The sequence below is a fragment of the Haliotis cracherodii genome, unplaced genomic scaffold (genome assembly GCF_022045235.1).
Source record: "Haliotis cracherodii isolate W230 unplaced genomic scaffold, xgHalCrac1.p SCAF_2, whole genome shotgun sequence".
NCBI lineage: Eukaryota > Metazoa > Mollusca > Gastropoda > Lepetellida > Haliotidae > Haliotis > Haliotis cracherodii.
This window is the reverse complement of record NW_027266275.1, coordinates 18,665,387-18,809,565: the sequence shown is the minus strand read 5'-3', so window position 1 is coordinate 18,809,565 and position 144,179 is coordinate 18,665,387. Positions and strand designations below refer to the sequence as shown.

General features: G+C 39.1%; 4 pseudogenes; 2 read left to right on the top strand and 2 right to left on the bottom strand.

Moving 5' to 3' along the window:
- The first annotated feature begins 902 nt into the window (after window positions 1-902).
- Window positions 903-8,457, top strand: LOC139467493 (ATP-dependent DNA helicase RecQ-like; annotated as a pseudogene).
- Window positions 8,458-27,701: 19,244 nt separating this feature from the next.
- LOC139467492 (uncharacterized) lies at window positions 27,702-29,613 on the bottom strand (annotated as a pseudogene).
- Window positions 29,610-33,614, bottom strand: LOC139467491 (uncharacterized; annotated as a pseudogene).
- A 4,622-nt stretch (window positions 33,615-38,236) lies between these two features.
- On the top strand, window positions 38,237-140,616 carry LOC139467490 (uncharacterized; annotated as a pseudogene).
- The last annotated feature ends 3,563 nt before the right edge of the window (window positions 140,617-144,179 follow it).

Sequence of the window (144,179 nt, the reverse complement as noted above, 5' to 3'; positions counted from 1 at the left end):
TATGATATGATTTCAGCATTTGTTGTTTAAGGCCGCGATCAGCAATGTTTCAGCTATATGGCAGTGGCTGCTATATGAACCAAGTTCGATGGTAATATTGACTTATATTAACATTGACCCCATTTGTCTCGTTCTGTAAGTAAATTTACTAACTTAGTGGCGAAATGGCCAGGCAGTACGCATGACAGCCACGTGTTCAAGATGAGTAACCTTGTGAGATGAGCTCTGAAAGGACCGGGGCGGTGGGGCAGCCTGGTGGTTAAAGCTTCCTGAGTAGGGACATCGCCAACATTTTCTTCTAAAGCCCGTGCTAACAGATGTAAAGTCGAAGGAGAGCCAATTACATCGGCGACTTCCGTACCTGCACACGAATAAAGTTACGGTTTACAGGAACCAGCAGTAAAGGGGCACAACTCTGCTGCGCTCAATTAATTGCATTTGTTTTTCGGTTCTTGTGGATCACTATAATACATTTTCTTTTGTCGTCTTAGTTTTCTTCACGGGTAACAAAATCGTTTCTACAGAAATAATTATCCCAACCCATGACAAATGATGAAATCATAGATTAAAAACAACAAAAATCTTCACCCCTTAATAGTGCAAAAGAAATTCTGATTGTACATTAAACTACGGTTATAACGAACACGCTTGAAACGAACTGACGATATAACGAACTTACTTTTTGGTCCCGACTATTTGCTGTAGTTATGCTGTATATATGCTTATAACGAACTACGGTTATAACGAACTAAAATTAGTAGTCCCTTTGAGTTCGTTATAACCGTTCTTTACTGTATAAGTGTTTTTCTTTCACTCATGTTGACACCAGTGTTTTTATCATTAGCCTTATAGCCAAATGAAATGATATATTAGAATTGTATGTTGAAATTGTGTTTGATAACATGGCCCATTCAAACACGTTGAAAAAAACAACAATCTACCAAGACAGTGTTTGTGCAGTTGACATTGATGAGGTGCACATGATATCTGAATGGTTGGTTATAGTGTTATTATCACTGTTTGTAATTAACTACAAGTATCTATGTTATGAATGAATCTTAAGCACAGTGATAAGTATTTACAATTGTGAAGCCTACATAACTATATGCACTGTTTTCACAGGGGTCCCAATTTCCGGACAGCTTTCAATCAGCTGTCAGAAGTTGTCTGCATTTTTCCCGATGCTGCACACCTTGCACTGACAGCCACCGCCACACCTGCTCCTGAGACACTTGCCTCAAATCTGCAGTTCACAGATTATGGATCGATTACCATCAACCCTGATCGTCCAAATACAATGTATATATCTTGAGGTAAGTGCACTTATATATTGAAATTGCTAATAATCTTGACAGTGAGCATGGTGATGCTGAATAGTTTAGGTACATATTGTACCAACTATCCGACAAGAGCTATATACATATTTCGAATTTGTTGCATTTATTACCAGTACTTCCAGCAGTTGCTGATCATGTTAATGTGTTGTGTCATCAGGTATAATTGGGTTACAAATCAAGTTTGTGTGTGCAGAGTGAGTGGGTGAGTTATTATTTAAAGTCACAGCGGCAATATTTCAGCCATATCGTGACTTGAACAAGCTATAGCTTATACAAAAAAACTGTCGGCAAAAGGACAGTACAACAACTAGCAAGATATCACAGATTATAACTTTAAAACTAGTTTTAGAACTATAAAATGATTGGATTATGACAGACGACACATCATAAAAACAGGCTATTGATCACCAACAACTAAAGCTAGGCCACCATACCAGGGACCACGGGGGCTTACAGTACTTTTGCTACCTGCATGGACCCCGGCAGGATTTACACCAACCCTTCAGTTATTGGTGAGTGTGGAGAAATTTAGCCAAATTTAAAACAAACAATCATTCTACGATTTAAAACCTGGCATATATGAATTACTTTGAATGAAGTGGGCTTACGCACACTCTCGGGGGGACAATAATTTTACGCTACTTCAACCCCCATTAAGGGTACAACCACTAACAATCTCAGTTCATAATTATATAGTACCAATTTATAAAATATATAACTTTCTACATCAAAATTTATTAAGCAATTCAATTTCTTTTAAAAAATCAATGATTAAATGAGAGTTTATGTTAAAAAGATCCTTCAGTGATGAAACTTTGAAATAGTTATCCCTTGTGACGGAAAAAATCAATACTGTCAAGCAGGACATGCTTGACTGTGATTCTTTCATCACAAGGGATGCAGAATGGAGGATCTTCACCTTTTAAAATATATTCCTGAGTTTAACGGGAATGGCCAATACGACATCGTCTTAAAATGACCTCTTCAAATCTGGACTGACAACCCAAGTAGGTATAACCGATATTTGCATTTATTGCATGTAATTTATTTATACCTACTTGAGTGTCCCACTTCTTCTGCATTAGATCTCTGATGTAACATCTAATAACAGGTTTATAATCACTGTATGGTAGAAGAAGTGGTGTCACAGATTTGTTGAGTGCTGCTTTTGCAGCAGCAGCAGCCATTGTATTACCAACAATGCCAACATGGCTCAGCAACCAACAAAAGACGATGTCGTATTGGGCAGTGGCGATAACATTATACAATTCTAAAATATCAAGAAGCAGTGGATGATCTGAAGAACAATTATGTATGGCCTGAAGGCATGACAAGGAATCAGAAAAGATTATGAACTGTTGAGATGATCGGTTTTGAATGTATTCCAATGCTATAAGAATAGCATTGGCCTCAGCCGTAAAAATAGAACTATTACCAGGAATTCGTGAAGACACTCTTTTAGATCCATTGACAGTGGCACTTGAAACTTTGCCACCGTCCTTTGAACCATCGGTAAAAATAGAGCGATGAGAATCATATTTTGACCTTAATTGGGCATATTCTTGTTGATATACCGATGGGTTTGTGTCAGATTTCTTTAGGGTAGTTAGTGTTAGGTCTACCTCTGGTTTAACTAGTTGCCAAGGAGGTGTAGACAGTAGCTGGGTGGGTGAGATAATAGAAAGATCAATATTAGCTGCTGTAATATGTGGCTGAATTCTGAACCCTAGTGGATTAACTAGTTAATAACTGATCACCTTCCTTAAGATGGTGAACAGAAGACTGTGATCCTTTGCCTTTAATTTTTTGTATCATGTTCCATACTTTGGATATAGGAGTTCGGGAATTTATCCTGGAGACGTAGTTCCTCCAAGATTGGCGCTTATTTTGTTTATAAGCCCGCCTGGCTTTTGCATTTGTAATTTTTACTTGATCTAAATTTTGAACTGTGGGATGTCGGCGGAAGAACTTTTCCGCTTTCTTCCTACACTTCCGTGCCTGTTTACATTCGTAGGTAAACCACGGTTTGCGAATATGAGGATTTGCAGAGGACTTAGGAATTGCCTCATCAGCTATTGCATGGAGCTGATCTGAAAACAATTGAATCGGATCTTCAACATTTTGAAAATGATGAGGGATTAATTTTGCAGTACACAATGTTTCATACAATGACCAATTGGCCTTTGCAAAAATCCACCTGGATGTGGAGGTTTCAGGATTCGGGTTCACAGATTTAAGAATGGTTGGAAAGTGATCGCTTCCGCAGAGGTCATCATGGACAAGCCATTCAAACTCGTTAAATAGATAATAGAAAGATCAATATTAGCTGCTGTAATATGTGGCTGAATTCTGAACCCTAGTGGAGGTTCAAGTTTTGGTTTTGATTGAAATAATGTGGCATACATGGGATTAAACACACACTCATATGGTGGATTCGAAGGATTTGAGTACAATTTAGTCACATATTGTGACGAAAGTTTGATTCGACGTTGTTGTAGAGATGGCTCATCGGCCTCTACATATAAGCTATCGACTGGTGATGTTCTAAAGGCTCCAAGACAAAGTCTCAGGCCTTGATGATGTACTGAATCTAATAATTTTAAGTTGCTTTTACAGGCCCCACCATAAATGAGGGAGCCATAATCGAGTTTGGAACGGATGAGAGAACGATGTAAATGAAGGAGAGTTGTCTGATCCCCTCCCCATTTTGAATGAGAAACGACTTTCAACAAGTCAATTGTCTTGAGACATTTAGTCATCAGATATTTGATATGTGGTAAAAATGTTAGATGATTATCAAATATAATACCCAAGAACTTGGCTTCCTTAACAACTTTAATAGGAAAACCAGCCAAAAATAGTTCAGGGTCTTTATGCGGCTTATATTTGCGGCAAAAATGGATACAGTTTGTTTTGACTTTGGAGAACTTAAACCCATTCTCTAGACACCATTTCTGTATTTTATTGAGGCATAATTGTAGCTGTCTCTCAATAGTGTGCATATTTTTACCACGACAAGATATATTAAAATCATCTACGAAAAGTGATCCATCCACTGCATCATTTAAAACCTTTGAAAGACTATTGATTTTAATACTAAATAGAGTAACTGACAAAATACTTCCTTGTGGGACACCCTGCTCCTGATTATAATGGTCAGACAGGGTTGAACCCACTCGGACTTGATATTGCCTGCCGGTTAAAAACTGTGATACAAAATGTGGTAAGCGGCCTCTCAGACCAAACTCGTGTGAATCTTTTAAAATGCCATGTTTCCAGGTAGTGTCGTAAGCTTTCTCAATATCGAAAAAATATTGACACTGCATGTTGTTAGTTAACAATAGCATTTTTCACAAACGATTCCAATCGTACTAAATGATCAATAGTTCTACGATTTTTGCGGAAACCACATTGAATATTTGTTAGGAGGTTATTGGTTTCTAAGAACCAAACTAATCTATTTTTTACCATTCGCTCCATGGTTTTACAGACACAACTGGTTAAAGATATAGGACGGTAATTTGATGGATCTGTATGATCCCGACCAGGTTTTGGGATAGGGACTACAATGGCATTATGCCAAGAAGGAGGAAAATTCCCCGACGTCCATATTTGGTCAAATATATCTAAAAGTGTTTCTAGACATGATATAGGCAAATGTTTTAGGAGCTGATAGTGAATATTATCAGCACCAGCCACTGTATCATGAGCTTGCCCTAGGGCTGTAAGTAGCTCATGGAAGGAAAACACTTCATTGTAGTCCTCCCCGTTATCAGAGTTAAAATTAACAGTTTTCTTTTCCTGTTGTTTCTGATATTTTATGAATTCTGGGACATAATTAGAAGATGATGAATGTTTTGCCAATGTTTCACCAAGTTTATTGGCAATGTCTGATTTATCAGTTAATAACTGATCACCTTCCTCAAGATGGTGAACAGAAGACTGTGATCCTTTGCCTTTAATTTTTTGTATCATGTTCCATACTTTGGATATAGGAGTTCGGTAATTTATCCTGGAGACGTAGTTCCTCCAAGATTGGCGCTTATTTTGTTTATAAGCCCGCCTGGCTTTTGCAAAATTCCACCTGGATGTGGAGGTTTCAGGATTCGGGTTCACAGATTTAAGAATGGTTGAAAAGTGATCGCTTCCGCAAAGGTCATCATGGACAAGCCATTCAAACTCGTTAAATAGATTTGAATCTGTGAGAGACAGATCAAGTGCTGAGTATGTTCCAGTGGCAGGATGTAAATAGGTGTTCGAATCATCATTATATATACACAAATTATTATCAGAAATGAATTCCTCAAGTATTTTCCTTTTATTGTTTGTTGTAACACTTCCCCACATGGGGTTGTGCCCATTCAGATCACCCACGATGATACATGGCTTGGGGAGCTGATCATATAGATTTTGAAGATCAGATTGTCGAAGCAAAGTAGAATATACAAGGAACACAGAGTAAAGACAATGTTCAAAGTTAAACGAACAGCAACAGCTTGAAGATTTGAAATGAGAGCAACAGGGCTGTGAATCACGCCCTGTCTAACCAAGATAGACGACCCTCCAGTTGCTTTGTCACCTGGGGGGAAATATGAATGATGACAGTTATACTGCCTAATATCAAATTTATCTGTACTTTTAAGGTATGTCTCCTGTAGACATAAAGCAGACGGTTTGAGATCCTGTATCAATAATTGAAGGTCATTAAAATTATTCCTAAGTCCTCTACAATTCCATTGGAGTATAGTAGGTGAATGACTCATGGTGGTTCAATAGGCGACCTCTCACGTGAACGTGAGGGTCGAGAACTCCCATAAGTATGCTGTGAGGATGGAGTTACTTCCATATCCAGAGCACTGTAAGAGTTGTGGATAGGCACCTCTGAAAGGTCGAGATTCCTGGATGATTTATTTCTTTGTGACTTTTTCTTTTCATTTTTTTTCCGATGGACAGATTCAGTTGCAGGTCGTTCAAGTACTAAGTCAGGAGGAGTCTGACTCTCTGCCTGAGTTGTTGTAGGTGGTGCTAATGTAGGAGCATTAGATTTGTCAGGCTCGATATCAGTTGTAGTTGCCACGGGTCAATCAGATTTGACCCAAGTCAGTTCCATCTGACACGAGACAGAAGAAGATTGACTGGCTTAGAGATAGCAGCAGAGTAGTTAAGGGTTGATTGATGTGGTGACTGAGATTTAAATAGTTGTCTAGCCTCTCCAAATTTTATTTTCAGTATTTTTTATTCATTTTGCCATACAGGGCAGAGTTTAGAGGATGCCATTTGTTTTCCATCACAGTTTACACATTTGAGTGTTTGCTGGCAATCAGTACTGTCATGGTTGTCACCACAACGTTGGCAAACAACGGAGCGAGTACATGATTTAGAGCCATGGCCAAAATGTTGACACCTAAAGCTTGGGAGTGGATTGGGGACAGACACCTCCACTCCGATGTTGACGTAACCAGCTTTGATTGACTGAGGTAATGAAGATCTACAAAATGTGAATAGGTAGGTGTTAGTCTTTTCAATAGTTGACTCGTCCTTCTTTCTTGTGAAACGTTTCACAGAAGACACTCCTTGATTTTCCAATTCATCTGCTATTTCTTGTTCTGACATGTCGGACGAGGAATGAGTCCTGTCACGAACAATGCCTCTGCATGGGTTGAGTGTACGGTGTTCAGTAACAACAACCTCAACATTGGCAAATGTACTTACTGATAATAGATTGAGGGATTGTTGTTTTCAGACACATTCAACAAGAAGGGAGCCAGAACGAAGTCGGGTCACATTTTAAACATCACCACAATAGCCATGGATTGCCTTAGCAATGGCAAAGGGATTAAGTTTAATAGGTTGATGATCTTTAGCTTCGATCACGAGGAATCGAGCCCAGGAATCAAAATTTGCAACAGCCTCAGCATACCTGTTCCCCACCCACCATGGAGTGTCAACAAGGACAGTGTTGTGGCGCATCGGATTTCCAGCATGCAAACACCAGGGATACAGGGATGTTATACTCCAGCAAATATGACTTGAATAGCTATATTTATCTATCAGATGTAGTGCCAGGCAGGTTTAGTCCATGACAAGAAACTGGAGATATACAGAATGCAGAGGTCAACATCACCAGATTGGCGGATGAGCCACCGCCTTCTGGCGTAAGACTCTAGGCAATTTATTCCATCAAAAATTGGTAATTCATACAAAGTATACATGGCCAAGACCAAAATATACATTATAATACAACACAGGAGTGCATATCGCCTTTTACGACCAGCAATGGAGTGCTGTGGAAATATTCTGCCTCGGTTCCACGCGGGGGAAGAGCTATTAGCGCTACCCAGCACTCACCACGAGGAGGTTGCTCTTCACGAGTGCCTTGTGTGTGCAGAGGGGATATACTGATATAAAGTATTAACTGTGCTGTGTAAATGATAAATATGTTGAGTAAACATACATTCTCTTCAACAGGTTAAAACAAGCCTGTCGAATATCAGGCAGTTTGACAAGCTAGATGATCTAATACATCCTCTGGCAGCAGAGTTTCATTCCAAACTTGCCGATTTCCCCGTCACAATTGCATACATAAACAATGATGCAGACCTAGGCTATTCCTAACAATATGTTGCAAGATACCTTTGGCAAGATGGGTATTTACCTAAAGACTGCCCTACTCCAGAGAATAGGTTGTTTGCTGAGTTCCACAAGGGCTATACAGAAGCAATGAAACTTCACATTATTCAGGAGCTCAGGAACCAAAGTCCCAAATTAAGACTTGTTTTAGCTACAGTGGCTTTGGGGATGAGATTGAATGCCCCAAGCATTACTCGTGTGATGCATTTCCAACCACCAACAACCTTGGAAAAGTATTTTCAAGAAATTGGCCGTGCTGGTAGGTCCGGACAACCCTCAAGTGCAATCTTGTTTTACAATAAAAGTGACATTGCAGCGAACCGTGAGGACATGACATATGCAATGGTGCAGTATTGTGTTACACAAAAAAATGTTTGAGATTGCACCTGGTGTCTTACTTTGGATTTGACTCAGTATTGTTCAATGGAGATTCTGACCATTGTTGTACGAACTGTTGAACAAAGAAAGCCTCTTGCCTTTCATGAATGAATATGAGGATATGCAGAGACTATAAACTGTAATGTATATTGTTATGCTTTTTTTCTTGTACATGATCAGGAAATAACTTCGTGCAATGCTTGAGCAGACACTGAGAAGATACCAGGGTTTACATATGTATCAATAGTGGTCCCTGTTTTAGGTCATTGTCTTTGTTTGCTAAATTGTTTGGAGATACATTGTATATAACGTCATGTCGAAACAAGCCTTTTTAAGATGTTTCATGACATTGGATTGAAAAGGATGGTAACATCAAGAAAAAATTGTGGTCATTTAATCTATTTACCATGTGTATCTCGGGAATATTGTCAGGTCAAATCTATTGGTTGTGTCTTTTTAAAATGTAATGGTTATCTGAACATCATTCTGTATTTTTAAGTCAGGATAAGCCGAAAAGCTGTTTTTGAAAGTCCATAACTATATATAATTTTGGTTCCTAAGGAGGATGTTACAAGTTGAAGTCTTACCGGAATCACCATTAACTTTTTACTTTTCTCACCTATACTCACCGAATGTTCAATCTTGCTGACTGTGCTTGAGTTATGTCTTATTTTGATTTGAAGTTCATTTGAAAAGTTGAAAAGACATAATCAAAACAGGAAGCTTTAATAACTACTTTAAAAGAAAACTACAGCCAAACTACCGTCTGAAGTTCTTATGAAGTCAACATCTGTGTTCCAAAACTGGAAATACTCAACACTTTGTTACGAAGTTCTAATAAAGTAAAGAACCTTGATTATGCAGTAAGAAATAATGTCATTGGAGACCCTCATGGCTGCTCACATCTATATTTATTACTATTACTCTTCTGTTTCACAATCCCCGGTCCATGATGCAATATGACACCTTGCTTCAGTCTTGACACAGTGTTTGTAATACTTGTCTTGAACAATTCCAGATTGAATGTATAGGGAGACTTGCATATTCCAGCAAAGCCAGATGGGTCTCTTCCTGGTGTTACTTTCCATGGATTGTTGTTTTTCAGTACCGAGAGAATTTCTAGAATATCTTCAGTTATAGATTTTTTTGTGATGCCTTGACACGAAGTTTGTTGTACAACTTGGCACAGCAACAAAAAGGAGGAAGTTTTCAACAAGTTCATGGTTGACATCATTGACTCTGTGTTCATTCCATCACTGCAACAACAAGTTGTAAGCCTCCACATATACATACTGTAAATCTGGAAATTAATGCGTCTCAAAATATAACGACTGCTGACCCCTAACCCTAGCCTAGACTCAATATCCCCCCACCCCATCACCAGTGGAATGATACATATCCTTACCTTAATCCAATCAAACAGCAAATAACACTGCTTATTAGCACTGAGTAGAGCACTTCCCTAAAAACAATAAACAGTGTAAGTCATGTTATATTTGGGATAACACTTTCTGAGTTAAGTACAGATGCTCATACTTTTTTGTGTTCCGTGTTACACTTGTAAGAGGGGTACACAAAGTATGTTATCTATACTACCAGTTGTCAGACTATCATTTTTGTGGAAGCCTCGGTGGCTGAGTGCATTAGATCGCTGACTTTGTGTGCTGGCAATTAGGTGCCTCACTCAGGCAGTGTGGGGTCGAATCCCGGATGGGACTCCCAAAGAGTACGAGAATTTGTACTTTACTCAGGAAGTGTTATCCCAAATATAACATTTGACCACTTTCTAAATGGCATTGGGCAGAGAAGGTATCAACGAAGGCTTGACATGGATGGGTAGAACTCTTGACCCCAGCAGTGATAACTCACCGGATGCCCATTGTGTGATTCCTATTCCCTGAATGACATTTGTATATATCTGTTACAACTGCTGCTCAATAAACTGTGTTTGTCTTTATATTCTAGTTGGTATTTCTGCTACCTAAAGTGTGCAATGAGACACAAATTAATTAATGCGAGCAAAGACCACTCGCCTTATTCGTATTTAATTCACACTCTCATTAATTTGTGATTGTAGCTGTGTTAGCTTCTGATCATTGTGAGCTATGTTGCTAATAAGTAAATTACCTCTTCCTGTTTTGGCATACCAACGGTTTATCCACTCCATATAACCATCCATGATGCCAATGCAGTCTGAGTACTTAGACTCGTTCTTCAACATTATACGAAGGATGAATATGGATGATTGCTTTGACATTTCCTCTTGATGATCATGGGGTATATGTTCTGGAAGAATGCTTTTCATCCAAGACAGTCCACTAATGTTCTGAACTAATTTCCTTGCAATGTATATTTTGAGGCAGTTCCTGAATTTTTTAATTTCTTCAGGGTTTGGGAGAAAATAATCTGGACCAATCTGGTCAATATTTCCAATTGGAGCATTATCTGGAAGCTGCATCACATTAACGTGGTCCAAAACAAAATCTGAGGCAAAGAAGTGGTAATCTTTGGACTTGTTGGTCATTCTGATATCATTTGTATTGACCCTGAGATCAAGATTGTCCCCATTGATCTTTCCATCAGCTCCTGCAAAACAGTGTCAAATCATACATGGCTCTCTCCCAAAATTACAGTGGTGGTCATACATTCAGATCCCGAGTCTGAAAAACATTTGAAGTAAACAATTGTAAAAATAAAAAAATCTGATTGAAAAAAATAACGTTTGTGTGCTCAGAAATTCAAAGATTTTAAGAACAGATCCCTGTAACTGCAAAGTCAACAATTCAGTATTTCTGTCAGTAAGGAAGCTTAAGCCATCCCTGCATTGTTACCAATACTAAAACTTGACTTTTGTAAAGTAATACTATCTTTACTTGCACTACAGTAATTAATTGTATATAATTTGTTGTTAGAAAACTAACAACACATATAATAATACAGATATTAATCTTTACACAAGAATAAGATATTGAATCACAAAATAAATATACATGCAATGAAAAAGGATTCTCGATGTGTTTGCCGTTTACTGGAATCGAACGGATGTCCAAAGATAAATCTTTCAGACTACCATCCAAATGCTTCATTACATCAAATTTCAATATTAAAAATATACACACTGTTGTTATGCACATCACAGAATGTACCCATCATACTTGTAAAGAAATAATAAATGTGTGATTCTTTCACACTTGTGGAGGAAATAATAAATCTGTGAACCTTTCACACTTGTGGAGGAAATAATAAATCTGTGAACCTTTCACACTTGTGGAGGAAACATAAACACTTAACTAGTCACTACTCATTACATTTACTCTTCAAAAGCTACCCTTTCCCGTTCCTTATGTACAAATGTCCCATATTGATCATACCTGATGAAATAGATCTGATGATATCCTCCTCACAATGACTGACAAAGCTGTCCAGCAACTGATCTTTTGACCTGTCTAATAGAGTTACATGGACTTTGTTGCGCAAGGACAACAGCTGCAACATTATACATGACATTCAATGATTCGTTAAAAGGAAGAATATAAACAATGACAAATGACACACAATCATGTTGAGCTTTTTCTACTAAGTTTCACTTTGACTATTTATTTTATGTAAATCTCCTCTATTGAAAGTACTCCTGTAACTATTATAATTTATCACATGAATTCACTATATCGACACTGGGGTACAAAAATATTCTTATTTACTTACATGTACTTTGACATTTGAAACTCCTTTCTAGCAAAAATCATGCTAAAACAAATGAAAAGGAAACATGAAATAAACTTATAATTAACTATCAAACCTTCACAACAATGTAATACTTGGTGTTGTTAGTTCATGTCAGATTTAGTTTTGATAACTATACATGAAATGGTCCCAAAATGACAAAAGAAGTAAAATTACATTGCAACAGATGCTTTCTTCAAATTACACTGGATCCCTGCTTCACACATGGAAAGCAACTCAGTTTGTCTTCAGTAGTGTAATGCCCCATGTACTTTCATTAACTGAAATTTAAAACTGTATCCAAAAATGATATGTCCAATAGAGGTTTGACAGTAACTGAACTTACACCAAATACAACAAATACATGTTAGTCAGTATTCAAAATTCTGAAATGTTGAAACATGCTAAAGTCACATCACACTGTAGTTGTTTCACTCTAAACATCATGAACATGCTCCAAATGTTTGTTCTAATAATTTTTTATAAATTCTTTGTCAAACATGCTGTCAGTAAAGTGTTGCCATGTGTTAGTTAATCGTGAAATGACAATCATTGATAATAAAATGTGCATGCATGTAAAAAGATATTCTCACACACCTGTCAGGTGAAAGAATGCATTGGTGCATAGTAAATGCATTCATGTTAACCACATAATAACGTTGTCATTATAATTATTACATCTTTACATCATAAAATAACTTCGACAAGAAAATATGGTCAATATACCAACAGTTGTTGACATACTATATTCTGGCGATGCAGTAACCGATCATGTTTATTAGTATCAGAGTATGCGTTCTTTCAACTTTCAACTCTGCAATGAAACTTACTTCAAACTTTGGCAAACTGGAATGAACTGAAAACTGTAAGAAAGAGCTAGTCACATATACTTTGTTGTCGGCATGATACTTTATGGCTGCTGTTGTGAACAATCTCTGCACTGCCGACACCTTATTATTGTTGCAGTGCAGTATCATGCCATTTATAGTGGCAATTGTTGCAATCTTTGAACTTTGAGGTCTCTTATCACCTAGAGCTACCTGGATAACATGAAATAACAACGGACAATTTTCTTTCAGTTCACAGACAGCAGCAGCTAACACATTTGTGTCTGACAAGTGGACTGGAGTCTTATTATATAATACACTCTTGCCTGGGGAACACATGATTCTAATTTGTCCAGTGATGGCTTTGGTATCACCATCAAGTGTGACAGGTACTTCCAAACGTTTTACTGCAGAAGACTGCTGCTCCTCTTTATTTGCGGTGGGCTGGGCTGATATCAAAGACGTACAGTACGTGTGTTCAACTTGAAACCCTTCTGTAGGTCTACGGTAGTCCAGTGATGTGTCCTGACGTGTAGACAATATATGTATAGCATTTTGCGAAGCAGCTGATCTAAATTCATGATAATTGTTTATCTTTGTAAAACAAGTCGTACCCAGAAACAAATATGGTTGGTCTTTCTCATACAAATCTACACTGAAAAAGTCTTCCAAACGATCTATGACTGTTTGTTTGCCACTTATCTTCCGACCTCTTAGTTGGAACAGTCTATATGGGTTTGTACAATGTACATCCCGCTAAACACAGATTATTTTGTGTTTTGAACGGCGTTACATCGGCAGCCATGTTGGAAGTATTCCCACAAGTTGACAATTCTTTCAACTATGCCTGTTTCCGTAAAGACAGAACCCGGTCGCAAGAAATGGCCACGCGAGGGGCACGAGTCGCTATTCGGCTTGTCCCGGAATAACACGAGTTGGTCACGAATGGGGCACGAGTCGCTTTTCGGCTTGTCCCGGAATAACACAAGTTGGTCACGAATGACTGGTTGCTTGTCTTGAGACATGTGACCTACGGCAGAGATCGTCCTCACGGAGAAGTTGTGGTACTGTATTCTACAGGTGCTTCATATATATATATATATATATATATATATATATATATATATATATACGCGGCACTTGATCTACCTCTGGCTATAAAATTACGCAGGGGTGGGGAATATTAAATTTGCTATTTGATGGTGTAAATTTAACTGCAAATATTAAACCGGTTTTAAAAAAGACACTTCTAAGAGTTGTCGGAGAATTTATTCAGCGCTGAAAAATAGTAAAATTCTCCGCTTTTTATCGTACACCGATACAAGTACTGTGCGACGGGTTTTATTTAGAAGTTTTACGGAAACTGTGAACGAACAAAATACTGCCTTATATCTGAACGACATAACTACTTATCAAATGGAGTTATATGCGTGTGTTAAACGACATGAATTCAATGCCAAAAATAGCATGCCGTAAATGACGAAAACTGATTTTTCTCTATGACGTCAAACGGCGACAGAGGTGAAAAGGGGGCATAACTCCGCTTTGCTTAGCACTAGTTTAGTGTAAATCAGGTCACTTGGTGAGAATTAGCTGTGGGTAAGGACAATATATTTTCGTTGTGTTTTGTTTACGAGGAACCAAACTATTCCAACACAAATATCGATATTGAAACTGTACACGTTTAGTTATAAACAAAACCTATAAGAAATGATGAAATCGTACTTCATAAAAAAGAGATAACAGAGAAATGGATGGCCCAATCTAACCTATTACTTCGTCTTTAGATTCCAATATTCTCCTAAATGTGTATGTGTAATTTGACTAATGCTGCACCATTATTACTGGAGCACAAGCCTCATCATAAAATGTAATGAAATAACAAAATAATAACACCATTCTTTTCGACGTCATGGCTGGTTTTATGTCTTTGATAACGTCTGAGAAAGACGACACTGGTATTTTGATTAATATATATCTCCCTTAATTTTCGTTCATGGCAGGGAAAATCTCGATTTTTAAAAAAAAAATTGACGCTTTTTCGACACAACATAAAATGACTACTTTCACCAAATAAATAATGTATTGAATATATAAATAATTGGATAGTTTATCGTGTATCTTAATTGGACAAGACACGCACCTGTATGACATCAATTTACGTAATGGAAAACCCAAAAGAATATTTCAAAACAACCAAAATATATTCAATATTGGACATATATTTGTTCATTATTATGTTATTATTTCTCTTCATCTTGTCTCGGAATTACACACTAAATGATGCAAAGAAAGCTCAATTTGTGTAGAATTATCTGGATAATCGTATAAGGTTGAACCAACGGGGTACATGGCATGAGTTTTGTTTTATACTTTTTACAATTCCTGGAGAAATGAAGTAAATAATTTAATATCATGTGATCACAATATTGAACAAAATGAACCCATTTACTTTATAATGGAAAATTCGTAAATTGTTTGTGACGAACGCGCACCTGGCGAATCGTTAGATATTACAGTTCTGTGTAACTTATTTTGCTTGATTTCATATAGGCACTTTGTATTGGTGACGAAGACCATTAGTCATTTGATTCTAAAATGTATGAGAATTCAAGGATGTATGTATGGCAGCTAAGTTTGAAATATACGTGATGTTACAGGCATCTCATAACAGGTGCAAGTGAATCGTGATTTTGTTAACACTGTCCAATATGGCGATTCCAGGGTTATCGGAGACGTTTTTGAATGATAATTGGTGATTTCATAAAAGACAGATACCCGTGATCATTAATATTTTTGAAATTCATTTCTCCGAGTAAATATTCGAAATTTAAATATCAAAACATGCTGTAAATAACGCCGTGAATGGTGATTTAGTAATGTGTAAAAAATGACGACATTTAAGATGTACCCAAGTTTCAGAAGTAATTTACAGTACTTTTGATTGGCCTAAAATGTCCGTGGATGATATCACAGAACAGGAATTTCCTACCTTATTCAAAACTGTGAAGTGTATCTGTGTGGATGATGTATTTTGAATTTTATTCGACTTCAAAGTGAGGTTTGTAGAGGAGGGACACATATAATAATCAGAATACCAGTGTCGTCTTTCTCAGACGTTATCAAAGACTTAAAACCAGCCATGACGTCGAAAAGAATGGTGTTATTATTTTGTTATTTCATTACATTTTATGATGAGGCTTGTGCTCCAGTAATAATGGTGCAGCGTAAGTCAAATTACACCTACACATTTAGGAGAATGTTGGAATCTAAAGACGAAGTTATAGGTTAGATGGGGCCACTCATGTCTCTGTTATCTCTTTTTTATGAAGTACGATTTCATTATTTCTGATTTGTGTTTATAACTAAACGTGTATAGTTTCAATATCGATATTTGTGTTGGAATAGTTTGGTTCCTCGTGAACAAAACACCACGAAAAAATATTGTTCTTACCCACAGCTAAATCTCACCAAGTGACCTGAGTTACACTTAACTAGTGCTAAGCATAGCGGAGTTATACCCCCTTTTCTTTGAACGTCTGTCACCACTCTGTGACCGTTTGACGTCATGGAGAAAAATCAGTTTTCGTCATTTAAGGCATGCTATTTTTGGCATTGAATATTTGATGTGTAGTTATGTCGTTCAGACATTAGGCAGTATTTTGTTCGCTCACAGTTTCCGTAAAGCTTCTAAATAAATAAACATCGTCGCACAGTACTTTTATCGCTGAACGATAAAAAAGCGGAGAAATTTACAGTTTTCAACGCAGAATAAATTCTCCGACAACACTTAGAAGTGTCTTTTTTTAAAACCAGTTTAACATTTGCAGTTACATTTGCACCATCAAATGGGAAAAATTATATTCTCCACCTCTGCGTAATTTTATAGCCCGAGGTAGATCCAGTGCCGCGTGAGCGCAATTCTCGCACAACCTTCACTTTTTCGATCTTAGGAATCCAGAAGGCATCCAGAAAGTTAAAAGGCGATCTCTTTGATGGTTGTATCATAAGTGAAGCGGGTTGAGTCCAATGCTTTTTAGTATTTTGTAAATTTAAATTTACGAAATAATGATACTAGCCTTTAAACAAAGTATGACGCTTTTTACACACTTCGCAAGCGCACATTAAGTGGACATCCTCAAAAGAACGTGATTTGGTTTGGTTTGGTGTTTAACGCCGCACTCAGCAATATTCCAGCTATATGACGGCGGTCTGTAAATAATCGAGTCTAACCCAACAATCCAGTGATTAATATCATGAGCATCGATCCACGCAATTGGGATCGATGACATGCATCAACCAAGTCAGGGAGCCTGACCACCCGATCCCGTTAGTCGCCTTTTACGACAAGCATAGTCACCTTTTACGGCAAGCATGGGTTGCTGAAGACCTATTCTACTCCCGGAATCTTCACGGGTCCTAACGAATGTGAAACAAGCCCGGGCAAAGTTTAGTTCTGAACTGCGCACCACATCGCATGTTGACAAAAAAGACGTGACGTCACACTTCATTACACTCTCCAAGTCAATCTCCATAGTGTTTCTCCCAAACCTGTATTTCCACTTGAAAAATGTAGCATCCGCAACTATTCAATGTGTAATCTATAATTTGTTGTATAAATTACTATTTCGAAGTGCCTACCAACAATAACAGAGAGAAAATATAAGCGTTCACGGTGATGCCGTCAAATCAGCTGGTCCAATCAGAGGATTACTATGATTTGAAACCTCTGATTGACAAATCAGAATCAATTATTCTTAAAATACATGGTGAATTGAACTAACTCGAAGTTCTGTTCGCAACTTTACCGCGAAAGAAATGACAATCCTTTACGTTTTAATGAGTTATCATGACAACAGACTGACAATCGCTGACATTCTAAATTATGATATCGCCACAAACACAGTACTCTTTAGTTACTTGTTTCCTTTTGATCATGCAATGGTAACACTTGAATTGCTATATTTACAGCTCGGTGAATAGAACTCAAAGTATCATTCCTCCAATCTCAAATGACTTCAAAGTTCGAAAATAAAATAGAAAAGAGCATTATTAATAGGAATAAACATGGCAAGTATATCCACTTTCACATCTTATATTATTCGTGTTGGAGGAAATCTATAGTGACAATATATCGAGTTTGAGGCAATAAATATGATAACTAACTACTTATACTGCATATTAATTTTGGCAAATGGAACACATACTTGTATGCCAGATAGGATTCATATGGTTTCCGAACGAAAGAGCACTGAAATTGCTGGTAAACCATCTGTGTCAGCCTTATCAGCATTAATCTAAATATATATGTTCCAGGGAAAGTCCATATCACTAAATACTCAACGTGAAATTGCAGCTGTGCCACTAACAGTGTACACTTGCTTATTTATTCTGGCGTCCCATACTGAGTTACATTAGATGAGCTGTTTGTGTATAAGGGTCACAAACTTTCTCGTACAACAAACATCAGTCCGACTCAGCAGTAAATTTGTCGGACAAAAGCAGACCTCTTAGCACCGTTCTGAAGGCGCCGCGATTCGCTGTGCAGAGTTTGCCCCCTTGGACATGCCAGAAACCTATGATTGTGGGTTCGAATCCCGGTTCGCCCCAATTATGTTTCTAGGTTTGTCAGCACCATACCCGTGCTCGTATACCCGGGTTTCACCGAAGTGGTAAACGTCTGAGACCTGCATCACTTTGGGCTTTCCTCCCACATGAAGCTGACACGCCGCGATTTAACTGGAATACTGTTAAAAGCGGCGTTAAACCCAACTCACTCACTCTGAATATATCGTAGAAAAGCATGCCCGAGTATACATTTTTTTTTAAATGTGAGACTACAGCGGCTGGAGTGGCTGGGATACTGCTCGAGATTAAGAGAATGTTGACTTATGGAAAGCTGAAGCCATCCATCCTTCTTGTCACACAGGCTGTTGGATACTTTACTGTTACTCTGAATCTTTATGCATAGGTCTACTCAGACGGCTTCACTGGTCTCTTTTTTGTAGTACAGGTGGGTTAACATGTGGAAGGAAATTGGCTATTTGACCATTATTGAACGATATAAGATCATCGATATACCGGAAGCTTAAGTTAAATGTCTTAGCGAATGGGCGATCTTTTTGTTCCAAGGGGCAATAACTCTCCTTTTGAATTGATATATGGGACAGTCCAATCTATCACTCCGGGTCTGGTTCCCAGCTCAATGTGCGCTACGACAGCTTGTGCCATGTAAATACAGAGCCAAGCTCAAACGTCACCCGGTTGCACCTTCATTCAAAAATGGTCGTTCACTAATGAATATCTTTACCTTGCACATGTATTGTAGTGATTGTTATGTTTCTAGGTTTGTCAGCACCATACCCGTGCTCGTGGGTTTCACCAAAGTGGTAAACGTCTGAGACCTGCATCACTTCAGGTTTTCCTCCCACATTAAGCTGACACGCCGTGATATAACTGGAATACTGTTCAAAGCGGCGTTAAACCCAACTCACTCACTCACTATTGTAGTGATTGTTAGTTTAGAATAACAGCATTTGTTCAATCCTCACCTAAAATACGAACTGACTCGATGAAAGATAACCAAAACAGCGAGGCATTCTGTCAGTGTTGGGTAATATCGCATCCATGAAATAATGCAAACCCACTTATTTATCAGCCTTTGCGTTATAACCCACGACAAACCCTTTACTTTTGCAGCAAAAACTGTTCATTCTACGATGTAATAAAATCGGAAACACGTCTACATCTGCAGCACACTTGCTTCCATTGACATGCCTTTACCACGGATCTTTAATCACTTTCTTCCGTGCCTTTACTGGTAATTGACGAAGAAATAACGTGCAGAATATAATAAAATGTTACCCTTTTATCAACATTATCTCTTGCATCTGATGTCATAATCTGACAACAGCTTTTAAGAACAATACCAAATGAAAAGCTAATATGCATCTTTCAACCAAGCAGTTACTCAATTGCAATGTACATTCTTGTCATCATAGTTTGGAATTAGAGAATGACCCAACTTAGTCTATCCCTGAGTGTTATGAGTCATCACATTCTTATACAATGCTCTTAAATAGATCTGATGTTTATATCCAAAAACCAATAACGAACCATACTGACTGCCCCCAGAAAATGGTGTATGGTATATAAATACATGTAAATGCTAGTACACGTGTAATAGTAGTACACACATTTCGAGTACTACACCATGCACCTCGTCGGTGCAATGAAATGTATGCATATTGCCTAATCAGAGATAATACGACACAAAAAGGGTACGTACACACTGAAGGGCAACAATTTGACAAGTACCAATTATAAAACGTCAACAAAGCGACCTGGATTGAACAATCATCTGATCCCTACGCCTCGAGTCGAACGGTTATGAAGTGGTTTACTATTACAATATTAGCTGTCGTGGTCATTCCTGACGCATCGTTGAATCACGGAACATAAATGTCATGCCATGACAAAATATATATCGTTGTTCAGGCAAAATATATACTGTCCATACACCAGCATGAAGGTTACCGATAAAGGTGAAGGATATACTAGTTAACTCTCTGTAGATGTGATATTAACACGCGTACGTACCGCTCTTATCGTGCATACCACATCCACCGTTCCGTTCTTCAACACGTTCCAATAATTGAACAATTTGAATGCAATGGTGTTGGTAAAGGAAAATGAAAAATATGGTGGTTGTTTAAGTTTAAAACATCAATTCCCTTGTTTCAAATTCAGGAACATGCGGTCTTTTCCTGATTAAATTGAGTATTTTTTTCTGATTTAGCCAAATGTCTCAAAGCAATACCAAGAACCACAATCTATAGTCGACAGTGTGCGTCTTTTACTGTTTACTCATCCGTCAGCAACTCTCCCGAAGTCGTTTGATTTCTTTCAGCGAGACAGACTACTGTATTATTCTAACTTTGTGCAGCCCAGTTGTTCCTGAAGGAAATGATTTCATTACATTCTCATGGAATAATGTACACAGACAAACGCACACACACACGCAAACAAGTTAAACCTTTAGAACTCGCTCTATGGAGCTTAAAAGAGGGGATCCTTTCAATGTTTGATTGATGAAAAAAACCTTATGATTCAAGAATACGTATCAAATGACAAACAAATGATGAGGAGTGTGTTCGATTTTTCTTGTCGGATGATAAAACTCTTGTATAAAGGATCAGACAGACGTTCTACAATGTTCTAATCAAAGTACAATTAAAGAAACTTCTATAACAAGGAACATTTTTAATATGTGCAAAACATTAAAATGCATAAAACATCTTACTGTCACACTCAATCATCATTTTGTATTCCAAAACACTGACACTGAATCATATTACTACATATATATATATACTGGTTTTTACTTTCAAGAGAGTGTGAGTGAGTGAGTTAAGATTTAACGTCACATCGGCAGTATTTCAGCCATATCGTGACGAAACAAAATTTGACTTTAATATATAGTTAACAGTATAAAATGCTGCCGACGAAGGGCAGTATAAAAAACTAGCATATCACAGATTTTCGTAAAACTAGTTTGAGAATATGTTAAAATAGATAACTAATTTAATCATTGGACAACACATTATAAAAACGGGATATAGATCGCCACCAACTGAAGGTTGATCACCGCGCTGGGGACCATGGGGACTTACAGTACTTTTGCTACCTGCATGGACCTCAGTCGGATTTACATCATCCCTCCAGTTGACTTTCAAGAGAAAACTATTCAGGATGCTTCATAGTCGTTACAAGAATTTTTATTATTTGCGCCTTTTTGAGAATGATTTTTATCAATATTCATGCTTAACCCTGACATCAATTATCGAATACACAATTTATGTTCACCGCAAGCATGTTGTATTCAAAGTACATTTCTGCTTACTTTTTTGCATTGAATATCAATAATTCTCTATTTGTGCCATGTTGTTTTCAGACATCTACAAAACAAAATACAAGATCAAATAAGATATAAGACTTCGCAAGATACACACTTCCATTTGCATTGTGCTCTGTCATCTTCCAAGTCTTTCTGTGAATAATGATGATATACAAGTACCACAAACATCAAATATTGCGCCTTTGATAATTTCATTTGAATCTTTGTGTAGAAATCAATAAATTTCATAAAACTGAAACCAACAACCAACCTACTTGGGTTGTCATTCAAGACATTGTGATGTCGTATAGGTCACAGTCGGTTTACACACGAATATCTGCTTAAAACAGACGGGGAAGAAACCCCAAAGTGTATTCCTTGTGATGAATGGTTCACCATCAAGCAGACATTGCTTGATTGTGTGGACTTTGATAATGTGAATGTGTTGCAATTGCAAACAGTAAATCTGAAAGATATCTTTTCCTGTACAAGGAAATCTTATTCACAGCTACTTGCAAGAAATCAGTCTGAATATGAATGTGTGAATAATTAATTGCTTGTTTTTAAATATGGTGTGATGCTTTTATCAACAAATATTACAGAAGGCTGTGGCCAGGAGGTTAAAGATCCGTAAAATGATTGTCCTCTTGTGTGACACATAATTCATATCATAATCGATGTAACTATCATCAATTAGTGTTGTTTCAAGCCACCTCGCTGCTGAGCATTTTTTTATTATTGGCTGGTACTGTGAACAACCACGAGTGGCTAAAGTGATTATGTAAATCCTGCTGGGGTGTCGTGCAGGAAGCTCCATAATCCCCAGCCAGGTGGCACATAGCCCGTGTTTTAAACTGTATTAAATAACATTATGCCCACTATGTTTCATATTGTTTATATAAATATAACTTTGTATTGGTGACTAAATTGTTTATATATTAACTTGTTCTCGTCATTATATGGCTGACATAATGCCGATGCGACGTGAAATTTGGACTCAATCACTTTGTCAAATAATGTATATAAATGCACATCACATATGCTTGTTTTGTTTGTTTGTTGCCGCACTCAGCAATATTCAAGTTATATGACGGCGATCTGTAAATAATTGAGTCTGGAACAGACAATCCAGTGATTGACATCATGGGCACTCATCCACGCAATTGGGATACGATGACATGCATCAAACACGTCAGCGAGCCTGACCACCCGATCCCGTTAGTTGCTGAAGAGCCCCTGGCCAGTTTACAGATGTGGCAGATGTCCCATAAGTCAGACAATCGAGTAAAGATTAATAAGATCTGACATGCATCTATCAAGTCAGCGAGCCTGGCCACCCGAGTCGCCTTTTACGACCAGCATAGTCGCCTTTTACGGCAAGCATGGGTTGCTGAAGACCTATTCCATCCCGGATCTTCACGGGTCACATCACACATGCATGTGTCTTGTTTATGTAACGATGTCACGTGATATTTATATCCATATTCCTGGAAGCCCACCTTAAAATGAGGGAGACATTCCTGTTTCCCGACAGATATGCAAGTGTCAAATGTCAGGATACATGAGAATGCTCCCTCACGCAAACATGTTTGTATTCTATTACTCTTCGCAATTTCACTGACGCTTGATAAGCAAATAACCTGTTACAGCATGAATGTCATACTTCCAACTTCTATATATATTTTAGTTGTTGAAACATTTATTTAAACATAAACGACTATACGACATAGATATTACGCTGTTCTGTTCGAAGGGATAGAATTAAAAAGGGATATCCCAACATGGTCGTTGGCTAAATACAGTTTCATTGGAAATATGTTGAAAAGAAACTCACTCGCTACACATTACAACCACGACAGACAATCCTGGGTAGCACACGTCCCCAGAACCCTACATGTGGTCTAACTCGGTTCCCAAATGGGTGCCTTGTTAGAGAAATAGAGGATTAACCACTGTGTTCGGTTGTTACCGAAAAATCTACACACGAGTGATTAATCTGTCACGATTAGAACGAGGCTTTGCCGAGTTCTAATTGTGACAGATTAATCACGAGTGTGTAGATTTTTCGGTAACAACCGAACACAGTGGTTAATCCTTTTTCTCCCATAACAATATGCCATAAAAAGTCGAGCTCGTAGTTGAAGATTTCCCGTGTTTAGTAACCACTCGGGATTCCCCCCAGCCTCGTTTTCGAATATGCTCAGTAAGACAACTGTAACATAAACAGGTAAAAAGGTTCTAGCGAAGACAACTCACACGAAGTTTCCGTGACAGGCAAGCCACTTGTTAGCATTCGTGTTATGCTTTTTTTTTGTTAACTATTAAAAGCTGATGGGGGTAACGTTTTGAGAATTAGAAATGTGATTTGATATTTGTTAATGGTTTTGGATTTCTCGGCCCATAACTTTATTTGCATTCGTCTCGCCGTGACTATCATTTTCAATGCGCAACACTAAATAGGCCCACCTTTTTAGTGTATGTAAATACGTTATTCGTTTATTTCGTCGCTAGAAACAAATGTTATAAACCCAATTAAGAGGAAATTAAATATTGTCTTATATATTGTGAACTATTGTTAACGAAAAACAAGTGCCCAAAGGAACTGTCAGCAGGATTGATCAGGCAAGATTTTATAATATTTCCAACTCAGGCAACTGATCAGCTGATTACATCTTCTCAAATCCTTCAATGGATTGTAAATTTTTTGGACGAATTTACCTCTTTAAAACTAGTTTTACAGTAAATAATTTAATGTGTAAAATGATGAATATTTCATGTCATCTTTTTTACATTTTTTTTTGTTCCTGAACATTGTGAGCCCATGTGTTTTTATGATATAAAAAAACCCTATTCAGTTGACAGTTTTTCTTTTGAACATAATATTTAACATAATGACACCAAATGTTACTAAATGAGTTATCTAATTTCCCCATATTTGTGAATGACAAGAAGCAATGTGAATTTGACAAGCACAATAATTTTTTGTGTGTGAAACATAAATACATAGGATAGTATGTAAACAATAAATCATCATTTCAGTAGTTCTACAAATATTAGCATTTTAATACCCTTGTAATTTTACATTGTAATTTTACTGCAACAGTTACCTCCAAACTTTATTCTTTTGTTATTTTATCAGATTAGATTTAAGACTTACTGATAAGGTAGTTTAAAATTAACATGTTCTTAAACATTCTTTTTATCTTCATGAAAACAAGACATAATAATATATATGTATTTGAGTGACCTGTTCATATGTGATTTTTGGGGGGCAAAAAGTATTTAAATTAAAATTAGACATTCCTAATGCATTTCTAAAGAAGTGGGTTTTTTCAGTAATCATGGTATATAATAAATCTTTGGTTTAAAGAATATACTTGAGACAAACCTAATTCTACATGTCTTAATACTCAGCATTGTCTGTAAATTCTGAAAATAATTGACTGTGATATTGAGTTTCTACCTAAAACTTATAATAAGAAATTAATTTTGAGATTATTTCATCCTATCTAAAAAACACAATATATTTTAAGATGCATAAATGTACATCATTGTTGAAAAAAAAAGAATATTGCTTTTGAAAAAAATACCTAAAAAAGGTTGATTGGTGCCCACCATCTTGAACTTCATCATTTTGTCTGCTCCCTATAATAAATCAAAATAGTTAAGAAAAAATATAAATACATATATTACTTTCTGGAGTTTATTTAGATTTAGGTATGACTTAATATATTCAAGTTTTAACGGGGTAATGTTGTTTTTTTCATAATGAGTTTCTTAATTGTCCTGATCCCGGTTCGCCCCGATTATGTTTCTAGGTTTGTCAGCACCATACCCGTGCTCGTGGGTTTCACCGAAGTGGTAAACGTCTGAGACCTGCATCACTTCGGGCTTTCCTCCCACATTAAGCTGACACGCCGCGATATAACTGGAATACTGTTAAAAGCGGCGTTAAACCCAACTCACTCACTCACTCACTAATTGTCCTGAGATAGTATGTTTAAATAATTGAAGTCTTAATGTTTAAAAAATACCAAATAATTATAGGCCAAAATACATTAATTATATTGATCTTGGTAAACTCCACCTGTTGAAAGGGGAAACAACTGCTGTGGTTGCAAAACATCTTGGTCGTGAGATGTACGGTCCGTCCAGCAAAGATTGATCGTTTCCTGCATTAAAATTGAGTATTGCTCTAGATCCAAATTATCTGAGTGTTTATTTTCTTAAAATATGAAATTTAAGTCTCGATTAATTTAATAGATCTATGAAATATGTTTTTGATCGATCGGCTCTAGATCAAAACTTTTTTGGAACGTGACATTTCTTATGTGGTTGACAGTTGTTGTTTTTTAAAAATACCAAACAATATGGTTTGTTTCACTATTTCATCGGTATTTTTACATGAATTAATTAACTGTTTCATGAGCTTTGTTATTAGCCTTGAAAACGCCCAGTAAAGAATGTACCGGAGTTGCTCCCCTGGTCCCGTAATATCGATGCGGTATCTCGCTTCGGTTACCGTCTTCTCATTCTGCAACTGAATCTGGTACATTGGGAAGCCGAAATTCTGTGGTATATCTCCATATATCATACCCCTTCTTCCCCCACAAACTTTCCTTCGGTCATCAACTTTCGGCAATGGAAACATTGTCACTACGGTAATGTTTTGCCTGCTGGGGATTTCCTGTACTAGACGACCTCGGGTATCCCCGATCCGAAAATAGTGCCGTCAATTATTTTTAGCCAGCCAATCAAAACACGATGACACAACTCTCCACTCTCAGGCAGCCAATCAGATTAGGTGAAAACCACTGCGAATAAACCACTGCTGGCGATTGAAGATCAAGCCCTGTTATGGGAGAACAAGATATACAGGTCCGGGTTACCCCTAAAACGAGCCATAATAGATGATACCAGCTATAATAGATGAAATGAGCTACAATACCATAGATCATTCGATCTATTGCAAAGGTGAATCGATCAAAAATAGGGAGTGTGCCTTTAATGCGTACTTCCAAAGCGGTTGACAGGCATGAGTTCGACTGAAAAATGCAAATTCATATTATGCACAGACGAAAGCCCACGCACCTACATAATAGCGACTGCCAAGGTGTAATAAACGTCAAAATACACAAGCAATTCACTAAATACAAAAATAAACCCACAAAATGCTGGAATTTACGTTCCAAACTTACAGGAAGCACACATGGGTAGCCGACATGGCTTCAGACCACAATTAATTTCCTTCTTTGCTATCTACAGTGACATGACAGCCCATCATAATTATTATCAGTCGTAGGCCGTTCTCCTGTTGCATGCTGACTCACCTGCCACTTGACACCTAAAACGCAAAGTTTCGGCCAGCATCCACCAGCTTGCTTTCGCAGTAACCACTGTCAACAATGCTCACCGGAAGTTTCGAGCCGAAACACACACAGCGGCCTTCAACTTGGGGTCAAATCATGGGAAGCTGGTATCAATACCGTCACAGATTGGGGCTAACACAAAATTGACTACAAAACTACAATGTCTTATCTTTCATTTAATATATCACAAGTCACCCCAAAACAACTGCCACAGGCTGAACAGCCCATTTAAACAGGGCAGTATATTCTATTTTCCTTCCGGTTCTGCAATGGGTTACTGCGCATGAGCGGATGTCGGGGGATAGATCATATTTTTTCGCAAAACAAATAAATAATAGTCGGCAACAAATTATATGGTGATGAGTACGGGACAAAATCAAAAAGTAGTTAGAAACAGATAATATTAACTACCTTTCCGTGGATTTCAATAATTGCCCCATGGAGTAATGCCACTGGCCGAAATAATACACACAAGTTGCACAGCGGGGTATATAAAGGCTCAAAATATCAGATAACATACTCACCAAATGAAGCAAAATGGAAACGTCTGACACGGAATCTGGTGAAGAAGCAGCAACTCCATCCACAATAACAAGCAAGGTAAAGAATTTAATCTGAAAAATTATAGTGATAATCAGAAAAATACCATACAATATAATATTTGTGACATAAGCAACATGTAAGGCGGATACGGGAAGCTAAATATATATTACCTGATAAAAATGAAAATCATTCTCTATTGTGACGTCTGACAGCAACGCCATCACTGCAGAGGGCCGCCAGAGGTTCCTGCAACGTAGAAATGTACGTTAGAAACTACTGATTACTTTGCAAACATTAACCTAACAAAGAAATGTTCACAACAAGAGACGGTATTATTTGAACCTTAGAAAAGGAAACCCTTGAATCCTGGAAAAAAAATTTAAAAGGACAACGCGCCAGAGCCAAACAGCACCAACGTGGGAAAAGAGCAAAGGCATATCTGGGTGACAGCAAAAAATGATCAAGTGCGCTATACATGCGGAAATTATTTTTTTTTCAAAAAGGTAATTGTTGATGACACAATACAATTATTTGTCAAAAAAATGTGAAAGGAGAACAAATGAACTGTAAAGATATAAGAATAAACATACCATCGGTATCGAACACATCTGTCAGGTTTTGCAGTGCCTCTGCAACATCACGCAGGAACGTTAACAACTGGCTTTTCCTACTGTCCTTGATGTCCCTGTGATAGGTTAAGGACAGGGCATCCGCAACATCCTCGGCACCCATGTCACAGATCACCTCAATGTCAGCAAGGATAATTGCTTTTATGTCCTCATTTCTCTGGCGGCTTATGTCAAAATATTTATCACAGTCTATGGTAAATATGAAGAATGGTTCCAGACAATTGATGCGACCGACATACTGGGAAGTGACAACATCCTGATCGCAATAATCCGTCCGGTAGCAATTCTGTGGAAGGTGTCTCTCCACATGTCAACCTCAGTGGACAAACCCGTTACTTGCATGTATTCGGTGTCGTCTGGCAGCTGAATGTCCAAAACATGCATCATCTGTTGTTTCATCTGTTCATTAAAATAAGTGTATATATTGTCAACAGGGTATGGAATTAGCCTGTTTGACAGGAGCTGAGGTATACGCAGAAGCAGAACTCCAACCCATCAAGCCTATCACTGGGGCACGCCAGCAATGCTCAATAAATACAAGGTGTGTACATACGGAAAATATTGATACAAATAACATATTTAGACATATGTACGACATGTCTTCCGTATGTAACGTACTTACATATATAGTAATAGATAAATAATGAGAATTAATTTGTTTATGTTTCATAGGCAGAAAAACACTGTGTGCAACTCTCCCGAGACATCGGGGGTCAGGTTCCCTTCTCCTGGAGAAAGTACCCATGACAGGGAACAGTAGACTGATGTGTCCCACTTTAGAAAGCCAGACACGAATCGTTGTTCCCTGTGTGGGATCTAGAGGGATGGGCCGGGGGACAAAGAGAAGGGTCCCTGGGTCGGGGGTGATGGTGGCCAGTGCATATACTGGGTACATTACAGATGTACCAGCCATTATGCGAAGGACAAGGACCTTAAAAAATTAAAATCAATTCCCTTTTATTGTCCTCGTCATATTCCATAAAATGATTTAATACAATATACTTGTTTGTTGTTAAATTCATTGTGGCATTGGGGGAAGGATTGTGGGGACACACACGGGTGATATATCGTTTAGTAAATGTCTCATAAATCAAATGAAGCGTTATTTGGAATATGATAATATCGTTAAATGGCATGAGATTGTATAATTATGTAGTATGAAAGTGTAGTTTTTAAGTACCTGAACGTCAGTTCTTGATATTGTGTCATGTTGAGGCCGTAGTAGAGATCACTGATACGTGTTTCACTCTCCCGAGCAAAGTCTTGGTTCCCACGCCTCATTCCAGCTCAGAATAGGTATATGTTAGAATGGAATCAACAATGAAAGTGTAATTGTCATTCTCGACAGTGAGCATCCATTTGGCGTATCCGTCTGCTGTTCGAATTTCTTCTTTGCGGATGCCATCTCTAGCATATAGTAACAACAGTTCCCTGGTTGATCCCATGAGCAAGATCTCAAGTGTCTGCCAAGCCTTGTGGTGATCGAAGGCGTTCTCACATGCGGACAATGCCTTGGGTGATCTATATCCCAGCATACCTGCCAAACCTTTAATGACTATGGGCGACAACAACTTAGATATGCCACGAACCATGTTAATTTCCTTATGGCCGGGACCGGGGACAAGTAACAGGCGACCAAAAGCCAGATGTTCACTGATGTCACAATCGTGCATGTTGTATGACGTCACCATGCGTCGAAATATCATCTGACCCACTGTAACACTCCTGACTGACATATGACGCACTGATACGTTGAGGCAATTACCCGAGATGCCAGGTTAAAGGGAAGCCCATCACGCCCAACCACTGTCCACTGTCTACCACCCCCTACATTGGTCTCCACCATAATGTACTGAAAGACAGGGAACAGGGATTTACATGTAAAGGATTGCCAATGACTAATTTTGGTTTGGGCATGTTCATTGCTTCACTAATTGCATATTTGTCAGAACATGTGGTTTTTAGTGAACTGTACATCATCATCAACATTTTGTGCTGCATATTCAACGTGTCTTACGTCACTCTTATTTTCTGTAGGGGGCCATCTATGACATCTCTTATATCACTACCAAGCTCTTGTTCAGAGAGGACAATTTTAATTTAGGTATTAAGGAAGCGCATCCTGTGTTCTTTGAACACCCCACAAACATCCCTTGCAGCTATCATCGCGTATTTGGTTTTTGCAAAAGCAGCTGGTGTGTACAGTAACCACTTGTAAGGGCAGTACTGGGGGTCATTTTGTAGAGATGTATTTATTTGGGGGTCCATAAGATGGCGGTGATAACACTGATAAGGTACTTGCAGTCATACCGGACGCGCCAATTCCTTGCAAGGACCTGGTTATTGTCGAAAAAGGTAACCATATCCCCAGATACTGGAAATTTAATAGGTTCATTGCCAATAGTGTTAAGCCATTCTTGAAAGGTACTGTACGGACCACAAGGGCTTGAGGCTGCATTGACACTACATCCACCCTTACTACCTGTCATGAGATTAGAGCACAAACGCACTAGCCTGCCCATTTGTTGTTTCCCCGATGCATCCGTATTACCTGTGTCACCTTTCAAAAAGGCAACTGTGACAGTATTTCTCTGTTCTAACCAGTCGTTGCTGTCCGATGATTGTAATTTATTCATAACCCTATACTGTTGACCAATAGCCTCCGCATCTTCCATTAAACTTTTGTTTTGGGATTGTCCAAGTGCATTGGCAATGAGAGTCAATTCATCTGTGTCCTATCGACCATCGACGATGTTCTGTGCTACATCTTTCGCATTTAAGATTCTCACACGTAGTCACAAAATGTTCTTTGGCATATTCATAGCATGTCTGACACAAAAAGTTCTGGGTTGGCGGGAAGAGATGCCTGTCTCTTAGGCTTTGTATGGCTGCAACTTTGAATTTTTTGCATTTCCTAATGTTTTGTGGACGTAAGTCTGTGCGACCAAGTGAGAATTCCACATGATTTATACACGGACAGTACATATTTACCCGTACGTTGCAACGTTGGAGAGAGATGATATAATCTGATATTTTGAGCCTTTATATACCCTACTGTGCAACTTGTGTATTATATTTAGACCAATGACATTACTCCATGGGGCAATTATTTAAATTTAATTGTTTCTAACTACTGTTTGATTTTGTCCCGTACACATCACCATATAATTTGTTGTTGTTGACTATTATTTATTTGTTATGCGGAAAATATGATCTATCCCCCGACATCCGCTCAGTTGGCGTTACATATGCAGTCGACCGAAATTTGCACGTTGAAATCCATGTTGTCCACCCAAACCGATGTTTATTTCGTGACGCGATCTTGATTTGACTATGCTTAGACTCGTTAGTCCGGAATTCCAGCCTAGTTCGGCAAGGGTGGAAACTGGATTTTTCATAGTCAGTCAGTTACCGCCTCGGGAAGAGGGTCCAGGGAAGATACACGATCAACTTATTTTATATTATATTTAGTTTGGACTTTATTTACATGTTAAAACAGTTGTTTTTCTTTATAGTAGATAGATCCATATAGCCAATTCCGAAAACAAGCAAGACTGAAGACTAAGTTTATATCAAAGTTCAGTTCATATTTCAAAGAGTTTACAGTTGTTGAACATGTTGATGCCTCACTTGTGTCAGATTGACTGCAATAAATAAGAAAATTGGGAAAATATAGCATGGAAAAATGCTATTTTACATTGTAATACTATTCCATATTATAAATCAAACTTCACCCATAAAGAATATATTTTTACAAAGTAAACATGTCAGGCAGGTCATATAAACCAAGATTTCGATAAATAAGCTTTTATTGTTAAATAATATGTTTGAAAAGCCTTCGCAAAACAACCTGTTTTTAACACCTCGTGCAAAACGAGCGAGCTTTGAATGCAGCAAACGGCTTCGAAAGCCATGTGAAAATACAGACCAAATAATGTGACTGAATACTACAGAAAGTGCTGCTGATAAGTTAATTATATTAAAACAAAATGCTTCAAAGCAAAGACTGCTAATAAATTAAGTCATACCGTTTGTGGACCATCTGTTTTTCCAAAAGAATAACCACCCACATGGCCATGATGGCAGACAGGCAGGCGACATACTTCCAAAATAAAACATACCACATCCCAGCATTTATCCCCCTTTCTAACCACGAAACTGCAACCCGCTACAAATTTGACAATAAACCACCGCTATTTGCGCTGGGGTTAACCAAGGCCGTAGTTAACATTTTTTGACAGGGGTGAGGAAATAAGATTATTCATTCAAGTTAACTTTCACAAGGAAAAATGATTTTTATAAAGAAATCAAGGGGGTGTCGCCCCGATTTTGTTTCGCCCCGATTATGTCGCCTCGTGGGTTTCACCGAAGTGGTAAACGTCTGAGACCTGCATCACTTCTGGCTTTCCTCCCACATTAAGCTGACACGCCTCGATATAACCGGAATACTGTTAAAAGCGACATTAAACCCAACTCACTCACTCACTAATAAATGTAAACCAAATTCCCAAATTGGGTTATAAAGCATTATCTTATCTTATCATATTTGTCATAATAACTAGAAGAAATAACTTTAGCCAAAAGACCGGTTCAGAGGTGCATATTAGTACCGTCGTCATTGTGTGGGATTTTACGTCAGTCATGGCGTCACGCGGACGTCAACCATTGAACATTTCTGCTTAATTTACCAAATCATTTTAACACATATATTATTAATTCTCTCATTTTTCATGTGATAATCTTTCCCATGCATATTTTCAATACAGTAAACTAATATATGCATAACTAAACGTGACACAATCATTTCCATAATCATTAGAAATCTCCCCCGAAAGTAGTGTCAATTGTACAATTTCGACGACATCATGAGCATGCGTTAATGAATCACTATCAAATAATGATTATGAGAGGCGTCGCTAAAAGATGGGCGTATCCTGTCCCACCGGTGGCACCCGACACAAACACATCCAAAAGCAATTCAATTGATTACCTGAATAGACACCGAACATATGGTACAAGTCAAAACAGGGAATTGCATCGGACATCATTTTGTCACTGATGCATGAGGTCGGGCGTTGTCTTGTTGAATAATGTGAAGGGCGTGTGGCCGAAGAAACTCATCCGTGTAACTTCGCGCCGTAACATTCATCCGAACTTGCACCAAGTGTGTTCTACCAGTGTAGGAGATATCTGCCAACATCACACACTACCACCACCAAATCTGTCAACTTCTTGTACGCAGTCTCGTGCAAAACGTTGCCCGCGACGTCTACCATCCGCATGACGATTCATAAAACGTCATCATCACCAAACCAAACATGTCTGCAGCGCAGTTGTGGCCATACTCTCTAACCTTGACACCACTGACGCCGCAGCCGTCAAAATGACATCTCGAACTGGTCGCAAATAGCGCAAATAGCTTCAGACTGTTCCACACTGTCTGGGCTGATATCCGACACAATCCAAGTTTTGCCGGAGTTGTAGAGGCGGCCGTGGTGGTTCTTTCATGTAAGTGACGTAGCCGTATGTTTACTCTAGTAGTGAAACTAGGTCGACCGACTCTGGGAAGGCCACGTGTTGTACCGTGTGTAAGATAACGGTTCCACAGCCTTGTAATAGTGCTTTGTGCAACGCAGAAAAACCTGGGTACAGCAAAATCGGGGTTCCCATCTTTTACCATGCGACAAATTCAAATTCATTTTAGGTATTACCTTTGTAGTGAAGTCGGCAACATAGATATTTACGATCTGATTTATTTCTTTATTTTTTTTAATTTAGTTGTTGTTTGGGGGGGGGGGGGGGGGGTGTTGTTGTTGTTTTGTTTTGTTTTTGTTTTTTATTGGGGGGGGAGGAGAAGAGCATATATGCTATCAGTTTAGAGATAGGTTACCTGTAAATTTCACCGTGCTAAACTTGACGTTTGAACCCTCAGGCTAAGCCTCCGATTCCAAATTCCGAATATCAATTAAATTAAATCTACAGGTAACCCAGCTCCATTCGTCAGTAGCCCATCGGTCAGACAGCTTAAAACAACAAGCTAAATGCCTGATTGCACAAATAATCCCCTAACTGTTTCATTACAATTGTTTTGCCCATTGATTGAGAGCAGTGATTCCTCCACATTTTATAATTCACATTGTATGTGATTTGTCACATTCAGTACATTCATATGAAGAATATGTACTTAAAACTTTGAAAGGCATGTAAGGAAGATATTTTATGGATGTCAACATATTTATTATGACAACCACCAATTGAGGACAAGGCCCGTGAACATGGATGATCATGCCCGGCCACACAGATCACGAGCCGTGATAGAGTTACTGCGCCAGGAAAACATGCCAACACTGCCGTAGCCTGCTCAGTGCCCGGACCCTAATCCAAGAGAACATCTATGGGAATTCGTGAGCGGCAAATGCGATGTGGAGGCCCCAAGTCCAGACTGTGGCAAAACTGGAGTGACAGCATTTGCCACAACTTACAATTCAATGTCTGATCCGAAGCTTAAGACGGAGGGTTCAATCATTGGTTTCTACACATAATTCCTATATACGTTACGGTGCAGTTTCAGTTTCTGTCTTGACATTAGGAATGACATTTCTGGGAGCCATCAATTGGCTTCCATTGACATTTGTGACGGCCGACCTTTTGATATCTGTATTCTTCTACAGAATGTAGGCATTTGTAACAGCTCTGTCAAAGAAAGCTTTCTGCTTGACCCCATCACCTTTCCAACGTTTATATTCCTCAATAAATGAAATTTTCAGTTCTTAATGTTGTCAGGTTTCATTTTGGTTTGGTTACAGATCCCAGAAGACATTGGTCGTCTTCATCATTAAAAATGCCGGCAGTGCTTAAGTTTCGTTTAGAGTGCATGTACATGCATTTAAAATTATGAATTGGGTGTAGACCTTATTGATCCTTACTCCATTGTCTGGCTTATGGAACATCTGCCTAATGGGTTAACTGACCAGGGGCTCTTCAGCAACTAACGGGAACGGGTGGTCAGGCTCGCTGACGTGTTTGATGCATGTCATCGTATCCCAATTGCGTGGATCGCAGCTCGTGATGCCACTCATGGACTGTCTGGTCCAGATTCGATTATTTACAGACCACCGTCATGTTACCCGAGTTCGACGTTAAACAACAAACAGATAACATAAAATACTGTTAACGGGGGTGCACAAAATGAAAACAAAATGAAAACAAAAAGACATATATATATAATTGCATCATTTATTTATCTATCTTAGCGTTTATACGTGAGTAAAAATGTTTTCGAAAAATATTATGTAGCACTAATTATCACACGCATTATGTTTCCAACAATTATTCAACATAGTCCTTCATTGTTCACGAAAAGCATAAGATTAATTAAAGTCAAAGTATCCCAGAAGATGCACAATTGTCCATCAGAGATACTTCACTGTTGAAAAGTTTATCTTTATCGCGTCTAAGACCCCGATCCACTGCCTGATACTGTCTGGGCCCCTGATACTGTCTGGGCCTAGCAGGTTCTCGACTGTGTCTTCTTTGCTGAGCCAATTTCACCTCCGTGACAGACTGTTCCCTCAGGGAAATAATTTTCTTGTGCCAACCTTCAATGTTGTTGGTTCTGTGTCCTTCATGAGCTAAGTGATACCAACCCAGTTTGCCCCATGCTCCCTCAATCCATGTTGATGTGACGTAGTCCGTGAATTTGACACAGGCACTCGGGACTTTCACTGATGGCGTCAACCCAACATTGTGCAATTGATCCAGCGGCACAAGAGCGAGGGCTTTAGCTCGGCTTGCAAGTTGGTTAAAGTCAGTAATACATGGGCGTAGTGAAAGTAGCATCCTCGGTGTTTTAGGAATTGTATGTAAACTTCTAATGTATATAAAACATGTGCTCTACTTGCAAAACTTCACACTCCACGCCAAATCTTAACAATTTCATCCATCCTCAGACTCTATACTTCTCCGCGCATTTAGTTACTTAATTCACCTACGGTTTCTAATTGGAAAAACTCGGTCTGTATTTAATCTTATCCCATTTCTAAGTGTTTGATTCTATTATCTGCAAATAAACTGTCAAATTATCTTAGTTCACTTACATTTCTCACTTGCATAAAACCCTTCAATTAATATTGTCCCATTACTAAATATTTGAATAAATACAGTGCTATTAATCTCAGTATTGTAGCAGTATCTTTAGTTGTCCCAACCCAAACAGTCATATGCCCATTGATAGTCTCTACCAAACAGACAGCACTTGTCAGCGACTACAAGGATTATTAACACTGAGACATGGAGTAACCACACGTGCATGGTCACAACAACCCAGGCATAGTGAAGACGATCCGGGTTGTAATCGAAACGATAGTGCATGTACTGATTTTTGTTAAAACCAAAGAAAACGATATCTACAGAGATTATGCTGCGTTCAAGTAAAGAAAGACAGTTTGAGAAATATATTCGTTTTGCAGCACAGTGAGGGGAGAGAGAAGGGAGCTGTTTTAATGTTTCGGCCGAAACGATGTTTTTTGTAGCTGAATCAACATAGTTGGTTGGTTGGTTTGTTGTTTAACGCCGCACTCAGGAATATTCCAGCTATATGACGGCGGTCTGTATATAGTCGAGTCTGGATCCAGTGATTAATATTATGAGCATCGATACACGCAATTGGGATTGATGACATGCATCAATCAAGTCAGCGAGTCTGACCACCCGACCCCGTTAGTCGCCTTTTATGGCAAGTGTGGGTTGCTGAAGACCTATTCTACCCCGGAATAGAATACAAGGTATGTGTATATCCTAATTTAGAGACAAAATACTATATTTATCTGAAAACATGAAATCGATATCTGCTTGTCTGTCAGATCAAGATATGTAAGATCAGTGAGAAAATATTAATAAATACCAGAACATGTGTCTGTTCTTGTCCAAAAACATCACTCAAACAAAATATATCATTTCTAGATCTGTGCCCTATATGAACATGTTTGTCAGGTCACCCGATGAGATAAACACATAAAAGACACATATCCTTTATACCTTTTGACTCTTGTTTTTTCTCAAATTGTATAGACAATGCATTCAGCGTCCTGTTACTCTTAAAGCCTAAACATTCCAGTTTATTCTCGTGAAAAGTACATCCAAAAGAAATTCATAAAAGTTTAAAAAAATTGCATGTCGGATCCTATTTGATCGTTGGTTTTTCCAGATATAAACACGCACTGTACCCCTCTCAATGTAAATTTGCAATAAGGGCCAACCGTCAAAAATAGTAATTGTTGTTTTACAGCAACGCCCTTTAATATACTTAAACACCGCATGATATACGACAATTCATCCATCAAAACAGCTTACCGAAGCTTCAGTGTGCGAGCTTATACGGATTAGGATGTGTCAATAAATTGTCCTTGGCTTCCATTTTTCATTTCAGAAACAGGAGTGTATTATGCCTTCTGGATCAGTCAATGGTCTTTGTTGATAAATCAACGTACATGTATCATACCATCGGAACCGTACATAAGTACATCGGCATTGTATCAGCCATATGGCGTTGAGAGCTGGGATTTAGGAGGCAAGAGTTTCAGATTCATTGAAATTGGTACTTGCACTTTTCGGTAGGGAGATACGATTTATTTTAGCCGCGGTGTTGTTTGTTTGAATTCTGTTATGGAACCAGCTTGTGATATTCTGAAACATGACCTCTTAGCTAGGGCTGAAAACTGAAAATCTTTTTCTGTGTTTGTCTGATGTGAATGCAGTTTAGTCATGTATTGTAGATATTGTATTGTAGGGATCCTTATAAGTGAAGGAGGGTTATTTGACCCCTGCTCCACTCGGAATTTAAACGACTTTCAACAATAGACGTCGGGCACTTCTTCGGATATTTGCTGGGTAGTAAGAATGTAAGATGACGGTCAAATATGATGTCCAGGAATTGGCCTCCTCTAGTCACTTGACGCGGGTACCATCTCAAAAATAACCCTGCATCCTTCATATTGACAAGATAGTTGAATACAAATCATTGAAAATCTAAAGTCATTGTCATGATCAAACACTTTTCAATTTTGTTTAGACAGGTTCAACTGTATTTCAATAGTGTGTGTATTCTTACCATGACAGATATGTTACAATCATCAACAAGACGTTTGTGACTATTGATGTTGGTACCATACAGAGTGATAGATAGGCACCTAGCCTTGAAGTTTGCACTGATTGTGTAGAAATGAGTAGACAAGCTAGAACCCATCCGTTCTTGAAATTGTCTGTTTGCTTGAATCTGAAATGTGAATTGAAGTAATCACCCTCTCAATCAAATATCTTTTAAAATACAACGTTGCCATGTAGTATCATATGCCATATCTTAATCGAAAATGATGAATTCAATATGTTGTTCGATTTTTCATAACACCACACTTCTATGTCGTATCATAGGCTTGCTCGAAGTAAAAAGTGAAAAAATACTGTAAAATGATTACAATTTCAAGAGATGATCAATGATGCTCCTTTGACGTCTAAAATGAGACTGAATATCAGTTGTCAGTGATATTATTTGATTCCAAATGCCAGGCAAGGCGCCTATTAATCATTCATCCCATAGTGGTAGACGAAGCTAGTTAGTGCAACAGGCGGGGTAATTGGAAAGGTTTGTGTTATCCTTACCTCGTTTCGGTTCAGGAGTGACAGGAGCTTCATTTCATAGGAACATTCCTTAAATGTTCAGATTGCAGGTTTCCAGAACATTGTGTTTGAAATAAAGACCTATTGACCTTTCTATTATTCTACGTTTGGAATATTGAAGATCAGTCGGGTTTTAGTTATAAGCATTGTTGGAAAATGGGGGCCTCCGTCACATTTATCATTGACTGACGTTTAATCTTGTTTTTAAGATTTGAATCTTTCCGTGAAAGAATATCAAGAGCAGATTATGTTCCAATGTGAAGATGTGAATACGTGCTTGAACCACCATTAAAATCCTTGTTTGAAAAAATCTTCAAACTTTTTCCCCTAAAGTAGTGTCGGAAATGCCGGAAAACTGCTTTTCTGGCTTCATGTAATAAATACGAGTCATAGGAAATGGCCTATAACCTAAGGTAATAACCTAACACCTGTCCCGAGATGATTATCTCACTCTGTCCCGTGCATTCCCCCATTCTGCAAATGTCACCGAGTTGGGGGGGGGGGGGGGGGGGTGGTCTTAAAATATTGCCGTTATTGTACTTAATTGACATGCGTTGATGGGGAAGCAATTTAGGATATGTACTGCATCATATTTGCTTGGAGACCGCCTCCGTGGTCTAGTGATAGAGCGTCCGCAGGGAGAGCGAAAGGTCCGGGGTTGGATCCCCGGCGGCGTCAGACCAACATACGTTAAAAGATGGTCTTTGTTGTTACCCTGTCTGGCGCTCGGCATTAAGGGGCTAAAAAAGGACTGGTCGGCTCGGAGTTAGTATACAGTGTCTGAGTGGGGTATTCATGTTAAACTGCGGCATGGTATCTCAGTGAGCTAGCACTATAAATCGGCATCAGTCCGGACTAGTACAAGCAGACACACACATTCATTCATACACGTCACTATATAAGTGCAATAATCTTGGACGCGACGTGAAAACCCCATTTCACCTCACCTATTTGCTTGGAAACATGATGGACTAGTTAAGAGCTATGAAAAGGGATGAGTATTGGAAGGTTGCGGTTTTGGAACCCTAAAGTATTTGTTGTTCTACAGATGGTTTCTTGAGGTAGCATTTATCTCCGCTGATGACGTATATGAATCTGTACTTTTGAATGTTGTGTTATGTCTTGCTACGAACCCGTTACACTTAGCCAAGATAGGCATAACAGGGTTGTGGTCACAAGGTCTGACTGGCGTACATAAGACAACGTAACCTTGTTGTACCGCTAGCACATATGTCTCGTACTTTACAGGTTTCTTATTCAGCCGAATTTTCTCCATGAGTTGATCTTTCGTTGGTCTGAAGTCGATAATGTCATGCATTCCTGTATGGTGGCCTTCACAGTACTCATGGTATGGGCAACAGTATCTGATTCCCAGACGTTATATAAACTTGCGTTATCCATGACAACAACACTGGTGTTGTTTAAAATGGACAATAGTTGAAATTCCAACCAGTCTATGAACACATCACCTCCTATAGTTTCCTCATGAAAATCACCAGTTTTCTTTTTCGCCTCGAAAACTAGCACACATCCATCAATAAGCCCCATATCTTGGGCTGCAGCGTGCAAAACAATGATACGATGACCTTCACCTGATCGAACCATGGGCGCTTTTTGTCCATCTGCCGATAGCCACGTGTAGCCATTGGAATGATTCATCAAGGTAAATCATCTGGACGCCCTGACTGTGATTGTTATGATTGGTTCGGAGATAATGATAAGAAGAGGGAATAATTTCCCCTGAAAAGTGCTCGGTCATCGCCACGCGCAGTGTATCGAAATCCCATCTCTTGGAGAGCGACAGTTAGTGCAGTCCGGGAAACATTAATTGTATATCTAATTCCTCTCAAATTCTAAAACAAATCAGGGTTACCTTCTGCTCATAAAGAGACCACCCCTATACCTGTTTTGTTTTCTTATACCGTAGACGTGATGGTATGAATTGAAAACGCAATAGCTTGGGCAGTTCGGTAATGCACCTTCTAAATTAATAAATGGTTTCCCTCTATCTCTCTAAAGTGTAAAGAACTTGTATACATTTCCCAATATCGTGTACCATGGTTATGGCTGTGCAAGTGTGATGTAACATGCATCATGGAAGCAATGTTAACAAAACAAATAGACTAACATATAGTCTCTGAAATGAACATATCATACAGAAAATAAAAATCTAATAAAAAGGGAGCCCAGTGATTCTCTTCATTTTCTGCAGTAATCTAGACTTGCCAAACATTATAGACTTGCATGGGCTGTAGTTGATATAAATGTATCAGGGTCTGTAAGACAGACTACAAAACAAACGCAGCGTCATTTTGTCATTTTAGAAGATACACATCTAGAATTTTCTCAAAATGATTTTTATGTGTGGATTAGATGTTTTATGAAGACTACATTTCATCATTATAACGGAGTCACGTGCGCATATTTCTTTAGAACTGTGTAAACTTCCTGCTTCGTTCGAATTTGTCTCCTGAAAACTTGTCGAAAGGACCCCTTGTGACTGAAATACGTCAAACCATAGGTAGGGCGATCGGCAGTTACTCAATATTTAAATAACAACAGTCTATGAAAAATTATATCCTTTTTTAACAGGCTAAAAGCAGTTTTCGAGCATTTCCGACACTACCTTAATTGTTCGCATCAGCACTTAACGATGTGCTTTTTTAAATAGCCCATGGCGACTCAGGGCTTTGGAAGACAGTCATACTGTCTTAAGATGTGATTGCCGAATAGATGAATGAAGAAGATGTATTGAACAGATTGATGAATATAAAGTTCAAATTAATGCGGACTTCATGACGATTAGTCTCGAGAGAAACAGTGCGATGTGTGGATGATACTCCATCTCACCATGATTGAAGAATTTCCTGTAGTTTTCTCACATGGTGGAGCATATATGAATGATAAAAACTTTACTGACGTATACAAAAACGTGTGTTTCAAGTTCCTTGGAGATACAAGTTATTATTTTTGAATTATTAGTTTTCATTTCATTGAAAAAAATCATCAATAGCTAATTCGGGTTGACTTTGTGTCGATGACCGAAAGTTAGCTTTTGAAGTTGAAGTTGACATAGTTTTGTTTGTTTTTTTCTAAAAACGCTGTAGGGGCAGGTTTCACGATCGTGCCAAGAAAATGAAGACAGTAGTGGTTACAGAACGGGAGACTGCGCATGCTGCAGAATTACGAAGGCGATTGTTGATGAAGTTCCGTATCAAGGAAGGCTGGACAACATCATCTTTCGTATTCGCCAACCGCTTCAAATGTGCCCAAGCAACATGCTCTATCATGAGCAATGCTTCTACGTGTGTGATGTGTCTTGTGCACTGATACAGCAACCTTGATAAAAAAAAAGTTGACAAATTAATTTGAGGAGATTAGTCTCCGTGCAGATTGCACTCGTCGGGAATAGCTATGAAGCTTGGTGACGTTTGCTTCTTCTCCACAGTTACCTACGATACCTCTGTACAATGCAAATGGATTTAGCTGTACATGTATTTCGTCAGCTTCAATTATCAATAGACGTGAGAACTAAGCTGATTTGAAGAATGCTTATTAGGCGAGGAATTGTCAGCGTCAAAGTGTTTTCGTAGCAAAGTGAAGGGAGGCAAATTTTAATTAACGTTTTTAAGTATTGTGTAAATCATTCATAGTGAATACTACAGCGCGAAATCTAGTATACTTCAGAACAATGTTTTAAGGTCTTCCCGGAGTTATTCTCGCTCACTACCGACATGATTGTGACTTCAAAAACTAGAAGCATTTTTTAGGCATATTGACGGCTACTGTTGATTTTTGCTTGGATTATTGAACGGAACTGGCCTTGTATAATGATAATTAAACTGGTTAATTAAAGTGGCCAGTGACGAACTGTATTTCATATAATCGTACTCACCTCAAAGAGCCCATGGCGGCCGGAAGTGATTGATGTTTCGTTGAGAAAACACTGCCGCATTCTTTTACCAACGGAATGGTTTACGCGTCAACGTATGGCACTGCAGGTTGTCTAGAAGTTGTCTTGATATCACGGGTGGGGCCTTTGATTTCGCCTCTATCCGTCATATATTTCCTTATATAAATATAATGCTTAGAGACGAATCGAACCTCGTGGAATGTTTGCAGTGAGTAAGTGATCATGAGCACACTTACGCCGAAATAGTCTAACAATATGAGGGCGGGGTACACAAGAAACGAGCTTCACACATTGTCATCATGTGAGCAATCGAGCTAGCGAACTCTTCAATCATAAGGCTGCACTCCGACCCTATATTTGCAATGGTAATACAGACCAGAGTCTGATTACAGAACAGAGTATGATTTAATTTTGCTAAGACTCTGGGATCTCTGAAGATCTGGGGAGAATTGGTCTTCAGCTACCCATGCTTGCCGTAAAAGGCGGCTTTACTTGTCGTATTCATCGTAACCCATTGTGTGGATCGATGATCATGATGTCAATCACTGGATCGTCTGGACCAGACTCGATTACTTACAGACCGCTGTTATTATAGCTGGAATAATGCGGAGTGCTAACTTATTTGGTTATCGTTTCTTTAATGATTCAAACATGCCCTTGATGGTGAAATTGTGATTGAAAAGCTAACGTTGGTTCCTTTCCGTGATATTGAATAGAATGTGCATGACTTTGCAGTGAGCAATTTAGAAATGTAGACGCCATAAGATGGAGCTTGTCATTCTACGTTCTTCTGGTAAATGAAAGAATACACGTAGTATTAATCCTTAAATATTTATTGTAAGTAAATCAAACTATGTCTTGGTTATAAGTATATAAATGAAAATTCTTTAATATTACCAGATGGTGCAATATATGGTGTAATTATATCACAATCATTGTACTTTGAAGACTCGTTTATCCGTACCCCCGTACGATCTGTACCCAGTGAAATGTCTTGAGTCACTGAAGCAACGAATCATTGGTACGCAGTAATACACCTTCAATATAAATATATATGTGATTCTGACAATAATCGGCTCCGCAAAATGTTTCCATATATTCACTTGGTAAATGAAGCGTCATATAAATGTCACATATCGTTTCTTTTTGCGTGTTCATGCCAGATTCTCTTGCCGTTCTACTGATTCACTATAACTCGCTAAAGCGCAAGCATTACTCTAAAGACATTGCGCATGTATTCAGCTAGGTCCGTCTGTCCATACTCGTGCGTTTGTCCGTACGTACGCCCTCGTTCGAATAAGTCCCCAGCAACATATGCTTGTCGTACAAAGTGACAAATTGGATCGGTTGGAGAGGATATGTCGACAGGCCTTCGTCATGTAGCTGGAATATTGTGCAGCGTTAAATAACAAACAAATAAAACGTCCATCCCGTACTGTTCTTTTGAGATGTCTTCAGAAATGTATCATTACTTGAATTGCTTTCATATTTCCTAGCAGGGGAATCTCAGATTCGTGCTGATTATATGTCTAGGCGTTACAGTGTGTGAGTGAGTATAGTTTTACGCCGCTTTTAGCAATATTCCAGCAATATCACGGCGGGGGACACCAGAAATTGGCTTCACACATTGTACCCATGTCGGGAATCGAACCCGGGTCTTCGGCGTGACGAGCGAACGCTTTAACCACTAGGCTTCCCGACCGCCCCTCCAGGTTTTACAGAACTATACCCCGGATATACAATGAGGTAAACACTCAATATCTGCGTCTCGCATTTCGGGTTTCCTGACACACTAAGCTAACAGGAAGTGAAATCACAGAAATAATGTTTACAGACTGATAAGGTGTCTTGTTGGTATCAACAGTTCCGGAGTCATGTGTTGTGACCTTGACCTTTTGTCGAGATCTGGAGAAGAATGTGGTTGATGACTTTGTCAGTGTTATGTTATAAAACCGAAGCATTTTGAGTGAGTGAGTGAGTTGGGTTTAACGCCGCTTTTAATAGTCTTCCAGTTATATCACGGCGTGTCAGCTTAATGTGGGAGGAAAGCCCGAAGTGATGCAGGTCACAGACGTTTACCACTTCTGTGAAACCCACGAGCACGGTTATGGTGCTGACAAACCTAGAAACATAATCGGGGCTAACCGGGATTCGAACCCACAATCATAGGTTTCTGGCGTGTTCAAGGGACGCAACTCTGCACAGCGAATCGCGGCGCCTTAGACGACTGGGCCACCCGTGCCCCCGAAGCATTTTGAAGTTCACAGACCATGTTTTGACAGTTTGTTGAGGGTATTTAGTGCATGTTAGAAATGAAAAACGTCATCACCAGTTAATAACCAGTCCCGATTATCCGCCATAACAGATTCCACCACGAGGCGCCAAAGGCGAAATAGCGGTGAAAACTATATGAATGGATCACGGAAAATCAGTGATGACACCATCTGTTCGCGAAAAGGGTAAAAAAAGGACTTGTCCTACCCCACAAGTAGCACCCGCCAATCAAACACAGATATCTTAAGAATGATTTCAGTAAAGTTGTATTGACTGCAATAGCTAATGTTTTGAAGGGGTGAATATGCCCGGGCGACTGATGTGATAACTTGTTTATTGCCACAGTTGCTGGCTCTATGACTGTTATTCAAACTGTGAACAGATGAAGCTACTGAGGCGACATTTTTTCTTTGGACACAATCTGGAAATGCGTACACAGGTTTGTTTGTTGTTTAACGCCGTACTCAGCAATGTTCCTGCTATATGACGGCGGTCTGTAAATAATCGAGTCTGGACCAGACAATCCAGTGATTCATATCATGAGCATCGATCCACGCAATTGGGATCGATGACATGCAAATCAACCAAACAGCAAATCTGACCACACGATCCCGTTAGTCTCGTCTTACGACAAGCATAGTTGCCTTATACGGCAAGCACTGGTTTCTGAAGACCTATTTTACCCCGGACCTTCACGGGTTACTAAGGCGACTTTCGTTGACACAATTTGGAAATGTGTACACAAACAGGTTATTGTTATCTAAAAGTCGAATAACATGATAAAAAACGCTACTTATCTTCCTTGAAATATTCTCAAGATTGTAACGATATGATTGATGCGTTTGATAAGCATTTTGGCTACACACCGTTTACTGAAAGCATTGTTTACTGAAAGCATTGTTAACAACAAGCCTTCTCCCCACGCGGGGATCTACGTTAAAATGTGTCCCAGCACCCGATTGCGACTTTTTACGGTAGGTCATTGGTCCTAGGAATTGTGTTCCTTTGCCCAACACACCAATTTGACCCTTACTTCACCTAGACTGAGGGAGATTATCAGTCGGCTTGTCACGCTGAGCCCTATGCATCATAGCGCTGAACCTAAAATTTTACTAAAGTGTTCAGCTGTTATTAACATCTGTTTGATGATAAAGAAATTGATACAGTTATCAACCCTAACATTTAGGCGTTCGAATCAACCTAGAAGTGGTCTTGTCATGTACACTACATTGTTAACACCGCCTGGAAAATGATATACTCATTGAAACAAATTCAGTTTATGGTCAACGAAATGAAGGACTATGTTTTAAAAAGTGTATATCACAACTTTGCCGCATCACACTCAAAGCATATTTTTCAAAATTCGATTGCTTCACAAATTAAACACACTCTTAGAAATTCTGTAAATATGACAATTCCCCGGCCGAGACTAAAACCGTAACGTGATTCTTGTTCTCAATCTTCTGTCAAGTTGTCTTATAAATCTAATAAATGCCAAGCCCTTATCGTGGCTTTTTGACATAGATATCAATATTATAAGTTAAGGTTAGTCAGGTAAGTTATAATTTATAAATACAGGAATATAAGGCACAGTAGAATGTGCGTGTGGATGTAAATGTGAAAATGTGTATTAACATTTCTTTGAATGTGACTTGCTAATTGAAGAAAGAGTCATTACCATGTTTACAATTAATTTTATGAATTGAGAAAACTAAATTTTGCACTTAACTTCAGAGGTTTATGATAGTGTACCTTTCGTGATCTTGATGAAAAAAAAATTTTTCTTGATATTAGGAATGTTTAATGACACACAAATGATATTTTGTATGTTTGCATTATCCAAATTTATTTTATGAGTGTCTGTTCAATATATGACAATGTATGTTCTTATTTACATTTCCCATTGCAGATTAGAGTAGGTTAAATATGAAGGAACAGTAGATATTAAACCGACACGAAGGAAGCTAGCCTTGCCCAAATCGGTTGCATCCGTCACAAACACGTGCAAAATGGCAAATCAATTGTTCATCTGAAAAAACATGGAAACTTGTGGTACAAGTCAAATTGGGGAGTTGCATCGGACATTAATTTTGTCACTGATGCGTCAAGTTTTGGAAATGTCCTCCACATGTCTACCTTAAAACTACTTGATCAAACAACTTCTCAGCAAAAGTCGTATGACGCTCTTTGAAATCTTGGTAGAAAGACCACGCTGAATTGTATCTCAAAAGTTGCGAAATGTGAACATTAAGGACTGGAGCTGATGGAATATTGAACGGAAAGTTGACTATAGGAAAGTTGAAGTCACCCCTCTTATATCATACAGTCTTGTGGAGAGTGTTTCGTCACTCTGAATCTTTATGCATAGATCTAAATATGAAACAGATGAGACGCTCTCACTGGTCTCCTTTATTTCTAGACCCGTGAAGATCCGGGGGAGAATAGGTCTTCAGCAACCCACGCTTACCATAAAGGCGACTATGCTTGTCGTAAGAGGCGACTAACGGGTTCGGGTGGTCAGGCTCGCGAACTTTGTTGATGCATGTTATCGGTCCCAATGGCGTGGATCACAATCACTGGATATCAATCACTGATTTGTCTGGTCCAGACACAGTTATTTATAGACCGCCGTCATATAGCTGGAATATTGTTGAGTGCGGCGTTTGACAGCAAGCAACCAACCTTTATTTCTAGTTCAGGTGGGCAAATCGGTGGAAGGGAATTGGCTATTTGATTGTTATTGAACGATATCAGATCATTGATATACCTGAAGCTTAAGTTTAATTAAACTTCTTGGCCAAATTACCTTGTTTTGACTTTGCCAAACAGATGCACAAGAAGGGGAGCTGAATAGTTGCCATGCTGATGTGTACTTCTTGCCTAAATGTCTTTCCCTAAATTAAACTTTAACGTAGAAGTCATTTGCATTATACGTATAACTAAATACTACTATTAAAGTCACATTTGTGTTCCTATACATTGTTGCCAATTCTTAAAAGATTAGTGCGCATTGAGTAGTAATGATAGCAACTTGGCACAATTGTAAGGCATCACTTGTAACGTAGTTATGAAATGTTTTTAATGCGCATTGCTGCCTTGCCAGAAGGTGCAGTCATCCCACCTCGCGCAAAGCGATTCTACAACTAAAATGTAATCTACGAAAGTTCAATAATATACTAGCCACATAAAGAAACTGTGCACGGAGAAAATATAGATATAAGGGCTCACCGTCCATATATGAAATATACGTTTGAACACAGCAATTATTGGAGACATTCGAACGCTCATGCACATGCCATGCGATATGACGTCATTGATGGGGGCCTATGGATGTGCAATGTGTTATTGCACGTGCATCCTGTGCAGCTGTACACAGCATGTGCAACTCAAAATTCGCTGTCACTTTGGAAAGCATGATCTGTGGTCATTCAAAAAATCAAAACTTCTCAGGCGCAGACACAGCATATCACAAGCAAATCATGCCAAGATTGACAGCTGCACGGCGTCATGAAGCCATTGGAATGATCCGAGCGGGAATGAGGCAACAACAGGTGGCAACACATTTCCAATGCCATCGTAACACGATATCGGCATTGGTGAGGCGTTATCAGAACACAAATGACGTTGCCGACCACCCACGTTCAGGACGTCCCCGAGTAACGACGCCAAGACAGGACAGACGGATTCGAGTTACACATCTCCGACACAGGTTCCAAACGGCAGTAACGACGTCCCAGACAATTCCTGGATTGCGCCGTATCCATCCCAACACTGTCAGGAATCGTTTACGTCAGTACGGGATTCGACCACGACGCCCTGCCATACGTCCCATCCTGACACACCGTCATCGAGTCAACCGTTTAAGATGGTGTCGAAATCATGTTCGCCAACCTCGAATATGGTGGAGAAATGTTGTCTTTACAGATGAATCGAGGTTCAACATTTCCCACAGTGACGGGCGCAAACGTGTCTACCGGCGTTTGGGAGAACGTTTTGCACGCAACTGTATTGTGGAGAGGAATCGTTTTGGAGGTGGCTCTGTGATGATTTGGGTTGGGATAACAGCACGGCACCGAACCCCTATGGTGGTTGTTCAGGGCAATCTCACCGCTGTTGGCTACAGAGATCAGATTCTGAGGCCTGTGGTCATTCCTTTCCTGCAACGTCATGGCCCGGGATTGATATTTCAACAGAACAACGCTCGTCCTCACACGGCTAGGGTCGCAATGGATTTCCTTCACCATAACAATGTCATGTTACTGCCATGGCCTGCAAATTCTCCAGATCTCTCTTCAATAGAGCATGTGTGGGATGAAATGGAGCGCCGTCTGCGTCGTCTTCCACATCCTCCAGATAACGTCCGTGACTTGGCACAGGATTTGAGGAGGATATGGCAGGCCATACCCCAGGCCTTCCATGCCAATTTGGTGAACTCCATGCGTCGCCGATGCACTGCCGTGATTCACGCACATGGTGCTCATACCCGTCATTGAATTTGTGACTTTGTCGTTTGACCCCTACTCCATTTAGATCTCCTGACGTCATCGTAACAGACATTTTCTTATGGTCCGATCATTCAGCTTTTACAGCGTCTGCATCATTTTGTTCTTGCTGTGTTGTATTTCAATCCAGAATATATTTTCTCCGTGCACAGTTTCTTTATGTGGTTAGTATATATCAGAGAACAAGGATGATCATCAAGGCTAGTACCTTCATTTGTAAGAGCATAATCAAATTAGAAACAGAGCAACAGCAAAATACCAAATGCATATTGGAGACTTAAAAATGTGCCAAAATGAGAAGAAAAACTATACATGTACCTGCCAAGAATGCTTGTCCTTTTACGCGTCATGTTATTAATGAAGTCGAGCCCCAAGGGTATCATTCCCTTCGTTTAAGCCATTGTTATATCACATTTATGTATTCCCTCACAGCAAAGGCTGAACGTAATGTTCGCGTGATAACTCGTGGAGAAATCCTCTTTACTTGCACTCTCTGTCTAGATACTCACTTTCACAGGAAAATATAAGCAACAAAACTCTGTCCTTACTCATACAAACTCATACTGAAGACAGTAAGCGAGTACTCCCGTAATGGACTCGAGCCAGATCTGAGAAGCGTATGTGACCATTCTTACCTACAACGCAAATGTCTGTACATCCCTGCTTATATTCCATCAGCACATCGAAAGGGCAGTCTAATCATAATCCGCTCAATTGGTCTACCATAACGCATACTTTAGGTTGCTTAATATAAAACGCGGCTTCAAATTCTATCATGATGGCAAACGTGTTTCCCATCGACTTGAAAAACAATCCCTGCTCATGTACTCCATTGCGTTGATCGATGCTCATGATGTGAATCACTGGACTGTCTGGTCCAGACTCGATTATTTACATACCGCCGTCATATAGCTGGAATATTGCTGAGTGCGGCGTTAAACAACAAACAAACAAATCATGTACTCGAGGATGTATTCCACTAAGCCTTCTGTCTGTTCTTCTGTTTTATCCCAACAGTTGATGTGTATTAGAAGTGGTCTTAACGTCGCCCAAAGCAGATTCAAGTTATAAAACTACCCGAATGTACACCGTCCGGTCCCAAAGGGTGGTAACTCTGCATTTCAAATGAACTGTTGCTTCGTAAGATCGTTCGCGGCTCATGCACAAACTGCGACAACTTATGAGGCGGATCCAAGTTAAAACGGTACACTGTTGCCCTTTACATAAAATATCAGACGGGTTCTTTTTTCAATAATGAGCATCTAACAAAAGCACGTATTGTTACTTCAGAATAGCAACGTTCGTACAGTCTGCAACTTCAACACGAACTGACATGATGGAAGGTAGCGAAGCAAACGGTAAACGTTTATCGAAGTAGCAGCATTTCATCTTACATCAGATTTCCGTTCTGAAAATAAACAGAATATACCCAAATAAATACCATTTATCTATCAGCAAACTGATCAATTACCAGCATAATACCTGTCAACGCTTTTCAATTAGAGATGTAATAGATCATTCAGATAGTGATTATTCAAAAGTCATGTTGGTGTTTAACGATATACACGTACAAAGTATGACATTGTGCAACGCAAGTGTCCACTGTTTTTTTTAAGTGTGTGAGAAACTTGCAAAATAATCATCTCGTTTGTATATGTGTCGCAGAATGTGTTTTAATTTGTTTTGTATACATTGTAAAGTGTAATGTAGTTTGTTTTGTTATGTGCTGTTGTTTCACGAATGTACATATTTGAATACATATACAATCATAAGCAAAAACTGTAATTTAACAACTTCATTTAATTGCTACAAATATATGTTAGGGTGTATTCCTAATATTTACCAGGGATATGTTTACATTTACATGTTTGAATAGAAAGCTACTTTAAACTTGACTTATTACCTATAAATAGCACATATTCATTGTATTATAGCATTTGAATTTTAGTGTGTAAATTGCGTAATGCATGTTGAATATGATTAAGAATTCTGGTTTTTTTGTTGTTTAATGCCGCACTCAGCAATATTCCAGCTTCATGACGGCTATCTGTAATACAATAATCGAGACTGGACCAGACAATCCAGTGATTCACAACATGCGCATTGATCCACGCAACTGGGATCGATGACATGCATCAACCAAGTCAGCGAGCCTGACCACCCGATCCCGTTTATCGCCTCTTACGACAAGCATGGATTTCTGAAGACCCGTGAAGATTCCGGGGTAGAATAGCTCTTCAGCAACCCATACTCTGTATAACCAAGATAACTGATCTGTCCATGCTACAAACATGCCAATAATGTCACATTAAATTCAAGCACACCCTATGTATGATATTGAAATGTAAAATGTGATGGAAAATGGAATTGATATTTAATTTGCTTTTGTTGCTTCTTTCATAGTAGCTTGCACTTAAACCAAACATTGGAGTAAAATAGTCAGTGTACATTCAACATGCGATGGTCATGGTAGCGACCTTGTTTTCGGATAACGGATGTCGATATGTGCGATAGTCCACTCACAGAAAAGTAGGCTTGAAATGGCAAGGGTGGTAACGAGGTTTTGATATAGGCTATAGGACACGTTAGCTTCGGGAAGATATTTATTAGTAGTATTTCCGGATATGCTCCGATTACACCAAACAGTTAATGGGACCACATGGAATTGGGAACAGACTACCAACAGTTATATAATTAATATTTCCACTTCGTCTCCCGGCGGGGGACACCAGAAAGGGGCTTCACACATTGTACCGATGTCGGGAATCGAAACCGGGTCTTCGGCGTGACGAGCGAATGCTTTAACCACTAGGCTACCCGACAGCCCCTAAAAATCAGAGATTCACATCATGTGTTCGCGACAGCGGTAAGCATGTCACACGCCAACGGCAGTACCCGCCACCCACACATATTTGTATGTGTTTGTTTGTTGTCTAACGCCACATACATTGTACAGCAATATACCTACCAGCCGGCCTGTGAGCACTAGAATCTTGACCAGACAACTAAGTTTAAAACGAATGCTAAATATTACTGACCAGACGTTCTTACGAGTTGTCTAAGTACAGTATTTAAAAACATGTACGTGCCAATAATGACTCGTCAAGTTTCTGACAGTCAGGTTTACGTCAGATGACTACAAGGTAAAATTAGCTTATGTACATGTACTTACACATACATATGATTTGTTTTTTTTTTATTAAACGCCGCACTCATCGGTTTGTAAAATAATCGAGACAGGACCTGACAATCCAGTGACTGATATGAGCATCGATCCATTCCAAACTCGTTGGATTCGGTATGTCCAGTGATCGATATGTCACCTACAGCATAACATTATGTGTCTATTTCAAGAAATACAGCAACATGGATGTGGTATGGTACAATATGTGGTTGTTCCTAAACTTGTGTGATGTACGAAGAAACAAAATGTCACGCTCTCGCAAAGTGAAAGAAACGTGTCATAACATGGTCAGTGACTTATCACCAGATTATCTGTGTGGCCTTGTTCCACCTAAAGTAGCTGATGCAACCAACTAAAATCGCATATGTGAATTAAATACACGTTTATAATGGCATGCAGATTCAAAAGATCTAAATCACGAAATTTTAAAAGTGATCCATTCTTTCATTTTATTATCTTGCAGATTCACTGACTGAAACAAATATATTTTATAGACTGACACACAATTAAGACCCGACAATATAATGGATATGCCGTATGCATCGTTATTTTTTGTAGTCTGATTCCATCGAATACCGTTTGGCTATATTCCTGATGATTTCGCTGCTTCAATTTGTCTGCAAGAAATTGGTCTTTCGATTCGTTCAAAGATGATGTCCTCCATAAGGAATCCTGTTCAAATACGCCTTTAAAGTCAACCTCCTTCCTTCAAATACAACCGATAGTCTCCATAGTGAAGACAAGTGAATATATGTTACAGCCAGATTAGGAGAACAGACAGTTCGTGAAATCCCTGAAAGGATCAGTCGTTTAATGAAACATTGTAGTCATTCCATGAAATCACGGGGGCACGGGGGGGCCTAGTTGTCTAAGGTGCCGCGATTCGCTGTGTCCCTTTGGCACGCTGGAAACCTATGATTATTTTTCCAGGTTTGTCAGCACCCTACCCGTGCTCGTTGGTTTCACCGAAGTGGTAAACGTCTGAGACCTGCATCACTTTTCAGCAATCCATGCTTGCCGGAAGAAGCGAGTAACAAGATGGTTGGTCAGGCTTGCTGACTTTGTTGATGCATGTCATCGTATCCCAATTGCGTAGATCGATGCGCATGATGTCAATCACTGGATTGTCTGGCCCAGATTCGATTATTTACAGAGTGCCGTCAAATAGCTGGAATATTGCGGCGTTACCAATAAACTAACAGTCAAATATAGTAATCCAACAGAGCACAAACTGAGTTCTGTTTCATTCTGTTTCATAGATATGCTCAATCAGTCACTCTGTGATATACTGAATAAGTCATTCTGTTGCTGTAAAATAAAATTACGTCACGAAAATAATGCGAGCACGAGACCCAAAACAAAAGTGCGTCACTAAATTAATGCGAGACACCGCTGATTGGTATTGAGGTGAACACGCCAAAGAAATGCGATACATCTGGTACAATCGTGGAAAAAAAAGAAATTCGAAAAATATTGTTTTAATGCTACAGCAAAGAAAGAAAGAAACTTCAATAAACAGGAAGTGCATTCTGAGTGACGCTATAAAACTCAACGAACTTGGATTAAGTTAGATATACTATCACTAATGGAAGGATATTTATAGACAAACCAGAAAAAAGTCACATTGCAAAACAAAGTACCGTACATAATTAATATGCAGAAAAAAAAGCTAAATTGTGTTAATGAATGAATGAGTATTCTGTAAAGGTGCCACATAATGATCAGTTCACCTATACAGATGGCTGACTATTTCATCAGGGAACCGATTCACAAAGTGCCCGCAAGCCATGAGCAAGTGGTCGACGCTCATCGGAGTGCCAAGTGCCTCAAATTTGAATAGAATGGGCACTCGAGAGAAGTGGAATTCAATTTCTATATATGACACAATACATTTCCTTGACAGAGCAATAGTATTTCAGCTTAGAATAACATTCTAGATTATTATCACATGTTCGTTGGCAGATATCTTTGCTTAAACACTGTATAAATGCATTTATATTTCCAACACCCTGTTATAACCAAACTTCGCCAAAACCATATGAGTGTGTATATATATATATATATATATATATATATATATATATATATATATATATATTAAAGATTAAACGTTTAATTTGTAGCATAATAGGCTTTTACCATTTCCTGCCCTTCTATACTGAAAATCATAAGAACTTTTCATGATAACATAACCTGTTGTGACAATAACCTTATCCAGAATTTTATAATGCAAAACCTTGATTGATGTCCTATTCACAATACCTCTTGCAATTATGTTAGGGGTGTTTCCATTCAAGCTCTGAACAACTTTACGGAAACGATCTTGTATATTTTCAATATCGGGTGATGAAATCACTAAACCTCTGCGCCATAATTTCAAATATGCAATATTTATATATAAAAAAAAATATGAAAAGAGACACCAGCTGGGATTGTTGAAAATGTTCCCATTGTTGATTGTAATATTCGATCTACCTTCCATACCAAGAACCAGAGGACGATAACAGCCCACCTAGATATTTATAACTAAAGACTATTTTCAATATCGGGTGATGAAATCACTAAACCTCTGCGCCATAATTTCAAATATGCAAATTTATATATAAAAAAAAATATGAAAAGAGACACCAGCTGGGATTGTTGAAAATGTTCCCATTGTTGATTGTAATATTCGATCTACCTTCCATACCAAGAACCAGAGGACGATAACAGCCCACCTACATATTTATAACTAAAGACTATGGTCAGAATCTCCAATCCTAAACTTTTCATAATATCCAAGTTTGCCTGCATTCCTGAATACAACCACTTTGCTTTTTGAATATCAATAGTTAATTTCCATCACAATATAGAGAGTTGGACAAGACGTTTTTGTAGCTGTTACATCTAACAAGATTATGTCATCTGCAAACTAAATAATTCCATGGACTTAAAGTTACACCATGAGCTCCCTCACAATTAAAAAACACCACGACATCATTGATGAAAGATGACCACAAAAACGGCAACAGTTGGCATACCTGTCTAACGCCAGAGTTGCACCTGAAGAACTATGTATATCCACCTTCTAGAGAAATACAGAACTTTCAGTCCTATTCACACTCCTTTCGAATCTATATGCACTATATATCCTGCCACGTGTTTTAGACAGATATTTATCTAATAAAGTATTAACAATAAAGATATTCTCGGAAGTTTGTAAACCCTTTCTAAAACCAGCTTGCTCATTGCTCATACAATGTTTAAGAGCAGTCCAATTGTAAAATTGTCTGATACAAACAATTTTTACACACACAAAAATGCCTCTTCTACAAGTGTAATAGGTCTATTATCAGAGTGGTTATTTGGTTATTTTGCAGAGTTGCCAGAAACATATGATTGTGGGTTCGAATCCCGGTTCGCCCAAATTTTATGTTTCGAAGTTTGTTGGCACCATACCCGTGCTCGTGGGTTTCAACGAAGTGGTAAACGTCTGAGACCTGCATCACTTCGGGCTTTCCTCCCACATGAAGCTGACACGCCGCGATATAACTGGAATACTATTAAAAGCGGCGTTAAACCCAACTCACTCACTCCCCCACTGTTTAGGATAATTCCCCCCCCCCCCCCCCCCCCCCTCATTTTCTGAAGACAGCGGCAGCCTTTCGCTGTACAAACAGTGCTTTTCTAACCCCGATTTAGTTAAGACAGCACAGGGTCAGCCTTTCATTACACAGTGTTTTTCTCACCCCTATTTTGTGAAGACAGCGGCAGCCTTTCGCAATATAAACAGTGCTTTTTCTAACCCCGATCTAGTTAAGACAGTGGCAGCCTTTCGCTATATAAACAGTGATTTTCTAACCCCTATTTAGTTAAGACAGCGGCAGCCTTTCGCTATACAAACAGTGCTTTTCTAACCCCGATTTAGTTAAGACAGCACAGGGTCAGCCTTTCATTACACAAACAGTGCTTTTCTAACCCCGATCTAGTTAGGACAGTGGCAGCCTTTCGCTATATAAACAGTGCTTTTCTAAGCCCGATTTAGTTAAGACAGCACAGGGTCAGCCTTTCATTACACAGACAGTGTTTTTCTCACCCCTATTTTGTGAAGACAGCGGCAGCCTTTCGCAATATAAACAGTGCTTTTTACCCCTATTTAGTTAAGACAGCGGTAGCCTTTCGCTACAAAAAACAGTGCTTTTTCTAACCCCGATCTAGTTAAGACAGCGGCAGCCTTTCGCTATACAAACAGTGCTTTTCTCACCCCTATTTAGTTAAGAAAGCGGCAACCTTTCGCTATTCAAACAGTGCTTTTCTAACCCCGATTTAGTTAAGACAACGGCAGCCTTTCGCTATACAAACCCTGCAACCTTGATTTATAATTCTGAATTTTATAACTATGGTATAAACTAGTGTATATTAGGCGCATTGACGATGGTTTAATCTCTCTCTTCTTCTTTTTCCATAGTTGACATGGCTAAGAGAAAGCCTTGATGAATCGTTTTCTGCTGCCAATTACAGCAGACACATCAAACTGTGTACAACCAACCTCGATGAAGAGCCTGAAAATGAAAAACCCAAACGTCCCGAAGAAGAATTCTCTGTTGTTGAGGAAGTAGACGAAGAAATTGGTGAAGGAGAAGAAGTCTACCTTGACGAAGAAGAGATCAAAGACCTTCTTCACAGCTTTCAACCCCGAGAGGCAAAATGTCAACAAGCAGCAGATGAGCCTAGTAACAACACGACTTTTTAAGACTGCTTGTATTTTGGTCGGGCTTATTTCTCAGTCTTTGGCAGTCAGTATATTACATCTCGACGAGTTCTATAACTGTCCTTCTCCGGTTCATTCATGGACTGCTCACTGTTGCTGCCACGCATTCTGAAGCTCTTTCGATAGTCCTGCCTCTGTTCCCGACCAGCGCCTATCTATTGCCAAAACTTTTGAAGTTTGACAAGAATAACTTTGTACATTATGTTGTCTGCCCATCTTGCAATAATATTTATGCATATGCAGACTGTGTTATGTTCTTTGAAGGCCAGAAAAAAGCAAATGTTGTGAATATGTTAATCAGCCAAATCATCCTATCTAACATCATCGACGTCCTTGTGGTGCAATACTGCTCCAGACTGTACGGTTACCCTCTGGAACGAAGAGTCTCATTCCATATAAATCGTACTATTACAAGTCTTTAAGAGATTCAATTCGTGACCTAATATCACGATCTGGCTTTGGCCCAATGTGAACTATGGCGATTTCAAAGTCCGACACGTTGTCTGATGTCTACGATGGTCAGATATGGAAGAACTTTAGCGAGAATATCCTCACCACAAGACATAATTGTGGCCTAATGCTGAACCTTGACAGGTTTCAACCCTTTAAACATGTGAAATATTCCGTTGGTGAATTATATATGGTCGTTTTAAACCTGCCACGCGAAGAACGTTCAAAACGTGAAAACATTATTCTGGTCGGCGTTATTCCACATATGAAGAAAGAGCCGCCCACAAATACATTGTTCAATCACTGATGAACTCCTTGGAGCACTGGGTTTTTCTTTGCCACGGTTGAACAGTTCGTTTGGCTTTAATGTGTGTAGGTTGTGATATACCTGCGTGTAGAAAACTTTGTGTATTTCTCAGTCATGCTGCTATAAAAGGTTGTTCGCTGTGTTCTAAAACCTTTCCTGGTGATTTCGGAAAACGTGACAACAATGGTTTTAATAGGGAAGAGTGGCAACCTAGGACACTCGAGAACCACATTGCCCAAGTTAGACAGATATCTTCCAGTACAACAAAATCAGAACGTGAGAGGCTGGAACGTTTGTATGGCACAGTATTCAGTTATATCAGAGCTACCATATTTTGACATCCGCATGTCGGTAATCGATCCCATGCATAACCTTTTTATGGGAACTGCGAAACACATGTTGCACGTATGGAAAGAAAATGGCGTATTGACTGATAAGGACTTTGAATTCATTCAGACCATAATCGATGTTGCAGAATGCCCAAGTGATATTGGCAGAATTGCTCGTAAAATTGCATCTGGGTTTGCAGGTTTTACGGCGTTACTTTGTGCTAGCTTGTCGATATCTGTGTTGTCGTGTTGTTACGAAAAGGGATGTCAAGGTTGCAGATGCATTCCTGTTGCGCTTCTGTACCTCTTTTGAACGCCTTTATGGAAAAGAAAAGGTCACCACGAACGTGCATCTGCATGGCCACATGATAGAAATGTATCTTGGACCAGTTTATTCAATTTGGTTATTCAGCTTTGAAAGCTGCAATGGAATGATGGGGAACATTTCCACAAACAATAAGAATATTGAACTTCTGCTTGCTGGACGATTTGTATGCCACCCTACTCTTCTTGGCTTGACACTCTCAGATGATTTCCAGCCTACTGAAACACTCCAACCAGTATTTGCTGAGCTTGTTTCTGGTTCAAAGGTTGGAACGCTAGGCACAACCAACAACGCTGTTACAAACCTATGGAGATTGTCCTCGCGTCTTTTAGATTCTGGACCGTGTTGGTCTGATATTCAAGATTATTCCTTCAATAAATACAATCTGCGTGGTATCACGATTGTAGAAGGCATTTATCTTAAACAAATGTATTCGAAATTGTACAATTCCTCTCAAATTTCCATGATGCCGTCATACAAAAAGTTGAAAACTGTTCATCTAGGACACACACTGTTTGGTTCAGCACAGGCATCAATCTCTTCGTCCAATATATTAGCGTATTGGTCAAACCATTATGGCAATATTGACTGGAGTATATCTCCAAGATCTGGCAAAGTGCTCCGCTACATTCACCACAGCGTAGAACTCTCAGGGGAGCTCAAACCACATCTCCTTGCTTAAGTGAGATGGTACCGGGAACTTCCAGGTGAATTGAAGTACCACAGTGGTAAACCAGTCGAAGCCTGGCATTGACAATTGTCAAGCACCGTTCATGTTAATTCAACAACGTATCAAGTGCAAATTCGTAAAGATACTCGGAAAATGTATAAAGAAAAATGTGATGTTTGTCTTGCCAAGGGACAGATATGTAATGGTTTAAATGAATTGTCTCTTTAATGCTCTTTAATTGTACATTATAAATTGCTTAATCCGAAAATGTGATATTAATAGATTGTATATATTCATATTTGCCGGTTTAATGATATATCAATTTTACGGTCATTTTTTAAAACTACTCTGAACTACTTATATGTATAGATCATCTTTTTTTGTAAACAGCTGGCGTACGTATTATTTATATTATTGATCAAACTGTTACTAAGACCTGGACAAAATGTTTTATTTCTTATGTAAAATGCTGTCAACATAACGAAATACAAATTATTTTATAACACTCCAAATATAGTTGTCATAATGAAAATAGTATTAAAGCATTATTGACACATGCAATAATAATACTGTTCCACTTCTTATACCCTATAGTGATTATAAAACTGTTATTAGATGTTACATCAGAGATCTAATGCAGAAGAATTGGGACACCCAAGTAGACAATTAATTGCATGAAATTAAACCCACTATTGGTTACACCTACTTGGGTTGTCAGTCCAGATTTGAAGAGGTCGTATTAATACGATGTTGTATTGGCCATAGCAGATATACACACGGATATTTATTAAAAGGTGAGGATCCTCCGTTTTGTATCCCTTGTGATGAAAGAATCACGGTCAAGCATGTCCTGCTTGACTGTGTTGATTTTTCCATCACAAGGGATAAATATTTCAATGAAGGATCTTTTTTTTAATATCAGTTCTCATTTAGTTATTGAGTTTTTAAAAGAAATTGAATTGTTCCATAAATTTTGATGAATATGTTGTGTATATTATATAGTGTTTTATTATTGGCAGAATAAATGTGATAACTGTGATTGATCGTGGCTGTATCCTCAAAAGGGGTTGAAGTAGTATAAAATTATTGTCCCCTGGAGAGGGTATGTAAGACCACGTCTTTCAAAGTAGATTTATTCTTACCATATCTTTTAACCGTAGAATATATGTTGTTTTAATATGGCTAAATGTGTTAATAATCGCCAACACCTGAAGGGATGATGTAAATCCAGCTGGGGTCAATGCAGGTAGCAAAAGTACTATAAGTCCCCATGGTCCCCAGTATGGTGATCTAACTTCAGTTGTTGGTGATCAATAGCCTGTTTTTAATGATGTGTCGTCTGTCATAATCGAATCATTTTATTGTTCTAAAACTAGTTTTAAAGTTATAATCTGTGATATATTGCTAGTTGTTGTACTGACCCTTGAAGACAGTTTTTTTTATATATGCTATAACTTGTTCAAGTTACGATATGGCTGAAATATTGCCGATGTGACTTTAACTATTAACTCACTCACTCATCGTATCCAATTTGCATGGATTGATGATCATGGGGTCAATCACTGGATTGTCTGGTCCGTGTTTTTCCCTGTTGTACTACGTTATAGCGTGTTGTATGGCAGTACCTTTTATTGTTTAACAATGATTGTAACGGTGTTACATTGCTTCTGTTGAGTTTCAGTAGACGCTCATTGCCTTGTATTTGAGTAATGCAAACAGTCGCCAGGAAGTTACTATATTCAGATGCTAGCGTGGTGTGTAAACTTCCGGTCGGGTATATCGCACACGATGATGGCATGTTATAGAGGAACATGGTGAATGATCTAGTAGTGTTTGACTGGTGAGGGCACGGTGTACCAATCTTTAATAGCTTGTTAGGTTGTATATGAGGGGACAATAGCATGTTTTCATGTCTCTCACGCATTTCATCATTTTGGAAGTATCTTTCATGTGAGGATCGCTCATCATCCCTGATTCTCTGTCTTGCCCGTATCGGGGGGTTCACTACTGTCGCTGCTTGGTGAATATATTTTATTATCGATGACTTTCGCTATCTCACCGCCCGTGGATGACTCATCAAATGTAACATTTGCTAAGGTATCAGTCCCAGCTGTTACTGTTAATGACATGCTTTTAGTCAGACTGGTGGACCTTTCATCTTTGTTGTTGAAGTTAATGTCATATTGCTTGCCCTGGAAAAATTGAAATTCTGACGAGCAATTTTATCATAAGAATCCTACTCACTCACTGTTTTGAGAAAAGGTGAGCATTTCCATTTTCACTGGTGGTACCCATCACAAACGCATGCAATGTCAACTCTAATGTTCCCCTGAACAAACACGAGAATATAATTATACAAGTTAAGATAGGGAATTACATCAACGTTTTTGCCACTAATGCAAATCTGGAAATGCCGTGTCTCCCATAAAACGTTTTGAAATCCTTACAAAGGCAGTGAATGATGTAACCCTGATCAAACAACGTGTGAGCAAGAAACGTATAACGCTCGTTAAACTCTTCGTAGAAAGAGAACGCTCGACTGTACCTTAGGAATAGGCACTCGTGAAGAGCAACCTCCTCGTGGTGAGTGCTGGGTAGCGCTAATAGCTCTTCCCCCGTGTGGAACCGGGGCAGAATATTTCCACAGCACCCCATTGCTGGTCGTAGGAGGCGACCAAAGTGGGCAGCCCGTTTGCCGTGGGTTGCGTCCCTGTGTCGGCGGAGGACGGGAGTCTGGTAGTTGAGGGCACTGGTTCCTGGAACTGTGTTCCTTTGCCCAACACACTACTTCGACCCTTACTTCGCCTAGACGGGTGGTAAGATGGGCCCGGTCTTATCAATCGGCTGTTCATGCCAGGCCCTGTGCGTAATATTGTATATGCACACCTGTGTTGTATTTTGATGTATATTTTGGTCTTGGCCGTACATAACTTGTGTGAATTATCAATTTTGGATTGAAGTAATTGCCTAGAGTCTTACGCCAGAAGGCGATGGCTCATGGGCCAATCTGGCTATATATCAACCTCTAGGTTCTGTGTGACTTCAGATTACTGTCAAGGGAACCAGCCTGACTTTCAATTCTGTTTGTCAATCTTAGCTACCCATGTGTATATTGCTTGAGTATAACAACCTTGTAACCCCGGTGTTGTAGATAGGTTACCTCTACAGCATCGTCCTTGTTGACACTCGATGGCGGGTGGGGAGCAGAGGTGTCGAATCAAATTCTCCCATCATGTCTCACAACAAATCTCCTGGTTCGTTTAAAGCAAACAAACGTCGACACGTCGATTCTGTTTCGTCTGACGACGAAGTGTCACCTATCGTTGCTGATTCTTGGCCACGATTCATCGTTATAGCATCTGCAGATGATACTCCTCTGAAGCTCAATCCATTTGCCATATCAAAGGGCATCCAAAGTGCTTGTGGCGAAGTAAAGAACGTTACTCGTCTTCGTTCTGGTTCCATCCTCGTGGAATGTGCACGGAGACAGCAATCTATCAATTTGTTGGGTCTCAAACAATTTGTTAACATGCGAGTTGCTGTCTCTGTGCACAACACACTGAACTCTAGTCGAGGTATCATAAGAGATCGTTCGCGTTGTTTGTCAGAAATGTCTGAAGAAGAGATTGTTACTGAACTAGAACCTCAAGGTGTCACCGCTGTTAAGCGGTTCACACGAAAATCAGAAGATGGCAAAATAATTAATACACAAACATATCTCTTCACTTTTTCAATGTCTACTGTTCCAAAATCAATTAAAGCTGGATACTTCAACATCGGAGTGGAGGTTTATGTTCCAAATCCACTCCGGTGTTTCAAGTGTCAACACTTTGGTCACGGAGCCAAATCTTGCACTGCTAAGACAAGGTGCCTCCGTTGCGGTGGTCCTCATGATGGTACAGATTGCACAAATGTGCTCAAATGTGCCAACTGCAGCGGGGAGCACTTGTCTTCGTCTAAATCCTGCCCAATTTTCGTTCGTGAATCTCAGATATTAAAACTCAAGCATACAAACAATATTTCATATTCTAATGCCAAAAAGCTACTTCTACCATCTCAGACACCTTCCAGTATTTCATATTCGGCAGCAGTGTCTTCAGCCACAGTCACTTCTCTGTCTTCAGGTTCCAAAATGACTAAATCAATCCACTGTCAAACTGCGATCTCTTGGATCAATGATGACCAGATCATCATTGATGAAGCTACGACAAGTAAACCCGCAACACTGTCATCTTCATCTCAGACCGAGAATCTGCAAACATTAACCAGTCAACAAAATGAACCAGACATCACAGAAGAAATTGAAACAGTTCAGGGTGAAGCCCATCTATCAAAAAAGCAAACAAAAAAGCAAATGAGGAGAAAGGCCAGGGCACTCCAGCACTTGGAGGAGCCTTCTCCTGTTGCGTGCCCTGTTGTGGTTCATAATCCTTTTGAACCATTGGACATGGAGGTTACTCCACCCCTCCCAGGACATGGGAATGTCACCTCCACTCGCTTACGTACCCCTGTTGAACCTCCATGAGCGGAGCTTCTAATTTATTACAATGGAATTGCAGAGGACTTAGGAAGAATTTTAATGATCTCCAGTTATTATCACAAGATTTTAAACCAAAGCTACAGGTGGCGCTTCTATTTTGGTGAGGCAGGATGTCATCCATAGCCCTGTCCCTCTCAAAGGCAACCTTCAAGCTGTTGCTGTCCGTCTTTCTTTACATATCACCTTCACACTTTGCTCTTTATACATTTCACCCTCGTCTCCTCTTCTTCAGTCTGATCTTCAGGATTTGTTTGATCAGCTCCCAAGACCCTGCGTCATTATGGGTGACCTGAATGGGCATAACCCTCTTTGGGGAAGTACAGATACCAACAACAAAGGTAAACTCCTGGAAGACTTCATTTCAAATAATAGTTTATGCATATTTAATGATGGATCAGACACATATTTGCATCCCGCTACTGGAACTTATTCTGCTCTTGATTTGTCACTCACAGATCCAGATGTATATAGCGAATTTGAATGGTCAGTCCACAATGATCTATGTGGAAGCGACCATTTCCCCACAATACTTTCTGCTATTAACCCGAATGATGATCCACCTGTTACAAGGTGGAATTTTAACAAGGCCAACTGGCCATTATTTCAGACACTTTGTACTGACAAATTGACACCTGACATTTTCATCAATGTCCCTGATCCTATTCAGTTGTTCACGGATAAACTGATTAATATTGCTGATGAAACTATTCCTAAGTCCTCTGTTAAACCACACATTCGTAAACCATGGTTTACTGTTGAATGCAAACATGCTAAGAAGAGTAGGAGGAAGGCTGAAAAATACTTTCGCCGTCATCCTACAGTTCACAATTTAAATAAAGTGAAGATAAATGGTGCCAAGGCTCGACGTACGTTTAAACAAAATCGGCGACAGTCTTGGCAAAACTTTGTATCAAAGATTAATTCCCGAACGCCTATGACAAAGGTGTGGAACATGATACAAAGAATCAAAGGGAAAGGCTCAAATTCTGGTGTTCATCATCTTAAAGATGACCATGGTCTATTAACTGACAAAGTTGATATCGCAAATAAGTTGGGTGAAACTTTAGCTAAACATTCTTCATCATCCAATTATAATCCCAAATTTCAGAAATATAAAAATCAACAAGAAAAGAAAACTATTAACTTTATTTCGGATAATGGTGAAGACTACAACGAAGTATTTTCACTACATGAGCTCAATACTGCCCTAGCGCAAGCTCATGATACCGCAACAGGGCCTGATAATATACATTATCAGCTCCTTAAACATTTACCCAATTCCTGTCTCGAAACGCTTTTAAATATTTTTGATAATATTTGGACATCAGGACACTTTCCTCCTTCGTGGCACAATGCCATCGTTATCCCTATACCGAAACCTGGTCGGGATCATACCGATCCTTCTAACTATCGACCTATTTCGTTAACTAGCTGCGTTTGTAAAACCATGGAACGCATGGTCAATAATCGACTAGTTTGGTTTTTAGAAAGCAATGATCTTATTTCAAATATTCAATGTGGTTTCCGCAAAAATCGCAGTACTATTGACCATCTGGTTCGTTTAGAATCATTCATTAAAAATTCCATTGTAAATAACCAGCATGCTGTATCAATCTTTTTCGATCTTGAAAAAGCTTATGATACAACATGGAAACATGGTATTTTAAAAGATTTACATGACTTTGGTTTAAGAGGCCGTTTGCCTCATTTTATATCGCAGTTTTTAACTGACAGACAATTTCAAGTTCGTGTTGGATCAACCCTGTCTGATCATTATAATCAGGATCAGTGTGTTCCACAGGGCAGTATTTTGTCTGTCATATTGTTCAGTATAAAAATAAATAGTTTATCAAAAGTATTAAATGACTCAGTTGATGGGTCATTGTTTGTGGATGATTTCAATATTTCATGTCGTGGTAAAAATATGCGTACTATTGAACGCCAATTACAGTTGTGTCTTAATAAAATTCATAAATGGTGTCTTGAGAATGGCTTTAAGTTCTCACAGACGAAGACCAATTGTATACATTTCTGTCGGAAATATAAACCCCATAAAGACCCTGAACTCTTTTTAGATGGCTCTCCAATCAAGATTGTTAAAGAAGCCAAATTTTTAGGATTAATTTTCGACAATCATTTAACCTTTTTGCCACATATTACTTATCTGAAGACAAAATGCCTGAAGGCCCTAGATTTGTTAAAAGTCGTTTCAAATTCAAAGTGGGGAGGGGATCAGAAAACCCTTCTTCACTTATATCGATCATTGATCCGTTCTAAATTGGACTATGGCTCCATTGTGTATGCTGGAGCTTGCAAGAGCAATTTAAAAAAGCTGGATTCAATTCACCATCAAGGACTACGTCTATGTCTTGGTGCTTTTCGAACTTCTCCGGTTGACAGCCTCTATGTGGAGGCTGATGAACCTTCTTTAAAACAACGCCGTACTAAATTGTCTCTTCAATATATTACTAAATTACGTTCGAACCCCTCTAATCCTGCTTATGCCTCTGTATTCTACCCCCTCTATGAAAATCTATTTCTGAAGAAACCGAAGCTGGTTCCTCCACTTGGGATTCGGCTCAAATCCTATATTACTGCTGCAAATCTGGATCTGGATCTTACCTCTCCTTCCCGGCTTTTGTCAACTCCTCCCTGGCAGTTGGTGAGGCCAGAAGTAGACATTTCACTGACACGCTTTCTCAAGTCTGAAACAAATCAACTGGTTTATCATCAGGAATATTTACAATTAAGAAACAAATATGACACTCACCGTTCAATCTTTACTGATGGATCCAAGGGTGGTGGCAAAGTAGCAAGTGCCACTGTCATTGGATCACAAACCATATCATTTAGAATACCTGACAATAGCTCTATTTTCACTGCTGAGGCCAATGCTATCCTTACAGCTTTGATATATATTAAACAACAATCTTCATGTAAACAGTTTATCATCTTTTCTGATTCTCTTTCTTGCCTTCAGGCACTGCATAATGTATCTTCCACTCATCCACTGATTTTAGATGTTTTAGAACTTTACAATGATCTTTCAACTGGCCAATACGACATCGTCTTTTGTTGGTTACCCAGTCATACTGGCATCACAGGTAACACAATGGCTGATGCTGCTGCTAAAGCAGCAGTCAACGAATCTGTGACACCACTTCTTCTCCCATTCAGTGATTATAAACCTGTAATTAGATGTTACATCAGAGAGCAAATGCAGAAGAAGTGGGACACCCAAGTAGATAATAACAAATTACATGCCTTAAAACCAACTATTGGTTACACCTACTTGGGTTGTCAGTCCAGATTCGAAGAGGTCATTTTGCGACGATGTCGTATTGGCCACTCGCGATACACACATGAATATTTGTTAAAAGGTGAAGATCCTCCGTTCTGTATCCCTTGTGATGAGAGAATCACGGTCAAGCATGTCCTGCTTGACTGTATTGATTTTTCCATCACAAGGGATAAGTATTTCAAAGTTTCATCGTTAAAGGATATTTTTAATCAGATTAATTCTCATTTAATTCTTGGTTTTATAAAAGAAATAGAATTGCTTGATAAATTTTTATATGTATTGTAAAAAGTATGTGATTTTAATTTGGTAGAATGGCGTAATAACTGAGATTGTTAGTGGCTGTACCTTCAAAGGGGGTTGAAGTAACGTAAAATAATTGTCCCCCTGAGAAGGTATGTAAGTCCCATTTCATTCAAAGTATTTTTCATTTTCCATGTTTTTAATCGTAGAATTCTTGTTGTTTTTAAATGTTTTGGCTTAAACTTGCCGACAATCACCAGTAGCCAGAGGGATGGTGTAAATCCTGCTGGGTTACCATGTAGGTAGCAGAAGTATCGTAAGTCCCCATGGTACCTAGTATGGTGACCTACCTTTGGTTCTTGGTGATCTATAGCCCATTTTTATTGTGTACTGTTCTGAATTGTTATGAATTTTATCATGATATGCTAGTTTTAAATCTACATCTGTGATAATCTAGTGTTTTTACTGTCCTTTGTCGACAGATTTTAATGTCTCTATGTATTAATATATAACTTGATTTAGTCACCATATGGCTGAAATATTGCCGCTGTGACTTAAAATATTAACTCACTCACTCACTCACCTTAGGAATATTTAAATGTTGCACCAAAGGCTGGCTATCGCTGCTACAGTATTGATCGACATGAAGGGGAAGTTTACTACTGGAAAGTAGATGGCATCCCTTACCTTTTGTCATACAGTCTTGTATGTATATCTAAAGTTGAGACAGATGAAAATCATCCACTCACTCTCTATGAATGAACCTTTAATGCAGCGCTATACAGATGTTATATTCAGGTATGTACTCGGGTATTAATAATAAAATTGATTCACCCACCCACCCACTCTTTCACCCACTCGCCCATCCACTCGCCCATCCACTCACCCAAACAATCACTATCACTCACTCATTCACTCAGTGGATGAGGACCTACTGTACCTCTCATCAACCCTGCTAATTGGTTTTGATTTCTTGTCATGTTTGCTACGAACTGTGGTCCTCTTAACTTGAATCATTTGGCCATAGAAAACTACAATGAAGGTTTAGGTAGCGAAGTTAAAAAGCTACGATCTGGATCTCTACTGATCAAATGCAAGAAGAACATTCTCCTTTCAACAAAATTACCAGCTTATGTTCCTGTTCAGATCTCTCCTCCTGGGACATTGAATAGCAGTAACGACATTGTCCGTGATGTGGGACGCTGCCTTTCAGATATGGCAGAGAGTGACATTGTGGAAGAGTGAAACTCACAAGCGGTTACTGCTGCCAACGTTTCACAGCTAGGAAGGAATATGAACTAACCAATACCAATACTTACAGTTACAGTTGTCTAAAGTATGACCATGGATCGAATCGGTGCCATAATCTAACTGCATACCATTGGTGTGATAGAACATGCGACGATAATACACTTTCACGAACGAATCACGAACGTAACTTTTTGGATGCAAAGAAAGATGTTCTTCGTGCAGAACAACCAGGCATGTCTTATGCGACTGCTTCTGCTCCACCCCTCTCGTTAGCCATGCAACGCGATAGGTTGTCATATTGATCCCATTTGTGCTGAGACCTATGCTCCAACGTTGACTTTACTGTGTAATGTCATCCAGGCAGGTCCCCCACAAAAATCTCTTCTAACACAATATCTACTCAGCCACCTGAAAAGAGAAAAAATGTAAAACGATACATTTTAAAAAACAACAACAATCAAATAGCCCCCAGAGCACAGAAGAATCATGCATATCTGTTAAGACCCTTGAAGGTCCGGGTTAGAATGTATGTAGGTCTTCAGCAACCCATGCTTGCCGTTAAAGGCGACTATGCTTGTCGTAAAAGGCGACTAATGGGATCAGGTGGTCAGGCTCGCTGACATGGTTGATGCATGTCATGACCGCCGTCATATAGCTGGAATACGGCGTTAAACAGAAAACAAACAAAGCATATCTGTTTTACAATCGAGACGTCGTGGATGACAGGGATGTTTCCCCCTCACAAAACACCCAGGCCAGGGGTTATTCTCCAAGGAAAAGGGACAGAGAATGTCCTCGGTTCAGTACATAAATACCGAATTATCGACATCTTAGGGCCAACTGTTAAACAACCGCCACACGATTACCCAATAGCTTTTAGCCATATCACGGATCTGAGCTCCTGAATCTAGGCTGCTGATAAATGTAAATAAAGAAATGAATTACAACGTGGTTAAAGTTTACAGTTTCATTATTACCAGCTTGATATAATTAATAAGAGTCAGTCTAAAGTGACCAGACATCAACTGTCACAGGCCAAGGCCAAGATCACCTATACATAAACAATGAACAAATATGCAAGCTCGTTATCTACGCAACAGTGTAACAGCTATTACAAATGGCTGCTAAAAGAACACTCTGACAAGAAAAATCAGTAAGACACATAGACAGCAGATAAGACTCTCTGAGACCAATAATCTCCTGGGAATTAATTTGAATTGGCGATCTAATGAGTGAATAATCTAGGTTTGGCTAGATGGAGGAAATGGGTACAGTGGACCTTTTCCTAAAATGTCTCTTGGATTGAAAACGGAAATACTTGAATTCCTAATTTTACAGGCACTTGAGCTACAGAAGTTCATGACTCCCAACAATTACCAAAGCTAGATTGAATTGTTAGAGAATGAATTTACAGACAACAAATTTTCTTGCGCTAGTCTAAAATTCACAAAGTTACAGAAGGGAGCCGAGCAGCCAGCCGCTTGACAATGAAGCTCTCGTTTAACTAATGACGCAATACGCAATACCTGTTTGCACCCTGCAACTAGCAAATCCTAATGCTTGGACTTATCGACATCTGATTCAACTCTTGTTAATGTGCTTTCATCGTCTGTTCATCATGATCTATGCTGAAGCGATCGCTTCCCAGCTGTACTTGAAACTGTAAGTCCCTCAAAGGATCTACCCAATTATTCCAACTAAAGCTCCCTGATGTTTGAAACCATATAAACGCATGAGATGGAAACATTTTGTTACCAAAACAATTACACACCCTCCACTTATCAAAGTGTAGAATATGATTCGAAAAATCAGTTAAAGTATCCACTGTCATTGTACAACATTTATAACATTAGTGACAATATGACAATGATTATTGCTGAAACAATAAGCAAGAATTATGTTGACAATTACGATCGTACATTTCAAAAGTGTCCGAATCAACAAGAAAAAATACCTAAATATAAATTTCGAGAACCTGATCCCAGTAGACTATAACGATAAATAGGAAACTATTTCTCGCCATTTTACACTGAATATCTCCATGTTTGATAAAATTCACATAACTTATGCCAACAGGTGATAATCTTGTCCTTCATAATATGGATTAACACTTATCCAAAAAGGTACAAATCAAGAAATACCAGATACATTTTTGTCATGAATGAAATTGCTAATATATATATATATATATTCTTCAAAAAAAGAAACTTGACATAGATGTCAAATCCACTTTTTGCCAAATAACTAAAATAATTACATCAAATGAGAACCAATTAAGTCAAACAGAAACATGATGTGTCTAGAATTCGCGAAAACACATGCAAAGCACATAAACGTAGCGTTTGGGGATCAATTTTACAGCTTCATCCAAACGCACCCGCTTGTAAAAAAAACATGCAGCACAGGATCCTGCATTTAGGCATGCAGCCCCCCCCCCCCTGCTGTATAACAATCCACATCAACGGCTGTTCATACAGTCCTTATAACGGCAGTAGAGGCGGTGACATAATGCCAAGACTGAATGCAGCTCAACGGTACAACGCCATTGGGAGATTACAAGCTGGAGCAACTCAGCAAGAGGTGGCCAGGCACTTTGGCGTAACCAGCCAGACAATCTCTGCACTTTGGACCCGATACAACAACACCAACAGAGTTGACGACAGACCAAGGTCAGGAAGACCAAGGGTGACAACCCAAGCACAAGATCGATACATCCGGCTGCCACACCTACCGCACTACCACAGCCACGTCTACAACCACATAGATCCCTGGGGTATGGAGAATATCAGATCAAACGGTACGCAACAGACTGAGGGAGGCTGTACTTTTTGCACGAAGACCTGTTCGACGTCATGTATTGACCCCACGTCATCTGGCGGACCGTCTGCTTTGGTGCGACCAGAGGGTTAGATGGACACGTGCAAGGTGGAGAAATGTACTGTTTATTGACGAGTCCCGTTTCCTACTCACACGTGCTGATGGGCGCGCACGTGTCTACAAACGTCGGGGTGAACGTTACGCCCCCAACTGTGTGCAGCAGGTTGTCCCATTTGGCGGCGGGAGTGTCATGGTATGGGCCGGAATTCATCACGGTGGTAGGACGCCTCTCGTGCATGTGGCAGGTGCATTGACAGGTGTGCGTTACAGTGACTTGATCCTACAGCCTTACGTTCTTCCTCATGTCAACGTTCATGGCGGACAGTTCCGACAGGACAACGCTCGACCGCATATTGCACGTGTTTGTCAGGACTTCTTACACCACAACAGCATCCAGACATTACCTTGACCAGCCCGGTCACCAGATTTGTCCCCGATTGAGCTTCTGTGGTACGAGTTGGATTGACGCGTTCGCAGAAGGAATCCTCCGCCCCAAACACTCCCGACGCTTATTGATGCACTTCAGCATGAATGGCAGCACATCCAACAGCGTGTTATTGACAACTTGATTGCATCTATGGGTCGTCGGTGTCAAGCGGTGATTAATGCCCGTCGTGGGCACAACCGATACTGACATTTTCTGTACCCCTGTGACATTAACTGTATCGTGAACGTGTGTCTGTTTAGGTGACACGTTTTTTGAACTTTGTTTCCATTGATCTTCAAACAGTGTTTCAATTATGGTTTCTGTGTCCTATTTTGAAACAATCGCATTATATTTCATTTTGAAAGTGAGTGTCAAGTTTCTTTTTTTGAAGAGTATATATGTGTGTGTGTGTGTGTGTGTGTGTGTGTGTGTGTGTGTGTGTGTGTGTGTGTGTGTGTGTGTGTCTGTCTGTGTGTGTGTGTGTCTGTGTGTCTGTGTCTCTTCTTCTGGCATGCTTGATTTATCATACTACATTAATGTATTATGGGTCGGTGGCATGTTACTGAAATACATGTACATTGTCTGTCATAACGTACCATGCTCTTTGTGCTGATTTCAAGGGGCTTTTGAGAAGGCTCATTATACAGCACCATTACCAATTACTAAAACATCTACCCGAGAAATCCCTCCCAGCTATATTACATACATTTAAAATTATTTGGGAAACAGGACTTGTGCCCTTCCTGACACGAAGCATCTCTTGCTCCTCTGCCAAAACCATGTCATCGGATCCTACGAATTACCGCCCAGTTGCTTTAACCAGCTGTGTCTGCAAGAACATGAACAGAATGTATGACAAAAGGTCTCGTACCTGAACTCAAAGCACTCTATATTCAGAGTGGGTTTAGACATCAAAGAAGTGCCAATGATCATATAGTCGGACTTGAGGCATTTGTCCATAATGGTTTATCAACAAATGGCATGTAGTTTTTTTATATTCCTCCAGCAAATGACACCACAAGAAGTATGGTATTTTAAAAAGGATTGTATGTCACAAGGTTTAGAATGTACTTGTAGACATTTTAAGGGCATCATGTGTATGAGCCGAAAATAGGAGTTTGTGCAAGGGTGTATTATATCCATCAGTCTTTTGGTATCAACATCAAGTTGGGCTCAGGTTTTAATTAACAACAAGGTTCTCAATTCGCAGATGATTCAAAATAGTCTGTCGTGGAACTGACATGAATAGCATTGAAAGACAATTGCAGCTTTGTCTTACAAATGGATTTAATTTCTCCAAATCTAAAACGTGTACATTTTCGTTACAAAAACTGAAAATGCATAATGACCCCGAGTAATACACTATTCCCATCAACATTGTAAAAGGAGCCAATCCTTAGGTATTAAATTAGATTTTTTAAAAAGGTGTGGGTCACTTCTTCATCTCTATGGATGTGTGGTCACGTTGTATTATTTTTGTGCCAGCTCGCAAATCTTATATTACACAGCTAGATACAATTCCCTATCACGGAAATAGATGCCTTGAGCTTTTAGAACGTCTTTCTTAAAAGCTTATAAACAGAGCAGCAAATGAAAAAAATACCACTCGGTTGATTCTATCAAATGCTTGATTTTCAATTGAAAATATCTCAGTTAGTTCTATCGAAAGAAAGGGACGGCAGTGGCACTTAGTGAGCACCCAAATACTTCCGATTGGTTTTCTTGTTAAAACATGATTTGATTTAAACTCTTAAAAGTTCAAAACAAAAATCGCACAACGCACAACTGCTGATGGGAATCTGAGGCACCTATTCTTTGAAAATCAATCAATTGGCTTTTATCGGCACATCATACATCGTTCTAAGTCTACATTTTCGCACAAAATACCCAGTCACAGATTACCTTTAACAAACAGTTGCAGGAATGAGTGATGGTTCAATAGACATAATCAAATTTAACAACAGTTCTTTCATTTTTCAATTACTTAAAAACCAAAACGCCGCATACTTTCTTTTGCCCCTCAGTTTATGATGAGAACACTCAACGATTCGTCTTCTTGGTACAAACATAAAATCCTACATCAGAGATGCAAATTTGAGTGATATTAATATTTCTGAAGGCAACTTGATGATAATACCACAATGGCAGCTCATACAGCATAATGTTAATTAGGGGCGGTGAGGTAGCCTAATGATTAAAGCGTTCGCTCGTCATTGTTTGAAGCTGGTGTCCCCCGGCCTAATATTGTTGGTATATTGCTAAAGGCGGCGTAAACCCTAACTCACTTACGTTAATTAAGAATTGACAAAAATACAAAGGCTGTTACAAATATACTATTGTGTAGACATACGTTTTTGGAAATTAAAGATAAGTATCCCACTTGTATAAATATTTACACAGATGGATCGATAAGGTATCAGCCGCAGCTGTTAGTGATAACAGTACCCTTTTGATTAGATTGTCTGATGGAAGCTGCTGAAGATAAGGTCATATTGTTTGCCCTGAAATATACTAGCCACATAAAGAAACTGTGCACGGAGAAAATATATTCTGGATTGAAATACAACACAGCAAGAAAAAAATGATGCAGACGCTGTAGCAGCTGAATGATCGGACCATAAGAAAATGTCAACGGGACCTGAACAACATCTGTTACGATGACGCCAGAAGATCAAAATGGAGTAGGGGGTCAAACGACAAAGTCACAAAGTCGATAACGGGTATGACCACCCTGTGCGCGAATCACAGCAGTGCATCGGCGACGCATGGAGTCCACCAAATTGGCATGGAAGGCCTGGGGAATGGCCTGCCATATCCTCCTCAAATCCTGTGCCAAGTCACGGACGTTATCTGGAGGATGTGGAAGACGACGCAGACGGCGTTCCATTTCATCCCACACATACTCTATTTGGGAGAGATCTGGAGAATTTGCAGGCCATGGCAGTAACATGACATTGTCATGGTGAAGGAAATCCATTGCGACCCTAGCCGTGTGAGGACGAGCGTTGTCCTGTTGAAATGTCAATCCCGGGCCATGACGTTGTAGGAAAGGAATTACCACAGGCCTCAGAATCTGATCTCTGTAGCCAACAGCGGTGAGATTGCCCTGAACAACCACCAAAGGGGTTCGGTGCTGTGCTGTTATCCCACCCCAAATCATCACAGAACCACCTCCAAAACGATTCCTCTCCACAATACATTTGCGTGCATAACGTTCTCCCAAACGCCGGTAGACACGTTGGCGCCCGTCACTGTGGGAAATGTTGAACCTCGATTCATCTGTAAAGACAACATTTCTCCACCATATTCGAGGTTGGCGAACATGATTTCGACACCATCTTAAACGGTTGACTCGATGACGGTGTGTCAGGATGGGACGTATGGCAGGGCGTCGTGGTCGAATCCCGTACTGACGTAAACGATTCCCGACAGTGTTGGGATGGATACGGCGTAGTCCAGGAGTTGTCTGGGACGTCGTTACTGCCGTTTGGATCCTGTGTCGGAGATGTGTAACTCGAATCCGTCTGTCCTGTCATGGCGTCGTTACTCGGGGACGTCCTGAACGTGGGTGGTCGGCAACGTCATTTGTGTTCTGATAACGCCTCACTAATGCTGATATCGTGTTACGATGGCATTGGAAATGTGTTGCCACCTGTTGTTGCCTCATTCCCGCTCGGATCATTCCAATGGCTTCATGACGCTGTGCAGCTGTCAATCTTGGCATGATTTGCTTGTGATATGCTTGTGTCTGCGCCTGAGAAGTTTTGAATTTTTGAATGACCACAGATCATGCTTTCCAAAGTGACAGCGAATTTTGAGTTGCACATGCTTTGTACGTGTACAGCTGCACAGGATGCACGTGCAGTAACACATTGCACGTCCATAGGCCCCCATCAATGACGTCATATCGCATGGCACGTGCATGAGCGTTTGAATGTCTCCAATAATTGCTGTGTTCAAACGTATATTTCATATATGGACGGTGTGCCCTTATATATATATTTTCTCCGTGCACAGTTTCTTTATGTGGCTAGTATATATTTGAAATTCTGACAAGAGCAATTTTAATAGTTTCTAGTGTAGTGATGTCAGTGATTTGTCATGTTTACGGGCAATAAATAACTGGAAACATGGAAATCCTTTCATTGCTGAAATTTTATGTTATCATGTAACAGTATCAGTGGATGGAAAGAATATCGTCTATTGTTCATTAACAACAGCGAGGCAGATACTGAAGCTGAAGGAACACTTAAAAAAACATTCAAAAATAATATTACATTTACTTATCTTACATCTGCTTTTTAGACAACACAAATGACCAGTGGCAGCGCAGCTGGAATGAATATGTGTTCAATAAACCTTAATTAGGACATGCATCTGAATGTTCGTGACTATCTCGTCATGGTGAAGTTGTCATGCCCGTTTTGGACATAGCACATTTTGTTTGAATGTTGATTTTGCACATATCATCATTATAATTATGTTTATACTTTCTCCGAACTTTTTTAACAGTTTCTAACGAGCCAAGTTTAACTACTTCAAATTAAAGCCACAAAATATTTTCCATATTCATAGTAAGTGTCAGCTAACAGCAGAGCCAATTTTAAGATTCCACCTACACGGCAAGCATGTGTTTATGAATCACTATCAACTTGTGATGATACCACGTGTTCGCAATAAGGTTATCGTAGTTTGCACCATCAGTGGCCCACGTCATAAACACTTGTCTACTTAAAACCGTTTGAATGCTTTACTGTGGCCTTGGATGTTGTAACCCTGAGCAACGTTTGAGCAAGTGGTACTACGCTCTTGAGAATCTTGGTAGAAAGAGCATGCTGGATTGTGCCTCAAAAGTTGTGAAATGTAAACACCAAAGGCTGGAATTGCAGGAATATTACTGGACATAAAGGGAACTTTGACCATTGGGAAATTGAAGTCATACCTTTTGCAATTGCTATACAGTCTTGTGAAGCTCTATGCATAGCTCTACATATGAAACATATGCGGTTTTTCCTTAGTCTCTTTTGTTTCTAGTTCAGATGAGTAGATCAGTGGAAGGGAAGGGATGCTATTTGGCAGTTATTGAACAATATCCATCGTTCGATATACCTGAACCATCAGTTCAAATTCATGTTCATATCATTGTTTTGATTTTAGAAGAAAGTCTGTCTCGAATGCATAAAGAAAAAAGATCAGCAGAAACTGGACCACAATTGGAGCCCAATTCTTGCCAAAGTGTGTTACCCGAACCTTGACATGCATATAGATGTTTGACATACATGTAGGTGTTATTAATGAGGAAGGCCAGCATTTCACAATGACAATAAATGTGTAACTACATTACTAGTATAACTATGGTCACCACGTGATACTATGTACACTTCTCGCCGTGAATAGCTGCAAGATGCGGATGCGGATGTATACAATAATCACTCTCACTCACATTTCGACTTAAAAAAGATACGTACAAAGAATATGATCATCAATATTGAAATCATTATCAAGAAATATTGTAAGGGCCTATATATAATAAGAATATATTATCTTTTTCTTTAAACCGCTCGCATGTCATCAGAAATCGGCGGGCCACTGTAACTTTATAATGCCCTCATATTGCTTAACGACGGGCCATTGTCACGCCCGATGTTAGGGATGGGATAGTGACGTCACGTTCAATAGTGATGTCATCTGCTTTGTCCTATGCCGTTTCCATATTTGTAAAAGTGGGTCAGTGACATTCGTGTTGATTGCAGCAAATGTTTCAAAACCGATATTGTTGTTTCTTTATATTTGATAACAAATTCCATCCATTTTAGCATTAGCATTTGCAGAAGCCCTCGGTCTTTTCAACTGCCCTCCTTCGTCGGGCAGTTAATGGAAGACCCCCGGCTTCTGCAAATAATAATGCCCTGAAAAATAACGTTACCCTTATATTAATATATAAATATGTTAGATGTGAGGATAGAATGTGTTCCCAGCACCCCATTGGTGGTTGTAAGAGGCGACCAGTATGGTTTACCGTGGGTTGCGTCGCTGTGTCGGTGGTGGACGGGTGGAGTCTCGTGGTTGATGGCAAAGGTTCCAGGATTAGTGTCAGTGTGGTAAAAACACCACTTCAACTCTTACTTCAGATAGCACACTTGTTTGATATAATTATTTCTTTTTGTCTTGGCCAAATGTAATGTTATTTGAGGTGTCGTATGCCCAGAAGGCTGTGGATCATGGGCCAATCTCGTTCAAAAAATATTCGTTTAGTTTTTCTGCTTGAGTGTATTTTCCGAGTATGTTTGGTTCTGCAATTCAGAGATCCACTTGTTAATAGCATTGTCCTTATGGTATTACATGGGGTGTGGGGAGCCCAGATGATAAAATGTTATACACACCAACATACATTTTGACACCTATCCACACATCCAATTGAGGTCAGTCAATACAGAACGGCGGCACGGGATATCCAGTCGTCTAAGGCGCCGCAGTTCGCTTTGTAGACTTGCGTCCCTTGAGTATGCCAGAAACCTATGATTGTGGGTTCGAATCCAGGTTCACCCCGATGATGTTTTTTTCGATTTATCAGCAGCATACCAGTGCTCGTGGGTTTCACCAAAGCGGTAAACGTCTGAGACCTGTATCGCTTCGGGGTTTTCTCCAACATTAAGTCGACACGCTGTGAAATAACTGGAAAACTGTTCAAGGTGGCATTAAACCCAGGTCACTCACAATATTCAAGACCATTTGACAGGTTTCAAAGGCTACAGATACGGCCATGCTGGAAATACTTGCACAAAGTATGTTACATGTGTTCATCACAGTAATGAGACGCCTTATGTAATTGAAGATTGGCAGTAATATCTAAAACAAATCTCAAACAAATTCTTATTCTCCAAAATAATATCTAAGTGCAAAGCTCGAAAAGGTTCAGATAAACATATCTAACTGTTTAATAAGCTTGGATCTCTCGAGGCACGTCCGAAAACATCCATCATACTATTAGGACACATAGCCTATTGCCTTCAAGTCCCAAACATTCCTCCGGAAAGATACTCTTCAAATATTAAACATTTTACAAAGACATTGAAGAATGCTTGATTTTGATTGGCTAAAAGGAGCGTTCCTTTTTGCAACAGAAACCTATTTTAAATAAATTTAGCTTTTTCACATAAAAACCGTGTGTATGGATACATCCATAGCCTAAATAGCGATCCATAACAATCGATCACCTATAAGAACTGTATACCGTATCGATATTTCCTCTAATATAGTCAGGTCTCTGATACACACCGGGTTAACGGCTCTCGCGAAATTATAGATGCTCGAGTGTCTAATAGAGGAAATACGTTAGTTTGATATTGGATACTTTTGACGACGATTTTGACGTCCTACGCCATAACCCTGATTGCTTCGATGATGCTATTACAACACTTAACCAAGGCATATCATTTGTATACACATGATAACGTTTATGAAACTCTTAGGGACATGTTCGGTGGCAAACAGGTAAATTCCTCACTGAAACAAACGATAATGAAAGTAAAATATGATATTATGAAATAGTGTTTGAAAACACTTTTTTCATGACGCCATGTTTTTACAACCCCTTTTGTGATCGATATTCAGTGCCATCTCCGACAGCCAGCAACTTTAGAGTTTGGCAGGAGGGCATCAGAAAACACTGCTCCTTTCGAAAGGCCACAGCGTTGTACCAGCAGGGACATTCCAAGTAATTCAGTTAATGTCGAACCACATCATAAAGCGCTCGGTTCAAAATCAAAATAAGAAGTATATACTCTACATTGGGACCAAATCAATTTTCTAAACACAGTAGATTTATCTCTTAAGTGGAATTGAAATGGACTGAAGAATAATTGTTGTGAGTTAGAGCTATTCGGCCAGGATTTTAAACCACCAGCTTTCTGTCTGCAAGAAACCTATCTACAGCAGACAGACTTCAACCTATGTCTGTTCGTTGCATACCATTTTTTTCTCCTCCGGGTGATAGGACCACTGGTGGATTTTTAATCATTGTTAAACAGGATGTGATCCACAGTCAAGTTATTATTAAAACCAATCACCAATCAGTGCAACAAACTTTTTGCACGTTGCATTTGCAATGTGCTCTATGTACACATTTAGTTTAACTGGGTTCATTTGTTAACAACCAACACGCAACGTCTTGAAAACACGGTATTTTAAACGATTTACATGCGTGGGCTTATATCATTATAATCAACCCGTGAAGATCCGGAGTAGAATAGGTCTTCAGCAACCCATGCTTGCCGTAAAAGGCGACTATGCTTGTCGTAAGAGGCGACTAACGGGATCCGGTGGTCAGGCTCGCTGACGTGGTTAATGCATGTCATCGAACCCAATTGCGTGGATCGATGTTCAATTGTCTGGTCCAGCCTCGATTATTTACAGACCGCCGTCATATAGCTGGAATATTGCTGAGTGCGGCGTAAAACAACAAACCAACCAACCAATATAATTTTAATCAGGATCAGGAAGTATTTTGTCTATCACGTTATAAAGCCTTTTCAGATAAACAGTTTTAACAACACTGTCTTTTTTTCGCTTTGATTAAGGCAAACTTAACGTTACGCGTGTTCGTACAATCATAACTGTGTGAGACATACACACACATTCTGAATGCATGAATAACTTACGAAACAGTGGAAAACGTGTAAGATCACTTCGGGATTTCTCTCCACATTAATCTGTCACGCCGTCCTCTTTCAACCAAATTCTCAAATAATATCATAATTAATTGTCAGGAGATCCCAGTTCAACGCCAACATAGTCGAATGGTAAAGGGTTATTCACATTGTCATTACCCGCTTACCTGTTTTGGTAATCACTTCTCAAAATCGCAATACGTCAAACGTTAATACAAATAAATACGACTGAAAAGATTGTCCATTGACATTGAAGTGACGTTTCATCATTTTGCCACATGTAGAATCTGTTTCATAAATTGACGATGTTCTAAACGAATACGAGGATCACATTTACTGGTATAATGCTACAAGTATATAAGTTATGATAAACAAGGCAGTAAGATTATTTCGAATGGCCTATCCCTCATGGCATACGGTTTGATGTACAATTGAAACAATTGTGGCCACGCAGAGGGTACATCAAACTGTTTTCCCAGAGGTATACGTTTTCCACGATCTTAACTTACCACCATGTTTATCATTTAGCAAAAATAAGAATGAAAATGAGAAAGGTAAGAATGAGATTCGAGTCTTTTGATCGTCGCCATAATGGTAGTTGAGCTCCAGACCACAATTTGTTTTTGAGAAGACTGCAACACGTACTTCTACATTATTATACATTACGCGACGCCTTTCTGCATTAAAGAGCTTGATTTGCCGAGATTACCGAGTACAACTTCATGAAGTATGTTTCTTCATATTGTGCGGCTGTAATATGGAACCTTCATTGACTTTATTGACCTTATTGACATAGATGTAGTACTAAGGAAAGATAGTAGTTTACGTGACATGTTACGGACGTGTTTTATTGAACAAGACATGCGATACATCGTGTGTGTCCTCATAAGTAACCGCCTAATATGACAGGGGGTGTCTAATTTCCAGTTACGTGTGAGATGATACACTGAATGGTGGCGTGTTTGGAGAATGTCAAAAAAATGCAGCTTGGTTATCTGCGTCAAGAATGAGCCAAATAAGGCTTGCCGGTTTTATGAGCACTTGGTTCAGTTTCACAACAGACTAGTTAGCCAGATGGTGATGAATGGATCCTTACATGCAAGTAAAACTTTATCCGGGAGCGCTATACGTCAAGCATGTGGTTCAGGTTTGGATGTTCCGAGCCAAATTAAGGATCAGTATGGACCAAGCTGCCCTAATCCGATCTACAGTTGTTATAACGTTTTTTTGGCTGCTGGTCAACGCTCCCGCCAATGACAGAATATGTTTTACTGTAGAGACAAGTTAACGTTGTACCTATGAGCTTTTTTTAAACTTCGTCCAACTTAAGACTGATTATTACAACCATCGTGAATGTTCTTGGCTATTTTGAGACATTCATTAATTATTCAAGTGTGTTAACAATCTAAAGAGTCCGTGTGGTCTGGACATCTCAAGCACAGTCATTCGTTGTGGATAGTTGCGTACCAGAATCTGATGCTAAGGGTTTTGACATTCCGATTCGTCCCGATTGTGGTCTTTAGCTTAAAAGCACCCTACACCTTTTTGTGGGTTCAACAAAGTGGTAAAACGCCCTTTCTGCAATCATTTCATGTTATAGGTAACTGAAATACTCAATTTGTGAAAGCCGTTTCACTCACTAATGCACTCATTCACTAAAACTACTAATTATATTTGGAAGGCAATACCACTGTATGATAATTGTACATATACGACTGCCAGGTGGCATCTGCTGACATCTTTTGTGTAACTAAAGTTATGGTGCTCTACACTTTCTCGTTTCTCAGGTGATGAGGATATCGTTAATGTACACTCAGTAACTTTCGTCTCTCTTCGTGTAGTGTTTAGGAACAAAATCTGATGGAGATTCCACTTGTGTCCATGTTTAAGCACATCGTTGCCTTCACGTATCATGACATATTCCCGATTGGTCCTATTATGAGAGTTTACGTAAAACGTGGGACATGGCGATCATGCAAGGATTACATATCATGCTGTCATTGTTACAATATCAGGCCGTAACCGAAGAAGAGAACTGAGAGTGTCTCACTCATGTATCACGTATACCCGGATATTCACTGGTAGAATGTTTGTATACATATGCTTGACATATTGATAATCATGATACTGATATGTATTCTGCATATGCTATTTCCTGTCAACAAATGCGAACATATTGTCCAAATGGGATTGACATGTGTGTCTACTTCCGTCTCTTGCATTGAACTGAGTTGAAGGAAACTGGAACACAACATGCGTGCATACCCTAATGAACCAAACAAAACTTAAATTCAAACGTGCATGATAAATGCAATAATATATGAGAACTGTAGAAACCTAAATCGGTAGAATCATTCTTACGTGCCAGCACCCAAAACATTCGCTTCCTATCGTTATAGCGCTTCAAATCGTTGTTCAGTGATGTGAGGAACATAATTATGCTACGTGGAACACACGGAATGTGTAATTCAATGGAAAATGTGAATGGGTGAGTGAAAAGCTTGTTTGGAAAGTCTTCTTCCTACGAACTCCAAGTCAAAGGATCATGATCAGGGTGCCTCTCGGAGTCAATGAGTAAGTGAGTGAGTGATTTAGGTTTAACGCCGCTTTTAACAGTATTCCAGTTACATCACGGCGTGTCAGCTTAATGTGGGAGGAAAGCCCGAAGTGATGCAGGTCTCAGACGTTTACCACTTCGGTGAAACCCACGAGCACGGGAAAAGTGTTGACAAACCTAGAAACATAATCGGGATGGGCCACTCGTGCCATGTAAGGGAGGCAACCCTGTAAAGCAACTTGCGATGTTTCTTAGAGACTGTATTAACCGCACCCCCTGGTACATGATGCAGATTTCGGATCCCACTACCGTGGTCTTAAGTGTACACGACGTTAACTACAGATATAAATATGAGTGCAGTGTATTCTGATATTTGATATTCTTTCCATATTCCTGATTGACGCCAGCCTCCATTCAAACACTTGCTTTCATCACAAGATCACAGGGATTGAAAAAACATTTAATGTAAATGTACACTTTTCAGCAGGTACATGTAGATTCGAAAGAATACATCAAACCTAAATGTGAGATCAAATGAACAGATTTTACGTTGTTCGTCTGTAAGTTCATGGTAGAAATGAAACACCGTTTCACACATTTTAATATCAGTTAAACCTTACCGCATTTGATCAAAACGTATCTGCTATAATAACCATACACGATTTTACATACCACCTGAATTTTCTTGACACAGTCAATTTACATCAGTATCAATTTCAAATGTGTGTTTGTGTGCATTTGTTTGTAACATATAGTTATTCATTAATTTTAAACATGCACAGTGAATACTTGAAAAAGGCAAAATCGCATTTTTTAACTTTACACAACTTGCACGCTCGACGGCAGTAATCATGTTCAATGAGGTTAACATTTTGGCAACCACAACGATGTCCTGTTAACATTAGAATTCATGAATAGATAGAATCCATAGATATTGACCTTTTCTCGCGAATTGTGATATCCTAGCCTACTACGTATCCCCCTTACAATACAAAAATATATAGATACATAATTCCCTTTTCTGCACAGTGACGCGTATGCTGTGCTAAGCATAGACGGTGTCTTGTTTTCTCCGAATGCAATCTCGTCTATGACCTAAGAAGTGTCACCTAGCTCACGATAATTACTTGGCTCTTTATCATCACCTCTCTTTAAGGAATGGTATAATTAGAACTGCAGCCCAGCGTTTGAAGACAATACCTGTTGATACAACACAATTAAATATTCTAAGCAGTATAGGAACTAAATATTAAAGATATTCTTTCAGTACTCATTAATAATATAATCTTGACCATGAGACGTTGAAGGAAACAAATTTCTTGCTTTCTAAGTCGGTTGGTTGGTTGGTTGTTTAACGCCGCACTCAGCAATATTCCAGCTATATGATGGCTGTCTGTAAATAATCTAGTCTGGACCAGACAATCCAGTGATTAATATCATGATCATGAGCATCGATCCACGCAATTGGGATACGAGGACATGCATCAACCAAGTCAACGAGCCTGACCACCCGATCCCGTTAGTCGCCTCTTACGACAATAATTACTAAGAAACATTTTTGCGGCATAGTCCTCACATAAACTGACGGCTAAAAAAACTTCAAAAATGTTCAAGCTTAATCAATTCAAAACACATCGTCCAAACACATTTGCTCTATGCAGAAAGTGACGTGTCCACGGAACGTTTTTGTTTTGTGGACAATACGAATGAGTGAAAAACACGTGCCGGTTGGGCAGCTGAAACACATGCAATAAGGGTTTATAATGATACGGACGACATGACTGACACTCATACTGAGAAATAGAAATGAGAAATGCCACGACACACACCCGAACAACGCGAGCGGGCCCTGTGTATGATACAGATGAGAGCCACCCATGCCGACATTGCTAGAATCTTTTGTTGCCCACGTGCTGCTGTATCTAACCTGATGCAACGTCACAGACAGACCGGGCAGACATCAGACAGGCCAGGAACAGGCAGACTGAAGGTAACTACGCCCAACGAAGACCGGTGCATGCGTACTTTGCATCTCCAGAATCGATTCATGACAGTGAGATCATCAGCGACGAATGCCTTCCGGCATATGGTTACTCGACAGACAGTGCACACGAATATTGGGGACGAGAGAACACCACTGGTCATCGTTGACGGAATTTTAACGGCTCAGTGTTATATGGATGACATTCTTCGTTCGATTGCCTCACCATTTCGTCCACAGCTACCACGTGCTGGCCTTTTGGCCCATACAGCCCGAATCGTACAGAACGTGTTGCCCTGGCCTGCACGCTCCTCAGACATACCCCCCCATAGAACACCACTGGGGTGTCACGGATCGTCGTGTTCGACAGCGACCACATCATCCAGCCGACCGACAAGAACTGATCCAGGCCCCCCATTGAAGAAAGGTGACGTATCGTACGCGACGACATCAGACGAATGACTATTTGTGCGGGCCGGAGGGGGTTTTGCGCGTTTGGTAGCAGGAGGTGGTCAATCATGCTATTGATGTGACGTATCATTGAACTTGAGCGATTTTAGATCGTTTTGCCCTTTGTCCATTACGTTGAAACCTTGTTTTTGCTAACCCCACCTAAGTTCGGGCAAAGGTCATGTCAATATTGGATGCTGTATCACTATCATTTTGAATGTTGATTCCGTTGAGATTTTGATCTTTTCAATACATTTTCCTTCATGCACTCTATCTTTTGTGATCTGTAAACTAGAGTGATTTAAAACTATGGTAAAGTTTTTTTTTCTGGCCGTCAGTTTACTAATATCAACGTTTTGATTTGGCGGTGCTTTACTTTTGCTGCTGTGAATATGATATATACTTTAGCATATGCTAAACTGAGCAGCAAAAGAAACTATACCTCTCAGTTGATTATGTATTTTTTTAATTAAAACTATTTTACGTTAGCGACATCTGTCCAAAAAATTGAACTGTACTGGCGCGTAGTCAGCACTCAAAAAATACATCTACTTGGTTTTATTTTCTAAAATATATTACCCAGCCAAGAATTACATTTTAACAAACTGTTGCAGGTATGAGTGAACGTTAAACAGACAGATTCCAAATGTTACAACAGTTCTTTCAATTTTCATTAACATACAACTCGGAATACTTTCTTTTGCCCCTCAATTTTGTAATCCAGGAATAATGCATGTGATCCTCTATTTGTGTAGGATCTCATACATACTGCATGTGGAGGTACTTCTTTTAATCACATTAGGTGAAGGAGTTTTGTCGTCCAATTTTTGTTACAAATGAAATAAAATGAAGGGCCTTTTGACCTCATAAGTCGTGTCCTGATATCGTGAGAGTTTCCTCTGGATTTAAATAACAAGATACAATGTGTGCTCCTGTAGCAGAATAAAAGCGTCCATTCTAAGAAACTTGTATCTGTGGGCTTTGTAACATACGCGTTCAAGATTATTGTACTGATGTCGTGCGCGCGTACGCGCGAGCGTGCGTGCATGCGTGTGAGTGTGTGTGTGTGAGTGAGTGTGTGTTATCTGCTCACGTAAACCATAACGTTCTGCAACTAAGTGACAACGAGGTTAGTTTGCATCTTCAAAGTTCCCTACAGATGTCCAGAGTGTTACATCTTTGACGATCTCATTGACAATTTACATAAATATAAAACTATCAAGCGTAGTACATCAATATCACCGTTAAATAAATTTGCAAACGTAATATTACCTTCATAATATTTCTCTCATGAGGTGGAAAGAAACTACTTCACGATTGAATATATTCCTTACTTACAAAATATTTTTACATATAGTGAGTGAGTGAGTATGACGGCGGGGAACACCAGAATTTGGCTTCACACATTGTACCCATGTCTGGAATCGAACCCGGCTCTTCAGCGTGACGTGCGAACGCTTTAAACACGAGGCTACCCGACCGCCCCTCTTTACATATAGATTCTGTATGAGGTATATTAAACAATGGCCTTTTATGAATAATTTTGACTCGAAAGTTGTGAAGAGATATTCGAAATTTACACATTGCTTTACACTAATCGTTTGTCTCTGAGTATAGTTATATATAATTCGGGTTGCAGCATAGTGCACCACAAAAATAGACGACTCCAAACTTTGGTACCATGATTTGAAATAGATATCTCTGAGGCGTCTTCCAAATACAGACAAAAACATAATTATTCTTATCACCAATATCTTGGAATAACCACACAAAAGCAAAACCGCTATTAAATAACCTTTGTCTCACATACGATGCACAATTGACTTTTCCTTTTCGTTCGCAAAAGATTAACCCACTACTGAATTACCCTTATTTGCGTATTTATAAACATACAATGACGTCCAGTTTCTCCCAGAATAGCTTTGTTTGCTGCAACTTTACCCACACCAAGAAAACGTTTAAAATGGCATGTTTGCAATTGTCACATGGTATTTAATACCGAATATTTCCGAACCATACATCAATATTAGACTGATTTTACTGTCAAATATATAACAAGCGGTCGATAAATTATAAATCTGTTGTAACTGAACAAATAAAACACTGGCCGTATTTATTGCCTTCCGTGCTTGCATGGCAAGAGTTTCACATTCTTTAGACGGTTGTAACCGTGCGGAGAACATAGTTCCAAGATATTTATAGTACGTTACAATCTTTATCTTCTCATTATCTCAGTGTCCATGCTTTATACTGAGTTAGACCCGTAAAGATGCGGGGTAGAATAGGTCTTCAGCAACCCATGCTTGCTGTAAAAGGCGACTATGCTTGTCGTAAAGGCGACTAACGGGATCGGGTGGTCAGGCTCGCTGACTTGGTTGATGCATGGCATCGTATCCCAATCGAGTGGATCGATGCTCATGATGTCAGTCTCTGGATTGTCTGGTCCAGACTCGATTATTTACAGACCGCCGTCATTTAGCTGGAATATTGCTGAGTGCGGCGTTAAACAACAAACAACATGGAGTTATTATCCCTCCATTTCTAAATACAATATCATTTGATTTTTCAAGATTTACACACAGTCCCCATTTCAAATAATATGTCTTTAAATTCCCAAGCTGTCCTTGCGAGCCCCGAACAGTACACGAGAAAAGTACAATGCCATCGGCAAGTAAGAGTAACATCAGATATTTAATATTTTGGGTAACAAATATACCAAACTGTTTTTGTTTTGAAAGATTGGAAATACCTATGATATATATAAAAGTATGATCATATATGTGAGGCTGTACACGTATATAAACACCACATTATTATGTACACAGTACACATATCCCTCTAATACACACGCCGTCATTCACAAAATTGATTATCACATTGAAAATACAAAATGGGGTCAACGAATTAAATATTGGCTTTAATCTACTCTTCCATGTATAGCATATAGAACCTGGGGCAGTGACAATGATATCGATGTGTGCCAAATTTGAACAATCGATTACCATCTGTTGATTTATATATGATATTAATATATTATGAAACAAATGCTGTATCTGAAATTACTTTTGTGTTTCTTGTTTTTTGCTGAGTATATGTACTATATTACCGTTTAGGTGTGGTGTTATTGCTATAATAAGGTGGTTGCTGTGCTGTTATTGCAAAGTGTACATGATCCGGTTGCTCTGATTGTTATAAGATGTGTTTGTTGCAGTGTTTTTGTTATTAGATGTGTTTGTTGCGGTGTTATTATTATTTGATGAGTTTGTTGTGGTGTTATCATATATGATGTGGTTTCTGTGTTGTGATCGTTATATGAGGTGGTTGCTGTGATGTTATTGTTATATGATGTGTTTGTTGGGGGTTATTGTTATATGATGTGGTTGCAGTGGTGTTATTGCTATATGAGGTCGTTGCTGGGAGGTCGTATAGGATGTGTTTGCTGCGGTATTATTGTTATGTGATATGTTTGTTTCCGTGACATTGTTATAGGATGTGGTTGCAGTGGTGTTATTTTTATTTTATGTGTTTATTGCGGTGTTATTGTTAGATGATGTGTTTGTTGCGGTGTTATTGTTAGATGATGTGTTTGTTGCGGTGTTATTGTTAGATGATGTGTTTGTTGCCGTGGTATTTTTGTATGATGTTGTTGCAGTGGTGTTATATTTATTTCATGTGTTTGTTGCGGTGTTATTGCTATATGATGCGGTTGTTGTGATGTTATTTTTATATGATGTGGTTGCAGTGGTGTTATTGATATATGATGTGTTTGTTGCGGTATAATTGTTATATGATGTGGTAGCAGTGGCGTTATTGATATTTGATGTGTTCGTTGGGTTATATTGTTACATGATGTTGTTGCAGTGGTATTATTGATGTATGATGTGGATGCAGTGGTGTTATTGATATATGATATGTTTGTGATGAGTTAGTTGCGGTGATGATGTTATATGATGAGGTTGCTGTGGTGTTAGTGCCATATGATGTGATGTTATTGCTATTTATCTGATGTTATTGCTATTTATCTTTGTATTGTAAGTATGACACATACTTGAAGTTGTTGGTAACATACTTTAAGCCACCAATGTTTGCTTTGCTCAAAACCATTTTCTTTAAAAAAAATTAAAAGTGCAAATACAAATCTCAAACAATCAATTATCTTTTAGCCTTATTAAAACGTGTGGCCCTTGGGCCAGCAAAGTTTCCTTTGGTCAAAATGTATCTTTTCAGTTTCGCAAAAACAAAAATGTGTGACTAGAAATTGATGACACATAATTCAACAACTTTGTAAAATAATAAAACTAAATTTTAGAGTTTTAAAAACAACTAGTAACATCATTTCTTTTGCTCAAAAATCATTTCTTGAACAAACACAAATCAGTAACTACAATTGTCATCAAACGTACATCAACCTTTTTACATTAGAATATAATTGGAACTTAGTAATACAGTTATAAGACAGGTTTACAATAATAACATAATAAGCTATGCAACCGCGTGATCCTATCTGCGATAAAGCTTTCTTCGCAAAAGAAACCCTGAAACTGCAGTAGTTATCAGTAACGTCATAGTCACTAATGTATCTTCGTCGAAGTTCATTTTCATCTTGACGTTTTGTTCTTCTGAAAGTCATATTCTCACAAATCCCTAAAATTTTCAAAACATCATTATATTTAAAGCGTAAAACTGAAAAATTACATTGACTATTCTTTTGAAATGAGATGGCACACTTTCGTCACACAGATATGTGACCTTGTGGTGTTATCCGAGCTCAACATTCAACTTTGACAAATATCATGACTTGGCAGATCTTTAGATACGCTTATTCAAAATATGGTTTTTTTGACAACGCAATGGTGTTTTTCATAGCTTACACACTAAATTCAAGATTTCGCAAAGTTAACCCTGAGCCTTGGTTACTATCAATTTGCAGTTATTTGTCACAAATATCACCAGAACTAACTGATATATTATTAAGATATGGCTTCGTCGATGATCGTCCTTACTCTTGGCGTTTTGTCCTTCCAATATTTCCCATTTACCCCCAATAGCATGTCAGGCAGGACCCTCGAGGACTATTTCACCGGGGTATGCATCTGCCGCACAACCGTCACTTCATCAGCACAATCTCCACGCATTAACTCAAATACACACCACTAGCCCCACCAGCCTCGATAAGGGTCAATGAGGTGAGCCGTCATAATCATAGCTGGAATGTTGCTGAGTGCGACAAAAAACAATGAGACATACAGCTTTAGGGAATACAGCAGCAGCTTGAGTGACAAGATGGTATCGAAATCAAGATTAACAGTTTTGAAACTATGGGTGCACCCTTTGAAACAAAATGCAATAAACCTAGACTTCAAATGCATGGGAACTTCAAATCTTTTAGCGAACAATTAGGTGCGCTGGAGGAGAATGTCGACTCAAACATTCTCGGTCTTCAATCCCACTCTACAGGGGCAAGTTACTGATTGTTGTCATACAAGAAGAAAAGAGGAGAAGAAGGGACAGGAGGCGATGAAACGGAGGACGATACAGAAGATGTTGTCAGAAATGAGGAAAGAATGGAATTTTGGAGTGTTCACAGAGTGAATATCTGTATATGTTGACTTTAAGGATCACAGGGACAGGGAGGCGATCAAAAGGAATGCAAACAAACAAAAAGGGTCGAGTATGTACATAAACGACTAATATCAACAGGAAATACACGAACAAAAAAGGGAGTTGATGCAACATCGGACGGCAAAGATGCAACCTGGTGTACAATAGTCTATAAATAAAGGTCAGTTGTACAAACCTCAAGTGTAGAGATGGACGTAATATCAATGTGAGGAACTGTAATGAACTGACACAAACTAAACAATAATCCTCAGACTTTAACAAGTGAAACGTGTACAAGTGTTAAAAGTAAAATCGTGTTATTAAATAGCTATATGTGTGTGTTTGTGTGTGTGTTTTGTGTGTGTGTTTTGTGTGTGTTTGTAATGAACAAATGACGTGACGCTAAAAAAGACAAGTAATCGGACAATAACTGTGAAATCCCATGCGATAAATAGATCATCATTGTTAATTCAGATATGACCTTTTTTGTGTAAACAACTGAACTCGGGACAATGAGGTCACCAGCATAGTGTTAACGAAATATTTTGTCATGTAAAAGATGTGAAACCAGGTCACATACCAGGAATATGTTAGACTGTCAGTTTTGTACACAGTCCATGCTGAATGGATTAGCAGATTGTTATAAAAGCCAAGTGAAGTTTATTTTTATCGCACTTTTATTTTCAATATACCTAGTGACGGATTGGAAACCTATCTGTCCAGTAATTATCTAAATCCTATACAAAACTGTATCATAGTGAAGAAGGAAAATTCGATATTAGTTCAAACAGTGAAGAAGGAACGAAATCTCGATATTAGTTTAAAAATGTAGTTTTTATGGGAATGAATTACAGAGAGTAAGCAAGCTTACAGACAGTATGTGGAAAGTGGAGAAAATATAGAAGAAAAGAAAGAGAACTGGCCTGAAAGAGCTTTTCGTTATTTGGATGGGTTATTGATTTTTCAGTAATCCGTCATGGAGTCTACATTTGTCCTGTGTGTGGACAATATTTCTGATGGCATAGGGGGTGGAAGAAGAGCAGTGGGAGAAGCAGGAGGAGAAGAAGCAGGGGGAGGAGGAGAAGCAGGATGAGGAGAGTGGGGGAGGAAGAGAACGACCAGTAACTGAAAAGGGGAAATGTTGATGCATCTGTCTCCTGTGTTTTTGCATATTACCGTCTGTTAATTTCTATTGGTATGATGCGGCCTGGGATCCCACTGTCGATTTCCATCTGTGTTGAATCAAGGTGTAATTATTGACTGAAAGTCATAAAATAACAACATATGCTCAATTTTCTTTATACATGGGTACTTTACATTTACACCAGATGCAATGGTTCAACATTATCTGCAAGAGAAGTAGCGTTTTATTGCAACGATCTGGATTTCGTATCAGATTTTTAATCACATTACTGTCTGCTTATCCCGATTGATTACGACGTCTACAGCTTATTATTTACCGTGAATAAACAACTTACGATACGGTCTTATTATGTACAACTAAAACCATCGAACGGACAAAGCATCGGAGGTGAAATATTAACTTATATTTGCCAAAGTCTGCAATTAATACATATCATAGGAAGTGAATTATTAGGTCTACTGATGACAAATGCCTACAGGGAATAATACTGTGAACAGGTGGCTGCCTTGGGAAGTGTATCACAGTGGGTCTGTTTGTCCGGAATCAGTCTCCACACAACTGTCCGCCAGAACACCAGGTATGATTGAAGAAAGCTATCTCTCTACGTCAGCACTTCAGTCTGAGACAACTTCTATTCAGATGATCTATGACGAGGAAATTGTCCAACTAGACATCCGTGAGGCTGTCGCCATCCTTCCTACCATTCCAAGAAGAGTGGACCCTATAAGCAGAGGAGGAAGATAATGCCGCCATTTCCCCGGACACTTAGTGACGTCGACCTCCCTGACGTCTTCAAGCACACGAATGAATGACTGTTTATTTCTTTCAGTGTCACACGTAAGAATATGTATGACATTGATGGACAGCCTTTTCCCCGTATTGACGATGGACAAGATGATAATATTCTTTGTTTCGCAAAAAGTGACCGCCTCCGATGTGGATACACTCTGCATGGGTGGTACCCATTTTTCCTGCACTCCTTTGCGATACCAACTATTTGTTATCCATTGGTTTGTTGGTGGTAAGTCGACCAAGATAGTGTTCTGCCAATTGCTGAGACTGTGTAATGGTATGTCGAAACATTTTAAATGAATAAAAAAAAATATCAAACAACACCCCATCAATTCAATAATATTAATGTAGGAATTTGTCCAACAGACCGAGTTGGACTGATCCCTTCATTTCAAGGTTGAGGGTAGTATTTGGGCAAAGCACGTGTGCATTAATTCTTCATTTAACACAGCAGGCATTTGTCACAGGAGACATTGGAAGACTCCACTAAATAAACGTAACTCGGGATGCGAGGTTATGCGAGTAATTAGTGTCTTGTGTGAAATTAACATCCTTTCAACCGTTGTCATGTTAAATAGTTATCAATATTTCATTGATTGAGTGATCTATACCATGGGACGGATGTTATTGAATCACTTCCATCAATACAGCTGCTCATCTGTCTTTATTCATCATTAACAAAAAAAATATAAAAAACCCTTTTGTTGTAGTATTATGACTTTTCTTTCATTTAATGTACAAACATGTTAATTGATTAAGTGTTATTTAGGTTGGTTTGTCTATGCGCTTCATTAAAGACACACACAAAAGAAACATTTCATAACCAACTTAACAAACGCCTGTTAGTTCAGGGCATCTCTACAAGACAAAATCAAAATCGCTGAGATAAGAACTGAGACTCCCTAAATTTATGTATATGCTACTTATATGAACATAACGCTTGTATAACGCATTTCCTCAGAGGTCTATCACGTTTATTTTAAATAACAGATGTGGTGATGGCAGGAAATAGCAACATTATAAAGTAATTTCCCACAGGGCGACGGAAATTCTCTCGATGTGTTTCTCACTGATATGCAGATTACATCCCACAAACACGATCAGATTCCCGATAATAGTTTATGGTAAAATATATTCAGGTCATTGCAGGAAATTTCTTTTTATATTATTGGGTAATTTGTAATTAAATCAACGGTAGATGTGGGAGAAAATGTATATAGAGCCGAAAATACGAACGGTAATCTTACTATCTGCCCACCAGAACATGTCAAGGCCTCTATGTGACCAATAGTGCATATACAGAAAATATACATATTTGACATGAGTGAAACAGAAACGTCATTAATGAAGACAGGCAGGTAAGACAACTTTCACATATCTCCTCTAGAACGGAATATAGTATGGACAAATTTTGAAATTTCGGACATGACTGCCTTACTATCAGATTAGAATAGTACTCATGCAAGTTCACTGATTAGGTTTTATTTTATATACAGGGCAGTTAAATAGGACATGGCATTCTGTTTGAGGTACTGGACATACTGGACACATAACTTCTAAATCGTTTATATTACAAAGGCCTCTACGAAACTTCTGTATTCGGAGTGAATTAAAGCCACTTCACAAATTCACTTAATGCCTTTCTGTAGTTTAGGTTATTCATATATGCCAAGTATAACTCACATTAAAGCAACGATGTAAAGAAGAAGAAAATTCTAATGGTTCTGATATATCAAGTATACCTTGACAATCTTGTAAAAAGCAATCTTTCAACTTTTGTTTGAATACATTTAGGAACAATATTTGTAACTCATATTTGACAGGGGGCGGTCGGGTAGCCTAGTGGTTAAAGCGTTCGCTCATCACGCCGAAGACCCGGGTTCGATTCGCGACATTGGTACAATGTGTGAAGCCCATTTCTGGTGTCCCTCCCCCGCCGTGATATTGCTGGAATATTGCTAAAAGCGGCGTAAAACCATACTCATTCAGTCATATTTGACAGACATTTACAACATTTTGTGTGTTCACGTTCGATTGATTCTCTTGCTGTAATACCCCAAATTTCACTTCCGTAAGTTGAGAGAGGTACAACCTTTTCATCAAACATTTGGAAGGAATATTGTACCTTCTTATTATTGACTTTAAAGGAATAAGGGATTTACCAGCCTGTTCTGAAAGGATCTTAGCTATTGTAGTCCAAGCATCTTTTGGAGTCATCATTAAACATATATATATATTCGTTGACAACTGTTATGACATTACCCTTGGAAAACGATTTTTCATGAATAGAAAGATGACCACCATTTTTAATTTATTCATGTAAATTTCCATTCCCCATGTTACCGAGTAAGCATTTAGCAAGTGTAGTCTCTTTTGCAGTTAACAGGGGTATCTGGGGTCTGCAAATAATAATTTTGGGACTTTGAGCATTTCTTCAGATAGGAGTATCCCGTCCTGTAAGGACGTACACATGTATTCGACCAATTCCTCAATGGAAATCTGGATCAACAATGGACTGAGAGTACAACCTTGGCGGGTAAAACATCTCATAGTTTGTTATCACCTTCTTATTAAGAATACATCTTACTCATAACACTTAAAAGTGTGATACCTCTGTAATTATTTGGACCATTTACATTACTCTACTTATATTATGGTACAATCAAGCCTGTGGTCCATTTCTTTGGACAAAATACCTCAATATGATATCTGGCTTAATACTTTGGTCAAATAGGGGACTAAGGGAGCATCAATAAACCTAAAGTACTCTGCAGGGATACCATCGCTTCTTGGAATTTCCTTTTCTTTGGCTTTTGAAACTTCAGAGTCAGTAAAATCACTAGGAAGATTATCGGGTAGTTGTAAACATGTCTCACAGGACTCTTGGTCATGATGTGTAAGATAGAAATCCACATTTTTCAGAAGACTGGACAGTTCATCTTGGTTTTCACCATTATAAAGACTTCCCAAAAACTCAGTTTTTGTGTAAACATTATTTTGGTGAATCTCTTCATTAATCCCCCAAATGTTTTACAGTCTCCTCCTGCAGCCTTGGATAAATCGTTCGAAACTTTAATTCGAAATGACTGCTGCTCCAGGTGACAACGACTTTTGTTGTTCGCTTCTTTTATTAACAAGAAATTAAAGCGAGTGGACCATTTGCGAAATAAATTTAACTTGTCTCTTTCGCATTCAGAATCAAACCAAATTTGCTGATTATTATTTTGGTTATATACATGTGAAGATGTACATTTCCACAGTTCACCGCATAATCTTAATATATTTACCACTTCATCAACAACAGCATAAACACTGACATATGATTTTAAATTATTTTAAAAAATATATTTCTTAGATGGTTAGTGCTTCATACCTGTTTCGAAATTCAACACTAGCCTCTTCTTTCCACTTGTATTTTAGCCTAGGTGTACGTGTAGCACTTTCTGATTCAACAGAGGGGATAATACAATTCTGGAATTGTCGTAACGTAAATGAAATAGGCAGTTGATCAGACATTATATATGACAGAAAAAATATCAATATATTTGAAAAGAGACTGCGACATGCATATACAGTCAGGGGTACTATACATGTAACTACTATAACCTATATATGTGAAGCCACTGGAAGCATCTGAAAATCTTCCATTACAAATATGGATTTCAAAATGTTTACATAAATCTAGTCTTCCATAGGAATTCACAACTTAGTTTTGGATATTTCGCTTGAGTCAATTAGTTGTAGAGACTTCATATCCAATATCATCCAATGGTAAATATTCTATAGAATCATTTTCAATACAGTCGTTTTCAATACAGTCGTTCTCGGTTCCAGTTCTAGAGTTAATGTCACCACATGGTATTACATTGTGGTATGGATATTTCATTTTCAGAGAAGTCATCATATTTTCTAATAATTCCATACCATTATATTGATCTTGATATTGAGGTTTATAACAAGGCAAAAAACAACATACATATTAAAAACCAGTGGGAAGCCGGAGACAAAAAAGCCACATTCATCCAATTACCTGTTTAAATAAGCGTGAGTAATAATCATGGACATAGACCATCACATCACCACTGTATCTTCCAGCTCGATACTGTTTCACTCTCGTGGACTGGATACATGTATATCCGAGCAGTGTATCTTGTAGACCATCCCTGTTTTCCCCAGGTCTCTGAGAGACCAATTATATAATATTGTGTTCAAACTTGAAGAAGGTTAGGAATTGTGAGCTTAGAATAAATCCCATTTATATTCCAACACATTCAAGAAACATGATTATCCTCCGGCAGCCGATATATATTTGTGTTAATTAATCTTTGTGGTTTGTGGTCTGGACCCAGTTTTCATTTCTCCGAAGGGCTGTCAAGTGGGTTCCTGTTTCTGCTGTTCCATAATCGTATAAGGGTACGTGCTATCGAAGGTGTATGGGACCTTATCAATGACAAGCTTATCTTGAACCAAAAGGCCCCCTTGCCTTCTTCCCTTGCAAGCACGATGAAAGGAATTATTTTCCTGCCGAGCTCCCTTGTATTAAATGTAAAGTCCTCTGACTCCCTTACTTCCTTGACCTTCATTCTGGGAACTGTATCTAATTGGAATATGTCCGGATCAGGGAACTGGAGGTGATGCTATAAATCCTCTTTCACCTGTACTGCACTCTGAGCAGAAGTCTCTCTCAAGTCGCCGGCCACACTAAAGAAAAAGAGATTGTTTCTACGAGAGTACACCTCGTTCTTCTCGCATGTTTCTTCTCATCTCTTCATCCTATTTTGTTGTTCGTCTGTGATACATCTAAGTTCATATTTTTCTGATTTTAGTTCTTTAAACTGTTCTTTACTTCAGTGTGTTTGTGCGTCTGTCTACCTTGACTGCTAACGTGGCCATGCTTCCCTATAATATCGTAATGTGTTTGCTCAAGTCAGTGGTCTGTTTTCGAGTACTCTATGTATATTTCCTTATCTTCTTCTGATAGAATATCACCTGTAGGTGACACAGGCGTGTGACGAGTTTTCGTCCCGAGTGTCTCGCGATGTCACCGCACAGGAATAGTTTGTTTACAAACACACTTCGCCTTATTTGGGTCACGGGCGTGGATCTCGGGGTGTAGATGCTTTACCATGTGATGAGGCTTATACACTTCTCGGTATGGCAAAGATATACAGTTTTCCATAATTGTTCATGGCATAATTGTTGACACCAATAAAGCTGGTCACAAACGAAACTGCGAACACTGGATAGGCGAAGGCCATGGCGGGTGTCCATGTTGTCTCCCTCTAGTCGTTGTCGACATGTCATTTTTGTCTGTGTCCACTGGGCATTCGGAACGCCCAGTACGCATTCTCCAAAGACTTCAAAACCGAAAACAGGTTTCCATATGGTTGTGCGTATATATATTATGAAACCTTTACGTTTGTCATGTGGAGTCGCACTCACTTCGCGAGCTTCGAAAACCCCGTCCAATCGCGCCTCACGCATGCGCATATCCGTTGAATTTGGTTTCAAGAGGCAATTATTAAGCAAAATGTCTGGTGAAGTTTTATCACAAATTCAACATTTTCATTGACCAAGTTTGTTATCCTACGTTCGGACCCCTGATCGATATGGTGTATCTTTCGGCTGCGCATACTCCTCCAAAATATTGCGCATGCATGTTAGGGTCCCAATGTGGCGAATCCTTATGCTTAAAATTCAAGCGATACCTGTATCTACATGGCATGCAAATGTTGCTGTCCACCTCACTCTGCTCTATCGCTATTATACTGTCCCTGGGGTATGTGTTGGGACCTTTAATAACAGTTTTAATCTGCGCGTGATGACTTAAAAAGTTCAATGCTCATTATTAATGATATTAATCACTGGATTGTCTGGCCCAGACTTGATTATTTACAGACCGCCGTCACAAAGCTGGAATCTGGTTGAGTGCGGCGTTAGACAATAAACCAACCAACCAACATAAAAAGTGTCGATAGGTCAGCCTGTCAGCCGAAATTGCTGAGGCAGAAGGCGACCTAAGAAACACTTAAGCGAAGAAGATGAATACAATAACTGAAAACTCTCCTTTCAATCAACACATCTTATATTGCTCCTGTACTCAAGTACAGTCATTGTTCCAAATGTAGATGTGCAATCCAGTACCTTTCCAGCCTCAGGTTATAGTAGGCATATCGGGACCAAACCATTCCGTCAATGTACGGTCACATTGTAGTACCAACTAACAGGCAAGTGAACCTAACACAGCAAGTTTGCAGATTGTAATACATCAGGTCATACTTAATCACAAATGCTTAACCAAAACTTTATTTGAAAAACGGAAATAGCGTAAAACAGACAATAAAAAGGACAGGCGAAATCTTCCCTCAAACGAAAACATCCGCATCTGAGGATAAAACGGGTTTCCGGTGTTTGACACGTAGCTCAATTTCAACGATTTGATTTTGTATCGGATTTTTTAATCGCCTTACGGGGCATTTTCTGTCTGCTCATCCCGATTGATTTCCATGTCCACAAACTATTAGTGAAAACACTGAAGATACCTTCGGTTGTCTTTTCAGGGGATTAATCTCTGACAGGCATTCAATGTGTGCTAAAGGACCAAAGGCAGCAGTTTATGGTACACGATCAGGGTTTTTGTCATAAAAAGATGACCCGTGAAGATCAGGGGTAGAATACGTCTTCAGCAACCCATGCTTGCCGTAAAAGGCGACTATGCTTGTCGTAAAAGGCGACTAACGGGATCGGGTGGTCAGGCTATCAATCATTGGATTGTCTGGTCCAGACTCGTTTATTTACAGATCGCCGTCGTATAGCTGGAATATTGCTGAGTGCGGTATTAAACAACAAACAAACTGACAAACCACTAAAAGGCAATTATAGACATTAATTGTTATTCTAATAATTATTCTCATTGTCAAGATGAAAGGTCGTTCCACGTACTCAACAATATATGCAATGTTATTATTGTAGGATTTACGGAAATAGCAATAAGTTTAGATTTGCTATTGATAGACCGCTTTATGACGTAATTGTGTCGCTGCTTAACTTCCCAAGATACATTTAATAATAGGGGGGCACGGGTGGCCCAGTCGTCTAAGGCGCCGCGATTTGCTGTGCCAGAAACCTATGATTATGGGTTCGAATCCCGGTTCGCCCCGATTATGTTTCTAGGTTTGTCAGCACCATACCCGTGCTCGTGCGTTTCACCGAAGTGGTAAACGTCTGAGACCTGCATCCTCCCACATTAAGCTGACACGCCGTGATATAACTGGAAAACTGTTAAAAGCGGCGTTAAATCAAACTCACTCACTCACTCATTTAATAATAGTATATCGACACTGCAAGGAAGTCATTTGTCGCGCAACAATTTTGTGGATTGTGGATCATTTTCACTTTGACATTTAAATACTTTTCACCTTCTGTGTAGTGTTTCTGTGGAGGCTTAAAGAAAAGTAATTAAAGTAAAAATATCATTTGTGTTGAAGTGTATGTGGGGATAAAGGTGCTGGAAGTTTTGTGTGATAGGATAAAGATTTCAGATAAAGAGAAAACACAATTAAAATAAAGTTCAAGAAAAATAAATTATATGCGTCTTTCAACAGATATTCATGAAGACTTCTCCTTGTCTCTCAGGTCGTGATTGACAATTTGCACGTGTCTGTTCATGTCCGTCGCATAATTTGGATGTTTGCATGTTTGTTGGGATACTCATACTCGGAATCGATACCTAACTGCCACATTAACATTTCTGACAATTCCTGGGTTGAGACCAATTAGTGGCAGAACCGTACGCAACTTGTTGCGAGAACAACATCCGGTTCCGACGTAAATCTTTACGCCAACGTTTGCTGTCATGTCACCGCCAGGAACTTGGTTTAAAAACCATCTGAGGTTCAGAAGACAAGACTGAAATAGTATACTTTTCATATATGAGTCAACGTTTCATCTGGATAGCTCTTATGGTTGTGTGATGGTCTACAGGCGTCCGGGAGAACGTTTAGCGAAGCTTGGGTTACCCAAGGTCGTCAGTTTGCAGGTGGAAGAATGGTGTGGGGAGGCATCATCGCTCATGGGAGAACACAACATACCATTGCAATTGTTAATGGCAATTTGAATGGCTTACGCTACCGGGACGATATCTTCAAGATCATGCTCAGGGACGTAACGTCACTTTGCGGTAGGCTGATGCCCGCTCACATATTGCACGTGTTGTCACAGTGCATAACATTGCTGTACTGCCACGGCCGGCTGTTTCTCCAGACCTCTCCCCAACAGCAAATGTCTTGGATGAGAGAGAGCGACGCTTACGACAGGATCAGAATGACAGCTCAGTTGGACTAATCTTTGGTTGACATTTGGAACAACATTCCCTAGACTGTTTTCAATCATCTGATGTCTTCAATGCGCTTTCGCTGGCTCACCTGTGTCAACACAAATGGTGGTCACACCCGATATTGACGGTGTTAATTTACTTGTTACACCGCCCCAATTTGACGGCGTGTCGCTCTGTCTCCTGTTTTCTCAATGGATCAGTGATGATAAAACATTGTTGAGACGGATGACCAAATATTAGGTTGATATTTTCAATCATACAACATTTACTGCATTTGAGATGAAGCACAATTACTTTTTCCGCTATTATAGTTATTCTCCTTTTTGGACATATGACCCGTGAAGATCCGGTTAGAGAATAGAGGCAACTGTGATTGTCATAAGAGGCGACTTACGGGATTGGGAGGTCAGGTTTGCTTACTTGGTGTATGCATGTCAACGTGTCCGTAGTTGCCTAGATCGATGCTCATGATGTCATACACTGGATTGTCTCGTCCAGTCTCGGTTATTTACAGACCGCCGTCATATAGCTGGAATATTGCTGAGTGCGGCGTTAAACATTAATCAGGCAATCAATCAATCTTGGACATATTTACTAGTATATGTACATATAACTTCTCGCTCATGTATCTTGCATGCTGTAAAATGCAAGTAAAGTTATATTAGTATATCATAAACATTTATGCATGTTTTATGTATCCAGATACAAAAACGTATTTTTTTCGATGTGTTCCGTTTGTTTACTGTGTAAAATGTCTTAGTTGTTTTTGACTATGTGGCACGGAAAATGTACGATGCAATCACTTGATGCTTCCAGTTTTTACCAATTGTGTTGTTGCGCTGTTAGTTGGCAGTGTTTGGACTGAACTACACTCTAGGATACGTCGATTCCGCGCAATCTTCACCAGGAAGTCTCGGTCGCAGTCACTCCGGGGACAACCTAGAGCTTTACCAGACGTTTACTCACTTCGCACGAGTAGAATTCGTATACAAAGTGAAGAGCGGCAAATTAAATGCATCTCTGGGGGTTGGAAAATACACAGACTCAATTAGTGTAAAGTCCTGGCTTATCTTCCCCGACGGATTCAATATCAGCAATGTCGCTCATTAGTTCGCTGCTTTAGACCTATTGAAGACCCACATGTTATCTGACAAACTCTAATTTACATATTTCAGATATTTATTAGATAAATTACAATCGAAAACGACTTATTGTCTTGTATTTGAAGTCTAATTTACAGATAAGAGCATATGCGTGTAGATTCGAATCAATATGCATTGTAATGATGTATGTTTTGTCAACATAATTCCCATGCACGTGGGCTTTTAATACAGCAGTCTCATATCCACATATCTACTTAACTATTGTTCTGATCGCACATTCAAATCTGGCTGAAGTGTTATGATTGACATCATGTTTAAAGTGGGACTGTTGTGTTCTACAAGACTCACTCTCTCCTTCGCGAAAAGTGAGTGAATTTGGTTCAACGCCATCAGTGACATTATTTCTTTATCACGGCCAATTACTTTCATTCGTAGGAAAATAATACATGTTTTAGACTTTGATAATAGTCTTAGGTGAAAGAATAAGCAATACCACTGTTGCTAACAAACCAAGGACCATAATCACTGTGAATCAAACATTCGAATCCAAGTGACCAAACTCTTGAACAGACAAATTGAAGGGCATCAAATGTTTAGGCCACACGTGCCTACTGTTCCCCGAAAAAAGAACTATCTCACCATATATGAACTAACAAACGTCATATATTCATAGGTATTTGCGTTGTAACAAAGGTGCTCAGAGAGGGAAGTTGGTTGGTAAAACGGCAAACCTGAAAGACAACATAGCCGTTGGAGGCGTTCCAATGATGAATGGGGGTCACATCTTGGAAGGATAGACTCCTGAAGTCGATGCCAGTGTCGTCATCCGAATACTTGGTGCTGGTAACAATCGTGACACGTGTACAATGTCATAGGCCTTCAGCAACCCACGCTTGTCGTAAAAGGCGACTATGCTTGTCGTAAAAGGCGACTAACGGGATCGGGTGGTCAGGCTCGCTGACTTGGCTGATGCATGTCATCGTATCACAATTGCGTGGATCGATGCTCATGATATCAATCACTAGATTGTCTGGTCCAGACTCGATTATTTACAGACCGCCGTCACATAGCTGGAATATTGCTGAGAACGGCGTTAAACAACAAACCAACCAACCAATCATCAAAGTCCGCCCCTCATTTTCAAAACTAGCTTATATATCATATGTGACATACTTGAACACAAACGTATTCAGTAGCAGAGCCATTAGTGATGTCAGTTTATTGTGACGTCATGGTAACCAATGACATCACAATGGTCTACAAAGCATTTTGATGCAATTTCAATGCAGCGATATCTACTGTAGATATCGCTTGATCTCACCCAAGCGATATCTGCTGTGGGAGCCAGTTTTGGATGATAATAATCTTTAAAGATCGGAATGCTGTTGGGAAAACCAATTGTGAGCCCATGTGCTTTGGCTGAGCTAGTTGTGCCTGTGATAATGGGCCTGTGATGAATCCTGTTGACGTAACAAGAACAGAACGGGAAGATCCAGTTCTTGGAGTGGGACGTTGATACTTTCTATCAATTCATTGAGCCCTTGTATGGCACAAGGCAAGACACTATTTCATCACTCTTCAATAATATCATCAAACACATTTCAGCTTGAAATGACATTTAGTGATACAATTATACAGACATGTATTAAATTGACCTTTCTATTTTCGTGATGACAAACATATTCATTCCGCAACGCAGTCCAGACTGACGAGGTTTCAGTGTGCAACACATTTCAGCTTTCCAGTGGAGATACTGCTTAGAATTGATCTTCAGGAACCCATGCTTGAAGACGACTATCTGGATCTGGTTGTCAGGTTCGCTGACTTGGTTGATGCATGTAATCATATCCCAGTTGCGTAGATCTACGATCATGATGTCAATCACTAGTACTGGACTGTCTGGTCCAGACTCGATTATTGACATACCTCCGCCATATAGCTGAAATATTTCTGAGTGCGACGTTAAACAACAAACACGACACATGTCAGCTGTAGTAAATGTATAAATATACCTCGACTTTATACCTTCTGTCTTTGATGACACCCTTCTAATAGTTTGATTAAACACGAAGCTGTTGGAGAGATAGACGTGGCATTTGGCGAAGACCAGTACGGCTCAATCAGGATTCCAGCAAGCCGGTGTGGAATCGTGGGACTCATGATCAAGCCAACATACGGATTAGTTCCTGACTGTGGTCATGCAAGCAGAAATAACTTTGGATTATCTGTGGCCCATGACAAGAACGGTGCATGATCGTGCCCTATAAAGTAAACGCTGATATATCTGATATATATTATTTCTCAATTTGCCATCAAATCTTTTTCACTGTAACCTTATATATGGTTTCATGTAACATGACGTCATTGTTTGTAGTTATATTTATCAATCTAGAGTGTGCCTGTGTGACCCAATTGCTGGTATCTGCGGCCCCAATTTGCTGTGCAGAGTTGTGTCAGTGAGCTATGCCATGATCCCGTGGTCGTTGGTTTGAAGAAACAGTAATAAATTAAATAATCAATAGTCGTTTAACAAATTATCATCATTACATATGATAAAATATTAAATCTTGAAATTAACGCGAGCGTGAATCAAATGCGAAAAACGCGAGTGGTCTTTGCTCGCATTATTAAACATCGCATTTATCAACAATAAGACATGTTGACTAGCAGAAATACCAACTTAGACATACGCTGAAAACAAACAAGTATGTATTCCACATCACTGTGTACTGAGCAGTACTTGTAACAAGTATATAAACAATGTCATTCAAACACTAATTACATCCTGTGAATTGTATCACATTGTACAAAAATATTAATATGTAAAGATTGTTTTCACCACCGATTAACCATTTCTTATTGGTTTCATTTGATGAGAGGGTGAACACTTTCTTTCGCCCGGCAGTTGTATTTGTAAATCCAAATAACTTTCATGCCCGTCTGTCAAGTTTGGAATCCTTGACAAAAACGTTGCTCCCTTAGGTGCGGATCGACAGTCTCGAACTTAACGTTGGTTTCCAGTAAGTGTCCAAAAGCATTGTATCTATGTGACGAATCGATCCCTGGTGATCGCCGTGACGCGTCATTTCTTCACACTTCAGACATGGCCAACAATTGAATAAAGCCTGGTTGCTCAAACATAAAATAAATGCCATTACTTCTCATTCTGTTTCGTATGACTCGTTCAGTTGGACATGGATGTGTGTATTAAGAAGATTGGTATTTTGATGGAGGGCTTGATGTGTGTACTGAGGCCGAAGTGGTGGAGACAGTACAAAGGGATGTCACTCGACTCTCAGACGCCGGAGCAGTGGTAGAAGACACGTCCATACCTGAACATCATGACGGCAAGTTCAGTATGTTATCCACTTAAAAAGGCTTTGGTAGCTGAGTTTCACAATTTATTAGAAAAGTGAAGGCCGTGGCGTTGTGGACACCCATTGTTCCTACCGTATTCGTTTATCATGAACAGACTGAGAGGTAACCAACCAATAGTACAGTTATATAGTACAAAATCACACATTGGAAGTGGTTGGATTTCTCAATAACAGCGTGCTGAATGTTTATAACAGTAATTGCTGAATTTAGGGACTGTTTGTAGACAGTGAATTGCAATGGCCAGTCATGCATGGATACAAGGGTTCGTTATATATTTCGTATGTGAGAAGGAAGTGATATTCTTCTTCGATGAAGGGTGGTTCCACAGCGTCTACGTTTACTTCCTCTTTTACTTATCATCCTTCGATTCCCAATGGTGCCTGGTTCCGTGGGTTTGGGGTTAGAATTATCCTTAACCTGTTATCACCAACGGTGTCTATTGTCATAATTGACAGATTAAGCTGGTACACTGATATAATATAATGAAATTCAGACATTAGTAGGAGCGCTGGAACACCATAATCACTCACTAATATCATGCCACGGGTTCGTAAAACCAGTCTAGTCACGGTCTGTTTGACTGTACTGCTTACCTCTCTCTTAATTGTCCCCCGCCGCGCGAAAGCGCGGAGCGGGGTACATAGTATTCACGACCGTCCGTACGTCCCACCTGTTTGTTGCCGCGATATCTCAAGAACTAAACACTGGATTGTCTTCATATTTGGAACTATCGTGTATATACAGACTCCGCAGACACCAGTCGGTTTTGGTGACTTGACCCCATTTTCAAGGTCACAGCAGGCAAATCTGCTTTTGGAGTTGGAAAACGGTGTTGCCGCGATATCTCAAGAACTAATGGCTGGATTGTCTTCATATTTGGAACTATGGTGTATATACACCGCAGACACCAGTCGGTTTTGGTGACCTTGACCCCATTTTCAAGGTAACAGCAGGGAAATATGTTATTCGAGATGGAAAACAGTGTTGCTGCGATATCTCAAGAACTAATTTCTGGATTCCTTCATGTTTGATGATCAGACATGTCTCTATATGTGCAGCCATGGAGCCGATTTGATTTGCAGGAATTTGGGTAATTATTTCTAATGGTACGACAAATAGTTCCATGGAGGTATCTAACACAGAAATAATATTATTCAAAAGGAATAAAATATTTGGAAAAAAAACACATATCGCATAAGGCGGCGGGGGACATTTCGTCACTTTGTGACAAATACTTGTTCAACCAATTCCTGCATATGTATCCTAAAAACATAATGACACAGGCTAGGGTGTGATCTGGTTAATTTATCTTCAGTGGTGATAAACCGACACCCTGGAACAATGAATACAATAATAAACATACAATTATCCAGTACATTAAAACCGAAGCAGATTAAATAATAATCTACTACACTTATAAGCTATACATGTTATAACATTTCACAATTATAAGCTTAGATATGTACGTTTAATGGAATTACACCTTCAATATATATAGTACAATAAATATAGTGTTAAATGCGATTTAATCGCATACTGCTATCATGTATGTATTCATGCATGTCATGTCGTACATGTATACGAACCTATTCATGTATTGGAAAATGTTTTTGCAACTTTTATTTTCACGCAGCAGCGCGATTATCTAGTACTCTTTAATATTTCTCATGTATTTATGGTCATTGTTTCAAACTCAATACTTGTAAATATCTTGTTATAATTTATCGATTTGATGTTTACACGAGATACGGGTTTTTTTTCCATTGGAAGACAGGCCGGTCCCATGACCGCGAAACTCACGTTCATAAGCGTAAACGCGACACAATTTGACGGTCACTTTTCACATGACTGTATGTAAACACTAACGGACTACTTCCATTTTCCTCGGGGAATCTCTGGGAATATCCTTTCACGAATACATAAAAAAGCGTCCTTTCTGATCATTTACACCCTTTAATCTTGAACTCAGCGTTTTAGTATACATTGAGAAACGACTGACTCGATCCGTGTTTTGACTGACAGTTACAGTGTACAGCAATCTATGAATTTACCTTAGTATCTGTTTGACACATCTTCATAATCACATTTCAATGGTCGGCCAACTGATCAATGATGACTATCACATGTGACCGCCACAGGTTCATTAACAACTTCGGAAATCTCTCCCGTCATGTTTATCGTGTCGGCCATCTTGTACTTGAATTACATGTATCACGACGCGCTGTCACTGTGACTGACTTACTGAGGTAGTTCTTAACAGATCTTTCTCTTCTAGATCTTATGGTAATATTATTTGAATACATTTCTTGTAAACCAACTGGATGTTCCTGTAAAGCTAGTTGAGCATGCATAGGCTCATGTCACCTCTACTTTTCAGTGTTCCCGTTTACCAGTAATTACCAGTGTTTTACTCGTAAATATGTTTGGACCGGTAATTCATGTGACTGCCAGTCCCTGTGAACCGGCAAATAAAGAACCTTATAAATCTTCGTTGTTGAACAAAACATCGGCGATTTTTATATAAGTATATTTTTCGAATTAAGGCAACTTGTCTGTTACCATCAGGCTTTCCCCTTGTTTTATAACATTTCGTGTTGCTTCGATATTAAATATATATTTGTAGCGACTTAATCTCGAAAAACTAAAAAAACAGTGACTGAACTTTGTGTGAATGACGCGTAGATCTAACGAAGTTACTTCAGAGATGACGTCATTGCGTTGAACACGATGTTGAAAGAGTTAAATTATGGGGCAGCTGAATCTAGTACTGACTTACTCTGGTGGTATTGAGATTACAAACCCAAAGTGAGAGAGTGAGTTTGTGAGTTGGGTTTACCCCCGCTTTGTACTGTATTCCAGTTATATCACGGCGTGTCAGCTTAAAGTGGGAGGAAAGCCCGAAGTGATGTAAGTCTCGGACGTTTTACACTTTTGTGAAAACCGCGAGTTTGGATAGGTGGCTTGCTGACAAAGGATAGGTTGCTTACTGACAAAGGATAGTAAAAGCGGTGAAAGCGGGATTCGATCATGTACGGTTAAGTGTGCATCTCAAAATGAACCCTCATTTTGTATACGGAGCAAAGGCCTTTCAATATTGATAAGATAAATGATTTTTGTATCTGGACAAACATTAACCAACAACAGATTCATATCGAAATCGCATTTATGTCAAATTTAACTTGTGTCAAATCGCCTTGCCTTAATGGCACACGTCAACTAGCGACTAAAGGTGGTTTTATAGCCGAGATGGGATTATAATATATATCTGGTAACATCTCTTCATTCTTCTTCAGTCATAATGTCTCCTCCAGTCAGAATTCGATACAAAATGTAAGCCATAGCTCACCCAACATAACCTATGGCTAGAAGATACGAATTGCGCTTTGCCCGCATATGTATACTTAATCGATTGAATGCGACATTTCCATACACTGTACGATTCCAACTATATCATGACCATGTCTTTTATGAGTCGCTATCCAATAGTGATGATACCAGGTGTTCGCGCAAAGGTACGGTATTAGATGGAAAGTAACACATGTAGTAAGTTTAAAGACACGTGAAGATCCGGGGTAGAATAGGTCTTCAGCAACCCATGCTTGCAGTAAAATGCGACTATGCTTGTCGTAAAAGGCTACTAACGGGATCAGGTGTTCAGGCTAACTTAGTTGATGCATGTCATGGATCCCAATTGCGTGGATCGATGTTCATGATGTGAATCACTGGATTGCAGACTCTGGATGGTCCAGACTCGATTATTTACAGACGGTCGTCATACAGCTGGAATATTGTTGAGTGCGGCGTTAAACAACAAACCATCCAACCAATCATTAACTAAGATTAAAACAGTTTCAACGTGAAGAAGGAACTCAATGAATCACTGACTACTTTTCTAACATGATAAGCTTCTCTAACATTAGATGAGAATTAGGAGGTGTGTATCCATCGATTGTTGCCTTAATGGGGACCACAGTGTGACCAGTTCATTGCAATAAAAGTGACAGAACCGTTTCAATATTGAAAAGCAATCTTTGCTAAAAGCAGAGTCGATTGAACGATTCCGACGATATCATGAGGACCTGTTTATGATTTACTGTCAAATAGGAATCATACCAGGTGTTCGAGACAAGGTGAGCGTATCCTGTCCCACCTGCGACAGCCGTCACAAACACATGCAAAGACAAGTCTGTTGTCCTGAAAAAAGACGGGAACATTATCTGGTACAGGTCTATGCATCGGACATATTTCTTGGCACTGATGCTACATATTAAAAATGCCATGCACATGTCTACCATAAAACCTTTTTGAAAGTTTTACTGAGGCATTGCATGTTGTAACCTTGGTCAAACAACTTTTGAGCTCTTTAAAATCTTGGTAGAAAGAGCATGCTCCGTTGAGCCTCAAGTTATGAAATCTAGACTGTTGGGATATTTGCTTGACTTTTGGAAAGTTGAAGTCGTCCCTCTTGTCATGTGGTCGTGGTCTTGTGGAGAGTTTTTTGTCACTCTGAATCTTCAAGTATAGATCTAAATATGAAACAAATGAGGCGGTCAAACTCAATACAAAATGGTTGAAACCTTTGTTTAAAGAACATCTTTATTGTGAGAATATATAATTCATGTTATTAATTTTTTCCCCTTCAGTTTCTATTTCATTATTTATTGCGACAGGCATTTTTTACTGAGTTCTTGATTTAGAAGTTTGAAAAATATAAAGACATGAAACTATTTGTTTCCAGGTTTCAGGGCTTCCTCTGAAGCGTCTATGAAACGTCATTATTAATGATAAAGATGTTTATATCCGTAAAAGCAAATGTCTTTTTCTATTGATAAAATTGTTTTATGTGACGGGCGTTTTTAATAGAGAAAACGTGTGTTATGTAAGACCTTTTGATAAGTAGAAGTGTACTTACGTATGTACCGTCAGCTAAAGAAACCAAGACATATCACGACCTGTCAGTTGCAACCCTAGGTCTGCATAATCGAAAACAGCAAGGGTGGAAGATTCAACATTACACTCAACCGCAGTCTCCAGTTAAATGAAAATCCTTCCGAAGAACGCGGAACGCGAACTATACCGTACCCTTATTTCTAATAGGTATTTTTTTTATCGGCAACATGCACTTTTGGTGGAGAAGACATGTTTTCTTATATGACGTGATTAACGCTGGCTGATATTATTATTAGTTACAACGTCAAGTGTTTTCGCATGCTGAAAGTCGATATTGTAGGCAATGTTTTTAGAATTTTCTTTGCATTTGGCCATACCATACACCTGCACATTTCATTTCAAAATTAGTACACAAATTTCCAAAATGAGTAGATGCGGTGTTTATCAACACTCAACTCACCTAACAAATTATAAACAACCTTACAGCTCTTACTTTAGCGCAGCTTAATTAAGTGAGTTTCTGTAGGGACATAATCGTTCTTGCCTTAAACGTTCATTGTTGTGTACTGCAGTTGATACCCATTAATTCCACCCACCCAATTCCCACATCCTCCAGGCTGATATGACGTGTATCAAAGAGTGCCTGGATAAACTAAACTTGTGAGTAATTGACTAACTTATCTTGATAAGTAATATTGTAAAGTACGATATGTTAATATCAATGAAGTTAAATTTATGTTATACATACATCTTAAAGCAGCTATGGCGATCTGTCAATAAATCATTTGGCCGCGAGTTGTACACCCCAGGCATGACATGAAACTAGTATACTGAATCACGGATGGGAGAGATTCAATTTAGATTCCACTGGACGACAGTATGTTGGTACAAACTGTTAAAGGAACAATCAGTTGTTTATCAACTGTAAATCAAAAGGCTAGTATGTTCGCTGAGTACAGTGTTTATACATGTACGTATTACAGAGAGCTACATGTACCAAGGGAGCATTTCCATTTGTGTTCATACTTCACAATTACATGATCTGCGCCGTGTTAGTACTGACTACACAGACATGATATTTCTGTTGTTTGATAAGAGTAGATATAACCTCCTACATAATGTACTTATTGGTTTTGTATACAACCATCCTGTAAGTACTTATGCAATGACTAACAATAGGATTCATAAAGAAAGAGACGACCTACCTAAAAGCGTATTTGCTGTGTTATATGAACATCCAGACTGGGAAATTATTCTTCCTGGTGTCTATAAGGCGTGAACTTGTAATTTGATTTATTATTGACGACAACAGATTTATAACATATTTAGTAGATAGTGAGTGAGTGAGTTAGGTTTAACGCCGCTGTTAACATTATTCCAGTTATATCATGGCGTGTCAGCTTAATGTGGGAGGAAAGCCCGAAGTGATGCAGGTCTAAGACGTTTACCACTTCGGTGAAACCCACGAGTACGGGTATGGTGCTGACAAACCTAGAAACATAATTGGGATTCGAACCCACAATCATAAGTTTCTTGCGTGCCCAAGGGACGCAACTCTGCACAGCGAATCGCGGCGCCTTAGACGACTGGGCCACCCGTGCCCCCTATTTAGGAGATAAAGAGTATGTATCGGACTTATTTGACGTGCCCCGGAATACCAGAGATTACGTGTGTAATGAATATGGGAGAGGTTGCTGTACGTTTGCTGTCAGTATTGTGTATGGACGATTCCCTAGAGAAAAAGATGGATCATTTAATTGTTCGAAAGAGAGTGGCGCTATTTTGGTGGACTATGTAATATTCTCAGCTAGTTTATTTTACATTTCCTAAATCCTCGCAGCCAGGAAGAAAATAAACAAGATAATGTACATGAAATGCATGTGAATACTATTCCTTGATGTACATGGAAACAGGAAAGCTGTGATGCTTTTAAAAATAATGTTTGTCAGTCATTGTTTGCACTTAATATATATAGTTTATTCATTTGTTATTTGAATGTTGTTTCAGCTGTTGAAGCTTTGACCTATGTCGGTCATAATGGCGCTCTTTTATGCGGTTACTCTCTGTTGCTAGGGGGCACGGGTGGCCCAGCGATTCGCTGTGCAGAGTTGCGACCCTTGGGCAAGCCAGAAACTTATGATTGTGGGTTCGAATCCCGGTTCACCCGGATTATGTTTCTAGGTTTGTCAGCACCATACCCGACGTGCTCATGGGTTTCACCGAAGTGGTAAACGTCTGAGACCTGCATCACTTCGGGCTTTCCTCCCACATTAAGCTGACACGCCGTGATATAACTGGAACACTGTTAAAAGCGGCGTTAAACCCAACTCACTCACTCTCTGTTGCTAGAGCATCAAAATGTACATCTGGAGACTAATGGTACCATAAAGATTGTGAGGATATGTAGACTAAAACGCTTAATGTATTTGATGAATTTAGAGTTACTGGTGATAAGGACATTATTTCCTGAAGTTGTAATTTAAGGAATAGTTACAGGTCTTTATCCAGGAAGAACACAGATTACGAAGAAACTTGTGTTGGTGAACTTGTAGAACGAAGTTAAGATAGTAAAACTTTCTGGAAGGAGGACTATTGCATTGACAAATAACAAAGTCATAGTCCTGTTGCCAACACGAAAAAGAAGAATTGATTATTTAAAAATAATTTAAACTTCACTGATATACTGAATTATGATATTATTGGCTAGGTAGATTATGTTGTTTATGATCATAATGAACAGTTTTGTGATTTCTAGATCTGTATTGATGATGATATAATATTCTTATAATTAATTCGAATCATCCATAAAAAGTCTTAAGCCGGATAAAGCCACAGGATCAGATGGTATTAAGGTTGAGGTGACCCAATGTTGCAGTATTGATTTTATTCCATATGTGTCAGTTTTTTATAATAATATTTTGTCAACAGGGAATATTCCATCTGAATTGGCAAGGAGAGTTATTGTACCACTCCATAATAAGAACGTTTTGACTGGGTTAATAATTATAAGAGGTACATCTTTGGTGGATATTTCGGGAAGTGTTTTCTCTATTCTAAATGAGTGTCTGAAACGCTTTTTTTCTGATCTCTTTAGCAGTATACACGAGGCACAGAAAAGATTTAGGAACAAAGGCTATTGCACAAAGGATAATATTATCACTTTTTCAATGCCTTGTACAGAAGTATTATCTAAAACTGGCAGACGTTTTTACTGTATTTATGTAGAATTTGCTACTGCAAACTGAGAAATGTGTATAAAACCTTTTGTAGAAAGTTCAAATATGATCTTAAATTGCTTAAGTTGTCACCGCTGGTCCGACTAAACAGCACTTTACACAGTCCGAAAATATTTTTGAAAACTATGCGTTCTCTTCAGAGACATCCTACCCCCAGAGGAACTATATCCCCAAAAGGTTACATCGTTTCAACAAGTTATACTCAAAAGATGACTCTATATATTCAGTAGACAATGAGTGCTCTGAACGTAATAATGTGGCGTCGGTGAAAATTTTAGTGATGTTGACATGCTTCTGTTAGAATCGCCTATCACGGAAACGGAAATATTTAATGTTACATCTCGCTTTAAAACTGGTAAATATGCTGGAGTTGATTGTGTTATAGCTGAAATGCTGAAGTACTCATTACCAGATATTATTCCTTTTCTGGTTAAATGTACCTAACTCTTACTAATAATAAAAAATCAGAAACTAATGACTTACACTATCAACAGGATTACATACAGTTGAGGAGCAATTATGATTCTCACCGTTCTATTTTCACCGACGGATCCAAGGACGGTGGCAATGTTTCTAGTGCCACTGTCATTGGATCTACAACTATCTCTTCCCGATTACCCGACAATAGCTCTATATTCACAGCCGAGTCTAAGGCAATACTCACAGCTTTGGAATACATTCAACAGCAGTCCGTCCACAAACAATTTATAATATTTTCTGATTCACTGTCCTATCTTCAGGCGATTAAAAACATGTCTTCGGGTCATCCATTCATCTTGGATATATTAGAAATGTACAATGACCTTGCCACTGGCCAATACGACATTGTCTTCTGTTGGTTGCCCAGCCATGTCGGCATTGTGGGTAACACAATGGCTGATGCTGCTGCAAAGGCAGCACTCAACAAATCTGTGACCCCACTTCTTATTCCATACAGTGATATTAAACCTGTTATAAGATGTTACATCAGGAACATTATGCAAAAGAAGTGGGACACCCAAGTAGGTGTAAATAAGCTACATGCAATAAAACAAACCATCGGTTACACTTACTTGGGTTGTCAGTCCAGATTTGAAGAGGTCATTGGCCATTCTCGTTAAACGCACGAATATTTGTTAAAAGCTGAAGATCCTCCATTCTGTATCCCTTGTGATGAGAGAATTACCGTCAAGCATGTTTTGCTTGATTGTGTCGATTTCTTTCTCACAAGGGATCAATATTATCATTCATCTTCATTGAAGGATCTTTTTAATAATGTCAGTACTCATTTAATTCTTGAATTTTAAAGAGAAATAGAATTTAGTTAAATATTAACATCAACTGAGATTGTTGATGGTGGTGCCACTCGGGTGGTTAAAGTAGCGTAAAAATATTGTCCTCCTGCTAGTGCCACGTAAATCCATTCTCGATCAAGGTAAGTAATATTGACTTGCGTTTTAGAACTTTGATTGTATTGTCAATTTGTTTTGTGTTTTTTAATATTGGCTAGCATGTGGTACACCCACTGGTAACCAAAGTGATGGCATAAATCCTGCTGTGTAGTCATGCAGGAAGCATAGGTACTGTAAGTCCCCATGATCTCCAGTAAGGTGGTCTAACTTTGGTTATTGGTGGTCTATAGCCTTGTTTTAATTGATAGGATTTAATCTCTTACTACTATATGTTTTTAAAGGAAATTATGATCTAGTTTGTTTTATTAAAAAACTGTGATATAACTTTGTGTCTGCCTTTGTTGACGGATATTTTAGATTAAATACCTAGTTCACATCGCTATATGGCTGGAATATTGCCGATGCGATGTAAAATTAAACTCACTCACTCACTGGTTAAATGTGTTAATCGGATTTTTGATACAGGTGTTTTTCCTTCTGTCTGGTCACAATCTATAATCATTCCGTTATTAAAGCATGGAAACATGGGCATCTTCTGTAAGATTGTTATACACGTATGGTTTCGGATATGCATTGGTCAGTGACGATATAGGAGATAAGGAAGGAAAGCATGGACATCTTCTCTAAGATTGTTATACACGTATGGTTTCGGATATGCATTGGTCAGTGACGATATAGGAGATAAGGAAGGAAAGCATAGGCATCTTCTGTAAGATTGATATACACGTATGGTTTCGGATATGCATTGGTCAGTGACGATATAGGAGATAATGAAGGAAAGCATAGGCATCTTCTGTAAGATTGTTATACACGTATGGTTTCGGATATGCATTGGTCAGTGACGATATAGGAGATAAGGAAGGAAAGCATTGGCATCTTCTGTAAGATTGTTATACACGTATGGTTTCGTATATGCATTGGTCAGTGACGATATAGGAGATAAGGAAGGAAAGCATTGGCATCTTCTGTAAGATTGTTATACACGTATGGTTTCGGATATGCATTGGTCAATGACGATATAGGAGATAAAGAAAGAAAGCATGGGCATCTTCTGTAAGATTGTTATACACGTATGGTTTCGGATATGCATTGGTCAGTGACGATATAGGAGATAAGGAAGGAAAGCATGGACATCTTCTGTAAGATTGTCATACACGTATGGTTTCGGATATGCATTGGTCAGTGACGATATAGGAGATAAGGAAAGAAAGCATGGACATCTTCTCTAAGATTGTTATACGCGTATGGTTTCGGATATGCATTGGTCAATGACGATATAGGAGATAAGGAAGGAAAGCATGGGCATCTTCTGTAAGATTGTTATACACGTATGGTTTCGGATATGCATTGGTCAATGACGATATAGGAGATAAAGAAAGAAAGCATGGGCATCTTCTGTAAGATTGTTATACACGTATGGTTTCGGATATGCATTGGTCAGTGACGATATAGGAGATAAGGAAGGAAAGCATGGACATCTTCTGTAAGATTGTCATACACGTATGGTTTCGGATATGCATTGGTCAGTGACGATATAGGAGATACGGAAGGAAAGCATGGGCATCTTCTGTAAGATTGTTATACACGTATGGTTTCGGATATGCATTGGTCAGTGACGATATAGGAGATAAGGAAGGAAAGCATGGACATCTTCTGTAAGATTGTTATACACGTATGGTTTCGGATATGCATTGGTCAGTGACGATATAGGAGATAAGGAAGGAAAGCATTGGCATCTTCTGTAAGATTGTTATACACGTATGGTTTCGGATATGCATTGGTCAGTGACGATACAGGAGATAAGGAAGGAAAGCATGGACATCTTCTGTAAGATTGTTATACACGGATGGTTTCGGATATGCATTGGTCAGTGACGATATAGGAGATAAGGAAGGAAAGCATGGACATCTTCTGTAAGATTGTTATACACGTATGGTTTCGGATATACATTGGTCAGTGACGATATAGGAGATAAGGAAGGAAAGCATTGGCATCTTCTGTAAGATTGTTATACACGTATGGTTTCGGATATGCATTGGTCAATGACGATATAGGAGATAAAGAAAGAAAGCATGGGCATCTTCTGTAAGATTGTTATACACGTATGGTTTCAGATATGCATTGGTCAGTGACGATATAGGAGATAAGGAAGGAAAGCATGGACATCTTCTGTAAGATTGTCATACACGTATGGTTTCGGATATGCATTGGTCAATGACGATATAGGAGATAAGGAAGGAAAGCATGGACATCTTCTCTAAGATTGTTATACGCGTATGGTTTCGGATATGCATTGGTCAGTGACGATATAGGAGATAAGGAAGGAAAGCATTGGCATCTTCTGTAAGATTGTTATACACGTATGGTTTCGGATATGCATTGGTCAGTGACGATACAGGAGATAAGGAAGGAAAGCATGGACATCTTCTGTAAGATTGTTATACACGTATGGTTTCGGATATGCATTGGTCAGTGACGATATAGGAGATAAGGAAGGAAAGCATGGACATCTTCTGTAAGATTGTCATATGCGTATGGTTTCGGATATGCATTGGTCAGTGACGATATAGGAGATAAGTTCATATTTTCTGTCGATGTTCAGACATAGATTTAGAAAACATACCTTATTGGGATATTTCATCAAATATTTGTAAATTACATAAATGTTTGACGCTTAATGATGTGTCAATCCTTCATGTATGTGCTAAGTTCGTTAAAGTGAGTGAGTGAGTGAGTTTGGTTTAACGCCGCTTTTAACATTATTCCAGTTATATCTCGGCGTGTCAGCTTAATGTGGGAGGAAAGCCCCAAGTGATGCAGGTCTCAGACGTTTACCACTTCGGTGAAACCCACGAGCACCGGTATGGTGCTGACAAACCTAGAAACATAATCGGGGCGAACTGGGATTCGAAACCACAATCATAGGTTTCTGGCGTGCCTAAGGGACGCAACTCTGCATAGCGAATCGCGGCGCCTTAGTCGACAGGGCCACCCGTGCCCCCAAGTTCGTTAAAGAAGCTCTGAAATATAAATCTGCTCTTGGTAGTTTGTATATTAATCGTGCCATGGACATGGGTCGATAGCCTACAGATATACACTTTCTTACTTCTTACTTCGTCCATGAGTTCACACTTTATCAATATAACTGTCAAACATGTATTCTATGTAATACTAAACAAGTCTTGGAAATTCGCTCATAATCCTCAGAAGTGATTTACAAGTGAAAGGTATATCGATGATCTGATATCGATCAATAAACATCAAATAGCCAATTACCTTCCACTGATTTACCCACCTGAACTAGAAATAAAGAAGCCAATAAGACCCCCTCGTCTGTTTCACATTTAGAACTGTGCATAAAGATTCATAACGAAACACTCACCACATGATTGCATGACAAGAGGGGTGACTTCAACTTTTGAAATGGAAATGTCGTCCATATATGTCATAAAACCTTTTTAAAAGCTTTACTGAGGCCTTGAATGTTGTAACCTTCTGAGCAAGAGTCGTATGACGCTCACTAAAATCTTTGAAGAAGGAGCAACTCAAAAGTTGTGAAATGTAGACACCAAGGACTGGAGATGATGGAATATTGCTCGACATGAAGGGAAAGTTGACATATGGAAAAATGAAGTCATCCGGCTTGTCATAAAGTCTTGTAAATTTTGCTTGTTTGTTTGTTTGTTGTTTAACGCCAAACTCAGCAATATTCCAGCCATATGACGGCGTTTCGTAAATAATCGAATCTCGACCAGACAATTCGGTGATGACATCATGACGATCGATCCATGCATTTGGGATAGGACATGCATCAAGTCAGCGGGCCTGACAACCCGATCCCGTTAGTCGCCTATTATGACAAGCATAGTCACATACAGTCCTGTGGTGAGTATTTTGTCACTCTGAATCTTTGTGCATAGATCTAAATATGACACAGATGAAGCTGTCTCCTATGTTTCTAGTTCAGGTGGGCTAAAGAGTGGAATGGACTTGGCTATTTGATTGTTATTGAAGGATATCAGGTCATCGATATACCTGAAGCTCAAGTTCATTAAGAACAAGTTTAAGACAATACAAGCAATATTATAATCGAAATAAAATATGTCAAGGAATCATCTGTTACATGGTGGTTAAGACAATAAAATTGTTATAACGTTAGATCACCCTGGCTTCGCCCCGAATTGTTATATCGTAAGATCACTTGTAAATAGACAGATATGTATGTGTAAAGCCCCACGCCATAGGGGTACGATGCAACGCCATCAACTATGGCACCGATCCATGTTAGTGGCATCCTAACGACAAGAATGTCTTTATCGGGACAGTTCTAACCCGGAATCCGGGAAGTGAATAGGTCTTCCGCAACCCATGCTTGTCGTAAGAGGCGACTAACGGGATCGGATGGTCAGGCTCGCTGACCTGGTTAATGCATGTAATCGTATGTCAATTGCGTAGATCGATGCTCACGATGTCAGTCACTGGATTGTTTGATCCAGACTCGACGTTACAGTTGTTTGCATTTGAATTTATCTTTTTAAAGGGAATTGAAGGGAAACATGAAGCATAAACTTTAAATGTCAATTCAGTAACATATTTTGGTGAATGAAAACGGGACCACATCTGAATAACTGAAAACCGACTCTCACAGACTACTGCCATATATAACGCATCGCAATAACAGCTCGGGCATGTCACATTTATACAAACGTTAAAGTGAACGCATACATTTATTGACGGCTAAAAATACATGTTAGTAATGGGCACGTCATGTGGAATATATCATGTGGATTTACTCTTAATTATCAATATTCTGTCCACAACAAATCCCTGATCAGAGTAGACCAGGTTAGTTTCATGTCGGGTCGAAACGTTTCCCTTTCGATCTCCTGTCAGGCTCGACATATAATGCGAAATGAGACAAACCAGACATTTTTAAAACCTTGTGTGATGAACGTAAAGACCCTTGGGCTGAAATATATAAGTTCATTGATTTGAAATTAAACTTGAGGGAATTAACATGTTTGGAAAGTTTGAGGAGTTAATAAACACAAGCACACTTGTATTGTCCAAAGAAATAGAGATATACTGAAGGTTTTGAGTTACGGACTAAAAACTAATATTATGATAACAAAGAAATAGAGATATACTGAAGGTTTTGAGTTACGGACTAAAAACTAATATTATAATAAATAGGAACTCAATCACAGATGATGATCATAGGGAAGAAATAAGACCAAGAGACGTGGGAAACTGAGCAAATGTATGTTCTTCCATCAGGACAATGTGCCAGTACACAAATCAGTCACTGCTGTGGCTCTAATCCAACAGTGTGGCTTTCAACTCCTTTAGCACTCAACGTATTCTTCTGATCTAGTTCTGTTCCCAAACATGAAGAACACTCAAACCGGAAACCTTTTCGACTCGAACGATGATGTCATAGTACCTTTTGGACAGCCAAGATAAGGACTTCTAAAAACTGGGACAATATCCCTCAAACATCGTTGGCAAAAAATGTATCACCGTGGAAATTCATTAAGTTGAAACATAAATCATTTTAACGTCTTTCCATGTAAGGTTCAGAACATATCAGACCCCTTTACATATATTGTGTTGTAAAATGATCTGCTAAAAGAACAAAGGCACTGACAGTACTTTATCCTGCAATGAAGTACACTTTTGTAGTTACGTTCTTATGGTCTACTGTCATGACGCTGTACAAAAGTAACTAACCCCCATGATATAACGTATCCTTGGTAACATTGTTCTACCATTCATCTCATTCCTAATGGCGCATCCACATCAATTATCGATCAGTGAAATAGTTTCTTTAACAGACAATCTAAATATACCCCAGGAAGAAATATGCAAGTTTTTGCTAGTTGCCGTAACTATAGTAGTTCAGGGGAAAACTTTACTTTATTACACTACACGTGGGCATAGAACATGTTGTTGTCCAGAAACAGACAATACTTCGCTCGGAACCTGTATTTCTATATTGATAGGGTGTATGTATCTGTACATGTACATGGACATAACGGATAAATCACACCTGTATGTACATTTAAGTCAAGCTGTGGACCATTACAGGATATTAAGGATTTGTGCATACAGGATTATAACATACATGTGAACTAGTGTGCAAAAGAAAGTATACACCAATAATTGATGGTCAATAAAATGAAAAAAAACAAGAGAATGTTATTCAATTATGGTGTATTCGCTAATAGGGGACATGCACAACGTCAGTGCGAAACTCAAGACAGGAGACGTTTACATGAACATGGGGGTAGGCAGATCACAGTTCACAGGAATGATCAGAGTCAAGCAGGTACGGTCTTGATCATGATAAGTTTGTGGTCTTTAACGGATACCTGGTACGCTCATTAACGAGTATGATCACCGTGAGGCACAATTGCACTCGCCGTCTCATTGATGTTGTCAGCCGCCTGATGACGTAATCGGGAATCCGATTTCGTTTCATTCAATTCTTAAAGCGTCGGCAAGCTTTTGCTGGGTAGCTTGTGGGTGTGGGCGTCTTTGGATCTGACGCTTAAGATGATCACATACGTGTTCACTTGGGTTCATGTCAGATGAGAGTGATGGTTGGTTCCCATCTGCTCCATACCTATGGCTCTCTCGTTTTGTTTCGCAGTTAACCGTGGCATATCTTTGGTGTTTATTATTATCATTACATGTGATGTCTTAGCAACGGTTCATCGCCTTTTTGTTGAATTTTACGAATACCTGGAAAAGATGTTTGGTGACCTTTGGGGACTGCACGTGCATCTTTTCGGCCAACACGTTGCGTCTTGATTGACGAGATTGATTTTGCAGTTCTTGGGCAACTGTTTTAAGCCTCAGTGATACTTTCCAATAACATTAAAACCTACTGAACTGACAATGCTCACCTTCTATTTTTTAAACACTTTTTTTGTCAATTTCAGAAATATTACACTGTTTTACGAATAATAAATGTTCCATTTCTACATGGCGATCAGAATAGGTCTACAATAGGTCTGACTAAAATAGAAATCAGGTGATCATGTGAGCTGTGAGTTGGCTGATTGCATGTCATCGCCCTCCACTGACATGGCTTGTTTCTCAATCACTGGTTTGTTCGCTCCAGGCTCGATTGTTTACAGGGCACCGTGATACAGATGGAATATCGCACACCGTGGCGTAAATCATAAACCGTGGCCTGTTGAACCTGCCTCTTGTCAAGGGCATTCGGGGATTTTTAATGATCAACAATTGCTTCTTAATCATTTGTAATTATTGACAAAGTGACTTCGTAATTATATATCTGCCAGCTCGACATTGTAATGAGATACTCGTGTTCCACTTGCGAAATTGGTTAAATTTCGGTTCAGCACGTTCAAATCAGGGCGATATCGTTGACATTAAGATTGTTTTAAAGAACGTCACACAACTCTTGGTCAAATTTGTTTGATCACTGTTACAACAATCAAGGCCTCAATAAAATTTTCAAAAATGATTTATGGTGGACATGTGAGGCACATTCCTTAATTTGAAGCATAAGTGACCAAGCTGATGTCCGATGCAGATCCTATTTTAGACTTGTACCATATGTTCCTGATGGTTTTTTTCAGGTGAGCAATTGACTTTGCATGTAGTGACGGGTGCCACCAATGGGGCAGGTTGCGCCTACCTTTTCGCGTACACCTGGTATCATCACTATTTGATTGTGATTCAAGCGCTTGAATCTGCGGGTTATACTTTACAAAATTACCATCGTTTATTTTATTTTGCCCAACCTTAATTCACTTAATGCTCACAGAAAAACACACATCGTGTGTGTGTGTGTGTGTGTGTGTGTGTGTGTGTGTGTGTGTGTGTGTGTGTGTGTGTGTGTGTGTGATCTAAAAAGGGACCCACCATTTGATATTCTGTGGGGGCGCTTATGATTTTATCGACCAAAAAAATATGCTTCATAATTTTGGAAAAACTAACAAATTGCCTGCCACGAAAATGACATTGATACAAGGTGTTGTTGTTTTTTTAAAAATTCAGGCTCATAAAAAAATATCTGATCTTACAGCTGTAGCTTAAAAAGATATCTAATTTCGATACAAAATCCCAGCATAAGTACATAAGGAGAACAGTGAGTGCGTGTACTTCAAATGTTAATGCCAAATGAGTATGAAGTTATGACTTCTTTGAGAATCTGACACATAATCCATTACCCCAAACATGCCATCCTATGCTCTGTCACAAGTGTTCGACATAACAGGGGAACGATGATGTGATGTGTAACAACAGATATGCATACACGTATTGCCCCATTTCACAATCATGACTTATGCAAGTGTCTCTCGTGATTGGCAATGTAAATCAAAGTTAGATCATGACTATATCAGTCGGCAAAATGCAGTTTAGGTTAAGAAAATGCGAGAAAATTTACCGATGTGCCGATTTGCGTCCCTTTGGCACGCATTGCTTTAACGTTCCAATAGCCAAGTGTCCCTTTATGTCGATCAATAATCCAGCCGCTCCAACCTTTGGTGTCTATATTTCACAATTTTTCAGGAACAGTCGAACTTTGCTTCATGATAACTAAGGCCTTGTATAATGTAACTCAACAACCTTTGATAAATAATCCTATTACGCTCTTTGAAATCTTCGTAGAATGTGCACACGCGATAATCAATATCAATTTTGTGTTGACGCTATATGTTCGCCAAAGAAGGTGAGCGTATCCTGCCACATCGGACGGTTCAACGCACAGACACGTTATTTCACAGATTCATTCATGGATAGATTTCACATCAAATAAAATTCGTTTAAAATGGATACATTACATTTTGCTGTAGTGAAAGGACAATTGTAACTCTTAGCTAATATTGAAATTGTAGAAATCGTTGATTATCATATTCTTCTTAACATCTAGGACATCTTTGTGCCTAAAAAAACATATAGGTTCGTAACGCTTTTGTAAGGACCATAATATTTTACTAAAAGACCAAAGTGCTACACGGATTTGCAAAGTTCACACTTACCTTAAGGGGATTAACCTATGCATAAGGGGCAACTGAATGAGGCGGGTGGTAAGCCTCGGTGATGATAACTTGGTTTATAGCATGTTCTGACGGCGTAAGACGTTGCTCATAATAACATTTACTAGTTTGTATGTAAAGACTCGATTGTATGATACAGCTGGCATATTGCTCAGTGCGGCGTTACACAACACACAAACGAATAGCTAAACACAGCCCTGTCTTCATATCGATGTGGATGACATTATCTCAATGACTCATTATACCTATAACATGGCCTTTGATCTTTAAGATGCGGTGGACACTTGGTTAATCAAAAGGAAAATAACTCCTTTAGTTTTTTTGAAGATCGATACGTCGGGGCCATCATTTCAGGCAAGGCATGCAATATCATATTTAATCTAAAATAATCCTTTACATATCGCCGGGTTTTAGTCAGAACATTCTCAGTCGCTGTAATCAGTTCCTACGTTCAAACAGACGGAAACATATCTATCAGTAGACAGCGTTGAAAGATGTCTGAAGGTTTCTTCAGTAGGAGGTGGTGGTTTGCGATTACCTTGACTTGACATGGCGGAGAGATCCGTATGAATGCAGCAGCATACACAGACAGTCGGAATCCTATTGATGTTTGGTATCAGCCATGTCTGTTTCTCAGGTAGATCTTACGCTTGTAGACTTCTAAGGTTCACCATTGTCAGCTTTGTGTGACCTTATCATAAGTTTATGAGATTATGATTTACATAAAGAACGTGTTGAACACTTGGTCATAAAAAGGTTGTTATGTTCATATACATATATTATATTTTGTCCCAGATGAAAAAAGTTGTTGTCCGTGAAGATCCGGGTAAAAATAGATATTGAGCAATCCTTGTCCTAAAAAACGACTAACGGGATCGGGTGGTTGATGCATGTCATCATATCCCAATTGCGTAGATCGATGCTCATGATGTCAATCACTGGAGTGTCTGGTCCAGACTCGATTATTCACAGACGGCCGTCATAAAGCTGAGTGCGGCGTAAAACAACAGACAAACAAAACGAAAATTATTTTTCAGTTTTCTGATTCAAACAGAAGATGCTTAGTACCCTGTATATCTCACACTCTGTGATGCACCGTTCCAGACTATGCAACTTTACAGTCCTGGACCCATTGCCACAAAGCAATCTTAGCGCTACGACTCTCATAAGTCTTTGTTAAACTTTGAGAGTTACGATAGTGAGCGAGTGAGTGAGTTAATGCTTTACGTCACATCGGCAATATTTCAGCCATATCGTGACGAAGTTACGATAGTGATAGCGGTAATATTCCTCTGTGGAAAGGAGCCCAGGGCCTTCTTTCACAAAACAACGTAACGTTATAATTAGCGAAGTTAAGAATTAGTTACCTTGTTCTTATTATAACGACAAAACCATTTCAATAATCATAACCATGTAATTATGAATCACTAATAGTGATGATACCAGGTGTTTACGAAATGGTGAGTGTATCCTGCCACACACACAAAAACAATTGTTCACCTGAAAACATACAGAAACATATTGTACAACATTTCTACCATTAACCTTTTTGAAAGATTCACTGAGGCATGGTTTGTTCTAAGCCTGGTCATCGTTTGAGCAAGAGCTATGAAATCTTCGCGGAAGAGCATGACGGATTGCACCTCAAAAGTTATGAAATGTAGACACCAATCGTTGTTTCAGCAACAGAACCGTCAGGAACCAGCTGAAATCAGCAGGACGCCAGCATGGTGTATTGCACGACAGAACAGGAATCTGAAAACTTGGAGACGGATCCATTGGTCAGACGAAAGTGGGTTTCTGCTCCACATCACTGATGGAAGAACGAGAGTTTGGAGGCACATGAACATGGCCTACATCCCCAGGAACATTAAACCGACAGCGGCATACGGCGGGGGCTCAGTAATGGTTTGGGGTTGTATCTCACATGATAGCAGGTTGGATTTGGTCACCATAAGGGGCAACTTAACAGGGGCTCAGTACATCTGGGACGTCCAGTCATTGTTCCTCATTTTGACAACCACCCTTTTGCCACTCGACCTCAGTACATGTATGACAATGCAAGGCTTCATCGTTCGCATTCAGTCGTGGATTACTTGAAGGCCAATGCAATAACGACTCTACCCTTGCCAGCAATGAGCCCAATTTGAACCCCTTTGAACATGTCTGGGATATTCTGGGGCGGCGCATGCAGGCACGAGACCCTGCTGTACAAGGTTTACGGCAATTGGAAGCAACATTGCATCAGGAGCGGTTGTTGTTGACTCATCAACAGATCCAACGTCTGACTGGAGGCATGAGACGTAGGGTGGAATGCGTCATCCGGGCACGTGGCGCTTATACCCACTACTGATCTGTTTCACGAGACTTAAAGGAATATTGTAACATGAAACATCAAACGTAACTCGTTTACTTAATCCTGCAGCTCCATTTTTTTAGGTTTTGTCTCAGGTCAAAAACAGAACCTGTGTTACCATGATATTTTTGATAGTAACTTTCAATCACAACTCACCAATATCTTCCTTATTTGTTGTCAAATGTTTGTTCTACCCGATGACATTTGTATCGCTCAGCTCCTGTGGTCAGTCATCCCATGCCATTTGTCATGGTTCAGAAATAGGGTTGTGCTTAACTTTTTTCTTTGTATATTTTGTTTTCATTAACATTGTGTGGCACATGACAACGGACTTTTGTTTCATTAAACATGTCCTCACGCAATATTGATTTGGGATATTTCAACAGACGCACACGATTTGACACATTATCTTTAAAGAGGTGATGCTTGGCAACCTTTATGTAGTATCTGATCTATGTATTATAAAACAGTTGATGCAGTTTCATTGGTCTCTTTTACATCTAGTTCTGGTGGTAAATCAGTAGAAGGGAATTGGCTCTTTGACCATTTTTGAACGATATCAGATCATTGATATACCTGAAACTGAAGGAAGAGATGTAACTATATCTATTGCTACCAAGTTTAGTAAATATAAATCGTCAATGCAAGCAAATAACCAGCCTGGATTAAACAAATGCCCTATTTATCAAAAGAATGAAGTTTGTCCTAAAGTGTGTCGTGTGGGATAGTAGTGTACAAGGTTGAAAAATCAAATGTTTTGCCAGAATTGAACTTGGTTCTTTTTTGAGATTGCAAAATATTTAAGCAAATCCTTTGAGTTTTTAGAGAATCGATATGGTATTAATTCACTTGTCTTAAATACTTTATGTGAATATAAGTGCAGCTCTCCCTTCATGGCATTAAGGATTATGATTAATCTTTGAGATATAGATTTGTTTGTATATTTCCTGAAACCAGCGATCTCTCTCTCTCTCTCTCTCTCTCTCTCTCTCTCTCTCTCTCTCTCTCTCTCTCTCTCTCTCTCTCTCTCTCTCTCTCTCTCTCTCTCTCCTCTCTCTCTCTCTCTCTCTCTCTCTCTCTCTCTCTCTCTCTCTCTCTCTCTCTCTCTCTCTCTTTGTACGGACGCTTTGTCAAGTCAAACGTTGATAGTACCGATGCGTGGTTTTGGCAGATTTCTTCTTCAGTTAAAACTGGTTTCACATAGCAACCGTAGCTCGATCTTAACTCATATATGTCAGCCTTAGAATTAAGATTGCGATCGTCTTGCTACATAAATCTACTGAAACTATTACTGTGTAATGTCATAACACCACAGTTTGTAATCCAGTACCTATTTTAGCACAATTTGCGTGTTCTGATTTTTAGACATTGTCGTATGGCAGAGTAGTGTAGTTGTATTATGTGGCAAACTTGTAACATTTACTGCATTATGTGGCAAAACAGTAACAGTTACTGTGGCAGAACTGTAACATGACCAGCAAATTGAATTAATTAACTTGGATTGAGATCTCACTGTGCGTAAGCATAGTAACGACCATTCCAATTATCCTAACGTCTGTTTAATCACTTCCAAACGCATCATTATATAAACCAATTACCAATGAAGCGAACGGAACTATTTATTTCTGAATTCAGTGACATTAACAAGCAAAACAAGTCCCTTCCCAAACCAACGTCATGTCCTGATGCAATTAGAAGTAACCTTAAACGAGGTTGGTCCGGATATATCCATATCATAATATTAAAGCGGTGACATGGCAATGACATTTGCACAATTGGTCACTTTGAAGATCCCTACTGATAGTTGTCAATAGAAATCGGTTGCAGTTCGGGATTGTTCAACAGCAAACTCTCCTCTGTTTCACTAAAGTTCAAAGGGAACATGTGGAAGTGACAAGCACGATGAGCAACATGATATGAGGTTTCTGTGTCTACAAAATGTAACATGTATGTCGTTGCGGCTGTACATTATATTTTCTTAAACATATTCAAACGAAACATAAGGTATCCATGCTTAACTCTTCTCAAATATCATTTATACGTATTTAGTTATATTGTAACCATGTTACTGACTTAGAATATACCTGGCACTGTTCATTGTGTAAACAATAAATAACTAAATAACATGTAATCTTATGAATGTACCACGTTACAAAACAATATGTGAAAAGCTGGATCCCTCTTTGATAATATTCATGTGAATAAGGTATTACTTAATTTTAAGCTTCAGGTATATCGATGATCTGATTGGTATATGATCGGGCTATCATTCCGTACATCAAATTCCCGTACTCTGATCTACCCACGTGGCCTAGAAATTAAAGATATCACTGAAATGGCCTCATCTGTTTCATAATTCACAGTGTGACACTTAAGTTGTTGTTTTTTCAAATAGTCCCAACGTTGGGTTTTTAATCACTATAATTTACTGTTATTGATTGGTATCAACTGTAAGTTCTGTCCCTCCCGGTGTAGAGAATCGTTTCCTCGTGTATTGACTAAAAAGGCTTACATTAGAGCATTTAACAGATACTAGTTGTGTAATACATGCACCTAATGTTCTGTGATCATGGATCAATATATCGGTTAGTTGCAGACGGAACCAAAACAAGGTGATCACATCCAATAATAGAAACCATTATGAAGTATTGCCGGCATGTGGGTGGGATTCGGAGTGGATCTTTGAACAACGTACATGTACATGTACCAATCAATAAACATATGGCTTCTCACTCATTGAATGGAATACGCAAATGGAGTTACACATCCGTCGTGATTATAGACCATCTCATTTAGTTTATGAAATAAATAGTAGTTTCTGTAGTTGTGTGTTTTAAACGTAGTCGGAAAACAAATAAAGAGGACAACGAGTTCATTAAGTTTAGTGAGTAGATATTGCTTGAAGCCGCATCAGCACTTCTTCATGCCATGAATCAAACGGTGGACTTGACGTTGAGGTATTCCAGTCCATTCCGCATGCAAAACAGCAACAAGTTGTACATTGTGTACAGGTGGGTATCTGTCGAACTTGACGGCCTAAAATATCCCATAGATGTTCTCTTGGATAAAGATCGGGACTTCATGCTGGCCAAGGAAGTGTCTCGATGACATTCTGACGTAAGCATTCCAGAAGAGCAAATGATCTGTAAGGTCTAGCATTATCATCCATGACGCTAAGTCTAGTGGCCAACGCATGATTTTCAAAGGGTTATCATCCGGGATATCATCCTGATATCGAGGTACGATCACATTATCCTGCACAATGATCAAGTCATGATCAAGTTTACAATTGAATCAAACAATTCCTAAAACCATTACCGATCCCCCAACAAATGGATGGGTCTCTAGAATGTTGTTTGCGGCCATGTCTTATTTAACTGTCTCCAGTGTACCACCATGTGCAACAGAAACCCACTTTCATCAGAAAAATGGACACTCTGCCATGATGGAATACTCCTGCGTAGACGTTGATTAGACCCTACCAGACGAGCCGCATTATGGGCCTGTTTTGAACAAGGGACGTTTGATTGGACTTCTGTCTCGTAGCCAGACCATTTGCCCTTGGTTCTGGTTGAAATCGCTCTTCCTGGTAGCCACTGTGCCTTTAAAACATTATTGTTGTCAAATGGAGGTCGTCTCACGAGCCTTCATAATGCTACATCTTCTCTCTTCGATGTCTGGCGAGGTTGACCTAGGCGTGTCTGTCCTTGTCTTCTTTTGTTGTTCGGTAATGCTTCAGACAACCTACGACGTGCCATGATAATGCTTTGTCATTAGCATTCAGCCTCTGTTGCAGCAATGTTCACGACCAATATGTGTTTTCAGACATTTCATGGGTATTGTGCTTCACGTGCAGTGTTCGTAACACCAAGCTCGTGGACAATGGTATTGCGTGGAAAAGGGCCATAATATCTAATATACGGATACATGCTTAATTAATTTCCAGGTGTATATTTGCGACAGAACGAACTAATTCGGCATCTCTTCGCGAACGGCATATCAAAATGTGACAGTTTGAAAAACGAACCCTAACATGTAAGAATCTTTGCATGCGAATTAAGCACATGGTGTGATTTATGTTTTACGCCGCTTTAAACAGTATTGGAGATGTATCATAGCATGTCGGACGTTTCTTTAATTGAGCATAGGAATCGGGATTTCTGCTCGGATTGGCACAATCAAAATAAGCGAATTTGGCCATACAGTTTAACTTAAGATCCATGTACTAAGATATTGATGACCTATGTCACGAGTGGTACAATTATGTTGCCCCAATAGCATGTTTGACTCTGCCATGGACAATATACGGTTCTGGTCCACTTTTCAAAATAGCATTAGCCAAATTGATGAAATTCCCTATTTTGACTACCATATTTTCCCGTGTTTTCTTTCAGGTGAACAATTGTCTAGCCTTTGGATGTTTTTGTGACGGGTGCCACCGGTGGGAGAGGAAACGCTCGCCATTTCCAGAACATCTGTTATCATTACTATTTTATAGTGGTTCATAAACAGATGCTAATAATATACCATGACATTGAAGTATGCTTGATTCCGATTGGCTTAAAAAGAGGTTTCCAGTTTGCAACGGAAACCTCTTTTAAACATATTTAGCCTTTTCATAGAAACACATTCGTATGAATACATCGATAGCCAACATATCGATCACTGATACGGACTTTTTATTTCCACTATTAGACGTTGGATCTATAATACAAGCCAGGTCTCGAATACATGCTGGGTCAACAGCTCTCTCGAAAATAATAGACGTCCGAGTGTCTAATAGAGGAAATACGATAGGTTTGATATGGGATCTTTTTGGTTACGGTTTTGACGTTCAAGGCCATAACCCTGACTGCTTCGATGACATTATGAGACATAACGAAGGCAGTTATGCGTTGCAAGAGAAGACCGTTTTCAAGAGTTGTTGCCGGTTCCAAATTAAAATAAGAGGTATCTACACTGCAATTGGACTACATGAAGTTTCAAAGCATGGTAGGTTTATGTCCTAAATGATATGGTCGGAATCGTACAATGGACGTTTTAGTACATATTCTTGTGGTTATGGAATTGTTTTGTCCCTTATATTCATTGTAATCGCTGAAAATATATCATTGTGGAAACCCATGAGCAGCAGATACGCAGACCTTTGGCCCCTGCATCCACCCAGACATATTTTGGAATCGCAGTCATCCTCGCAACAACGACCGAAAGTCCCCCGTGTTAAGTAGAGGGTTGTTTCTTCCACTTCTCACAGGCTATATGCAGGAAGACCCAGAACCTCGGCCTAGCTGTCTCCCACAAAGAGAATCCAGACGTCCGTCGATGGATCCGAAGAGCTGCTGGACTTTCCCTACTTCACAAGCTCGAAGTCCAAGATGCCATGAACTCCAGTTCAGATGTTTCCCGAGCTGATGAGATAAACGATTACATCGTTTTTTCCTGGGTGGACGATGAGCCCCGCTTTCGACAGAAGCTGTTGAATCAACACTCCATTGTCGGACCCGGAACAAATGAGAACCTAGAAGGATTTCATTCACGACTCAACAAATCTATCCAGCACGGCCACACATTTGGTTGCATATTAGTGATTTTGCATAACCATGGGCCAAATGTTTTTATAATGCCACAAATAAGTTGAATTATGTTAAAAACAAGTTGGATTATGCGCCATGATACTTTTAAAGCATGTTTATGGGTTTTTTAAACAAAAAAGAGTTTTGAACCAATGTAACATTGCTCGCCTATGGGCCAATTTGGTTTTTACGGGTTTTTACATGTTGAACTGAAACCAAAAGAAGTAGCTAAAATATATTAAAATGATTTGAATTATGTGTCATGATACCTGTAGTATACACCTCAAGTATTTGCAAAACAAAAATCAACATAAGTCAAACTTTTGTCGGCCCCTTGATGCTGAAGAAAGGAAAACTGAGGAAATATGAACTTAGAACTTAATACTGAGATTTAGAATTTTTTGTGCCAATACTTCTGTTTTAAACAAAATTACATGCAAAACATGCAATACATGCAACATTGCTTTCATTGAATTGTCATAAATTGTTATTGTTATAAAATTGACCAATGAAGTATTATAATAACATTACACAGAGAAAGTGGGTTTTATCTTCAACATTTTATGTACTCTTTCTTCCAAAACCTTTTATTTTATCCTGAAACAAAGACAATTTATACTGCACACCACCCGCTTGTCCCCTATTTACATACATATTTGCATAAGCATGTATTTTGTATTATTGTGTACTTAGAATATATTATCTTTTCGTTTTTATGGCTGTAATTAATGTACATTATTTCATAAATAGTGTCTCATAACTCAGTACCTCATTACAATTCTAAACAAACTGTAATTTTCAGCATGATTCTTAATAGTTTTAATAAGGTAAGACATTAAAACAAATACATCATGTCTTTCTGTCACGCCTGACAACACATATCAAATCTCATACATTATCTTATCTTTTACACCCAATCATTTCACTGACTACCACGTCCGCACCGACAACGTGTATTATTTGTGAGACTCAATTCATCATGTCGGCCTGGACAACACGGACACATATTATGTATCGTTATGTCAGACAACGCCGATCTATTACACCTTCCGACCAGAAATAGCATGTCCCCTCTTCTTCATCGGCCAGCCCGACAACAGCTCCCCACTTACTGCCTTACACCGTTCTATGTTATTGTTGACCGTGACCCATGGCATGACTCAACCGTATCCAATATCCACATTCACCTCGATAACGCAGATCCACGACGTTAGTCTACCCATATACATCGTCCGTCCCGACAACGCAAATCCAATCTTCAACACCGTTCGTCCCCATATGCAGTTACGAGAATTCATTTCCCATGCCACACTTCAAGAGCATATCTAAATATAATTCTGTAAATATGAAATGACGATAAAATGTGCAGTTTTTAGTTGCACATGGTCTCACAAATAGTTTTAATTTCACTACGGTTTCAACATTTACACCTTATGGTATTTAAAGGTAATAAATTCGAAGTCAACATGTAATTTCGCAAGTTCAGACTAAATGTAACACGAAGAAGTTGAACTTACAACGTTTAAAGCGGAAGACACAGTTGTATTGGGATATTTGTTTTATCTCAAATGCGCTTGATACGAGTATGCCTACATGTACCTGTACATACAGTGTATGTTGTGACAACTTGCTTCTAAAATGTACACTCTGTAGTATTAAGTGGTCTAGACAAAATCAAACATGGCAACTAACCAATCATTGTAAAATGCAGTACCATTAATGTTGACGGGTGAGAGAAAAGGTTGTGCTCTCTTGATTAATTTAGCAAAGACGGCATTAAATCTCTTCAAGGCCACATTAACTGAAAGGTTTATATACAATGTTGGACCGAAATTGCTGGTACCACTGAAGAGTTGTCAACACTGATTAATGTCTTAATTGAAGTGTTTATTCTAGAATGTGTTCTTGATGTAACATGTGTGGTGGACGTAAATACACGTTTCTGTTAACTGTTAGTTGTCTGTTGTTTCGCCCGACTGTGTAAAAAAGGCGACTAACGGATCGGGTGGTCAGGCTCGCTGACTTGGTTGATGCACGTCATTGATCCCAATTGCGTGGATCGATACTCATGATATCCATCACTGGATTGTCTGGTCCAGACTCGAATATTTACAGACCGTCGTCATATAGCTGGAATATTCCCGAGTGCGGCGTTAAACAAACAAACAAACCTACACATGTACACAACACATACCATATATTCACTACCTACACATACACACAGAATAAACCTTACACACACTACCCACACATACACACAGCATTGTCTAAAACAAATACCTTCACGACCCACACATACACCCAACATAAATCATACCCACGCATACATACATCATTGCCGTACATTCACTACCCACATATACACATGCACAGATCATACATTCATTAGCATGGGTCAGCCACACAGCGTTGATCAAATACTAACTACCCACACATACCGGTCTACCGGTATACAGCCACAACCACTAATAACCACACTCCCTTCTCCACACATCACCAACAGACCTATCATAACCACACCTACATTTCCTCTATAAACTTTCACTGCACACATATTAACCTAAGAACCTATCGCCATAACATACCATTTACAGCACAGACTGTTCATACACACTATCATAATTCACACACACACACACGCAAAGATAATATACACGCACATAAACAAAACGGGCTGTTCATATACACTATCATAATTCATAAGAGCACACACACACACACACACACACACACACACACACACACACACACACAGATAATATACACGCACATACAAATATGTATAAATAGTGCACAAATAGTACAAATACTAAGACATATCGTGCTGGGTGTCACCCTAGCTGGCGCAAGGCATTAAGGGACTCGGAGTCAGTATACTGTGTCAGAGTGGGCTATTTTAATTAAACTTGTATATCAGTGTGCTAGCACTATAAAACCGGCATTAGTTAGGGCTAGTAGAAGCAGCCACGCGCGCGCACGCACGCACGCACGCACACGCACACACACACACACACACACACACACACACACACACACACACAAAGATAATATTCACGCACAAACAAATATGTATAATAGCGCATAAATAGTAAAAATACTAAGACATATCGTGCACGGTGTCATCCTAGCTGGCGCAAGGCATTAAGGGACTCGGAGTCAGTATACTGTGTCAGAGTGGGCTATTTTAATTAAACTTGTATATCAGTGTGCTAGCACTATAAAACCGGCATTAGTAAGGGCTAGTAGAAGCAGCCACACACAGCCACAGCCACAGCCACACACACACACACACACACACACACACACACTCAAAGATAATATACACGCACAAATAAATATGTATAAATAGTGCACAAATAGTACAAATACTAATACATATCGTGCACGGTGTCATCCTAGCTGGCGCAAGGCATTCAGAGACTCGGAGTCAGTATACTGTGTCAGAGTGGGCTATTTTAATTAAACTTGTATATCAGTGTGCTAGCACTACAAAACCGGCATTAGTTAGGGCTAGTAGAAGCGGGCACACACAGCCACATACACACACACACACACACACACACACACACACACACACACACACACACACACACACACACACACACACACGTGCTATATAAGTACAACAGTCTTGAAGGCGACCATTTCACCTCACCTTATCTCATGGCCCAACGAAAGGAAACACCACAACCCTCTTTACGCTACAGTTACATCTAACACATTGCAATACGATCATTTACAGTGACCAGACGCGAGTACACATAGAACTAGTGCATTAAAGTCCATTAGTGCATTGTTTGATCTTAATCACACGTTTAGAGAGGCTTATTGCAGCTGCTGGTAACATTTAGAATGGATCAACCCTTCCTCAGGGTTATTATGTTGCGCATTTATTTTCAATTACTCAGCCATCATATCAAACTGTGTGGGTTTCGAAAAACGTTTAGGTGTGTCGTAATACCTCAGCTCAGGTAACGGGTTCAAACACAATCTTTGCAGAATGTTAGTGAATTCGATATTCTTTGTGGATGTTCTTTAGACATGTCGATAGTTTTGCCTACAGTGTGCTGTAGGTGGTAATGAATTTAAATCTCGAGTAATATTACAGTCGGTAGACTTATACGAAATGCGAAATGAACAGCTCTTGAGAGAGTGGGTGAGATAGTTGGGTAAAACGCCGCTTTAAAAACCGCATTTCAGTTAAATCAGGTGCATTAGCGCAATATGTGATGACAGCCCATACATGTCGCAGACCATTGTGAAAGAATTTATTTTACTGGACGTGCACTCCGTCTACATATACTAGTAGTACTACTAAAAAATGTGAAGGGCTCCCCGATTCTTTATCACTGTAGTTAATCTCTCATGCCAAGATCCTTCACGCTTTTTTTGTAATACATGTCAATTTACCCATTTCTCTCTCTCTCTCTCTCTCTCTCTCTCTCTCTCTCTCTCTCTCTCTGCTTGTGTGTGAGATAGAGAATGCATGAGTGTGTGTGTTTGTGTTACGTAACTGCCGTATCAGTACCACATGTTTGTCAACAATGTTATAAATATGTATTGAGATAATTCGTGCTTTATTAATGATATCAACTGCATTATCTTCACTTATGAAGGACTCCGTCAAAACTCGGTAACAGACGGCAAGAAGATAGGCATTATAAGGCAGCTTCCGTGGCATCAGCGTACTTTCAATAACATCAAAGAGACGACAATCCGGTTTGGTTACGTAAATAGCGTCGCATGGCAAACCAACGGAATATCTATAAACAGAAACATACTTTACACGTTCAAATTAGCCATGTCCCTAATATAACTGTGGGCGTTCTGGCTAAGTGCAACCTTTTCAGATGCAAGTTATGGCATAATTGGTCAATTACTACAGTAATTTCAGGTATCGCCTTGACATGAGGAACACACGCCTCATTTGGGGAACTCTGGTTGAACCAGAGCTCGTATGGATGATGTTACTAAGCCATAATGAAATCACGTTAAGAATGTACATGTTCACCTGTTGTTGAGCATCAGCGGAATAATCATTTGTGATATATCTTGTTTAGGAAACCTGTGATACTTAGTCCATTGAGTTGGTTTGTCGCATTTTCAAAGCAGGCCATTCCGGTTTGTGCCTCCTCTATTAACACGTTACGTTCTCACGATTGAATATATGTAATAGACATGAAAGTAATATATACCGCCATCAGACAAAATACTGTTATATACATCTATTTAACTTGCGGGATGAGCATACACGAGGGATTCCTTTACTATATATCCATGCAAGTGAAATTTTCATTTCAAGTTATGTTATTTAAAGTGAATGAGTGAGTGACGCTTTGAACACTATTACAGTTATATGACGGTCTGTCAAATTAATGTTGGAAAGCACGAAGTGATGTGGGCTTTAGACGTTTCGGCAAAACCCACCAACAATGATACGGTGCTTACGAACCGAGAAACACAATCGGGGCGAACCGGGATTCGAACCCACGATATTAGGTACCTAGGGTGCCCACGGGACATTACTCTTCACAGCGAATTGTAGCTCACTAGACGACTTGGGCATCCGTGTCCCCAAATTGAAAGAAATAGGAATTATAGATAGATACGATTTTCGTGTACGATTTAAATGCTTTGCTTGCTTGCTTTTTCTCTGAGAGATACTTGTCTAAACAATCGAAAATTGGTCCCGTCCATCATCTTTTTGCAAAGTTATGTCCCTTGATCTGTGTTATTTTACAAAGTGCTTTGTGTCTGCAACAGGAGCAAGTTTTCTCAGAAGCTGCGGAAGTTGCATGAATGAAACTTTGCATGCTTATCTAAGACAACCTTGTTGTAAAGACTTAGTTCGAACATTATATTTTGACAGTCTTACGGCTCAGAATCCATATTTTTTACTTAGTGAATAGTGTCTGCACTAGGAACACATTTCCTCATAAAAATAAAGAAGTTAGTTTAACTTATCTCAGTGAGAGACTTATCAAGACGGATTTATTTTAACCAGATAAGGGGCATTTTGTGTGCATTAGTTTCACATTTAATCATTAAGCCTATCTCTTTGTAAAGCTTTATAGGGTTTTTTTATAGACTAAGTTTATATTCACTACTGTATGCACAAACACAATTCTGATGTACCCCATGGCAAGTGATTGCGATAACGCTGCTTTCTTGTTAATCTTCGATCTGAAACCTTCAAAGGTGAAATCATGAACAAAAACACATGATTGGTTGCTATGAGTCTGACACAGGGAAGGGTAGTCGGGAGGTGGTAAATATATTTTACGAGCTGCAGCCATCAGAGACGTAGAAGTGCTCATGAACCGTTAATCCTTGGCTCTGAAAACACGTAACGACTTCTCCGATGTCTTCACCAGTTGGTCATATGGAAATTCCCTGTTGCTGTTCATTTTACACATGAACCTCCCAGACAATGCTTAGACATGGGCAGGCATGACAAACTGCTAATATACCTTCTGTCTACACCTGACCCACTTTTGGGTAATTACATTTTCCTATCTCTCCACATGACGGTCGTTGATATGCCTCGATCGGTGGAACTAAGGCCTTGTGAAATAGATCAAAACCAAGATATAACATGTAACTGGTGATTGTATCCGCAGACAGGAACCGAATGGAGGAACGGATATACGGCTATTTCGCCAGAGGTCATTAATCCATAATCCATTGACATTAATACAAGAATTACCACATCTCAGATGATGTATTGTATGGGTTTCCTTTTGGTTTGGGTATTTGGTTACTTGTTTGGGAAGTATGAGGTGTTTGTTCCAGGTTTCAATTACAAAAAAATGCTCTCGATAAACTCCTGCCCATGAAAACGGGTCACATGTGAGAAAGGTGGTAATAACTATATTGAAATGTTTTCTTGTGTTCCGAAATAAAATCAAAATATTTTAATGCGCTTAAATAAAATATTTGCATTGCTGAATGATGTTTGCTAAATACCATTTCAATCAGCGAGATAGAGGTTTGAAGTATGCCAAATTTTGTGCAAGTTCACTAAAACGTTAACACCCCACACTTGAAATTAGCTTAAAGTAACGCGTTATCATACCGTTATAAGGCCAGTGACGTTACTGACACTATCAAAGTAGAACATACATACATACATACATACATACATACATACATACATACATACATACATACATACATACATACATACATACATACATACATACATACATACATACATACATACATACATACATACATATGTGTCACAATCATGGGTTCTCTCAAACATGAACAACGCGCTGTAATAAAGTTCCTTACCAAGGAGGGATGCAAAGCAAATCCATGATCGCATGTGTAAAGTGATGGGTAAGAATACTCCTGACTATTTCACAGTTTGCCGTTGGTCTTTACATGTCCAAGGTCAGGCAGGCCTTCAGGTGCCAACCAGCCGGAAACCATATTGCTGCTATAGAAAGAAGAATTTTGTCTGACCGACGAGTGAAAGTATCTGAACTTTCAAGGCAATTCTAAATATCAGTTGGAACTGTTGTAACCATTATTCATGGGCATCTTGATATGTCCAAGGTATCTGCAGAAACCTCAGAGCTCAAGATCGCCATCAGAGAACTGAAAGTTGTCGAGACCTCCTACATCTATACATCTACCTCCTACATCTATACTGCTGATGAAACCGGATTTCCTTCTTGTCTAGTGACAGGTGGTAAACATGGATCCACCACAGGGACCCAGAAACTAAATTTGAATCTATGCAATGGAAGCACCCCAATTCTCCGCCTCTGAGGAAGTTTCGCACTCAACCATCGGCTGGCAAGGTAATGGCCACCATATGTTGGGATGTAAGAGGCATATAACTGATTGATTACATGCCACCAAAAACTACAATCAATGGACAGTATTATGCTAATGTAATGAAAGAATTGCGTAAATCTATTCGCCGGAAACGCCATGGGATGTTAACACGTAGTATTCTACTTTTGCATGACAACGCTCCGGTTCACAAGTCGAGAATTGCACAGGCCGCCATATGTGAATTTGGATTCGAACAGTTAAATCACACACCCTACAGCCCAGACTTAGCTCCCAATGACTATTTCCTGTTCCGGCAAATGAAATCTGCCCTACGTGGAAGAGGCTTCCAGGATGACGAGGATATAAAGGCTGCCACAGAGGCGTGGTTAGAGGGCCAATCTACGGATTTCTATAAAAGTGGTATTAAAAGCATGAAGGAAAAATGGAATAAGTGTTTTGAGGTGAATGGAGATTATATTGAAAAATAAAAGTGCAAAAGATATTTTGAAGTTGCAAAACTTGTTGAACGCCCCTCATACATTCATACATACATACATACATACATACATACATACATACATTTCTGTAGCATAGTGTTCGTTGGGGGGAACTTAACATGCCAGATGTCAATTTGAATTAATCCACATATTACAACAGCGATAACAGTCCTACTAAAAAACGTCCAAATCATCGACTTCGATGTGACAAGGAACTGTTTTTACAACAGAAGAAATGTCAAGACTGTCCACTGAGAACATGTATATGTCAGACCACTATATGGTTGTCACTGAGCTATCCCTTAACGTTACCCATCAAGACAAAGTCAATGTTATTTATCGGAACACAAAGAATAGAGACGCCTTCATTTTTCTCCGCAGCCTGCAGTTATTTGGAGGAACTATGACAGGTTTACAACTATACTCTTACCCATCTGCTTGATTAGCATGAGGTGGGTGTACAAAAACAAATACAAAACAGACCAGACTTAATTTGTATCTAGCTAAGTTTGCCTGAGCAATGATTCATGGACATAGGGTTGCGGTAGACAGCATCCGAAGAGGAAATCAGAACATCAACGCATTTTCCTGCAGAAAAATCAAGGATCCCAAATGTGATATAAATTAATCATTTGTTTCCTTGATTGGAAAAATTACCGAAAGATACTGCCAAATTCTGCAAATGATTTCTACACTTATTATTTCCTTAAGTTGCATTCATCAAAGCCTTGATGAAATACCTTCCTTCTTTAGCCCCAGATTGTTTCAGTGGCATGCGTTTGAACGCCAAACCTATGTGTCATTCCTTTTCGGATGAACTGTTGTTATAATACCAACCATGTCACGTCACCATTTCTGAAAATGAAATGAATTCCGAATGTAGTCGTTTGGACATTGATAATTCAAGTACTGTGGATCTTCACCGAGGAACCACCACCAGAATATATATACCTTTTCTTTTATCATTCAAATCAGAACGGACGACTCAACTCTTAAAAGTGTTCTATCACTTATAACAATATATTATACTCTCCCAAAACATAAGTGCATGTTCGAAAATAACAGATCATTACAGAAATACTAAGAGATATCGAGTGATGCTAATTGATGGATACGAAAAGGGAAGAAATAAGGGAGTAAACAAACAAGGAAAACGACAGGGGGTGTAGTAAAAGATTGAACGTTCAATGTGACTTGATCAATAATGGGTCATGTGCCCACGACTGGTCAAACATTTGTTTATCTGGCTTGGCGTCTCCAAATGATAATTTGAGAGAACCTTGTTGACTCCCCAGCTGCGCATTGCTCAGTCAAGGGTACCGTAGAATAGACCTTTGACGTCTCAAGATCAAGGAGGGGGGGGGGGGGGGTAGTTAAGGTAGTACTTGCCATTGCATTCTGATGATGTTTGGCTGCTTAAGGTAGTCAGTGGGTACAGTGCGTACGAGCGTTTTTCGTTTTGAAAACAAAACAAGTGACGAGCATGGCGCCCAAAACGAATAGCTATTGGCGTCAGTATGTTGTCTCGGTAGTACTCTCCAGTGACCTTTCAATTAACAACATGCAGTGGCGATCTGGCCATAGTTGTCCGGACCTATATCTTAACAGGGGTGTCTGACATGATTCTTCGTGTGAGGGTGTCAAGACCTTGAATTTCTTGTTTCGTCCAATCAACAACAACAACACCAAAAGAACACGAAAAGAAGGGTACATTATAAGAATGTGTGGCTTTTACTTTCTTAAGTCCACATTTGTTGTCTGCCCGAAGTTTTTTTTCATTATATGCTCATTCTGGAGTTTGTCCCTAACCTACATCACTAAGTACGTATAGGCTTAACCTTCCACGAGATGCTGAATAATTCCTTGCCACGTTGCAGATGAAGAATGTTACATTTGTGGAGTCCAAAGGACATACCAATATCATTAGAAAAGGATACGAAAATGGCAATCTGTTTTTAGAGTAGGTTCTACTTTGGTAAGAAGATCAAGGTCATCCATGTAAGGGATAATCATTATTACAATTAAAAAAACGCCAAAGGCAGAGAGTAACTAGTTTCGAACACCCGCCGAAAGAGATTCCATTAGGCGTACAAGGCAAAATAGTGGTGAAAAACATAGGAATCCATGTATGAAATCATGGCCAATGCTTTCGTCGAACAACATTGGACACACATGGTTTTTATTTTAAGGCATGTGGACTATGAAAGCCTTGGTCATATTCCTATGATTAAGAAGGATGTGATGTCAACATATCGTTCTATTCTACTTCGCAGTTTGTTATTTTTTTTAAAAATCGATATCGTGTAATCAGTCATTATCATCATCCTCATACTCTTTCTTCCTAAAATACAATGCAGGGTATGCTTTAGTATAAAGAGTTACAAGGTTATTAACTCCCAAGCCGAAGTGGGGCAGGTTAAATTCTTGAATCATGATATTGAGATGAAAACAGTGCCAAGACACAATGTCATTCTGTTTACTGACAGTGCACATTGTAATTCATACTATGTACAATGCACAATATGACCAACGTTTCACGGAAGCTGTTTAGGAAAGTAATTGCACGGCTGCAACATAATTTATATTTAGCACATTCAGCTTACGATGATATGTCGGATTTATATTAACTGTAACAGTTACCTCTCTGGACAATGGCTGTTTCACTACATGGTTCAAATTCACTTACAATTTAATTGTAAATAGCAATCAAAGTTTATCTTAAGAACTTCATACATTATTGTACTGTTTCAATTGTTATTGTGTGTTATTAACAACATGCCTGCAATGGACAGAGGACACATACACTATTTTACAAAGCCCATGCAGAGCAGGACTGTCCGTTACTGATAAAGTGCATCCCTACACATGTTCATCAAAGTAATAAAAAAAATCAACAAGATAAGTGTATTGAGCATAAAGACTTCAGTATGTTTAGAGATGATAAATTAATAATAATTGGAGTAAAACATATGTTAATGAGGTAAACAGTGATAAGAAAGAGATATGATAGAATATAGGCGATATGACAGATCGTGTTCGAAGTTGTACCAAAGGATA